The 140,548-nt window shown below is 42.7% G+C and overlaps 5 protein-coding genes across 15 annotated transcripts in view; 2 read left to right on the top strand and 3 right to left on the bottom strand.

Annotated features, from left to right (window-relative positions):
• Window positions 1–33,246: 33,246 nt before the first annotated feature.
• Window positions 33,247–82,870, bottom strand: slc25a42 (solute carrier family 25 member 42). Of its 3 annotated transcripts, none has more exons than XM_048559617.1 (8): window positions 82,771–82,870; window positions 54,266–54,352; window positions 52,056–52,167; window positions 51,809–51,834; window positions 44,740–44,906; window positions 42,031–42,147; window positions 36,308–36,459; window positions 33,247–33,800 (listed from the first exon to the last, which is right to left on the bottom strand). In XM_048559617.1, the coding sequence occupies exons 2-8, from the start codon at window positions 54,308–54,310 to the stop codon at window positions 33,478–33,480; spliced, it is 942 nt and encodes a 313-aa protein (XP_048415574.1). In that variant the 5' UTR covers window positions 54,311–54,352; window positions 82,771–82,870; the 3' UTR covers window positions 33,247–33,477. The 3 variants fall into 3 exon arrangements, with proteins under 3 accessions (XP_048415574.1, XP_048415573.1, XP_048415572.1); XM_048559616.2 differs by lacking the exon at window positions 82,771–82,870 and adding an exon at window positions 72,674–73,561; XM_048559615.1 differs by lacking the exon at window positions 82,771–82,870 and adding an exon at window positions 58,064–58,152.
• armc6 (armadillo repeat containing 6) lies at window positions 81,653–97,568 on the bottom strand. Its single transcript, XM_048559614.2, has 8 exons — window positions 97,533–97,568; window positions 96,555–96,698; window positions 95,893–95,972; window positions 93,928–94,498; window positions 90,098–90,243; window positions 88,257–88,388; window positions 85,573–85,710; window positions 81,653–83,306 (listed from the first exon to the last, which is right to left on the bottom strand). Exons 2-8 carry the CDS (start codon window positions 96,673–96,675, stop codon window positions 83,094–83,096), a joined length of 1,401 nt encoding a protein of 466 aa, XP_048415571.2. The 5' UTR covers window positions 96,676–96,698; window positions 97,533–97,568; the 3' UTR covers window positions 81,653–83,093.
• Window positions 97,569–101,834: 4,266 nt separating this feature from the next.
• Window positions 101,835–102,736, top strand: LOC125465775 (testis-specific serine/threonine-protein kinase 6-like). Its single transcript, XM_048559618.2, has one exon. It carries the CDS (start codon window positions 101,835–101,837, stop codon window positions 102,645–102,647), a length of 813 nt encoding a protein of 270 aa, XP_048415575.1. The 3' UTR covers window positions 102,648–102,736.
• A 13,067-nt stretch (window positions 102,737–115,803) lies between these two features.
• On the top strand, window positions 115,804–116,616 carry LOC125465632 (testis-specific serine/threonine-protein kinase 6-like). Its single transcript, XM_048559360.1, has one exon. It carries the CDS (start codon window positions 115,804–115,806, stop codon window positions 116,614–116,616), a length of 813 nt encoding a protein of 270 aa, XP_048415317.1.
• Window positions 116,617–132,391: 15,775 nt separating this feature from the next.
• Window positions 132,392–140,548, bottom strand: part of gatad2ab (GATA zinc finger domain containing 2Ab) — a 137,306-nt gene continuing 129,149 nt past the window's right edge. For all 9 annotated transcript variants that reach the window (XM_048559794.2, XM_048559796.2, XM_048559798.2 and 6 more), the window contains 4 exons: window positions 139,849–140,051; window positions 139,145–139,231; window positions 134,165–134,348; window positions 132,392–132,525 (listed from right to left, as the gene is read on the bottom strand). In XM_048559794.2, coding sequence (XP_048415751.1) covers window positions 132,392–132,525; window positions 134,165–134,348; window positions 139,145–139,231; window positions 139,849–140,051 — 608 coding nt within the window. The remainder of the gene's footprint in view (window positions 132,526–134,164; window positions 134,349–139,144; window positions 139,232–139,848; window positions 140,052–140,548) is intronic.

Genomic DNA, 140,548 nt, shown 5'->3' with positions numbered 1-140,548 from the left:
TATGAGTTGCAGTTTCTGCAACCTTCGGGTGGCATCATTGTGGCACTGCAGGAGGCCCATGATGGACATGTCATCTAAAGAATAGGAGGTGGAGTGGAAATGGTTTGCGACTGGGAGGTGCGGTTGTTTATCGCGAACCGAGCGGAGGTGTTCTGTAAAGCGGTCCCCAAGCCTCCACTTGGTTTCCCCAATGTAGAGGAAGCCATGCACATCTGCCAATGTGGTATACTGCATCCATTGTACCCGGTGTGGCTACCTCTACATTGGAGAAACCAAGCAGAGGCTTGGGGACCGCTTTGCAGAACATCTCCGCTCGGTTCGCGATAAACAACTGCACCTCCCAGTCGCAAACCATTTCCACTCCCCCTCCCATTCTTCAGATGACATGTCCATCATGGGCCTCCTGCAGTGCAACAATGATGCCACCCGAAGGTTGCAGGAACAGCAACTCATATTCGGCTTGGGAACCCTGCAGCCCAAAGGTATCAATGTGGACTTCACCAGCTTCAAAATCTCCCCTTCCCCACCGCATCCCAAAACCAGCCCAGTTCGTCCCCTCCCCCCACTGCACCACACAACCAGCCCCAGCCCAGCTCTTCCCCTCCACCCACTGCATCCCAAAACCAGTCCAACTCTGCTTCCATAACCTGTTTTTCCTCTCACCCATCCCTTCCTCCCACCCCAAGCCACTCCTCCATCTCCTACCTACTAACCTCATCCCACCTCCTTGACCTGTCCGTCTTCCCTGGACTGACCTATCCCCTCCCTACCTCCCCACCTATACTCTCCTCTCCACCTATCCTCTTTCTCCATCTTCGGTCTGCCTCCCCCTCTCTCCCTATTTATTCCAGAACCCTCTCCCCATCCCCCTCTCTGATGAAGGGTCTAGGCCCGAAACGTCAGCTTTTGTGCTCCTGAGATGCTGCTGGGCCTGCTGTGTTCATCCAGCCTCACATTTTATTACCTTGCCTTTAAGTGATCTGGGTGATCCTGGAAAGACATAATTATTCAAAAACTTATGTAGATCAGAGTTGCTATTTTTGTCTGTGTTGAAGTGAAATTGTGTGGCTTGTGTGACTTTACTGAGACAAATTTTTAAAAAATTGTGAAGTTAATCATGGGTTTGTATTTTTGTGTGAAAAAATGTAACGGGTAACAAAAGACCTTGAAATTTTATAGCGCCTTCACAGCATCAGAACAGCCGAATGTGTACTAACTGTTGTAAGAAAGTGTGGCAGCCAGTTGCGCACAGCAACTTCCCAAGCTGCAAGGTAATACGACCAGGCATTGTGAATTTAGTGATCTAAGTTGAGGGGAGAAGGACACTAGGAATAAACTTGCCTTTATTCTTCGAGCAGTAACTGTGGAATCTCTTACATTTACCCTAAAGATACTTCCTTTAAGGTCTGGATGACATCTTTAACAGTGCAGCAGTCCTTCAGCACTGGCTTTGTGGTTGTCTCTAACATTTGTCCAAGGGGGATTGAGACAACTCCATACAGAATGAGTACATGTCCTAGCAACAGTGGTGTTGTGATCTCACACCTAAAGAATGAAAGTATGTGGGAGAACAGACGGGGAACATTATTCGTCTCCTAATTTTTAATCTAACAACTTTTCTTCTATTTATTTTCGGCATTAGTATAAATATTTCATCAACTAAGTTGTGCTGACTCTTAACCTTGGAATACTTCCATTATTACTTGTGTGTGATCATGTTACTAACTTACAACCTTGGCCACTTGCTATCTCCCAATCCTCTCAGGTCTCTGTGCTCCTTCAGTTCTGATCTCTTGTGCATTTCGGAATTTAATCAACCCCTGTACTTTCATCTGTCTGGGCACTGAAACCCTGGGGTACCTACCAAATTTTCCCTCGGGCCCTCTCACTCATTTCTTCTTCAGGATCCTCCTACTTTGACCAAGCGTTTGTTCACATGATTCAGTGCTACTTTGTGTGGTTTGGTTTCCAATTCAATTTGGTAACACTCCAAAGGTTTTACAGTGTTAAAGATGCTCCATGCTTTGTAGCAGTGTGGTAGACCACTGAGCTACAATAAAATCAAGGCCAGTTACACAACTAAGTACCTAAGACAGCTAAACCCCTCAATATGCTGCCTGACCATTGCTGAACCATAATAGTACCTGCTCGGGGGCAGGAATACAAATGCATTTTTGAAACGCTGTTTCTACATCTAAATAAGACATATACCCTACCAAATAGGAACAGATGTAGGCCATTCAGCCCCACAAGCATGTTGCACCATTCAATGAGATTATGGCTGATCTGTGGCCCAACCCTGTACACCCGACTTTGGCCCATCTCCCTTGATACCTTTGCTAAACAATTCATTTCAGATTTAAAATTAACAACTGATCCAGCATCAACTGCCATTTGTGGAAAAGAGTTCTAAACATCTACCACCTTTCATGTATAGAAGCACTTCCTAACCTCTGCTGAACGGTCTGGTCCTAGTTGTCAGACTATGCCCCCATCATGGTATCTAATGATCTCTTCCAATTTTTTGGTTTGAAAGAACAAAGCATTCTGTGGGACTGAATGAAAATAGGCAAAGGGATCCGGGTTTGGGATCTTTATCTTGCTTCATTTTTGATAAACTGAACATGTGCAAAGAAACAGTCAAAGGGGTACAATATGAAATCTGTCTCTTTAACTCCAGTTCCCCCACCCTCAGACGGCAGTGTAATACTGTGGTGGCATAGATCCCAAATTCATATCCAGTCACAGCTAGCTTCTGAACTGACCACAAGAATTATTCTCGAAATCCCAGCAGTGTGCTCTAGAGGAGGAAATCTGCCTCCTTTCGTTTGTCTGTATCTGACTCTAGTCCCAACACTTGCCCTTAGACAAGCAAGGGATGGTCAACAAATACAACTATACCACTACTCAAACAAAACAAAGAAAACTGAATCTGTATCAATGGGCTCATGATAAAATTTGTTACAAGTTTTTATAAATTGTCTTCAACTGAGCTCCCTGAATGAAGGTGTAAACTGTTAGTGGGGGTTCCTTGTGGTCCAGTGCTAGTGTCCCTACCTGTCAGCCAGAAGGCCTGAGGTTAAGCCTCACCTGCTCCAGAGGTGTGTCATGACACGCCTGAACAAGTTGATTAAATATTAAGCAGGTACCTATGCCTGATCACTGCATAGTGACCCCGCACTCCACCCCATCCCCATACAACTGCATAAAGCTTGGTTTGAGGTTTAGAGCGTAATGAACTGACTATGGTGCCAACTGAAGTCGAGGAAGATCTGCCTACCGAGTCAGTGTGGGTGGAAATTAGGAACAGCAAGGGAGTAGTCACCTTTTTAGGGGTTTACTACAGGCCCCCCAACAGCAGTAGGGAGATTGAAGAAAGCATAGGTCGGCAGATTTTGGAAAAGTGCGGACATAGTAGGGTTGTTGTAATGGGTGACTTTAACTTTCCCAATATTGATTGGAACCTCCTTTGAGCAGAAGATTTGAATGGAGCTGTATTTGTAAGGTGTGTTCAGGAGGGTTTCCTAACGCAGTACGTTGACAGGCCGATGAAGGGAGAGGCCATTCTAGACTTGGTGCTCGGAAATGAGCCGGGACAGGTATCAGATCTTGTGGTGGGAGAGCATTTTGGTGATAGTGACCATAACTGCCTCACATTCTACATAGCTATGGAGAAGGAGAGGATTAGGCAAAATGGGAGGATATTTAATTGGGGAAGAGGAAACTATGATGCGATTAGACATGAGTTAGGAAGCATGGACTAGGAGCAATTGTTCCATGGTAAAGGCACTATAGACATGTGGAGACTGTTTAAGGAACAGTTGTTGCGAGTGATGAATAAATATGTCCCTCTGAGACAGGCAAGAAGGGGTAAGATAAAGGAACCTTGGATGACGAGAGTGTTGGAGCTTCTCGTCAAAAGGAAGAAGGTAGCCTACATAAGGTGGAGGAAGCTAGGGTCAAGCTCAGCTCTAGGGGATTACAGGCAGGCGAGGAAAGAGCTCAAAAATGGTCGGAGGAGAGCCAGGAAGGGGCACGAGAAAGGCTTGGCAGAAGGAATCCGGGAGAACACAAAGGCATTTTACACTTATATGAGAAATAAGAGAATGGTCAAAGAAAGAGTAGGGCCGATCAGGGATAGCATAGGGAACTTGTGTGTGGAGTCTGAGGAGGTAGGGGAAGCTCTAAATGAGTTTTTTTGCTTCTGTCTTTACGAAAGAAACGAACTTTGTAGTGAATGAAACCTTTGAAGAGCAGGTGTGCATGCTGGAATGGATAGAGATGGAGGAAGCTGATGTGCTGAAAATCTTGTCAAACATTAAGATTGACAAGTCGCCAGGCCCAGACCAGATTTGTCCTCGGCTGCTTTGGGAAACAAGAAATGCAATTGCTTTGCCACTTGCGAAGATCTTTGCATCCTTGCTCTCCACTGGAGTCGTACCTGAGGACTGGAGAGAGGCAAATGTAATTCCTCTCTTCAAGAAAGGAAATAGGGAAATCCCCGGCAATTACAACCAGTAAATCTCACGTCTGTCATCTGCAAGGTGTTAGAAAGGATTCTGAGGGATAGGATTTATGACCATCTGGAGGAGCATGGCTTGATTAAATGCAGTCAACATGGCTTTGTGAGGGGCAGGTCATGCCTCACAAACCTTATCGAGTTCTTTGAGGATGTGACTAGAAAGGTTGATGAGGGTCGAGCTGTGGATGTGGTGTATATGGACTTCAACAAGGCATTTGATAAGGTTCCCCATGGTAGGCTCATTCAGAAGGTCAGGAGAAATGGGATACAGGGGAACTTAGCTGTCTGGATACAGAATTTGCTGGCTGACAGAAGACAGTGAGTGGTAGTAGAAGGAAAATATTCTGCCTGGAAGTCAGTGGTGAGTGGGGTTCCACAGGGCTCTGTCCTTGGGCCTCTACTGTTTGTAATTTTTATTAATGACTTGGATGAGGGGATTGAAGGATGGGTCAGCAAGTTTGCAGATGACACGAATGTTGGAGGTGTCGTTGACAGTATAGAGGGCTGTTGTAGGCTGCAGTGGGACATTGACAGGATGCAGAGATGGGCTGAGAGGTGGCAGATGGAGTTCGACCTGGGTAAATGCGAGGTGATGCATTTTGGAAGGTCGAATTTGAAAGCTGAGTACAGGATTAAGGATAGGATTCTTGGCAGTGTGGAGGAACAGAGGGATCTTGGTGTGCAGATACATAGATCCCTTAAAATGGCCACCCAAGTGGACAGGGTTGTTAAGAAAGCATATGGTGTTTTGGCTTTCATTAACAGGGGGATTGAGTTTAAGAGTCGTGAGATCTTGTTGCAGCTCTATAAAACTTTGGTTAGACCGCACTTGGAATACTGCATCCAGTTCTGGTCGCCCTATTATAGGAAAGATGTGGATGCTTTGGAGAGGGTTCAGAGGAGGTTTACCAGGATGCTGCCTGGACTGGAGGGCTTGTCTTATGAAGAGAGGTTGACTGAGCTCGGACTCTTTTCATTGGAGAAAAGAAGGAGGAGAGGGGACCTAATTGAGGTATACAAGATAATGAGAGAGAGGCATAGATAGAGTTGATAGCCAGACACTATTTCCCAGGGCAGAAAAGGCTAACACGAGGGGTCATAGTTTTAAGCTGGTTGGAGGAAAGTATAGAGGGGATGTCAGAGGCAGGTTCTTTACACAGAGTTGTGAGAGCATGGAATGCGTTGCCAGCAGCAGTTGTGGAAGCAAGGTCATTGGGGACATTTAAGAGACTGCTGGACATGCATACGGTCACAGCAACGTGAGGATCAATGGTCGGCACAACATCGTGGGCTGAAGGGCCTGTTCTGTGCTGTACTGTTCTATGTTCTATGTTCTATGAAGTGAAATAGAACATGTTTCAGAGATAGTAGGAACTGCAAGTGCTGGGGAATCTGAGATAACAAGGTGTAGAGCTGGATGAACACAGCAGGCCAAGCAGCATCAGACAAGCAGGAAAGCTGACTTTTTGGGCCAAGACCCTTGCTGTTTGACCTGCTGTGTTCATCCAGCTCTACACCTTGTTATCTGAAATAGAACACGCTTGAGTTACATGAGAAAAATGGCCAATTGGTTAAAGGACAGGATTCTCAGTGCCCCTTTTGCTCCTGGTCCTTCAGGGGATAAAGCTAGAAGATCAGTGAGGTGGTGGGTCAGTGGTAACACTGAAGAAGTGTTTACTGACATTATTTACAGCAGTAAAGTAATTTTTGGGTGAGTTGGCAGCGTGGGGGGAGTAGGGGAGGGAATCGCAGCCATGAGGTGATTAAGTTCTTGCACACTGGATAATAAAAAGCAACAAGTGAAAAATCTCCCTCATTATAATTTGATCCTTTTGTGAGCATCTGGGTGCTGTACTGACAGGATGATGAACAGGTTATGACGTAAGGAAGTTGTGTAGAATATTGAGCAGTGATGGGCAGTCTAGAGACTCTAAGACCGTGAGAGTGTCTGGGGTGTTCTGATGATTTATAAAGGGGTGTTGTTCAACACAAGATGTTGATTTAGAGCAACACAATAGTCTAGCCGCGTGCACGCACACACACTCACGGAAGGACGACTGTTCTTGCAAATTAATTAGATTACTGGCACCATTTTCAGGCACTTTTAACTCTTTCACTAAAGAGCAAACTCGCCTGAGGCACAAATTAATGGTTATCAACATGGTTTTAATATCTTTTTCTTATTTTTGAACTAAAACATTGAGAAACTAAAAATTTTCAGGCAGTAGGAAGGGTGAAAATGAGAGGAGGATAGTAAGGTAAATCCAATGATGGGTCCATGAGAACAGGCATTCCTTTAACAATGCCACATTTTCAGGTTGTGGGAAAAGATCTTGTTTCCCCTAACTCCCACATTTTACATCTTCATTGATTCATAGAGCACAGAAAAGGCCCTTTGGCCCATCCAGTCTGCACCAACAATAACTACCACTAAAAGTGCGCTAATCCCAATTTCCTGCACTTGTTCCATATCCCTGAATGTAAATGTTTTTTGAAGGTTGTAAGGTTTCCACCTTCACTACCTTCCCAGGCAGAACATTCCAGATTCCCACTACCCACTTAGCTGAAAAAGTTTTTTTTCCCTAAATCCCCTCTCAATCTCCTGCCCTTACCCAAAAACTATGCCCCCTCACGACTGACCCCTCAGCCAAAGGGAAGAACTGCTCTTTATTCACTCTGTCCATACCCCTCATAATCCTATACACTTCAGTCATGTTCCCCCTCAGTTTTCTCTGCTCTAAAGAAGACAACCTAAGCCTATCTAGTCTCTCCTTACAGCTCAATTTCTCCAATGCGGGCATCATCTTGGTGAATCTCCTCTGTAGCCCCTTCAGTGCTATCACATCCTTCTTGTAGTGAGGTGACCAGAACTGCACACAGTACTCCAGCTGTGGACTGACCAACACTGTACACAACTCCATCATTACCTCCTTGCTCTTTTACTCTATGCCAACGCTGATGAAAGCAAGTGTCCCATGTTTCTTCTTAACTATCCCAAACATAGGCTCTGCTGACTTCAGGGATCTGTGAGTAGTTACCCCAAGATTTCTCTGTTCCTCTAAGCTACCCAGTGTCCTGCCATTCATTAAATACGCCATCATCTTGTTTCTTCTTCCAAAGTGCATCATCTTGTACTTATCAAAGTTAAATGCCATCTGCTACTGGTCTGCCCAACCCATCTGTATCTCCCTGTAACCTACAATCATCTTCTTAAAACTATTAACCACTCTACCAATCGTGGTGTTATCTGCAAATCTAACATTCCTCCCACCACCCCCGATTTTCCTCTATATGATTTATGTGTATAACAAATAATAAGAGTCCCTGTACTGATCTTTGTGGTACACCATCAGACACCGGCCTCCAGTCACACAAACAGCCTTCTACCACTACCCTGTATGTCCTATCACTAAGATAATAAAATGTGAGGCTGGATGAACACAGCAGGCCAAGCAGCATCTCAGGAGCACAAAAGCTGACGTTTCGGGCCTAGACCCTTCATCTCTGATGAAGGGTCTAGGCCCGAAACGTCAGCTTTTGTGCTCCTGAGATGCTGCTTGGCCTGCTGTGTTCATCCAGCCTCACATTTTATTATCTTGGAATCTCCAGCATCTGCAGTTCCCATTATCTCTGTCCTATCACTAAGCCAGTTTCTGATCTATCTCATCAATTTTCCCTGAATTCCATGTACTTTAACCTTCTCAATCAGTCTCCCATGTGGGACCTTGTCAAAATCATATCATAGAATTCCTACAGTATGGAAACAGGCCATTTGGCCTTAAAAGTCCACACTGCCCCTTTGAAGAGCATCCCACCCAAACCCATCCCCCTCTCCTTTCCCTGTAACTCTGCATTTCCCATGTCTAATCCACCTAACTTGCACAACCCTGGGCACTATGAACAATTTAGCACGGCCAATCCACCTAACCTGCACATCTTTGGACTGTAGGAGGAAACCGGAGCACCTGGAGGAAACCCACGCAGACACAGGGATAATGTGCAAACTCCCCACAGACAGTTGCCCGAGCATTGCTAAAATCCATAGAAATGACATCACCTGAACTTCCTTCATCCACACACTTGATCACATTTTCAAAAATTCTAACAAATTTGTTAAACCTGACCTCCCTCTGACAAAGCCACGCTGACTTTCCCTAATGAACAATGCCGTTTCACTAAGTATTAATTAGATCCTTTAGAAGCTTCTCCAGCAGGCTCCTTACCATTGATGGGAGACTCATGGGTCTATAATTTCATAAGTTCATCTCTACCATCTTCTTAACAAGTGGAACCACATTAGCCATCCTCCAGTCCTTTGGCACTTACCTTGTGGCCAGAGAGAGAATTTGTGTCAGAGCCCCTACAATTTCCTGCCTAGCCTCCCTCAGCAGCCTGGGATGCAGTTGATCCAGGCCAGGGGCTTTGTTTTTAAGCCTGACAGACCCTCCAAAACTGTGCCATTTCCTTTGTCAAACTGCAAGTTCCTCAAAGGCTCTTTTCCTGAATTCCATACCTAAGTTTTCCTTTTCCAGAGTGAAGACCAAAGAGATGTATTCATTCAACACTTTTCCAGTATCCTGCAGCTTCACACACAGGTTGCCCCCTTGATCCCAAGAGGGTCCTACTGTTTCCTTTGTATATGTAAAATACCTTAGGATTTTCCCTAATCCTGTTCGCAAGACCTTTCTCATACCTCCACTTTTGCCACTTCTAATTGCTTTAAGTTCTCTCCTGCACTTCCAGCATTCCTCTAGGGCCACAGCTGAATTGCTCCCTTTGAACTTGTTAAAAGCCCTACTCCTCTTCTGTATCCAGTCCTGAATCCAGCCCTGGACATGCAGGGTTCTCTGAACTTACTGCTGTTACATTCCCCCCTAAAGGGTACATGTTGAACCTGTATTCTCCCCAGCTCCTTTTTGAATGCCCCTATTGCCCTGCTGTAGACTTACATGCAAAGATCTGATCCCAGTGTACTGTGGCCAGATCCATCTTTATAATGCAATACAACACAGGAACAGGCCCCTCAGCCCACCAAGACTAGTCCTTATTTAGACCCGCTACTTATTGTCCACATGTGGTTCTTATCCCTCTGTTTTCCTCCCATTCATGTGTCTTTCTAGATATGCGTTAAATGTTGGTAACATGCTTGCTTCCACCACCTCCTCTTGCAGTGCAATGCAGGCACCCACTCCCTCTGGGTGAAAAACTTTCCCTGCACTTTTCCACTAAACCTTCTTCCTCTCACTTGAGCCTGTGCCCACCTGTAGTTGACAATTCCACTCTGGGAAGAAACCTCTGACCATCCACCCTAACTATGCCCTTCATAATTTTGTAAACCTCTATCAGGTCATCCCTCAGCCTTCACCTTTCCAGTGAAAACAATTTAACAGTGTCTCCTCATCACCTCGGCCTATAACTTTCAAAAACTGTCAGTGTAGTGTTGCTTGGCCTGTCCCTTTACTCTTTTGAAATGTTTTCCTACTTTAAGTTTTTCAGCTTTTTCCAACTTTCACACATTTCATTTAAATTCCTGACTGCTACCACCCAGATTATTGCTGAAGTAAGTTCACCGATTTTTGCTTCAGTCCACGTTTCTTCCCTTATCCAACCCTGAAAAAAAAATCTTACCCCCTTCCCAAATCATAGACTTGTACAATATACTCTCAAAATTCAAACTGTCAGATCTTTAGTTTACTATGAACCATGACATGTTACCCTGTTGTGGCTAAAATATTCCCCAAATGCTACAGCGAACACAGCTTCTTTCCCAAGAATCGGTTCCAGCTCTTCACCATCCCTTAATAAAACTCATCACCTTGAATGAGATGCCACCACCAAAAACATATTCCCCTCCCCTCCCTTGTCCGCCTTCCACAGGGACCATTCCCTCCGGGACATACTGGTCCTCCTTCCCTTCACTCCCAACCCCGCCCCCAAACCCCCAACAGCCCCACGGCACCTTCCCCTGCAACCTGCAAAGATGCAACACCTGCCACTCCCCACTATCTAAGAGCCCAAACATACCTTCCAGGTGAAGCAACACTTCGACTGCACTTCCCAGAATCTAGTCTACTGCATTCGCTGCTCACAACGTGGTCAAAATATTTAACAAAATAAGACATATTACCTACTATTCAAATATAGTAACATCCCATAAACACAGGCAAATTCAGTAAAATAGATTGTCTCACATACAATCCTAGCAGCAGGAAAAACCCCCCCAGCTTTTAGCCATAACAGAGGGGAGGGAATAGGAGCTTCCACATTTAGCTTCAAGACTCCAGCAGCTGCAGAAAGCCAAACCCAAAAATCCTGATCTTGACCCCACTCATTCAGACTGTTTCTATTGTTCCAACTCTTAAAAAAAAAAGAAGACCTCACAAAAAACAGTGTGGAGCTGGAGGAACACAGAAGGCCAGGCAGCATCAGAGGAACTGGAATGTTGATGTTTTGGGTCGGGATGCTGCCTGGCCTGCTGTGTTTCTCCAGCTCCACACTTTGTTATCCCCGACTCCAGCATCTGCAGTTCTCGCTACCTTGAAGACCTCAAAAGTTGTTTAATTTATTGGCTTTGAGCAGACCTATCCGCACCTTTCTCGACCTTTCTTCATCAGAAAATAAGGACAAAATAGACCTTTTAAAGCCATAGTATTGTCACACCTCCCTCCTTACAAAAATAACCATCAACATACAAAGAAAGCTTCATTTTTAAAATCTTTTAGCTGTCCACTATTAGTACACCACAATAAATATACATTATGTTGACTCTAAGCATGCAAACATTCACTACCCCAGTCCATTTTGATCCGTTTTCTTCCACCATTGAAAGCCTCCGTCTTCCTCCACCAAAGTCATGACTTGGTGTCAACAATTATGTTTTCTCATCCTGCCTTGTCATGACTTTCAAATTGGAGGCTGCAATACCAAATTCCATCTAAACAGTCTGGTATTTTTATCCTTAAATTTTCCCAAAGACTTTGAGGGGTTATGATCAGTATATACAATTGTCTCAGACATGTTACTGACAATATAAATGTTGCAATGTCAACACCAAATTTAAGATCTCCTTTCAGTTGTGGAATATTTCTATTGATGATTAATCAGTTGTCTGGAGAAGCACCCAATAGGTCTTTCTATCTTCTCATTGTCCTCTTGCAAGAGTACAGCACCAATACCGACATTACTCACATCGAAACCTACTTTGAGTGGCTTTGTGTAATTAGGTGTGGCTAAATCTGAGGCAGTGGTTAACACAGCTTTCAGGCTGTCAAGTGCCTTCTGACATTCCTCTGCCCACCGAAATTTTCTGCACTTGTTCAACAAGTCAGTCAATGGAGCAAACACATTGCTGAAATTTGGTACGAACTTCCAATAAAGCTACTCAGTCCCAGGAATCGTAGGGGTATTTCCCTCTTCGTCAACGGTATGGGAAATTCCCCAATAACCTTTGTTTTCACATCCCGTGGGGACATTTGTCCATGTCAACTGATAAATGCCCAGCAACGTTACTTAAGCTTTTTGGAACTGACTCATCAAGCCTGCTTCCTGAACTTTTTCTAACAATTCCGATAGATGCCCCAAACATTCCTTCCATGTGTGACTAAAAATCACAAGATCATCGATGTACACTACACAATTGGGTAATTCTGAAATTACTTTATTGGCTAGTCTTTGAAATGTGATTGGCATATTTTTCATATCAAATGGCATGATTTTAAACTGGTACAGTCCAATCAGCATCCCAAAAGCCAAAACTTCCTTCACTCTTTCAGATAAAGGTACCTGCCAGTATCCACTGAATAAGTCAAACTTTGAATATGAGTTGCTTGTCACACATTTTCAATACAGCCTTCCAAATGTGGAACAGGATATGGATCATGTTTTGTAACTGCATTGACTTTGCGATAGTCCACATATAATCATTGGGTGCCATCTGATTTGGGTACAATTACTATGAGTGAGCTCCATTTGCTGCAACTCTCTTTGATGATATCGTCTTTGAGCATGCATTCAATTTCTTTTTGAATCTGTGCCAACTTTCGAAGGCTAGGTCTATAAGGCTGTTGTTTAATTGGAACAGCATTTCAAATATCTACCTTTATTTTTCTTTCATTCATTCACGGGATGACGTTGTCACTGGCAAGGCAGAATTTGTTGCCCATCCCTAATTGCCCAGAGGGCAGTTAAGAGTCAACCATATTGCTGTGGGTCTAAAGTCACATGTAGGCCAGAACAGGTAAGGATGGCAGATTTCCTTCCCTAAAGGAAATTAGTGAACTAGATGGGTTTTTCCTGACAATTGGCAATGGTTTCATGGTCATCATTAGACTCTTCATTCCAAATTATTATTGAATTCATATTCTACCATCTGCCATGGTGGGATTCAATCCTGTGTCACTAGAACATCTGTGGTCTGGGTCTCTGGGTTAACAGCCCAGTGATAATACCACTAGGCCATTGCCTTCTCTAACATCATGCATAATCAGATTAGTGACCTGAGCTTATTCCCACATATTTCACCATATGATTGTAATACTCTTTCAGGTCATTTTGGAAAGTAACTTGATAATTTATCTCAATTTTCAGAACTTCCTCATTGTCCAATTTAGTTTGAGTCATGCCCAATTCAGAATTTCCTTTTGTTTTCCTTCCCAGTAAAATTACCTTTAGAGCATATTCACATGACGCACTCTGTGAGATTTCTTTCTAGCTGACATTTTTGTCAAATAATTCACCTCACTCAATTTCCTTTTGATTTGACGAGGCCCACTGAACCTTACTTTTAAAGGTTGATCTTACACTGGGAGTAACACTAACCTTTCATCTCCACTAACAAAATTGCAAATTTTTGATTTTTTTTGTCCGCTTCCTGTTTATCAGATGCTGTGCTATTTTCAAATGCTATCCAGCCAACCCACTCACTCTATTTAATCTTTCCCTAAAATTTGACACAAAGTCCTAATACGTGGTCTCTGAACTCTGACTCACCAATTTGTCCTTAATTAATTTCAGTGGTCCTCTGACCTCATGCCCAAAAACTAATTCAAAAAGCCCGAATTTAGTTGATTCATTAGGTGCATCCCTAATTGCAAGAAGTGCGGATGGAATTCCTTTATCCCAATCCTCTGAATATTCTTGACTATAAGCCCTCTAGTTAGTTTTTAACGTTTATTCCCACCATTCTAATGCTACCGGAGATTATGGATGGTATGCAGTGGATTTGAATTGTTTTATTCCTAAGATATCCATAAATTCCTTGAATAATTTTGATGTAAAATTTGACCCTTGATCTAATTGTATTTTTGAGAGTGGTACATATCTAGTAAAAAATTGAGTAACTCTTCTACAATCATCTTAGCCATGATACTGTGTAAAGCAATGGCCTCTGGAAATCCATTATGGTCAAAAAATACTGATTCACTCTTTTTGTTTTAGGTAGGGGTCCTATGTAAACAATTAAGACTCTTGTAAAAGTTTCCTCAAAAGCAGGAATAGGTATGAAAGGCTGGTTTTACCACTGTCAGAGGTTTTCCAATTACCCAACATGTACGACATGTCTGGCAAAATTCAGCCATATCCCTGTGCAGTCTAGGCCAATAAAAACATTATTTTTATTTTGGCTTTCATTTCCACAAATGACCTCCTACTGGTAGCTCATGTGCTACCTTCTTTCTATAACCCACTAGTAATACAACTTGATGAACTTCTGCCCATTTTCCATCTGACTGAATATGTGATGGTCTCTATTTTCTCACTGAGATGTCATTATTAAGGTATTAACATTCTGAGATACACTCAGATTCTTCTTCTGTGTATGCTTTTTGATTTAGTTGCTTTAGTTTTTCTTCTTTCAGTTATAATTCAGCTAATTTATCAACTAAAATTATCCACATTGCCGTCCATCTATATTTATTTTTTTCTCAACTATTTGATCAAACGTAGTTTCTGATAATTAAACTTCAACATCCTTATTTTTTGATTTCTCCACCTGTGGCTATGCAACTGAATTTCAGTCACTTCCAATGATTCTGTGTCCCACATAGTCAGGAAATGTCCCAGGATACACTTCCTATAACACTTCCGTTGCCTAATTTTCCACTGTTTTTTCAACCACAGTCGGCATCACTCCCATCTGTGATCCAGCCACATCATTACCAAGGAGAAACTGTATTTCTGGAACAGAGAATTTCTCTCTTACTCCTACCACAATCTCATCACTTTTCACTGGACTCTCCAACCTTACTTTGTATAATTAACACTGCACTTTTCACCGTTAATTCTGCATATTACCACTTTGTCTGGCAATACTTCTAAATTACATATCTCCCTATCTCTCACCAACAAAGATTCATTTGCTCCTGTATCTCTTAAAATCTTAATTTCTTTATCTATTCCACCTCATACACATGATTAAACCTTACCCATGCAAGTGAACTCTTTGAAGAGATCTGGTACTTCCTTCTCAAGCAACCCCTGATTAGTTTGTACACCCTTTGCAGATTTTTAAACTTCCACTGTGTTTTCCTTCACTACTTCAACAAAACTCACTGGCTTATCCTGAGAAAGCAAGAACTGCAGATGCTGGAGTTAGAGACAACACAGTATATGTTGTGAACTTCACAAGTTTCAAAATCTCCCTAACCTGTCTGTCCATTCTCCCACCTATCCACTCCTCCCACTTCAACCCCCACCCCCACCTCCTACCTACCAGCCTCATCCCCGCCTCCTTGGCCTGTCCACCTTCCCTTGACTGACCAATCCCCACCCTGACTCCCTACCTACACTCACCTTTACTGGCTCCATCCCTGCCTCCTTGACCTGTCCGCATTTTCTCTCACCTATCTGCTCTTTTATCCATCTTCCATCCGCCTCCCCTTCTCGATTTATTTCAGAATCCCCTTTCCCTCCCCCGTTTTTGAAGAAGGGTCCAGACCCGAAATGTCAGCTTTCCTGCTCCATTGATGCTGCTTGTCCTGCTGTATTCATCCAGCTCCACACCTTATTATCACAGTATGTGTTGTCATTGGCTTACCCTGTATTCCCACATCCACTTTCCCAGTGCTTTTTCTAATCCACCAACACTGACTTCATGTGGCCTACTTTATTACAGTGAAAGCTCCAGAGCTATTTTACTTCCCTTTCCCCCTTAGGGGTTTCCTTTTTGTGGTAAACTATCTTTACTATCTTCAATGAGATCTCCTTTTCCCTTACTACCTGAGGATTTCACTTTTCCCCAATTTCTATCCCTCACAGATTGAAATTGATGTCAGAAGCCAAAACTTTGATTTATGAACCAACTCACAATCATCTGCCATATCTGCTGCTAATCTTGCAGTCTTAAATGCTCTGCTCTTCCACATGAGCTCTCACTCCTTCAGAAAGTGACTTTTTCCCCTTTCAGAGCATCGTATGTTTGATCTATTCTCAATGCCCTTGTCCACCTATCAAAATTACCTTGCTTGATCCTTTCAAACTCTATGTACGTTTGATCAGGTTTCCCTCTTAGATTCCTAAAATGTTGTCTGGAGTCTTCTGGCACCAGCTCATATGCACTTAAGATGGCATTTTTCACCTCAACATACTCCCCAGATACCTCCTCTGAGAGTGACACAAATACCTCACTAGCTCTACCTACCAACTTTCTTTGGATCAACAATACCCACAATGTCACTGGACACTTCATTTATTTAGCCACCTCCTCAAATGAAATGAAAAAGGCTTCTACATCCTTCTCGTTGAACATTGGCAATGCCTGGGCATATTTAAACTGGTTTTTGACTCACTGTTCTCCAGCACTGTCCTCATCACTACTCCTACCTTCCACCTCTACCTCTGCCATTTTAAGTCAACTTTGAGTTTTCAAATCCAACCTGCAAAGTTTAAAAATGCTCTCTTTCTCCCCTTCTTCTGTTAAGACCTTCCTTTCCTTTTCTTTTTGTTCTGCCAGGGCTGTTCTTTCCTTTTCTTATTCCGCTGCTAGAGCTATTCTCTCTTTCTGCTTCCATTCTGCTTTCAACTGAAATTCAAACTGTCTAATTTCCTTTTCATGTTCAAGCTGCTTCATTTGCAATTGAATTTTAGCCATTTCCAATTATTCTCAGGGTATTTCTGACAAAAATTAATGTCAAGCTACTGCTGTAGCTACCTCCCCTTTTCACATGGACAAAGGCAACCCCAACTCCAGCTTGCCTGCCAATTCCAAAAGCTTTGCCTTGCTCACTTTCTATAAAACTCCTGGTGACTTCTTCCATCCCCTGAAAAAGTGACTGAACAAGCTATTATTACACAAGTTACATCCTATTTAACCAACTGAATACAACACCCAAAAACAGAACATCAACACTCACCACTAACTGCCTTTGAGTTCAATAATCCTAAACCTAACCTGGAATTAGAGAATTTGATTCTGACAAGAGCCCCCAGTTTGTTATGGACCAGACCAAACTCACTCAAAATATATTCAGAAGATAGTTTAATTACTGAAGTTTTATTATTTTAAAGGTAAGTGTAAAACAATGCATTCCGGATGCAATTCACTTGGTCAAACCACTCAACTTTAAGCAAAACAAAGCTTGTTTTTAACTACAGTTAAAATACAGACATAATAAAAAGAAAAGAATCAGCTTAATATCAAAAATAGAATCCCTACAGTGTGGAAGCAGGCCATTCGGCCTATTGAATCCAAATGAAGCCTTCAAAGAGCATCCCAACCAGACCCAACCCCCCCCATCCCGTATCCTGTAACCCCACATCTAACATGGGTATCCTACCTAGCCCACACATCCCTGGACATCATGGGCAATTTAGCACGGCCAATCCACCTACTCTGCACATGTATGAACTCTGGGAGGAAACTGGAGGAAAGCCATGTAGACACAGCGAGAATGTGAAAACTCTACACATACAGTCGTTCAAAGCTGGAATTGAACCTGGATTCCTGGCTCTGTGAGGCAACATTGCTAAGCACTGAGCCACCGTGCTGCCATGCTGAAATACTTAATAAAACAGTAATATGTACTACTACTAATTAACTGTTCCAACATAGTAACATCCCATAAACACACCCGTGGCAAAGGCAAATTCAGTAAAATAAATTGTCTCAATTGAGCCCATGGTTAAAGGAGGACTATAATTTGGAACTTCTAACTTTATTTCTTATTCACCATTTTATACTGTGAAGAACAGTAATGTTGAACTTTTAACTTATTGATTTTTCTACTTTTGACTTAAGACTTCATAACTAGATACGCTGTACCTAAGACGGTGCCATGAATGGTGACATTATACACTTTTCACTGTACTCTTCTATTCCTGTACTTGAATACATGTGACAATAAGAACTAATTCAAATTTGAATTTATATGCAATTCTAGCAGCAGGAAGAAAACCCCAGCTTTTAGCTGTAACAGAGACAGGAAAAAATACTTCCACACCCAGCTTCACGATCCCAGCAACTGCTGAAAGTTAAAACTAAAAACCCTGGCTCTGTGGGAGCTTGACTCCACCCATTCAGGCTGCTTCTATTGTTTCAACTTTTAAAAAAAACAAGGCATCACAAGCTGTTTACTCTAATGGTTTTGAGCTGACCACTCAGTGGCTCTAGCTCAACTTTCCTTCATTAAAAAAACCTGGACAAAATAGACCTCTTAACGTCATTGTATTATCACATCTACCCCCTTAAAGAAAAACCATCAATATACAAAGATGGCTTCATTTTAAAAAATCTTTAGTCTTCCACTATTAGGACACTACAATACACATTCCTGGATCTTATCGGTCTGATGATCATGGGTGAGCTAGCACAGCACTATACCCATATGCCCTAGTTCTGGGTCCCCACACATAAATAAAAATTCTCACCATCCTATCAAACATCTTGCTCTATCTGGCAACTTCTCAGCATTCCCTTGTTTAGAGAAAAGTCACCCAGCTAGTTCAGTCTGTCCTTATAGTTTGACATCTCGGATATGGTGTGATCTGAGTACCTCTGTGTCAAATGATATTGATGATGCTAGAGAGAAGAGCCTTGAGACATTTTACTACTTTAAAGATGTTGTTTAAATACAAGCTGATGGCAGTGTTATTAAAATTTGGGTTTATAAATGATTTACATGGCCAGATTTAAGCAGATAAACAGTTTTGGGTATTTGCAACATCTTTTTGGTTTAGCCAGATTATGCACTCACTTCTTCATTTGGTGAATAGTGACAGTCAACTTGGTTAGAGTTGAAAATGTTTTCCTGGAATTTCAGTGTCTGCCTTGCTGTCAAGTGACAATTTTTTAAGCTCCAAAATTGTATGACTAGTCACCTGAATACTCAAAGAATATTTTTAAAACTTTTTTTGGTGTCTCTGTGATATTTTTATCTCTTGACTTTGTCCATAGTTGTATCCAAAGATTATTTTTTAACTGCGGCTGACTACAGGACAGTCCCAGACAGTAAGTGACCTTAGTGCTCCTCTGTCCAGCACTCCAAGAGTTAAAAAGAATATACTTCCTCTGGCTCCCCACATAAAAAAAATCAGTGTTTAAGTTAATGAAATGCTAGGATACCAGGTCTGCTACTACACCAAGGTTAAATGGTGCATCTGTTTTTGGGCCTAGTTAGGCCTTCATCATAGCAACGGTTGCTAGGGTGTAGGCCGAGGGTAGTGACAGCAGACATGTTTAACAGACATCCCAGACAGTATCCCTTGGGGTATAACACAATGAATTATACACTGTCTGGAAAAACCAAAAGAAGGGTTACATTACAATTCCAGATATTCTCATCGAAGCGTAATTACAACTCAATGCATGAACTCAAAATGTTTCATCTCCATTGTAGAAAAATTCTTGATCAGAGAGTGCCATTTTCCACGGCAAATCGTGCTTCTCACAACTAGCAAATGGGACCTCATCACTGATATCTTATCGCACCAGAGACTGTCATAACCCAGTAAATCTGATTATATGCGACAATATTTAAATATCAATTGTAAAGAAGGACAGCCCCAGTTGTTAGATCCCCACTAACTAATTAAATTACATAAAGTCACTGGCTAGACTGTATTGGTAAAGCAGAAACACGAAAATCCACATATGGCATACTTCTGGACATATTTAATCGCTGCGCCTCATTCTTGCAGCTCCCCCTCATTTGCTGACTGTGGTACAGGTAGTTCTATAACATGATAGTTGCATTCTTGTGCAACCTCGTGCTATAGAAAATTGTCATACAAAATCGGGTTATAGGGAATTTGCTATAGAAAATCGCTACACTGTACGGTAGAAAGTTCACGTTATCCAAACAGCATCCACTATTCATCAATTATATTACATCCAATTCGCGTTAACGACACACATGTTACAGGAGAACTACCTGTACTGAATATATTGCATTCAATTCCAACTCAAAACATTAAATCTGTTTTTCTCTCCACAGATACTGCCAGACCGCTGAGTTTTTCCAGTATTTGGTGGGTTTTAGATTTCCTGCATCCACAGTATTTTCCCTCTTTCCAAGTGTTGCACATATATTGATTAACTGATTGATTTATTGTTGTCATAACAGATCATACAGTGTACCAGGGTATCAGAATAGAATGCAGAATACAGTGTTACAGCCACAGAGAAGGTGCTGGGAAAGAAGTCAGAATTAATATCTGAGACGTCTGTTCAAAGTCTGATAACAGTAGGGAAGGAGCTGATCTTGAATCTGTTCGTACTTGTACTCAAACTTTTAAATCTTCTGCCCAACAGATGAGGTTGGAGGAGAGTATTGCTGGGATTGTATGTCGGCATGAATAAAGAACAGCACAGCACAGGAACAGGCCCTTTGGCCCACCACGGCATATCCCTTCTCAACAGTTAGCGCTCTGAGACAGACAAAGATGATACCATATCCAAGGTGTCAGAACTATCAGAACTGACAACTTACTCGGTCTCTTTACTCCAAACCAGAGGTCGCTACATACTGGTCTATACAATTGTGAAATATGCTTGAAATGATGGTGAGATTTAAAAAAAGCTTGAGTGGAGACCAGAACGAGGGACTATGAATAAATAGTTTCTATTAAGATCAGTCTTGGATCACCATAATTCCATCAGAACACAGCTGCTATGCTGGGTTAACCATGTTCATCAAATCCCACAGCTAGGGATGCTGTCACTACACCACAATGGGTCCTCTCCCCATGTCTCCAAAACAAGGATAATTCTAAGGGAGAGCTGAAGATGGCAACCATCAACATCGACAACCAGGAAACAGCTATGACTTCCGGAGGATGACTGCCCACAAGGATATCAAGCAGAGACGAAAACCTCAGCTCACTGAGAGGAGGACTCAGAGAAAACAGAGACTATTGAGTTGCGTAGTTTCTGTCAGCTCAGGGTGGGACACTTTCATCACTTCAGGTCATACTTAGCACAGAGCTGACCACACACCGCGTGCCCCCGCAACCCACAGAACAAACCATCACCGCCAGAAGTCTGTCACACCCTAGCAATAGGGAATCCAACAGGATCTTCATTATACTGATAGTCGTAACACTGCACACTACCACAAAGTGAACAGCATAAAAGCATTTAAGGGCAGGTGGATACATACCAGGGAGAAAAAAAATGTGCTGATAGGGTGAAACAAAGTGGTTTTTAAAGAAGCTGGCATGGATCAAATACTTAAAGGTCAACTGGGCTCAACAATCTATTTCCGAACCATATGTTCTATTTGAATGAGAATGATGCCACTCAGTGGCTCTTCTAAGAACTGACAAAAAGTCTTTACAACAAGGACAGCAAGAACTGCAGATGCCTGAGTCAGACGAGAATGTGGAGCGAGAGAAACACAGCAGGCCAGGCAACATCAGAGGAGCAGGAAAATTGACGTTTCAGGTCAGGATCCTTCTTCAGAAATCTGAAGAAGTTTCTGAAGAGTCCAAACCCGAAATGGCAACTTCCCTGCTCCTCTGATGTTGTTTACAAGAACAACGATATACAGATCATTGGGACTTATTTTCAAATTCTTAATCACTTGCAGCATGAAGCCAAGACAATATTTTCCACCAAAGTACGTTTCCTATGTAACTTGTCGAGCTTTCAACATGTTGCAAGACCCACAAGTGAAGATCAGTGAATTGTGGGCAGGCGGTAACTGAGTCAATGCATATAGATACAATTCAGCACGCAGTTTTTAATTATAGAAATACTTTGATTGTGTTGTGGGCTGTATGTCCTGACACACATTTCCATTGCAGAAAGTTCTGCATTTGTGAAACGCTCTGCTAGTAGAAGCATGCAGTCCCCACAGAAGCACAATAAATATGTGAACAGGATGAAATCACATCACATTAGGACGTGGAAGCTTTGGAAAGGGTGGAGATAGGATGTGGAAGCTTTGGAAAGGGTGCAGAGGAGATTTACTAGGATGTTGCCTGTTCTGGAGGGAAGGTCTTACGAGGAAAGGCTGAGGGACTTGAGGCTGTTTTCATCAGAGAGAAGAAGGTTGAGAGGTGACTTAATTGAAACATATAAAATAATCAGAGGGTTAGATAGGGTGGAGAGGGAGAGCCTTTTTCCTAGGATGGTAACGGCGAGCACGAGGAGGCATAGCTTCAAATGGAGGGGTGAAAGATATAGGACAGATGTCAGAGGTGGTTTCTTTACTCAGAGAGTAGTAAGGGAATGGAACGCTTTGCCTGCAACGGTAGTAGATTCGCCAACTTTAGGTACATTTAAGTTGCCATTGGATAAGCATATGGACGTACATGGAATGGTGTAGGTTAGATGGGCTTCAGATCGGTATGACAGGTCGGCACAACATCGAGGGCCGAAGGGCTTGTACTGTGCTGTAATGTTCTATGTTCTACTGGCAGTACCAGCAGAGGGGTATTGGAACAGGGTAAATTATTCCCATTGCTTAGGGATTCTAGAACTAGGGGCATACTCTGAGAATTAGTGCCAAACTGTTCAGAAGAGATAATGGGAACTGCAGATGCTGGAGAATTCCAAGATAATAAAATGTGAGGCTGGATGAACACAGCAGGCCAAACAGCATCTCAGGAGCACAAAAGCTGTCGTTTCGGGCCTAGACCCTTCATCAGAGAGGGGGATGGGGGGAGGGAACTGGAATAAATAGGGAGAGAGGGGGAGGCAGACCGAAGATGGAGAGTAAAGAAGATAGGTGGAGACAGTGTAGGTGGGGAGGTAGGGAGGGGATAGGTCAGTCCAGGGAAGACGGACAGGTCAAGGAGGTGGGATGAGGTTAGTAGGTAGCTGGGGGTGCGGCTTGGGGTGGGAGGAAGGGATGGGTGAGAGGAAGAACCGGTTAGGGAGGCAGAGACAGGTTGGACTGGTTTTGGGATGCAGTGGGTGAGGGGGAAGAGCTGGGCTGGTTGTGTGGTGCAGTGGGGGGAGGGGATGAACTGGGCTGGTTTAGGGATGCAGTAGGAGAAGGGGAGATTTTGAAACTGGTGAAGTCCACATTGATACCATATGGCTGCAGGGTTCCCAGGTGGAATATGAGTTGCTGTTCCTGCAACCTTCGGGTGGCATCATTGTGGCACTGCAGGAGGCCCATGATGGACATGTCATCTAGAGAATGGGAGGGGGAGTGGAAATGGTTTGCGACTGGGAGGTGCAGGTGTTTGTTGCGGACTGAGCGGAGGTGTTCTGGTGGTGGGTGTTTGGCAATTTCGTCCACAAACAGCAGTTGATACACAGTCAGTCATTAGTTTTAAATCCGAAATATATTTTTGTGTTAATGTTTTAAGGGATATGAGACAAAGGCACGTATATGGAGTTAGGCTACAAATCAACTATGACCTTATTTGAACGAGAGAAAGGTTCAATGGGCTGAATGGCCTACTCCTGTTCCGCTCTGTGTGCATTTTGCACATCTCAGCAGGCATTCTCTTTGTAGTATTGTATACATCAAATCAATAAAACAGGAGAAGTCCCTTACGCAACGCAGGAGGGAGAAGCAACACTGAAGTGATGTAGAACCACCACTGGTGGGAAGGAGTAATGACAGCCTGACCTGTTTAAGTGGAAGTTGCCCATTGTAATGTAGATAATGTAAAATCTTAAAATGGAAATGAAAGCCAATATAAAAAAAATTGAGAGCAGCAAGTGCAGAGATGTAAAATGTTTAATATATTAGAGATATTCAATATTTTACTACTGATAATTCATCACTCGTGTCTCTTCTGTATATCTCTATCAACTTGCAACTAATTCAAGAGAATAGATATTCCACAGTTTAGAACCATGGAAACAGTTTATTTATTTTTTTTAAAAAGGTTTATTAGTACATAGACAATGTCAATTCTCATGTCTTACTGCACACATGCATTTCCCAGGAATCATTGATTCTGCAGCAGAATAGGCCACTGGTGAGTGGGATTTATTCTCTCAAATCACTCAGAGAACCACAGCATTTGAAAATCAGTGAGCAACAGTTTGCCACCTGGTTAGCAACAATGCACTGAGATCATGACTCAACGACAACTTACATTCATATAGCACCTTTAAGTTTTAGAGTTTCTTCAAGGCTGAAAGATAGGGAGATTCAGGGTGGGAATTCCAGTGCTAGGAACCTCAGAAGGTGAATGCAAGGGCACCAGTGGTGCAGTACTCAAAATCAGGTTTGCTCAAAAGACCAGGTTTATACAGCAAGCCAGGGACAAGGCTATGAAGGCATTAAAATTCTTAACCTTGTCTTAAAAAGCCAAGTTGGATCATCTTTCAGTAAACACAAGGCTGATTGATAAGTGAGTGGTACTTGTTGAGAGTTAAATACTGGAGCAAAGTTTTAGATGGCCCTACATTTACAGAACGGAGAATGAGGAAGACCAGCTAGCGAGTGCACTGTAGTACAGAAGTAGTAATAAAGCCAAGAATGAAGTAGATGAGCTGAGAGAAGGGTGAAGATGAGCAATGTTACATAACTGGAAACAGGCAGCCTTCACAATGCCATGAATGCTGGTCAGAATCTTCATTCACCAAGATTGCAAGCAGAGTGGTTTACTCTGAGCCTGGTAGCAGGGACAGGGATCAGCGTTGGTGATTAGGAAACATTCCTGATTGTTCCCAATGACCCAGGAGTCCAGAACCAGATGTCACAGTCTAAGGTTATAGGATAGGCTATTTAGGGCTGAGAGAAGTAACTTCACCCAGAGAATGTACGGTCTGTGGAATTCTCTGCCACAGAAGGCAGTTAAGGCCAAAACATTCAATGTTTTCAAAGAGTTGGATAAAGTTCTTAGGTCTAAAAAGATCAAAGGGTATGGGAAGTAATCAGATTAAGGCTACTGAGCTGGATGATCATATTGAAGGGTGGAACAGACTTGAAGGGCCTACTCCTACTCCCGTTTTCCGTGTAACAGGAAACCAGCTTTAATCTTCCCAAGATTTATTAGAAAGAAATTTCTGCACATCCAAGACTGGATGTTGGGTAAGAAATCTTACAATTTAACAACAGGTTTTGAGAGATGTAATGGTGATGTAGAACCAAGATCGGTATACACATGAACACTGTGCTTTCAGATAACATCGCTGAAGGGAGCTTGGGCAGATGAGAAATTAGAAGGGGGCATCATTAACTCCTCAGGGGAATATCACAATAACGGAGAATCCAAAATAAGTTTTAAACATTGTTACAATTAGGTGGGAGAGCATGGAACCAGATGATAGTCCAATACACAAAAACAGGAATGCCCAAGCTAGAGCTCTCATGGCAGTGTTCCTCATTCTGAGCCAGGAGGCCCCGGCTTAAGCCCCACCTGCCCCAGATGTGTGTAATGACAATTCTGAACAGGTTGATTAGAAAATATCCAGGTTTGCCCAAGCTACAGCTGCAGTCACATACAGCCCGATACCAATTTCACTGGTAAATGAGCTTACTGCTCATCCCTCAGACTCCCGAAACCTGGGGCCATGGCATGAATCAGCGAGCAGGCTCCGAGAATCAGACTTTCAGAGAGGTTTGGGCTTAATGTGGGAGGGTGGAAAGAGGTGGTGGAGGAACAGGTAGGAAATGAGTTGCATCACAGGGAGATGGCAATGAGGGTCAGATGGTGGATGGAAACAGGCAGGCCACGATGGTGATTTTGGGGGAAGGGGGTTGTAAAAATAGTCAGGGCATCAGCAAATTCCTGCTAATCTCTCTTTCCCAACTACTTCTGGCATTGATTACCCTTTCACCACCCTGATTGATCAACCTTAGTGTTCCTTTTTTGGTTATTCGGTCGGGAAACTGATTGGTTAATTGGTGATTCCATGGCAATGTTCTGTTTGAACTCTCCTCCCATGCTCATGGCAGACTGGGAATTCCAGCTCAGAAGACAGACAGAGGGGGAAAGGAGGTAACAGTTGAGAAAAGTGGAGGTAGAAAGGAGGGAGGGGAGAGAAAATGATAGAAGTAAAGAGAGACTAAGTGGGAGAGGATAGTGAGGTGCAGTGAACCAAAAGAGGAATTAACCTCAGGCTGAAAGTCAACTCATTTTCTGACACATTTTCATGTGAATATCACTGAGGTTAGCTCTCAGATGCTTTACTAGGATCAGTGCCAGCTAAAGCTAACTCCCCACCTCAGCACTTCACCAATCTCTTCCCAAGTGATCATGAATTGGGGATGTTCCTCTCACTAGTTCTGCTTCTTAACCAAAAAGATGATTGGCTTTATTAAGCTGTGTCATTTGGCATTTAGAGCATAGAGCATAGAGCATAGAACAGTACAGCACAGAACAGGCCCTTCAGCCCACAATGTTGTGCCGACCATTGATCCTCATGGATGCACCCTCAAATTTCTGTGACCATATGCATGTCCAGCAGTCTCTTAAATGACCCCAATGACCTTGCTTCCACAACTGCTGCTGGCAACGCATTCCATGCTCTCACAACTCTCTGCGTAAAGAACCTGCCTCTGACATCCCCTCTATACTTTCCACCAACCAGCTTAAAACTATGACCCCTCGTGCTAGCCATTTCTGCCCTGGGAAATAGTCTCTGGCTATCAACTCTATCTATGCCTCTCATTATCTTGTATACCTCAATTAGGTCCCCTCTCCTCCTCCTTTTCTCCAATGAAAAGAGACCGAGCTCAGTCAACCTCTCTTCATAAGATAAGCCCTCCAGTCCAGGCAGCATCCTGGTAAACCTCCTCTGAACCCTCTCCAAAGCATCCACATCTTTCCTATAATAGGGCGCCCAGAACTGGACGCAGTATTCCAAGTGCGGTCTAACCAAAGTTTTATAGAGCTGCAACAAGATCTCACGACTCTTAAACTCAATCCCCCTGTTAATGAAAGCCAAAACACCATATGCTTTCTTAACAACCCTGTCCACTTGGGTGGCCATTTTAAGGGATCTATGTATCTGCACACCAAGATCCCTCTGTTCCTCCACGCTGCCAAGAATCCTATCCTTAATCCTGTACTCAGCTTTCAAATTCGACCTTCCAAAATGCATCACCTCGCATTTATCCAGGTTGAACTCCATCTGCCACCTCTCAGCCCATCTCTGCATCCTGTCAATGTCCCGCTGCAGCCTACAACAGCCCTCTACACTGTCAACGACACCTCCGACCTTTGTGTCGTCTGCAAACTTGCTGACCCATCCTTCAATTCCCTCGTCCAAGTCATTAATAAAAATTACAAACAGTAGAGGCCCAAGGACAGAGCCCTGTGGAACCCCACTCACCACTGACTTCCAGGCAGAATATTTTCCTTCTACTACCACTCGCTGTCTTCTGTTGGCCAGCCAATTCTGTATCCAAGCAGCTAAGTTCCCCTGTATCCCATTCCTCCTGACCTTCTGAATGAGCCTTCCATGGGGAACCTTATCAAATGCCTTACTGAAGTCCATATACACCACATCCACAGCTTGACCCTCATCAACCTTACTAGTCACATCCTCAAAAAACTCGATAAGGTTTGTAAGGCATGACCTACCCCTCACAAAGCCGTGTTGACTGTATTTGATCAAGCCATGCTCTTCCAGATGGTCATAAATCTTATCCCTCAGAATCCTTTCTAACACCTTGCAGACGACAGACGTGAGACTTACCGGTCTATAATTGCCGGGGATTTCCCTATTTCTTTTCTTGAAGAGAGGAATTACATTTGCCTCTCTCCAGTCCTCAGGTACGACTCCAGTGGAGAGCGAGGATGCAAAGATCTTCGCAAGTGGCGAAGCAATTGCATTTCTCGCTTCCCAAAGCAGCCGAGGACAAATCTGATCCGGGCCTGGCGACTTGTCAATCTTAATGTTTGACAAAATTTTCAGTACATCAGCTTCCTCTATCTCTATCCATTCCAGCATGCACACCTGCTCTTCAAAGGTTTCATTCACTACAAAGGTCGTTTCTTTCGTAAAGACAGAAGCAAAAAACTCATTTAGGGCTTCCCCTACCTCCTCAGGCTCCACACACAAGTTCCCTATGCTATCCCTGATCGGCCCTACTCTTTCTTTGACCATTCTCTTATTCCTCACGTAAGTGTAAAATGCCTTTGTGTTTTCCCGGATTCCTTCTGCCAAGCCTTTCTCGTGCCCCCTCCTGGCTCTCCTCAGACCATTTTTGAGCTCCTTCCTTGCCTGCATGTAATCCTCTCTAGCTGAACTTGACCCTAGCTTCCTCCACCTTATGTAAGCTACCTTCTTCCTTTTCACTAGAAGCTCCACCGCTCTCGTCATCCAAGGTTCCTTTATCTTACCCCGTCTTGCCTGTCTCAGAGGGACATATTTACTCATCACTCCCAACAACTGTTCCTTAAACCATCTCCACATGTCGATAGTTCCCTTACCATGGAACAACTGCTCCCAGTCCATGCTTCCTAACTCGTGTCTAATCGCATCATAGTTTCCTCTTCCCCAATTAAATATCCTCCCATTCTGCCTAATCCTCTCCTTCTCCATAGCTATGTAGAATGAGAGAGTGTTATGGTCACTATCACCAAAATGCTCTCCCACCACAAGATCTGATACCTGCCCCGGCTCGTTTCCGAGCACCAAGTCTAGAATGGCCTCTCCCCTCGTCGGCCTGTCAACGTACTGCGTTAGGAAACCCTCCTGAACACACCTTACAAAAACAGCTCCATTCAAATCTTCTGCTCGAAGGAGGTTCCAATCAATATTAGGAAAGTTAAAGTCACCCATTACAACAACCCTACTGCGTCCACACTTTTCCAAAATCTGTCGACCTATGCTTTCTACAATCTCCCTGCTGCTATTGGGGGGCCTGTAGTAAACCCCTAACGAGGTGACTACTCCCTTGCTGTTCCTAATTTCCACCCATACTGACTCAGTAGGCAGATCTTCCTCGACAATGGAAGCTTCTGTAGCTGTGATACCCTCTCTGATTAGTAGTGCTACACCCCCTCCTCTTTTTGCCCCCTCCCTATTCTTTTTAAATGTTCTAAACCCTGGAATATCCAGCAACCATTCCAGCCCATGAGAAACCCATGTCTCTGTTATGGCCACAACATCATAGCACCAGGTACTGATCCATGCTCTAAGTTCATCACTTTTATTCCTGATACTCCTTGCATTAAAGCAAACACACTTTAACCGATCCCTTGGTTCCTTCCCAGGAAAATCCTTCCCACTAGCTGGTCTACCTCTTGCTACTGCCTCACCTGCATCAACGCTCACCTCTGGTATACAGCTCAGGTTCCCACCCCCCTGCCATACTAGTTTAAACCCTCTCGAACTACTCGAGCAAACCTTCCACCCAGGACATTGGTCCCCTTCCAGTTCAGATGCAACCCGTCCTTCTTGTACAGGTCCCACCTTCCCCAGAAGGCATCCCAATTATCAACATATCTGAAACCCTCCCTCCTACACCAGCTGCGTAGCCACGTGTTCAGCTGCGCCCGCTCCCTGTTCCTCACCTCGCTATCTCGTGGCACCGGTAGTAAACCAGAGAACACTACTCTGTTCGTCCTGCTCTGCAGCTTCCATCCTAACTCCCTGAAATCACTTTTTATATCCTCAAACCTATTTCTGGCTGTATCATTTGTGCCAATATGTAACACGATTTCTGGCTGTTCACCCTCCCCTTTCAGAACTTTATACACCCGATCGGAGACGTCCCGGACCCTGGCACCAGGGAGGCAACATACCTTCCGGGAATCCCGATCTTGCCCACAAAATCTCCTGTCGATTCCCCTAACTATCGAGTCCCCTACCACGAGTACTTTTCTATTCTGCCCCCTTCCCTTCTTTGCCACAGTGTCAGGCTCAGTGCCAGAGAACTGACTACTATGGCTTTCCTCTGGTAGGTCAACCCCCCCAGCCTTTTGGTAAGGCAAACTAGGACAGGCTTACGCAGTTAATGACAAGTCGCTGGAAGAAATATTTTAAATGCACTGTCTGAAAACAGACAAAACTCAGGTGCAAGTGCATAGTGGCATCACAGGTAGACAGGGAGGTGAAGGCGTTTCGCACACTTGCCTTCATCATCAAAGCAGTGAGCACAGGAGTTCGAACATCATGTTACAGTTGAACTAGACATTGGTGAGGCCACATTTGGAGAACGGCATACAATTCTGGTTGCCCTGCCACAGGAAGGATGTTATTAAACTGGAAAAGGTACCATGGATAGAAAAGGTTTAGATGGATGTGGGCCAAGCACAGGCAAATGGGACTAGTTCAGTTCAGGACTGTGTTGTATGACTCTATGACTCTACATTGAAGCTCCGGGGATAGGCTGGTAACCTGAAACATTTATTGTTCAAAGAAATTAATTCATAGGATGTGGGCATTGCTGGCTGGGCCAGCATTTATTGTCCATCCCTAGTCGCCCTTGAGAAGGTGGTGGTGAGCTGTCTTCTTAAAGGTCTTAAGGGTTATTTCAATTCATTACTCATTCAAAACGCCAATTTATTGGTTTGCCAGTTTTTTGAAGTTGTTTACATCTGCGGCAACTGCTTTCTTGCCGAAACTTGCAGGGCTGCGGACTATGGAGATGGGAAACCATGGAGGATAGATCTCCGGAGCAGATAAGGTTTGTGACAGTCCTGGAAATTACAACTTCATGTTCAATAACAATCCATAATCGAAGAGGAGATAGGGCTAAGTGCCTGAGTGTTAGCACTGATCCTCCGCCAGGTAGATGTCGGCAACCATCCCTACTGGCAACTTTGATAACAAGATCGGAGTAACAAGGAGCTGAGGGAATAGAGTGCGGCAAGTTCAGAGGGAAACAGGTTACTGTGAGAAGCACAAGTCTACACTGGAGCAGAGATCAGTGCCATCATTCCACACTGAAATTTGCAACTAAAGCAGCTCACACATAAAAAGAAAGTTGCAACAGTAAAGAAATACTGGGCTGTCTCCTGCGCATCTATTTCACACTCTCCCCTCACAAACGATAGCAGTACTATCTTCACAAAAACTACTGCAATCAACTCTTCAAACTCTCCTGTGAAGCAGCACCATCTGCTGTCAAACATATTTACTGCAGAAATATTTAGAAAACAGACTTCAAGGTCAGTTTACAATAACATGTCCTACCTCCGGAAGGTTAATGAGCAGACAGTGAGAGAAGATGGGGTCTAGCTTGTCACATCATGGTCAAGCGTAGGTGCTCCCTATGTAGGATGGCACTCCTCAGAGGACAGCTGATTGACATTGGTAGAATGGCTCCTGATCCAGGGTCACACTCACAGGAAGTGAGGTGGAATCAGATGGGGAACATAAAGGTCTCAACTTGCTCCACAATTCTTGGGACTCCCAAACAAAGGACAGCCTTTCTTCATTCAAGCTTAAATAATTTTATTTTTCATTAACAGATTTACTCAAACAACAACTACAGTTCAACATCTCTGAATGAAAGTCACTTGCAAGTAAAGGCAATTCTGAGGGCTATATCAGGTCGCAAAGCAGATTGGAATCTGGCCTGTGAGGGATGTTAAACATGACTGAATTGACCCTCTATCCCATCCTCCTTTCCGTTCCCTCATACACTGTGCTCAGCCATACCAGGTCTCCAGGGAGCTACTGCCGCTGGATACTGTGACTGCTACTTGTATGTTTGGCTAAACTGGACAAAACCTTCTGGAATCCTCAATGAATAGAGGCCCCTGTGACTGAGGTCCACTCCCTAGTGTGCGTGATGACCCAGAATAGCAGGGTAATGCTACGTGAAATAAATTACAAATATGACAAGGTTTTAACAAGATAGAATTATTACAAGATTGGATGAGCTGGACTAGAGAGAGTTATTTTGAGTAGGCTGAGGCATGGCAGACAACAGTCTTTTTGGATCGGCTGTGGTAGAGACACAATGAGAGGCTTGGGAAAATGGGCAGAGGACAAGGTCAATTTGCTCCAAAGTTCCTCATCTCTCATGGGACCTTCAGGACATATTCCTTTCGCCATGGATGTTTTTGCTAGACCTCACCTTTAATTATGGAATCAAAGTGGAAATATCTTACAGGAAAAAGGAACAATAATTTTCTTTGGTTTTGGAATAAACACCCCTCCTTGATTTCTAACCTTTCCTGGTGTGCGGACATAGCTCAGTGTATGCCAGTTCCCAATTTGCATCTCATCTGTTCTCACAAACTACTAACTCAATTTGTGTGTCTATCATCAAGGCAAGGGAACCAATCCCGGTAAGGCATCTATAATTTATCATCAGCTAAACAGTTCCAGACAATGTGTATCAGAGTGTAAAGCTCTCCACTGTCCTCAAACATTCTCAGGACAGGTAAAACATAGGGCTAAATGAGCTCCCTCTACACCTGTTCCCATCAAGCACTCCCAGGACAGGGACAGCACAAGGTTTGGTAAGAAAGATGCATATTCCTTAAAAGGACATCACTGCCTCAGAGATACTGGACAGCTAAAAAGGGAAGCAGGTGGGGATGAGATTGTATTTTGCAAAATCTAAATCAGCTGTCAATAACTCTCATTTATAAAGATGTTAATAAATTAGTGTAATATTTCAAATCTTTCAAGCAAGGCAACTGAAGGCTTGGCAACAATACTGTAACATACAGTATCCATTAGCTTGTTTGTCACTAAAAGGGAGCCATTTGCAAAAGGGAGAAAAAATGGAACCGCTGCTTGTTAGCACATGACCACTCCAAACAGTAATGGGTTAAAACCTCTAATGCAAAGTCACAGCTTGGGAGCATAGGGGGAATCTGAATATTTTTACAAACTAAAAGATTATTTTAAAATCTGAATATATGCAGTTAGGGACGTCCAACTAGTGATTTTCATCCCGATAAGTCACAGAATGCGAACATAGCTCAAGCTTTGTTTTTCTAACCTCCTTCTATAGGAATCAGTTCCAGCTCAATACAGCCTGATCTGTGGCTCTGCTCAAGCAACTAATCTTCCAGTGTGAACTAGCATAGCTTCAGGCCATTTTTAACCAAGGCATGGGGTAGTTGGAACGAGTTAGGTGGGGGTGGGGCTATGTTGTGTGTGTGCAGAGGGGAAAGAGATCCCAGACCACTTCAGCCTGCCCCTGCTCTCTCTTGCTTTGTCATGTTAGTGGCCCTACTGGGCAGCAATCAGGAAGCCTGTGTGCTTCCCCCACCACGTGCTGTCACATTCCTCAATGTAGAGGCTGATTGTGGGAACAAAACTGGGACATTCCAACATGCATGTCTCAGTTACATTCTTTTACTGAATGGCAACTTTATTCTTGTACACTGACACAAGAAGCCATGCAGAATATGGACAGCACTCTAAAGCAGCGCAGACCCATTTCAACTTTGACAAATCAAAAAGGTCAACAAAAACCAATATTTAATTAAATTATTGAAACAGCTTCAGAGAGGGTGTGAGGCACCAGAGTTTCAACTGCTAACATAGCACGATTAACCTTGAGTCACACTGTTATTCCAGCTTGTAAATACTTGTCCAGCAGCTGTCAATTCCCATCCTGGACACTTATTAATGAGATGCTATTTTTTCCATTTGTCTAAGTCCTCAGGTTCCAGATCACCCGTCCTTGTAGTTACTACCTTTGTAAGGTAGTGTCCTGAATTTTCCGGAGCAGAATCTGCATGAGGTCGAAGGTGGTGAAGCTGGTCCCCACAGCAATAGGGCCTTTGATCCAGTTCATGCTCAGGCCTTTGTACAGGCCACCAATTCCACCCTCTTCCACAATGATCTGACGCATTGTCTCCAAAATGCTAGTGTACTTGCGGCATTGCACTCCTGCTGTCTGCATCCGTCGCCGTACCACGTCGAGAGGGTAGGAGGCCGACTGGCCTATTAAGCCAGCACATGCCCCAAAAAGTAGCCGCTCGTGAGGGTACGGATTGGCTCTCTCAGTTAATTCTGAAATCAAGTCACAAGCATAAGAGATACAGACGGTGCAAAATGCATTCTTTCCAAATGATAATCCCCACAAGACACTTATGAATGAGGAACACCATTCAGCCCTTTTTAATTAACTCATGCAGTGAGAGAGACTGGACAACCTGAAATTGCTCTCCTTTGACCAGAGAGGGGCAAAAGATGTTTAACACATCTTCAAAATTATGAAGGATTCTGTGGGAGACAGAATGTTTTCACCAGTAGGAAGACTAATAACCAGAAAACACAGGTTTAAGGGACATTAGAGAAAAAAAAAACAAAAGGAGGAGGACTCGGAACCAAAGGGCAAAGATTTAATATAATTAGCAAATGAATGAGAACTGAGATGGCAAAATTTGTTTTAAAAACAGTGGTCACGAGCTGATAAGTGCTGTTTGAAAGACAGTGGAAGCAGATTCAATATGATCTCTGAAAAGGAACTGGAGATTAATTTATGGGGAAAGACTTGCAGGGATGAGTCTATCAAAGAGCTGGCACAGGAAGAAGGCTGGTTGTATGGCTTCTATTTTAATTTTAATTGCAGGACTCAAATTAATGCTTCCTTTTGAGGACTTTGATTTGATTTTTGTATTGACTTTTTCATTCTTGCTCCCTCCTGTTTTAGACGATGCTCAAGTAGTAATTACCTTATGTATGTGTATCTTTGTTAGGGTTTTTTTCTTTAGATACAAAATACCATGAATACTTAAGTATACATTATTAAACATATTAACCTGGATATTTTTGAAAATAAATTTGTAATAGATAAATCTCCCACATAGCACAGTGGACAGTGCGGAAGGTTAACTAAGAGGACAGTAGGATTTTGATCAACTGGGCCATTGGGCCAAGGAATGGCAAGTGGGAATTTAATTCAGATAAATGCAAGGTGTTGCATTTTGGTAAGGCAAACTAGGACAGGCTTACGCAGTTAATGACAAGTCGCTGGAAGAAATATTTTAAATGCACTGTCTGAAAACAGACAAAACTCAGGTGCAAGTGCATAGTGGCATCACAGGTAGACAGGGAGGTGAAGGCGTTTCGCACACTTGCCTTCATCATCAAAGCAGTGAGCACAGGAGTTCGAACATCATGTTACAGTTGAACTAGACATTGGTGAGGCCACATTTGGAGAACGGCATACAATTCTGGTTGCCCTGCCACAGGAAGGATGTTATTAAACTGGAAAAGGTACCATGGATAGAAAAGGTTTAGATGGATGTGGGCCAAGCACAGGCAAATGGGACTAGTTCAGTTCAGGACTGTGTTGTATGACTCTATGACTCTACATTGAAGCTCCGGGGATAGGCTGGTAACCTGAAACATTTATTGTTCAAAGAAATTAATTCATAGGATGTGGGCATTGCTGGCTGGGCCAGCATTTATTGTCCATCCCTAGTCGCCCTTGAGAAGGTGGTGGTGAGCTGTCTTCTTAAACAGCTGCAGTCTATGTGTGTAAATAGACACACCTACTTGGAGAGAGAATTCCAGGTAGACCCACCTACTTGGAGAGAGAATTCTAGGATTTTGACTGGCACTGTAAAAATAGCAATATATTTCCAAGTTACATTGGGGAGGGGCTTCCTATGCATCGACTGTCCTTGTCTTTCTAGATGGTAGTAGCCCTGGGTTTGGAACAAGATGTCTAAAGGGCCTTCGAAAATTTCTGCACGGCATCTTGTAGATGGTATACACTGCTGCTACTGAGCTTCCATGGTGGAGGAAATGAAAATTTCTGGAGATGTTACAGCATAGTGGTACTGTTGCCAGACTAGTACAGGTAATCTTTCCCAGGATCCAGGTTTGAATCTAGATGGTGGAAAGTGAGTTTTAATAAAGTTGTAACAAAAAGTCTAATGATATCTCTGAAGTCATTGTCAATTGTCATAAAAATTATTTGTTTCACTAATAGCAGCCCTATAGAGAAAGGCTGATGTCCTTAGTTGTCTGGTCCAGATCCACAGCAACGTGGATTGGCTCATAACTACCCAAGCAAGCCACTCAGTTACAGCAAAATGCTCATTAGTCTCAATTTTGTTTTTCTCACTCTACTAACTTGCCCTATTGTGCCAAAAGTTTTCACCATCTTCTACTGTCATCAGAGTTGTAGAGTCAATGTCATACAGCAGGGAAACAGATCCTTCAGTCCAACCATCATAATGAAAGGTCAGATAACAAAATAAAAATTGTCACAAGTGAAAAATGGATAGAATTAATTTTCACATGAAGTAATGAGAAACAAAGTCAAAATTATATCTCTCATGAAGGATAAGAGGGTATTGTGACCTTTTTGGAACATGAACTTGGCCCACATCCGTCAAGTAGCCTCCTTCAGCTGCAATGATATTGTAAATTGTGTAAAATCCCATTTGCTGATTGGGAATAGGGTTTGGGACGAACACAAACCTGGCTCCTCAGCCTGCTCAATTAACATGGCATGATCTGGACACTCCCTCCCAGGATCACCACAATAATAGCTACTGACGTACCTGCATGGAATTTCTTCAATGTTTCGTAAGTGAAGAAGCTGAGCCCGGCATATGGAATTACCCCAAGGATTGTGGGCGAGAACCCACTGTACAAGGTCTTGACTCCTTCATCTCGAGTTATCCGGATGAAGACATGCAAAATATTGCCATACCTAATGGCACAAAAAATATATAATATACCATCAAGGCAAGAAGTGCACTGCATACAATGTCTCCATTGAGTAAATAAGCAATCACTTCCAGGAGCAAAAGGGTGGGTAACAAGAGGAGACAGATTTAAAGAAATCTGAACTAGAGTGACATGAAGAAATACTTTAAATGCACTATCTGAAGACATAAAAGTGGCAGGTTTAATAACAATTGGTGACATTTTCCAAACTCGTAACCACCTGGAAGGACATGGGCAGTACATGCATGGCAATATCTGGAGAAAAACAGAGTGGTGGGAAAAGAGCAATGGATTCTGATTAATCTGACTCCTCTATCCCAGAATCAAAGCAAGAATAATGGCAAGATGCTCTCCTTATGTGCAGTGCAATTCTACAATTGTCTGACACACAGAAGTGATGAAAGAAATAATATTTACATAAATATAACACTGGAAAGTGCATCTAGCAGAAAATTAATTGCCTTTGATTAATTTCAAACTCAGTTCTTGGAATAAAAACAACACAGACTGGAGCCTCCAGCATTCAAGAAGCTGAACACCATCTAAGATAAAGACAGACCACCATCTTATCAATTATAAGAGAAGATGGGAGCAGTATTGAGCCATTTGGTCCATTGCCCACTTCTGCCTTTACCTCATAATTCTTGCTTCCCTTTTAATTGAAAATATGCTTCAGCAAGGCATTTGATAAAGTTCCCCATGGTAGGCTCATTCAAAAGGTCAGGAGGAATGGGATACAGGGGAACTTTGCTGTCTGGATACAGAGCTGGCTGGCCAACAGAAGACAGCGAGTGGTAGCAGAAGGAAAATATTCTGCCTGGAAGTCAGTGGTGAGTGGGGTTCCACAGGGCTCTGTCCTTGGGCCTCTACTGTTTGTAATTTTTATTAATGACTTGGATGAGGGGATTGAAGGATGGGTCAGCAAGTTTGCAGACGACACAAAGGTTGGAGGTGTCGTTGACAGTATAGAGGGCTGTTGTAGGCTGCAGCGGGACATTGACAGGATGCAGAGATGGGCTGAGAGGTGGCAGATGGAGTTCAACCTGGATAAATGCGAGGTGATGCATTTTGGAAGGTCGAATTTGAAAGCTGAGTACAGGATTAAGGATAGGATTCTTGGCAGTGTGGAGGAACAGAAGGATCTTGGTGTGCAGATACATAGATCCCTTAAAATGGCCACCCAAGTGGACAGGGTTGTTAAGAAAGCATATGGTGTTTTGGCTTTCATTAACAGGGGGATTGAGTTTAAGAGTCATGAGATCTTGTTGCAGCTCTATAAAACTTTGGTTAGACCGCACTTGGAATACTGCATCCAGTTCTGGTTGCCCTATTATAGGAAAGATGTGGATGCTTTGGAGAGGGTTCAGAGGAGGTTTACCAGGATGCTGCCTGGACTGGAGGGCTTGTCTTATGAGGAGGGGTTGACTGAGCTTGGACTCTTTCAAAGGAGAAAAGGAGGAGGAGAGGGGACCTAATTGAAGTATACAAGATAATGAGAGGCATAGATAGAGTTGGTAGCCAGACACTATTTCCCAGGGCAGAAAAGGCTAACATGAGGGGTCATAGTTTTAAGCTGGTTGGAGGAAAGTATAGAGGGGATGTCAGAGGCGGGTTCTTTACACAAAGAGTTGCGAGAGCATGGAATGCGTTGCCAGCAGCAGTTGTGGAAGCAAGGTCATTGGGGACATTTAAGAGACTGCTGGACATGCATACGGTCACAGAAATTTGAGGGTGCATACATGAGGATCAATGGTCGGCACAACATCGTGGGCTGAAGGGCCTGTTCTGTGCTGTACTGTTCTATGTTCTATGCTCATCTAAGCTTTGAATATCCTTAATGAACCAGGCTTGAATTCCACAGAATCATTACTCGCTAAAGAAATTCCTCCACTGCACAATCTGAGTAAGCGGTTTCCCATTTAAGATAATGCCCTCTGGTCCCAGAATCTGCCACAAGGGGAACTATCTACATCTGCCTTGTTAAGTGTCCGATCCAAGTTTCTCACTCTGAAACTGAATGCTCAATTCTACCATGTGATGTTACTGTTCCCTTGGGGATCATTTATCAAATCTGCCTTACTACACATCACCAGGTCAGAAACTGGCTGGATCCTTGGTTGTATTATAATATATTGTTTTCGGAAATGGTCCCAAATATTCTATGAATTCTTCCTCTGTGAATCTGATGTTCCCAGTCTACAAGATTAAGGTACCCATTATTAATGTACTGCTATAATAGTGTGGAGCTGGAGGAACACAGCAGGGTCAGACAGCAGAGGAGTAGGAAAGTTGACGTTTTGGGTCAGGACCCATATTTAGAAATCTGAAGTCCCAACCCGAAATGTCAACATTCCTGCTCCTCTGATGCTGCCTGACCCTGCTGTGTTCGTCCAGCTCCACACTATTATCTCTGACTCCAGCATTGGCAGTTCTTGCTATCCTATTAGTGCACTGATGTTTTTTTTCAATCATACCCTCACCACCTCCTGATTATTCTTTGTCCTACAGTACAGATGCTGTTACAGACTACTTCCATCAGTGTCTTTTTCTCTTCTTTCTCGTACCTCGACATAATGGATTTTATATCATCCAGTCCAAGACTATTCCTTGCTACTGTTCTTACCCCATCTCATAATAACAAAGTTATCCTATCACCTTGCCCTTACTGCCTGACCTTTCAAAAGGGTCACATACAACTGAATATCTATTTCCCAACCTTGATCGCCTTGCAACCTTTTATCCAAAGCGGCTGGAAAATCATGGCTGATGTGGTTGGTTCACTCGCCGAGCTGGTTCATTGTTCCACAGACATTTTATTACCCTGTTGGATAACGTTATCAGTGCAGCCTCCGATGAAGCACCATTGTGTTTTCCCGCCTGGTTTTCAAACTCTGAAGTCCATTGAGCTGGATTGCCTCACTTCCAGTTTTCCTTCGTAGTGGAGTATATATGGGGTCAAAGTTCTATGTGTTTGTTGATGGCTTTCTTCGTGGAGTACCAGGCTTCTAGGAATTCCCATGCCTGTCTCTGCTTTGCTTGTCCCAGGATCTTGGTGTTGTCCCAGTCGGTTCTCCTTATCCATGCGGATTGAGATGAGTGAGTATTGGTCATGTCTTTTTGTGGCCAATTGGTGCTCGTGTAGTCTTGTTGTTAATTTCCTTCCTGATTGTCCGATGTAGCGTTTGTCACAGTCACTGCAAGGAATCTAATAGATGACATTGGTCCTGTCCATAGTGGGAAGTGGGTCTTTAGTTCAGGTGAGCAGTTGTCGTAGGGTTGATGTGGATTTGTGTGCCATTCTGATGCCCAACGGTCACAGAAGTCTTGTGGTTAGTTCCGATGTGTTCCTGATGTAAGGTAGCATGATGAGTGTTTCAGGATATGTGGTATCTTCCTGGTGTTGTTCGTGCCGGCATCTTCTGACCCAGTTTTTTGGATAGCCATTATCTTTGAAAGCCCAGAAGAGATATTCTTCTTCTTTTTGCATAGTTCTGTGCTGCGGCAGTGTATTGTTGCCCATTTAAATAATGTTTGTACGTAGCTTTGTTTGTGTGTGTTAGGATGGTTACTGTTGAAGTTTAGTACCTGGTCCGTGTGCGCATCTCTTCTGTGTACTTTCATTTGGAGTTTCCCATTTGTCTTGCACTCTACCATGACGTCCAGGAACGGGAGCTGTTTGCTCTTCTCTTCCTCTCTGGTGAATTTGATTCTGGTGAAGGTATTGTTTATTAGTTTGTGTGCCTCCTTTAATGGGTCCATTTAATGATGACAAAGGTGCCGTCCATGTGGCGTATCCATAGTTTAGGTTGGATTAATGGAAGGGCAGTCCTTTCCAGTCTTTGCATCACTGCCTCGGCTAGAGGTCCGGAGATAGGTGATCCCATGGGTGTCCTATTGATCTGTTCGTATGTTTGGCTGTTGAAAGTGAAGTGGGTGGTGAGGCGTAGGTCAAGTAGCTTCAGCATATTGTCTGTGGAGATGGTTTCACTGGGGTCTTGTTCTTGTTCTATTAGTGCTGTCATTATTTTCCTTGCTAATGGTATGTCTATTAATGTAAATAGGGCAGTGGCATCAAATGACATCATGATCTCCTCGTCATCTATCCTTATGTCTTTGATGGAGTTAAGGAACTCTTGGACTGAGTGGGGTGCCTTTTTGACCAGGTACCTTAGTCTCCTTTGTAGTTCCTTGGCTAATCGGTGAAATGGCGAGCCTGGTAGGGAGACTATGGGTCTAAGGGGTACTTCCGATTTGTGTACTTTTGGGAGGGTGTAGAATCAGGGTGTGTTGGTTCCTTCAGGTTTCATTCTTAAGAAGTTTGTTTTGTCGATCTGTCTGGTCTGTTTGAGTCTTTTTAGCGTGTAGACGATTTTGTTGCCTCGTTGTGATGCCGGGTCAGTATGTACCAGCTGGTAGGGGTTCTCGTCAGCTAGCAGTGCCTATCTCTTGGAGATGTAATCCCTTTTATTTAGTACTACAGTCATGAGCCCTTTGTTTGTGGGTAGTATTGCAATGTTCTTAACTTTCCTCAGTCCTTCTAGGGCTTGCCTTTTCAATGTGTTGAGGGCATTGAGTTCACTCCTTCTGGTCAGTGTCGGGATTACTGTCTGTCTTATGGTTTGAAGTGTTTCTTCACTGATGTTGTTGGTCCTCAGTATGGCCAGGAATTCCATTTTGTTGACATCTCTGTAGTTACAGTTAAGTCCTGGGTTAGAATGGCTTTTTCTGTATCTGTCAGTTACCTGTCAAAGAGGTTTCTTATCCAGATGTCTGCTCAGGTGCTGTTGTCTTGGTGGGTAAGTGTGGTAGCTTGTCTTGAAGGGTCTGTCTTTTCTTGGCCCTTGTGGTCTGTTGGCTGATGTTGATGGCTTGTTCCAGGTCCGTTGTCCAGTCTTGATTGGTAGCTTCCAGGAATAAAGTTTTTTGGCGCGTAATTTCTCTTTCGTATTTGTGGAGCCGGTTGTGTGCGTCGTTTATCATTACATTTACCACCTTGCAGCCGTTTTCTTCTGCTGTTTTGCGGGCTTGCGGGTTGTTGATGGGTGGTTTGTATCTCACACTGTGGGGTAATACCTAGTTCCTGAGGCATCGCCGTAGGAAGTAGAGTTGCTTGCGGGTTGTGCTGATGATGTTACTCAGCAGGGTATTGAAACATCTGCGGAACAATAAACCAGCTCGGTGAGCCAACCAACCACAACAACCTTAGAATCATGGCTGATCTTGAGTTTCAACTTCGCTTTCCTGGCCAGTCCTCAAATCCTTCCATGTTAAAAAATCCATTTATCCCAGCCTTAAATGTATTCAACAAAGGAGACCTTATTTCAAATTGCTGCATGGCTTCTTATGTACACATCTTTGAGGGAACAATCTTGGTCAGCGAGCACAGACAATATGCAGGAGTATGGCCCGGTGTGGATGAGGTGACAGGCCAAGGTTTAGATGAGCTCAGTTTCACGAAAGACAAAAGTGGACTAAGCGGGGAGCAGTTTCTGTACAGTTTATGGAGGGTCGCTTTATTTAAATCATTATTGATGATGCTACTTTCAATACGTACATTTCCTTTGGAGTTACAGCCATTCGTGCTCGCACCAAGTCTAGTGGATATGTCAACGTAGTGGCTGTAATACCAGCCATTGATCCAGCCAGGAGCCGTGGGAGGGGAGGCAAAGGTCTGGCAAAGAGAGAGAGAGAGACACGATCATAAAGTGGAAGATCTGCAGAGAAAGACAGAAAAAAAAAATCAGTCATAACTATGGATGGGTGGTCAACACAAAGCTGGACACGAAAGATGAATGTGCTGCCCAACAGCACAGGGGGTTTGCCATTTGTCCCATCTTGTCTGTACCATCTCAAAGAAGCATTGTGACTTAGTCTTAATCTTATATTTTCCTCATACCCTATTAAATTGTTTCTATTTAAGTAACCATCTAATGCTCTCTTGAATGCTTCAATCAACTGTCTCCACTACACTTTCAGACAGTGCATTCCACATCCAAACCAAACATTGTATAGAAAAGGCTTTTGTCATTTTACCCTTGCAACATTTGTAAGTCACTTTAAATATATGTTTTCTCAATCTTGATCCTGTTACAAGAACAGTTTCTCCCCATTTTCTCTATCCAGTGCTTCACCATTTTGAAAACTTCCACCAAATTTCCTCTTAGCCTTCTTCTCTTGGAGGTGTCCCAACTTCTCCAACCTATCCTCAACAGAAGCTTCCCATCTCTGGAACCATTTTGTAAATCTCTTCTACGCTGTCCGATGTATGCACATCCTTCCATAGTGTAGCACCCACAACTGCATATAATATTCCAACCGAGGCCGAACAAGTGGGTGTTCTGCAATCAAGATTTTGCTTTTTGAAATATGATTTTTTTTAAGCAAGTGGGAAATGGTGTTCTTTGCTTTAAAACATTCTTGTATTGAAACATTGGAAGAAACTGGCTGTAAAGTGAGCGTAAATGCGATGACACGAGGACACCCAGGAGCACTCATTACTTGAAAGAAATTGGTTAGCATAATTACAATTCAGAAACCAGAACCTATAAGCCAAGATAGCTACCTCTTGCATCCTACTTAGCTAGAGCACACACATTCAAACCCCAAACTTGTGCTTGAATGAGTTATTCAAGGCTGACATTCCAATGCACCACTGAAGGGTGTGATATCACTGATGCTCTTTATGTAACATGGTAACCTGAGCTGTGGTCTGCATGTTCGACAATAAAAACTGTGCTGTGATAATGGTAGAGATGGCAAGAGCAAAGTGGGAAATATCGCCATCACATGACTATAATCCCATCCGCTTTGCTGATTCCCCACTTGATGTTGAAGGCCAATGGATTTCAGGCAATTTCTTGATCTCACGTCCATGAAGACAACAGCAGAAGGTAGGACCCATCGGAGAATCGAACGCACGATGTAAAGGTGCGGAGGTCACTGCGCGTCTCATTATATCTGACCTCAGATACGAGAGGCATAGACAGAGTTGATAGTCAGAGACTATTTCCCAGGGCAGAAATGGCTAACACGAGGGGTCATAGTTTTAAGCTGGTTGGTGGAAAGTATAGAGGGGATGTCAGAGGCGGGTTCTTTACACAGAGTTGTGAGAGCATGGAATGCGTTGCTACCAGCAGTTGCGGAAGCAAGGTCATTGGGGTCATTTAAGAGACTGCTGGACATGCATATGGTCACAGAAATTTGAGGGTGCATACATGAGGATCAATGGTCGGCACAACATCGTGGGCTGAAGGGCCTGTTCTGTGCTGTGCTGTACTGTTCTATGTTCTATACTATCACAAGTGGTTTGCGAAATTGAAAATGTTTACATGGCAATTTATGATGGTCAAGAGAGGTACAAAAACAGAAATACTGGGGAGTCAGATTTGTTGACAGTTTTAGGAGCCAATAAAAGGCTATTAAATATACGGATACTGATTAGTATTCAAGAAATCTCCATTCAGAAGCAGGAGCAAAACAAAATAATGGCCAATAAAGTGCTGCAGAAACCCAGTAGGACCAGCATCAACTGTGGGCAGAGAAAGAGTTAATTCTTTCAGCCCAATAGCTCTTCTTCAGAACTCCTGTTTCTTTCCCCACAGATGCTGTCAGATCCAATGAGTTCCTCCAGTATTTTGTTAAGAAGAAAACAGGTCAAATCTCATTCTACATATTACACTTTAGTTCTGATTATCTAGCAAAACCTTTTCTCGCTGATGTCTCACAATTCAACAAGCCTTCTCCCATCCAAAATGCTCTTCTCTTCCAGTATTGTATCTTTTAGGTAACGATTCTCCTCCCAAGATTCCAAGTCACTGCAGCTACCAAATCTATTCTCTCTACCGTATCTACCTTGCTAGGGTACAATCATAAAAATTAGCAGTGGGATCCTAAACTGAAGTCAGAAGGATAAGTTACCATTCAAATATAACTTAATTAATCCAGGCATTTGGCAGCACAAGCGATTCATTAGGAAACCAGACAAGGGGAGTTTCTAAGCAAAGATTATGACATTTGCAGGAAACAATTTCTATCTTCCAACACTAACGCCAGACAAGGCCATAAATCTACTGCCATTTGTTCCATGCAGAAACAGTTTCTACATTCTGTAGTTGTTAAATTCATTGAATTTAGAGAAAGGGGAAGGAGATGGGGCTAAGAGAATGGCCCAATTTGTGAGCTGGGATGGTCCAAATGCTGCAAGCTTGCACAACACTCCCTAAAAAAGTACTCCTCAACAATAGTCCTGCTCCTGTGTACTGACCTTCCGTGGGTCCCATAGTAGGATCCCAGAATCTGTTTGTACTGTTCATGAGAGCAGAACTGAAGTGCAGCATAAGGAACAACTCGGACCATGGTGGCAGAGTTACCCCGCCAAAGGCTGAAGAGACCATCCATCCGGTAGGTTTGGTAAATCAGCTTCACAACTTCCTATGGCAAATGTCAAGACAAAACAATTATTCGTTGGTATGAAACAAAGATAGAAAAACTTGTATCTACATCAAACCATTCGCACCCTCAGAACATTTCAACCTACTTTAGAAGACACGAAGTGTATCGGGGAGAAAAGGCACGCCTGATGAAAGGGAGAGGGGTAGGGAATATGGGTACTCCAAAAAAAACATACAGGGCATTAGGGTCAGACAGCACAGAAACAGACCCTGTGGTCCAACCAGTTCATGCCAAATATAATCCCAAACTAAACTAGTCCAATCTGCCTGCTCCTGGCCCATTTACCTCTAAACCTTTCCTATTCAAGTACTTATCCAAATATCTTTTAAACATTAAGTGAACCCACGTCCAACACTTCCTCAGGAAGTTCATTCCATACATGAACCACCCTCTGTGTAAAAGATTTGGCCCTCATGTCTTTTTTTAAAAAAATCTCTCTCCTCTCACATTAAAAGTGTGCCCTCTAGTCTTGAAATCCTCCACCCTAGGGAAAAGACAACTACCATTAACCCTATCTATACCCCTCATTAATTTTATAAACCTCTATAAAGGTTGTCTCTCAGAACAAGGCAAGGGAGAGGCATGAGACAATTTGTTCCTGCAGAGGGTTGGCACACATATGGTGGGATGAACAATCTAATTTAGTGACATAATTTCTCTTTGAGAAGGTGCATCCATGGGTAAGCTAGAGTAGACAGAGTGTGCAAGTGTACAATGGAGAGAGAAATCAACGAGATATAGAAAAGATGGTCAAGGTGTGGAAAGAGTGCAAAAGTCACATTTCAAATACTCCTTTCACAACTAATTCTTGCAACCAATTAAAATGTTTGTTGAACTGCACAGTACTTGCTGTACACAAATAGAGAAAACAATTTATACACAGCAATTCCCACAAGAAACAATGGAGGTCACTATACGATTATTTTAGGTGACATCAGGTTGGTCAGGACACCTGCAAGAACTACACGGTTTTCCAAAGAGTGTCTTGGGATCTTTTTAATCTCAACAGGCAGTTGGTCTTAGTTTAAATGTCTCATCTGAAAAATGAAGCCCCAGGACAGTGCAACATTCCTTCAGCACTGAAACTAACCCGAGTCTGTTTGGATGACATTCACAAAGCTGGCACTTGACCTATCAGCCGCTGATGCAGGTGTGTGTGGAAGTTTCCTCCCCAGTCAACTGCATGCATGAATTTTGCTCCTTCTCACCATGTTGGCACAACCATAGCAACTTCAATTATGGCCAACAAAAAGCTTTTCAACATAACCTGGAAAATTCCCAAAAATGTTCCAACATGCACAAATATTTGGAGAGGAGAGGAATTTTCCAGCATCAGCCTCCAAAGTACTTCCTATTTTTGCCTCTGAATAGTCTAGCCCTAATTTTATGATGGTGTCCCATTTGTTTTTAGTTACTCACAAGAAATAGATTCTCTTTTCCCACCACGTCAAATCCTTCCATCATCTTAAACACACTAATTAGATCACTCAAACTTGAGCATGTAATCCAGGTTTACACTTATGGGACTGTATTGTACTGTAGGAGGTGCATCTTTCCAATAAAATATTAACCAAGGCCCTACCTATCCACTAAGCTGGATATAAAGGAATTCATAGCCACTATTTCAAAAAAAAACAGAGCGAGTTCTTCCTGAAGTCCTGGTCAAAATTTATTGCTCAACCAAAGTATCATCTACTTGTTGCAACATTGCTGTGCACAGGATCATGGTCCATGTAGATCAGCCTGTGTTTTCTTAATTACACCAGTGACTACACTTAACTTTCACTGGATGTTCTAAAGCCATGTATGTCTTTTATATAAGTCAGCTTATTCAAGGGAAGTCAAACCAATTTTTTGTCATCACAATTGGACCTTCTAACTCCTAGTACCAGAGCTCAATGTAGTTAACACTGACATTGCCTAGTGCTGCAGAAAGCAATGGCTTCTGATAACAGCTATGCAACTGGATCGAATAGAATTTTTAAAAATCTCAAAGCATGTCAATCCACTCCACAACCACGAGGGAAAGACAGACTTCCTCCTCTGATCACAGACAAATCTCCTGCCTCTCATTTCACCCATGGCACAGCTTTCAAAGTGCCACAGTTCAATTCTCTGCAAACCTGTCTCAAAATCAATCCACTCCGAACAAATTTCTTGGATCAAGCTCTTAGACACTTTCCTCTGTCACGATTCAGCAACTGCATTTTCTTTGCGAAGCCTCTTGGGGCATGCAAAGTAACGGTGCTGTATGAAGAATGAACTGATGAGCATTGATAAAGCTCTTTTGTATCTCCTCAGGGCATGCCAAAGTGCTGTACAGACAACAAATTACTTCTGAATTGCAGACAGTGCTCTGCAGAAAAACAAAACCATTTGCACACAACAAACTCCCAAAGGCAGCAAAGTGATAAACGAAGAGTTATTCTTTTCTGGCGTTTTAGTGAAGGTGAACTGTTGGCCAATATGCTGGCAGACCTCTTTAGTTGTGGCTTTTGCTTGTTACAATCCAAACCACCTCAAAATGTTAAAAGTTAGCTCAAGAACTTGCGTCCTACATATCCTCACTGCTTTCTCGTTTATGATACTTCTCAAAAAAATGTCCCTGAGTAAGCTTTTGATCATCTGCCTAAACATCTGCGTGGCTAAGTGTCAAATTCTGTTTGACAGTGATCTGGTGAGGTATCTTTAAATGCAAGGCACAAGTGCTATTTTAACATAGTCTATTAGTGCATGGCATCATGCTTTTGGGTAGGAGCAGAGTTTCTAGTCAAAGACAAGATGGTACAAACTTGTAAACAAACATGCCAACAGAAGCTGCTTGGCCTGCTGTGTTCATCCAGCTCCACACTTTGTTATCTCGGATTCTCCAGCATCTGCAGTTCCCATTATCTCTGTTGAGTGGAGAATACTGTTAACAGTACAGCTCATGCTATAGACGCTGGGTGCCAGCAACCTTTGAGAGTTTTCACCCCTGCCACAGCAGTGGTGCACATGGCTCCCATACTCCCAGAGTGAGATCCATGAAAGTGCAAAGCCACTTCTCCTGATAACAGCTGAAGTCATATGAACACATGGGCCAGATGGCCTCCTTCTGTGCTCTAAATAACTATGAGTCGTATCAATATATTTGCTTATAGGAGCTTTCTCAGCACAAATTGGCAGGTTTTCTGTGTTACAACAATGAATTCAATTCAAAAAGTAGTTTTTGACTGGAAAGTGTTTTAAGACATCCTGAAGTCAAAGGTGTTACTCAAATGAAAGCTTGTCTTTCTTTATATCATCTGGCACACAAGCACACCTCAAACTAGCCATCTGAAATGTGAACCAGAAATACGTAAAAACTAATTTTTCCCTACATACCGCTACAAAGCCAATTTCCCAACTGTAACTTATTTGCAACTTTTATAGCCCAACTAACTTTCAGAGCAACCGATAGCAGAGTACATAATGTTTTGTCAGGTGATGCAAGCATCTAAAGCTGCGGATGCTCAAAGATTTATATCTCACGTTACTTCCCTTGGGTAATTTACAGACGGATGCAATGGAAGAGAGCAGGACAATATTCCTCTTAAAACTATGAATGATTTTTCATTCTTGAAGATCCACCAACCAAAACATTTTACAGTACATAAGGCAGCAATTTAGTCCTTCACACCTAAGCTAATTCTTTGGAAGGGCTGTTAATTTTAATCCCAAATCCCAATGCACTTCAGATTAGTGCTCTTCAAAACACATTTGGTGAAAATGCCTTCCAGGAAATTACTCATTTTCAAACGTAATAGAAACAAATGGATATTCAGTCTACAAACACAGAAACAGGAAATTCCCACTTCGTTAAAGTTGATAGTTCTGCTCAAATGATATAAACCAACTTTAAGATTAACTTCACACTAACTGAACTAAGAAATTCCCTCCAAGTGCAAGTGGAAAGACGCAGTACACAGGTACGCAATGAAAATAACTTGCATTTATACACAGTGCTTTACACAGGCTCAGGAAATCCTAGAATAATTTACAGAAGTATTCTAAAATTTGCATATAATGTAGCCACTGTAATGATAAAACCTAGCTAAATTAGAAATGTTTAATTTACAATTTTCAATACCTAGCTGCAAGTCCTGATATTTGCTTTACAAATAATATCAATTTTTACATGTGTTTTACAAAAATACTATCAAGGAAGTGCCATCAATATGCAAGAATCTTTGATTATGGGACTGAATATTTAAAATCAGGAACTTTTTGGTCTTTGGGGAAAAAAAATCAGAGCAGTTCCATTCCCCAGTTAGTTTCTTGCTTATTGTTAATTCCCTTTTCTCAAAAAAAGGCAAGTTATTATCAAAAACGTACCCACCAGGCTTTGAGGTTATCCTTAACTCACTTAAAAAATTCTCACTACTTCTAGATATTTTGGTAAGAGTTTAACATTTATGCAAGTGGAAATAGAAAGCTACTTCCCATCTCTTCTCTCCACCTTCTCATCAAAACCCTTCATAATTCTGAACATTTCTACTGGATCTCTTCTTAACTTTCTCTGCTCTGAGAACAATCCCAGGTTCTTCAGTCCCTGAACACAAGATTGACCAAGTCATCCCTTGCAATCATTAAGCCAACACTCCTCTGTCACCTGAGCAAGGCTTTGACATCTTTACTGAAGTAATGGAATGGACAGAATGTTCCATCTGAGGCCTAACCAGAGAGATTTACAAAAATTTATAGCTCTATTTGTTTTTAAAAAACTATCAACTTCATGCATATTCCTGTGAAACTGTCTAATGATGTGTTATTTTGTACAACATATTACACATTATTCTGCTGAAAGCACTGGGTGTATTCTTTAAGGCCACAGCCTAAAGCCTACCCTGTTCCCAATTGACTGGAAACGGATTGGTTTGAGTCACATTTCAGGTCATTCAGGTTTTTAAAAGGGGTCAGAAGAAGCCAACTAATGATTGGCTTAGATAATAAAATGTGAGGCTGGATGAACACAGCAGGCCCAGCAGCATCTCAGGAGCACAAAAACTGACGTTTCGGGCCTAGACCCTTCATCAGACAGGGGGATGGGGTGAGGGTTCTGGAATAAATAGGGAGAGAGGGGGAGGCAGACCGAAGATGGAGAGAAAAGAAGATAGGTGGAGAGGAGAGTATAGGTGGGGAGGTAGGGAGGGGATAGGTCAGTCCAGGGAAGACGGACAGGTCAAGGAGGTGGGATGAGGTTAGTAGGTGGGAGATGGAGATGCGGCTTGGGGTGGGAGGAAGGGATGGGTGAGAGGAAGAACAGGTTAGGGAGGCAGAGACAGGTTGGACTGGTTTTGGGATGCAGTGGGTGGAGGGCAAGAGCTGGGCTGGTTGTGTGGTGCAGTGTGGGGAGGGGACGAACTGGGCTGGTTTTGGGATGCGGTGGGGGAAGGGGAGATTTTGAAGCTGGTGAAGTCCACATTGATACCATTGGGCTGCAGGGTTCCCAAGTCGAATATGAGTTGCTGTTCCTGCAACCTTCGGGTGGCATCATTGTGGCACTGCAGGAGGCCCATGATGGACATGTCATCTAAAGAATGGGAGGGGGTGTGGAAATGGTTTGCGACTGGGAGGTGCAGTTGTTTATTGCGAACTGAGCGCAGGTGTTCTGCAAAGCGGTCCCCAAGCCTCCGCTTGGTTTCACCATTGTAGAGGAAGCCACACCGGGTACAGTGGATGCAGTACACCACATTGGCAGATGTGCAGGTGAACCTCAGCTTAATGTGGAAAGTCATCTTGGGGTCTGGGATAGGGGTGAGGGAGGAGGTGTGGGGGCAAGTGTAGCATTTCCTGCGGTTGCAGCGGAAGGTGCCAGGTGTGGTGGGGTTGGAGGGCAGTGTGGAGCAGACAAGGGAGTCACGGAGAGAGTGGTCTCTCCAGAAAGCAGACAAGGGTGGGGATGGAAAAATGTCTTGGGTGGTGGGGTCAGATTGTAGATGGCTGAAGTGTCGGAGGATGATGCGTCATCTGCCAATGTGGTATACTGCATCCACTGTACCCGGTGTGGCTTCCTCTACTTTGGGGAAACCAAGCGGAGGCTTGGGGACTGCTTTGCAGAACACCTCCGCCCGGTTCGCAATAAACAACTGCACCTCCCAGTCGCAAACCATTTCCACTCCCCCACTCATTCTTTAGATGACATGTCCATCATGGGCCTCCTGCAGTGCCACAATGATGCCACCCGAAGGTTGCAGGAACAGCAACTCATATTCCACCTGGGAACCCTGCAGCCCAATGGTATCAATGTGGACTTCACCAGCTTCAAAATCTCCCCTTCCCCCGCCGCATCCCAAAACCAGCCCAGTTCGTCCCCTCCCCCACTGCACCACACAACCAGCCCAGCTCTTGCCCTCCACCCACTGCATCCCAAAACCAGTCCAACCTGTCTCTGCCTCCCTAACCTGTTCTTCCTCTCACCCATCCCTTCCTCCCACCCCAAGCCGCACCTCCATCTCCTAACTACTAATCTCATCCCACCTCCTTGACCTGTCCGTCTTCCCTGGACTGACCTATCCCCTCCCCACCTATCTTCTTTTCTCTCCGTCTTCGGTCCGCCTCCCCCCTCTCCCTATTTATTCCAGAACCCTCACCCCATCCCCCTGTCTGATGAAGGGTCTAGGCCAGAAATGTCAGCTTTTGTGCTCCTGTGATGCTGCTGGGCCTGCTGTGTTCATCCAGCCTCACATTTTATTATCTTGGACTCGCCAGCATCTGCAGTTCCCATTATTATTAATGATTGGCTTACTTTATATCCTCTTCTAAGCACCAAGGCACAAATAATGTGTAATATACAGACAGATGGTCGAGTGGGGGAGGCACAGAGAGTGTACACAGTGAAATAAGAAAAGAAATAACCTCACCTTGGCTGAGAATCCTCTTGTAGATACTGTGGATGCAGGGGAAAAAATAATCATCAGTTAGACTTGACAAAGTTGGAGCAGCAATTCCACCAACATAAACGCAGAGCCGTGCATCAGGTTCAATGCAGGTATCAAGTATTCTTAGGTTAGGAATTGAGCTTGCACTGTTATATTCTCTTTATTTTATTGGAAATGTAGAGCACAGCCTCAATAAACAACAAATTCCACTCTGGCCATCTCTTCCTACCTTGAAATATTATTTTGGTTCTATCCAGCGGTGCTACCACTGTCTTTGCAACAGCTCCAGCGATTGCTCCCGAGATGAGGGAATTAAGGATATGTCGCTTCCCTCTCACATCCTGGGAAAGTCAAACAAAAATACCTCAATCAGGACAATAACCCCTTAATTTCTTTCAATAAATTTGTGAATTTTTGCATTCCACACAGTCAGGAGTGTTTAACCTTGGGAAGAAAAATTTCCAAATCAGGCACCATACACAGCATGGGTTAATTGCAAAATAAAACTCCTTCCGTTCCACCAAACTAATCACATGGGACATAAAACATAGGCTAGAAACACAGTATGGATCCCTGCCCTCTCGCCTCTTCAACCACTCCCAAGATATGTACACTACTGATTAGGTCACAGAAAGTTCCCTCAGCATTGCCAAACATTGTCAAAGCTGTTCTTCTTTCATTCATGGGATGAACATTATCTCAACCAGGAATTACAGTCCATCACTCATCATCTTTGTGGATACCATAGTGAGCTAACTTTTTGAATCATTGAAATCTACATGATGAAGGTATTCCTATTAGGGAAAGAGCTCCAAGAATTTCACACAATAATGATGAAAGAACGGCAATATCAGAATGGTGTGTGACTTAAGACACGAATCCAGAGGTGATTATACCCCCATACATCTGCTGCCATTGTCTTTCTAGGTGGTGCAGAGGTACATTTGCAAGATGTTGTCTAACAAGATTTATGAAAGTTGCTGCAGTGCATCTTTTAGATAACAAACACTGCAGCCAAAGTGACAGAGGAGAGCCAATTGTCAAGACTGATAATCCCGACTAAGGCAGAACCTGTACTTAATCAAGAAGCAAAATAAAGTGGGACGCAACACAAGTAACAAAGCACATGGCTGCAGTTAAATAGTATGTTGGTATGAGTGAAAGCAGAAAAGCCATCAAAAGATTTGCTTTTAAATTGTACTTTTGAAATGTAGCCACCAGTGCAATGAAGGAAATACAGCATCTGGCAACACCCTGCAAAGAGCAAAGTGACAATAGCCAGTTTATCTGGGTTTTTGAGAGGCAAACATTAAGGGGAGTCATTACGCATCTTAGCTACTATACAACAAGGTAGGTTCAGAGTGTATACTGGTAAAAAAAATTGTCCGCAAAGAACTTCTCCAAATACATGGCCAATTACTTTTGTGCTAGGGTTAAATCCATGAGGAGTTTCAGATTTTGTGACATGATGACGCAAATATATTTACTACTTAAGGTGCTCACTGCTTTGAAAGAAAAATGTTACTTGATTTTCAAAACATAAGTAAGCAAGTTGAAAATGTTCCGACAACGATACAAAATAGCCTCAAGTGGCTAGAATCAGACGAAACACTGATAGAATGAACTGTAATACATATGGGGCATTCTTATATGCAGTGTTATAACTCGGCTTATTTAGCATAGACAGACTAATATGCCACAGAAAAAGGCATGTCCTTCTCTATCCCAATTTACTAAACGCTTTTTCTCGTTTAAAAAAAGGATAATGATGTCATTCAAAGCTCTTTTTATTTCTCTTCTTGTTCTTGGAATCGCTCATTCTTAACTTGAGAGGATTCATGGTGGGTGTCAAAAACTTTTTCACCAAAGTAAAAAATTGCAGCAAATGCAGTTCTATTCTCACTTAAGGCTCATACAAGCTGATGTCCCTCTCCTTTGCCCACTGAACCCAACTGTAACATCTGAATTAACACCAGCTGTCACTGCACAGGTCAGAAAATCAGACAGTACAATAGGATGTTAGTTGCACAATTTCCTCCCCAGTAACTATCAAATCTATATCCACCATTGATAGAGTGTTACACAGCAACAGATCTATGTCTATCAGTAATACTCCCACCACTCACTGCAGCATACCCATTTCACGTTTGGTTGAGATTAATGTGCACAACACTAACTGGGAATCATAAACATCATTAAGTTTAAAGGGCTAGCAATATGCCAGGAGCTGCCTTTCCCCATGAGCTCATTAAGAGGATCCTTTGGTTTGTAAATAACTGGGAACACACAAGTTTCTAATCTATGCACGATCATCATTTTCCCTTATATCCCATGTTTTCATTCTGAGTAAAGTACTAAGTGTAGACTTGCCAGTTTATTCATTAGGATCTCTCTGTTCAGCTTCAAATCATCAACTACAATCTCCACTTTTACTTTTACCTGAGTTGGAGCAGTTTCAAGGGAGTTTTTCGCAACATTCTCCATACCAATCCCCCTCACAGGAATGGTTGAAAGATCACAGGACTTCTGCAAAAGAAGAATTGATCAATACTGATTTATCTCTCCCAATAAACCAATGGAACTCATACAAACTTCATTTTCACAATGAAGAGCTTAATGATAGACACTTGTTCCTGCACTTTCAGTTACAGGTTAAAGTCAAACTGGACTTCTCCATACACTGGAAAACATGACTGAAAGAAACACACATCATTTTAAAAAAAACGTTCTGAAGATGGAGCTTTTTCTTCTGGCAAAAGAAAAATCAAAATCTTGGAAGCATTTTAAATTTTATTCAGAGTACTCCTAATTTTTTTGCCCTCAGCTGGGCCATCTACATCTCACATTCTCTTCCCAGCATCCTTGAAATATCTTAGAGAACAAAGCTCCAATGACACAGTCTTTCTGTGAACTCTACGCAAATATCAAGATTATTTTTAAATGTAAAGTGCTCAGAGCCTGCAACTGATATTTTGCTTCCAGCTTTACCAATAAAACGATTCATGAGCAGAGTAACATTCTGACTTTTAATCAAATCCCCTTGAGATGTGCAAGATCAGTCTCTCTCATAATAGCTTTACTTTCAGCAAATTCTCTACAATCATAATCATTCACTTTCTGACTTTGCTAATGGATCATCCTTTTACCGACTACTTATTTTAAATTTCCCATTGAAACATGCACAGCCTTATATTTGATGCACACACCATCAGTGGGAGATTTTATTCATTCTACCCTCTCTACTTATAAAGGTAGCAGGGTGAATGAGTTGAAGGTGCAGTTAATAGTGACAGCCTACATCACAGCAACTCACATTACTGTCATCACCAGTCTCCCTTTTGTCTTGGTAAGCTACAGCGTAAGTGATGCAAAAAAAATCCAAGAAAGGCAGGCAGCAAACGCAAGGCTCTAATTTTGTCACCAGCACTTGTCAAAACATGCTGGCCCCACTCTTGCACATTGACAAATTTCTTCTCTTTCCAGAACAGACTTCCAGGACTTTTGCACAAGATTCAATTTTTATTCTGACAAAGGGTCACCGGACTCTAATATATTAACTCTTTTTCTCTCACATACATGCCGCCACACCTGCTGAATTTCTCCAGCAATTTCTGCATTTGTTTCAGTTTCTGGTGCTGAGTTTAGCTTCAGCCTGAAACAGCTCTTTGAGATTTACAGGGATAATCATATCATTGCCCATTACTTTTAAACACACGCTCGGGGAACTCAAAACAGATTCCTGGTACCTACCTCCAGCATTTCAGATTTGGCAGGGACTAGTCCACTACAAAGGCAAAGGAAGGGTAATCAGAAACAGTTGATCAAAAACTTTTCCAAATACAGGTTTTAAAAAGGAAGTTCTGATGAGTTTTAGAAAAGAATTCCACAAAATAGACCTTTAACTGCTCAAGTGAATGAGCAGTGGCGTAAAAGCAGGGAATGTATAAACAGCCTCTTGCCAGTGCAACAGATTGTTTGCAGGGTGAAGTCATGAAGGATTTTACAATGTTGGAAGGATTCATAAAGGTGGGGTGGGGGATGAACTTTCTCTTGTCTGCAACCTCTCCAAAGCATTGGATTAATGTAGGTCAGAGAGCAGCAGAGGTAGCTGAAATGAGTATGGGCTTCTGCTCATTCACTCCTACGTAGTCATAAATGTGACAAAACAGATTACTTTAACGAGGGGGGCGGCCAATTCTTTTGGAAATACAATGCAGCAATGGTCAACAGCATCAGCTGAAGAGGGGGAAAAATTAGCTGAGGTAACAAAACAGGAAAGAAAGGAAGCATCGAAGACAAAAAAAAATGAAATAGTAATTTAAAATAGAACAGAGTGATAACCTAGTGGCATTACCAATGGACTCATTTCAGAGACTTGGTAACGATCCAGGGACCTGGAATCCCACCAGGGTGTACGGTGGAATTTGAATTTAATAAAAATCTGGAATTAGAATCTAAAGGTGACCATGAATCCATTGTTGATTGTTCAAAAAACCCATCTAGTTCACTAATGTCCCAAAGAGAAGGAAACTCTCATTTTTACATCGTCTGGCCTGCATGTGCCTCCAGACCCACAATGTGGTTGACCCTCAACTGCCCTCCGTGTAATTAGGGATAGGCAATAAATGCGGACCTAGCCCTCATCCAATGAATAAAAAAAATTAGAAATAAAGTGCACAAAATGTCTGCAACATCAATCTTAGTGCTGATCATAGAAATTAAATTTCTGCTTTTTATTTAAAATTTTAAGCATTCATTTTCCTTTTCACCTTTGCTACACTAATACTTGATAATTTGACCTCTTTCAAAGCAAACATATTCTTGTAAGCAATCCAACTTGTATCAAGGGTCAGTGCTGTCAATGTTTTTCAGCAGCTGGTCAATGCTGCAAGTCCAATGCGTTCAGTTATTGAGTATTTTGAAATAATGTTGAAACACTCTCTCTGCGCAGCCTGGCCTGTGCGCAGTCACACAACATATCAGAAACAAAATAAAACACTGCTCCAGAAAAATCCAACCTTGCCGCTAATGACTAAAACATAACACCATGAGAGAATGCAGTGTTAGAGATAGAGTGCCAGATGGAAGAAAGGGGGCCAGAGAAAAGTAGGTGGAAACAGGCCAGTAAGGTAAGGATAGGTGGAGGCAAGAAGACTTGTCAAAATGCAGGATAAATGTCTCCACTTCACTGGCTATAAGAATACAAAATCAGTTCAAGCACTTTGAACCCAACCACTAGTGATACTTGGCTTTGAATATGAAACATTAACTAATGACACTACACTGGGCACATATTTCACTATCTCTGGCTTAAGCATCCCCAATTTTAATCACTCACAATGGGGGCTGTGCCATCAGATTTCTAGGCTCCAAGGTCTGGAACTCATTGCATTTATGTCACTTTCTTCTTTTGAGGCACTCCTCCAAACTTACAGTCTTTGACCAAGCTTTTGGTCACTTGACCCAATATTCCTTTTCTGGCTTAGCAGCATACTTTGTTTTACAATGCACTATGAAGCACATTGAGCTCTACGTTAAAGGAGCATGTAAAATGCAACAGCCAATTGATGGCAATCACAAGCAGAGGTCCAAACAACAGCTGATACAGGAAACGAAACTAGTTAATTTGGCACATTCTTGTAAAGCTAATGAGGTGCAATGCAAAATGCACATGGGGCTGTCCATTAGGAATACAATGTCAGTCTACCCACAGCAAGCTTCCACAAATTGCAATTTAACATACAAATATACAAAATCAGTAGCCCATTCAGCCTCTTGGTTCTGCTCCACAATAAGATCATGGCTGATCTTACTGTAATCTTACTGTAACTGAACTTGTAATCCTTCTTTGAACTGCCTCCACTGCATTTACATCCTTCCTTAAATACAATAACCAACACTGTACACTGTACTCTAGACGCAGTTCACCAGTACCCTGGTGAATTGAATCATAATTTCTCTACTTTTGTATCCAATTTCTGTCAAAATAAGTCAGAGATCTATTAGCTTTCCTAATTACTTCCTTCTGTACCTGCACACTAACATTCCCTAAGTCTTGGAAAAAAGACACCAAGTTCCCTCAGTATCTTAGAACTCCGCAATCTCTCATCACGGAGAAACATGCTTTTCTATTCTCCCAACAATTGGGAGACAATTTCACACTTTCCTGTTTTCCCCACGTTATACTCCATTTGCCACATCTTTATTTACTTAATCTATTTTTTTAAAGCCTCTCACCTGGTCACCCTTCAGCCTCCAACGCTCCAGTCTTTTCATCCAAGTCATTTATATAAATTGTAGACTTTGAAGCCCCAGCATGATCTCTGAGGCACAGCATTCATTATATTTTGCCAGATTGAAAAGACCCACTTACACTTACCCTCGGCTTCCTGTTAGTCAGCCAATCTGCTAATCATACCAGTGTGTTGCCCATCGCATCCCGGGCTTTCATTTTTCACAATAACCTTTGATGTGCCTCTTATCATTCGTCGATTGTACTATAAATAGATTTCCATTGACAATTTACTCTGATCCACATCATGTATCACCACCTCATATCTCAAATAGATTGATTAAACAGGATTTCCCAGTCTCTCCTCTCATTTAGACACCTGTTGTTTGAGATACAGTCAGGACCGTAAGTTCACATGGCCTTCAAAATACTTCAACAAGAAAATTTAAGATTGCGGAAGAAAAATGTTACAAGCTTGGCAGTGAGCAAGTCTAGTAACATATCAAGTTTGTGATCCTCAAATCAGCAGCTAGGAGGTGTAATGGGCTAGGAGATTGCAAATCAATTGTTGGGGACAATGTATCATATTTGAATCCTTTTTCATTGGAGGAGGGAAAAAGAGAGAAAAAGCTGAAAATAGTCAGCAGGTCAAGCTGTATGTGTGGAAAGAGAAACACAGTGAACATTTCAGGTCAGTTATTGATGTGTAACCCTAGGTGACTTTTAAACTCTCATTACCTCAGGCCACAGCAGCATTTCTCAAAGAACAACTTATTCAGAACAAATAAGAGATTGACTTTAGGAGTTATTGTTATGTGTAGCTGTGCATTTTCATGGGCAACTTACTTACAAATTAATATATTTTAGCATTAGCAAAGATTTACCAAAGATTTCAGTTCCTAAACTACTAATCTAGTTTGATTAACTGCAAATCGACCATCTTCATTTTACACCAGACTAAATTAAAACCAAATGCCTTGAAATGCTACTATTACAAAGACAACTTCCTCAGTGAACTGATGAAGGGTCTAGGCCCGAAACGTCAGCTTTTGTGCTCCTGAGATGCTGCTTGGCCTGCTGTGTTCATCCAGCCTCACATTTTATTATCTTTCCTCAGTGAACTACCTCATGGGATAAACTCTCACTGCAAGTTAAGGAGCAACATGAATCAGTTTCAGTTTTCTAACAATGATATACCAGTGCAGCTTAAAACAGATGTCTACGCTCAAGAATCTTCCATTGCTTTGCTATAGCAGCGGGTTGGACCTAGTCTCTGGGTTCAGGTATGTTTAAACAGCAGAGAAGCTACATTATGTTTGTGTGCATTTTCACTGCATATCACCCTTAAAGAACGCGAGGCAAGATCACAACCAGCTTTTCTAGCACCTCAAACATGGTAATGATATCCTAGGGCTAGTCTGCAGGAGCATTATCAAACAATATATAGCACTGAGCTGCTTGAGGAGACAGGATGACATTAAAGGCTTGGACTAAGAGGGAGCACGAGAGTTGAGGAGGTTTAAGGGAGGTGCTCCAATGCGTAGGCAACTGAAATCATGGCTGTCAACGTTGGAGAAATGTACAAAAGGCCAGAACTGGAGGACCAGAGATCTCAAGAGGCATTGAGTGGTAATACTCGCCCTGATAGGCTATAGCCTATCAGTGAGTGTAGAGTAGGGGAGGTTGGGAGTCATTGAAAGAAGGGGAAAGGAAGAAGAGGGAAATTAATAGAAAAGAAAATGTTAAACAAAATATATTGCATGTGTAAAATGGAGTATGTGAAAGAAGGAATCAACCTGCAAAGAAAATTTAAAAGAATATACATCCCATGAATTGAAATTAGCTTTGAAATATTATGTGGGGAAAAAAATCATTAAGATAATGATTTTGCATCTTTTAGGTCACAAATGCAATGGAGAATGTGGATTATAATCCCATCCAGAAGCCTGGATACGGAAACACAGATGTCCATTGCCTAAGCTTCCACCTGCATATCTGGTTCTGTTAAACACTTGAAATCTACAAATTATACTGTCTTTTGACCAGGTGAATGCAACAGCCCTTTGAGCACTAAGATTCCATGAGATACAATTACAATGGCATCAGTGGTTGCCACAGATCTGTAGCTTCCAGACGAACCTCTGAACACTCAGATTTTATTTCTCTTTCAAAGAATCATACCCATGAGAAAGATGCAATACCCTCTTAATATTGCAAATGCGTCATTAGTCCAAACCATTAACACCCCAGTGCAGACATAATGGGAACTGCAGATGCTGGAGAATCCGAGATAACAAAGTGTGGAGCTGGATGAACACAGCAGGCCAAGCAGCATCTCAGGAGCACAAAAGTTGACGTTTCATCAAGCTTTTGTGCTCCTAAGATGCTGCTTGGCCTGCTGTGTTCACCCAGCTCCACACTTTGTTAACACAGTTACAGTTATGAAGGAGCATTGCACAGTTAGAGAATGAGTGACAAAACATTCATCACACCTTTCACAACCTGGAACACTTCACAGCCAATTATACACTTACTGCAACCTAAAATACACCGCAATCTATTTATGCAAACCTAAGATCCCCAATTGGCAATATTGGCCAGATAAAGTATTTTATTCGGACTGTTTAAGGGATAACTATAAGCATGAACATCAGAAGGAATTTCCCTTTTATTCCCGCTTGAAATAGTGCTGAGAGTCAAATAAGTCGCCGATTTAAATAAAAATCAAAAGAACTACAGATAATATAAATCAGGAACAAAAACAGAAGTTGCTGGAAAAGCTCAGCAGATCTGGCAGCATCTGTGAAGAAAAGAAATCAGTTAATGTTAACAGTTCAGTGATCCGAGTTCTGAGGAAGGGTCACCGGACCTGAAATATTAACTCTGATTTTTTTTCTTCACAGTCTTGGTTTGACATCACCGCAAAAGCTTTGGAGAGGAGGTTGTAAACTAGCGGGAGGTGAGGGGTAGCAGTGTCAGGAAGGAAATACATGGGGAATACAAAGTAAAATGATATGGTGCCTTTACAGGGCAACTATTTAAATAACGACAGAATGAGGCAGGAAGATCAAAATGTACAAACATTAAAAAAAAGCAAAAAATGGTCAAGGGGGGAGAAATGGTAAAAGGCAATATTAGTGGCTCCTTATTTAAATGGATATAATACTCAAAACTTAAAAAAAAGGTGGTGGGTTGGGGGAGATTAACATGGCAAATGCAGACAGGTTGTTTTCACTTATGGGAAAATCGAAGACCAGAGGTAAGGGGATCAAGAGTTGCAGAAGAAGGCAGGATAATGGGGTTGATAAACATATCAGCCATGATCAAATGGCAGAGCAGACTCTATGAGCTGAATGGCCTCATTTTGCTCCCATATCCTATGGGTAGAGGGCAGAATCTCAGAGTAAGTGGTTGTCCCTTCAAGGCAGAATTAATGACCAATTTCTTGTCACAGAGAAACCTGTGGAATTCTTTACCATAGAGGACTGTAAAAGCTGAGTTTCGCTTGTATTCAAGGCTGAAATAAACAGGCGTTTTATTAAAGATAATAAAATGTGAGGCTGGATGAACACAGCAGGCCAAGCAGCATCTCAGGAGCTCAAAAGCTGATGTTTCGGGCCTAGACCCTTCATCAGAGAGGGGGATGGGTGAGGGTTCTGGAATAAATAGGGAGAGGGGGGGAGGCGGACCGAAGATGGAGAGAAAAGAAGATAGGTGGAGAGAGTATAGGTGGGGAGGTAGGGAGGGGATAGGTCAGTCCAGGGAAGACGGACAGGTCAAGGAGGTGGGATGAGGTTAGTAGGTAGATGGGGGTGCGGCTTGGGGTGGGAGGAAGGGATGGGTGAGAGGAAGAACAGGTTGGGGAGGCAGAGACAGGTTGGACTGGTTTTGGGATGCAGTGGGTGGAGGGGAGGAGCTGGGCTGGTTGTGTGGTGCAGTGGGGGGAGGGGACGAACTGGGCTGGTTTAGGGATGCGGTGGGGGAAGGGGAGATTTTGAAACTGGTGAAGTCCACATTGATACCATTAGGCTGCAGGGTTCCCAGGTGGAATATGAGTTGCTGTTCCTGCAACCTTCGGGTGGCATCATTGTGGCACTGCAGGAGGCCCATGATGGACATGTCATCTAAAGAATGGGAGGGGGAATGGAAATGGTTTGCGACTGGGAGGTGCAGTTGTTTGTTGCGAACTGAGCGGAGGTGTTCTGCAAAGCGGTCCCCAAGCCTCCGCTTCATCCAGCCTCACAATTTATTATCTTGGATTCTCCAGCATCTGCAGTTCCCACTATCTCAGACGTTTTATGAAAATCATTAAGTGAATCAAGGATTGTAGGAGAAGGCAGGAAAATAGAGTTGAGCGTCAGATTAGCCAGGATCTCACTGAATGGTGAAACGGACCTGATGGGGCAAGCAGTCTAACTTCTGCTATGCCATTTAATAATTTTATGTAATGCAGTAGTCACAGCCAAAAACTGAACAAACTGTTGCTCCAGATTTGTCTTATCTCAGGCCAGATCAACTAATGGGATATATACTTGAATCCTCGTACTACCACTAGCTGAGAACTACACAGTCCAAAGTTTCATACTGTTCTGATAAAACAGTCAGTGTGACACACATTGCATTCTGGACTCTGAACAGAATCTGGATAACTCAACAAAAACAAGCATGACTGGTTGGGCTGTTAAATATTAGAGGATGACTACTGGGATGGGATATGCTTGTAGTGCAAATAGCAAATTTGAACAAACAAACCTCACTGAACTTTGTGTCACTAATCTCACTTCTGGAAACTCAGATCAAAACCAGAAATTAGTACATAAAGTATATAAAGCAATGTCATACTTGTATTACAGCAAAGTTTCCAAGCATTTCATAACCAAGAGATATTATCAAATTGCATTCACACAGTGAAACTTCATAACCAAACAGGTGAAGTAAAAAGTTCTTAAAATGTTGTTTAAGTTGTTGATTAGCAGACATCAGAACCTCCTGCTCTCCTGTGCACAGGGTCACATGAACCAAAAAATACAATATTGGTTTAGCAGCTTAATGTAAAGGAGGGTGGCTCAACAACAACTTGCATTTATGTAGCTGCTTTAATAAAGTGAAACATCTCTTGGTCACAATGGCTTAAGTAAGGCAAGATTAGTAAACTTGGAGATGAATTTGGACAGTTTCAGACCTAGTCATTTAAAGTCAAAAGCCACTAACGGTATAGCATTGAAAAACAGGGAAAGACAAGGGGTCAGATTTAATGGAGCGCAGAAAACGTAGCACCTCTTCAACATTGCTCTGGAGCATTCAAGTGCACTCAGACTGAACCATTGCTCTAGTCTAATTTTTATCCACTGCTGCTTCTTATTCACTCTTCCAAACTGGTTTACATATTTCAGCTCTGCCTGAGGCAGAGTTCAAACTCTGTGTGCCAACACTATGTTTTACTCCAGTCATATGGAGAATGGGGTAGAGAATTAACAGTATCATTCTGGATTCAAGGTATCCAGATTGAAATATGAAATAGGACTTAGGGACCTGTGCAGAGTACAAACTTGCACTCACTTACTGGCCTCCCCACTGAAGTTTAAACACAGAGCAAATATTTAAAAGACTGGATTTTGAATCCATCAAGATTCACTAATACATATAATACACTATCATAAAGCCGAGAAAGTTATTTTGAAATATAATAAATAAGTAATAGAATTTCAGAAAACTGGGACGAGCCGTTTTAACAGATTTAAGTTTAGACAATAGTGGCCACAAATAAATTGAAGAAAAACACCTCCTTATAACAGGCACAGACCAGTAATTCTGACATCTGCCTCCTACCTAACCTGAAGACAAAACGTAGGAGTGACTCTGTTCATGTCAATGAAATTCATAATAATTTGATGTGATCGATTAAAATACACTTAATGTCCAACCTCAACTAGATCAATTAGATCCAGTCTAATGGCTTCAACTGGATCAAGTGTTCTGTTACTTTGCTATGTTGACCTGCTTCCATCTCAGATGCCAAACAGTCACCGACATTTTCACACCCTCAGACTTTCTTAAAATCAACCTACTCGGCTGCACTATGACACATCTCCATGTCCACCACATCCCGAAATAGGACTTCAAGTTGCATCTTCGAGGTAAGGACACCATCACTACAACTCAAGGCCTATTTAAAAATGTAAGTTATTGTTGGATTAATATCTTGAAATTCCCTATACTCCTATTCAAGAAAAAGACCTTCATTTCTGTAGCAACTTTTACAATGTCAGTCAGTCCAAATAAATTTTTCAGCCTATTAAGTTCTTGTGAAATATGGGAAATTTTGCAAGAAATCCGACAGCAACATTCATAGAACAGTACAGCCATTAATCAGCATGAAATAAAAAGACCAGGTAAATGGCCTTCGTTGAAATATAAATATTGCTGGAACAGTGGGGAGGACTCAACAACTCTTCTTCAAATAATGTTATGGGATATTTTACAAGGACTTAACAGGAACAAACAGAACTGCAGCTTGATATTGCATCCAGAAAATGACACCAACTGCAAAATGGAACACATTGGTGCAGCGAAAGCATCAACCTAAATGTTTGTGCTCGTGTCTCAAGTCAGAATGTTTATGATTCTCACTACAGCTTGGATGACACTGGGCAAGCATCACAAAGGCTGCAATGATTCAAGGGATGATCCCGCTATAAGCAAATCAAGAGTGCGCAACTGGAACTAACCCAACATTTTGTCTCTGTATTACTTACACTGCAAGTAGAAATAACAAGGCTTGGACTGCAGCTGTCACTGTATTTGCTAAAGCAAGTTACAGCATTTCATACCATGCCAAAACAAATCACCTTGCTGATAAAGAAATATTCCATTCCTCGAATGAAAATGTTACATCTCAAATCTCAGCAAGGAATCCTGCTGCAATCAAACACCCTCAAACTATCTAATTTACTAACGTTTTTGAGTCAGCAAGAAAATAAAAACGTACGAATTATCCTACAACAAAATCCAAATGTGTCATGGCACGATGACTCAGTGGTTAGTCCTGCTGCCTCTTAGCACCAGGGACCCAGGTTCAATTCCACCCTCAGCTTACTGTTTGTGTGGAGTTTGCTAATTCTCCCTATGCCTGCAAGGGTTTCCTCTGGGCGCTCGGGTTTCCTCCCACATCCAAAGGCAGGTTAGGTGGATTAACCACACTAAATTGCCCTATAGTGTACAGGATGTGCAGTTTAGGGGAGTTACCCATGGGAAAGGCAGCACTGCAGAGATAGAGTTGGTCAGGGCGGGGATGGGGAGAGATTCGGATGGGATGCTCTTTCGACGGTCAGAGTGACTCAATGGGCTGAATGGCCTGCTTCCATATTGTAGGGATTCTATGTTCTATCTTATGATCCCAATTGGAATCAGCAGCATGTCCATATTCCCTACAATTGGAGGCAGCAGTGACAACAAAACTCCCAGCAAAGGGCTGAAGGCCATGGCTAGGCCAGGTGACTGCACTGGATGTTGAGCATTCCATACAAGTTTATTGAGATGGGACTAAGATCTGGACATTTTTCTTTCCTTTTGGCTGCATTTGCTTTACTCCCGTTATTGTTTTTCAGTTCTGGTGTTTGTAACTAAGCTGATGCTGTAGAATGGCAACTCTGTACACTTTTCACTGTACTCCTTTATTCTAATACTTGAATACATGTGACAATAAAATCTAATCCTCATTGTAATTAATATCACTAGTAGTCATCGAAGTCTTAGAGGACCGATAGGACTTCTCTCTTATTACAGAGAGGGAGGGAGGGAGGGGGAGAGAGCGAGAGCGAGCGAGAGAGACAGAGACAGTGAGGTATAGACTGACAGACACAGAAAGGGAGACAGAGACATGGCTGGTGCTGAGTTTAACCTGAGGGCCACCACATATCAGATGACCAGCAAGGTCGAGATGGCAAGACTTTCATGGTGTGGGAATTGAACCCATGTTGTTGATGCTACTCAACATTGCTAACCAGTTGTACATCCAACTCCCCTTATTATTATACTCCCAATAAAACACTTAAGTAAGATATTGGGTGCTTGCTCCAGAAATAGACCCGTATTCTGGCACACAGCAAAATACAGCAATACCCCATTGCTATACAGCTATGTACCCATTCCTCATGATCTGTGTAGAACTATTCCTGTGCAACATGGCTGCCTTTACAAAACATAGGATTGCTAAGCAGACATTAAATTTACCTTATACATTAGGGACAGCAAGTTCTCCTCTCTGAACAGTGAATTATCTCCCCAGTGCCAGCCTTTTAATCTCCAGATTTATTGACTTTACTTTTACAATTGTGTAATGAAGACATGGATTCACAACTTTGATATTATATTTATGTTAAACCAACTACCAAAACTCAAAACAAGCTTTGAATCAACCAACCCATGTAAGAAATCAAGTATAGTAGATTTACAATACAATTAATTTTTCTGCAAGTTATGTGTCTCACTCTTTATTATGACAACATACTTTCTGGGTATAAATTGTCTACTGTCTACATTGCAACAATGGTCACATTTCAAAAATATTTTCATTGGCTGTAAAACACTAAGATATCTTGTGATTATGACCGGCTTTGTAAAGATGCAAGCTCTTTATCTCCATTCATAATAAGTATCATTACATCCTAAGACGTGATACAACGGATTTCTGGACGTACAAACAGCAGCAGCTGCTTTCTCTGCCTCCTTGCAGCATGTATGTTCCGATAAGTGTACTTCATTCTTCGACTGGTCGGCCAGACAATCCTCCTGCTGAGGTCGTTCACTAGACCTATCCCTAGCATTGAACAGCTGCCAAAAATTACCAGTCAATGCCAAGACAAAACTTCCATCAATTATCCCTCACATGGAATAACTGGGTAAAAGGTCAATCTGTTACTAAATTATTACCCATTTTCATTTTGGACTCACCACTTCAAAATGATTCTACACCAATCTTAATTAAACTATTAACTTGCAAACATAGAAAATAGGAGGAATAGACCTTGAGCCCTGTTCTGCCATTGCATATGATACTGTAATTCTGCCTTCTCCTAATATCATTTGAGCTATATCTATCTCCTTCTTGAAAATACAATATGTTTTGACCTCAGCTACTTGATGTGATGGTAAATTACAAGAATTTGCCACTCTGAGTAAAGAAATTTCTTCTCATCTCAGTCCCAAATGGTTGACCCCATCTCTTTAAACTGTGACCCCTGATCCTGGACTCATTAACCAGTAAGGACATCCCTCCTGCATCTAATATGTCTCATTCTGTTAGAATTTTAAATGTTTCTACGAGATTCCCTTCTCATTCTTCGAAACTCCAGTGAATACAATCCTAACTGACTCAACCTTTGCTCATGTCGATCTTAAACAAGTGTAAGAATTAGACTCCATTCAAAGCATGGCAGAATTAAAAGGCAACAGAGCCAGTAACAGAAACACTAGATTTCAAATTACATACAGATTAAACAATGCACACTTACAATTAGCAGGCACACAAGTACAGGTTGCAGGCAGGATATCAAAAATTGACTGATTTGCCTTATGTAGAAACTCAGCAAACTTCACGTTTGACATTCCAGTCACAGTTGTTGATTTTCTTTCAACTTAGACTTTTGCAGCCTAAGCATTTTTAAATTATCATATTCTGTCACAAGCCAAACTTTACCCCACCCCTCCCATACAAACAAATTAGAAGCAGTGGTAGGTCAATCAGCCCTTAGAAATTGACTCCTCCATTCAATAAGATCAGGCTGGTCTGATTTCTCTACATTCACATCTACTCATGAAACCTTTCACCTCCTTGCCTCTCAAGAATCTACTACTGTCTTAAAAACATTCAAACTTTGATGCCACCCGCTTTGTAAGAGTACCAGAAAAAAAAAATTGTCTCATCCGTTTCAAATTGGTGACCCGTTATTTTTAAACCTGTGACCTCTGGATCCAGTTTCTCCCACAAGTGAAAGCATTCTTTCCACATATCCTGACAAGATCCCTCAGGGTCTGGTATGTTTCAATCAAGTCACATCTTTCTCTTCTGAACTCCAGTGGCCGAGCCTTTCGAACATTTGCTTACACGAGAACGTGTTCATTCCAAATAATGGAATACTAAATCTTTGCTGAACTGCTTCTCTCCTGTTACATCTTTTTCTTAAAAATAAGGAGGCCAATACGTACACAGTTTTAAAGATGTGGTCTCTTCAATGCCCTGTAAAACTGAAGCATAATATCCTGACTTATGGTCCAGTGCCTTTGCAGTAAATAATATTCCATTAGTTTTCCTAATTACCTACTGCACCTGCACACCAATCATTTGCGATTCATGCCCTTGAAAACCCAGATCCCTCTGCATCTCAGAGCTCTACAATCTCATTTAAATTATACTTTCTATTCTACTCCTCTCCAAAATGCACAATTTCACATTTTCCAATACGTGCCACTCAACAGTTCTTTACTCACTTACTTGACCTATTCTTTTGTAGCATCCCTATGCCCTCTTCACAATGTGCCTTTCTACCCATCATTGCATCGTAAGAAAATTTAGCAAGTCTATCTCATTCTCTTCAACTTATATAAATTGTAAAAGATTGAGGCCTTAGCTTTGATTCCTGTAGCACACATTCCATTCACATAAAATTGGAAAATTATCCATTTACACCTCAAATCTATGCCAATATTTTAACCCAATATGGTGAGTTTTTATTTTACACAAGCTTTTGTTTGCCATCTTATTAAATTCCTTCTGGAAATCCATGAACAGCACATCCATTGGTTCTTCCCTTTTGACAATATGTTACTTCCTCAAAGAACTCCAATAAATTGGTTAAACAGGACTTTTCTTTGACAAGTGATAATGGGAACTGCAGATGCTGGAGAATCCAAGATAATAAAATGTGAGGCTGGATGAACACAGCAGGCCCAGCAGCAAGTCAGGAGCACAAAAGCTGACGTTTTGGGCCGAGACCCTTCATCAGAGAGGGGGATGGGGTGAGGGTACTGGAATAAATAGGGAGAGAGGGGGAGGCGGACCGAAGATGGAGAGAAAAGAAGATAGGTGGAGAGGAGAGTATAGGTGGAGAGGTAGGGAGGGGATAGGTCAGTCCAGGGAAGATGGACAGGTCAAGGAGGTGGGATGAAGTTAGTAGGTAGGAGATGGAGGTGCGGCTTGGGGTGGGAGGAAGGGATGGGTGAGAGGAAGAATAGGTTAGGGAGGCAGAGACTGGCTGTGATAATGGGAACTGCAGATGCTGGAGAATCCGAGATAATAAAATGTGAGGCTGGATGAACACAGCAGGCCCAGCAGCATCTCAGGAGCACAAAAGCTGTCGTTTCAAACCTAGACCCTTCATCAGAGAGGGGGATGGGGTGAGGGTTCTGGAATAAATAGGGAGAGAGGGGGTAAACTGCATCCATTGTACCTGGTGTGGCTTCCTCTACATTGGGGAAACCAAGCGGAGGCTTGGGGACCGCTTTGCAGAACACCTCCGCTTGGTTCGCAATAAACAACTGCACCTCCCAGTCGCAAACCATTTCCACACCCTTTCCCATTCTTTAGATGACATGTCCATCTTGGGCCTCCTGCAGTGCCACAATGATGCCACCCGAAGGTTGCAGGAACAGCAACTCATATTCCGCTTGGGAACCCTGCAGCCCAATGGTATCAATGTGGACTTCACCAGCTTCAAAATCTCCCCTTCCCCCACCGCATCCCAAAACCAGCCCAGTTTGTCCTCTCCCCCCACTGCACCACACAACCAGCCCACCTCTTCCCATCCACCCACTGCATCCCAACCTGTTCTTCCTCTCACCCATCCCTTCATCCCACCCCAAGCTGCACCTCCATCTCCTACCTACTAACATCATCCCACCTCCCTGTCCCATCCATCTTCCCTGGACTGACCTATCCCCTCCCTACCTCCCCACCTATACTCTCCTCTCCACCTATCTTCTTTTCTCTCCATCTTTGGTCCGCCTCCCCCCTCTCTCTATTTATTCCAGAACCCTCACCCCATCCCCCTGTCTGAAGGGTCTAAGCCCGAAATGTCAGCTTTTGTGCTCCTGAGACGCTGCTGGGCCTGCTGTGTTCATCCAGCCTCTCATTTTATTATCTCAGAGATTGGCTGGACTGGTTTTGGGATGCAGTGGGTGGAGGGGACAAACTGGGTTGGTTTTGGGATGCGGTAGAGGAAGGGGAGATTTTGAAGCTGGTGAAGTCCACATTGATACCATTGGACTGCAGGGTTCCCAAGAGGAATATGAGTTGCTGTTCCTGGAACTTTCGGTTGGCATCATTGTGGCACTTTGACAATATATTTTTGACTAAACTTCAAATTTTTCCAAGCGCTCTGCAACATGTTTAACAATAGCTGATATTTTGCCTAAAACAGATGCTGGCGAATTGGCTGGTAGTTTCCTGAAATCTGTCTTCCTCCTTTTTGAAGGAAGACGTTACTTTTGCCTTACATTTCAATTTGAAGGAAAACTTTTTTATACCTAGGGAATTTTGCAATTTAAAACTAATGCAGCAACTATCTCAAAATACACAAAACTGCCTATAAATCTGCTTTCAGTAACTCAAAGGATGGCCCGATACTTAATCTAAGCAAAATTAAAACTCTCTGCTGTGCAGAGTGAACGACACATTTGCATTTTATCTAAATGATCTATGATCAGGTGTATCCCAGAGCTTTGAAAGAACCTAGGGAAGTGATTACTGGGCTCCTCTGATGCTGCTTGGCTTGCTGTGTTCATCCAGCTGTACACCTTGTTATCTCTCTAATTTGATTGAGTACTTTGAAGTAGTGCCAAAGAAGATTGATATAGGCAGAGTGGTGGATATTGATTATACTGACTTCAGCATGGCATTCAATGCTCTGCATGGTGTACTAGTTAGCAAGGTTAGACCACATGGAATACAGGAAGAGCTAGTCATTTGGATACAAAATTTGCTTGAAGATAGGAAACTGCAGTGGGGAGCAGTGGCAGAGTACTGCCTTTCGGATTGGAGGCCCATGACCAGTGGTGGGCTGCTAGGATCAGTGCTTGGTCCACTGCTTTTTGTCATAGAAATGCTTTAGACATGAAAAAAATAGGAGGAATGGTTAGTAAGTTTGCAGATGACACCAAAATTGGTGGTGTGACGGATAGTGAAGAAGGTTACCTCAGTACAACAGGGCCTTGATCAGATGGGCCAGTGGGCCAAGGAATGGCAGATGAAGTTTAATTTAGATAAATGTGAGGTGTTGCATTTTGGTAAGGAAAACCAAAAAGGACTTATACACTGAATGGTTGGATCCTGGAAATGTTGCTGAACAGTGACCTTGGAGTGCAGGTTCATAGCTGTTTGAAACTGGAGTCACAGGTAGCTAGGGCAGTGTAAAAGGTGTTTGGTATGGTTGCCTTTATTGGTCAGTGAATTGAGTATAGTAGTTTGGAATGTTATGTTACAGCTGTATAGGACATTGGTTAGGCTACTTTTGGAATACTGCATTCAGTTCTTGTCTTCCTGCTTTGGAAGGATGTTACGAAACTTGAAACGGTTCAGTAAAGACTTACAGGGATGTTGCTGGAATTGGAGGGTTTGAGCTATAGGGAGACGGCGAATAGGTTGAGGCTATTTTCCCTGGAGTGTTTGAGGCTGAGGGGTGACCTTATAGAGGTTTCTAAAATTGAGTGGTTATAGGTATGGTGAATAGCTGCAGTCTTTTTCCTAGGGTGTGGGAGTTCAAGACAAAAAAGACACAGGTTTAAGGGGAGTAGGGAAAGATTAAATAGGACCCAAGGGGTAACTCTTTGGCACAGATGTTGGTGCATATGTGGAACAACCTAACAGAGGAAGTGGTGGAGGCTGGTATAATTACAACATTTAAAAGGCATCAGGATGGGTACATGAATAGGAAGGGTTGAGGGGGAATTAGGGCCAAATACTGGCAAAGGTCAGATAACATACAAGTCAGATTGTGATGTCTGGTCGGCAGAGACCAGTTGGACCAAAGGGTCTGTTTCCATGCTGTACAACTCAACTCTAATCAAAAACCATCTTTTTACGCCCCACCACACCACCCCCCCCACCCCCGAAAAGGAGCAGTTCATGAGTGCTACTTTAAAAGGAAAGAAAATCCCCACAGTTATGAAAACAACTACTACTGAAATCTGAAAAAGGATGACTAATGGGCCTAAAAAATTTCAGGAAATCACACCATCTTTTAAAACATATGATTGCATATGTTCATTATATACAGCTTTTTCCAACTTCGTTGCCTAACCTTTGAAACCACCTGAAATTGTTAAAAGGCCAGTTGTTTACTTCCAATTGTAAAATGTTCTCAAAAAAATGTGAACAACTACAAGTTAGGTGTTGCCTGTAAAAGGGCAATATTTTGCAATAGATCCTAACCAGATGCCAAAACTGGAAAAAAAATCAAAGACTATTCAGCAGTCTTGCACAGCAACCTGTCTAAGAGAAGATCTTCTACTCATTGATTATATTTATTCAAACCATTAAAGATCAAGCTGAATACAGATAATACAGTATGACATTTTAAACAGACTGCAGATTGTTGTGGACAGACTTTTGCTGTATTTACCTTGGTCTGTGCGATCTCTGGATGTGTTTTTTGGTAAACCAGGCTCTCTGCTGTCCTCGTTCAGCCCTGCCTGTTCCAGTATATATCTCAGCTTTACTAGCTCAGTCTACCATTCTGATCCTCAACACCCAGGTGCCCAACGTTCTGTTCTACCAACCCCCTTAACTAACTCCAGCCTGCTACTAATCCCTCAAAACCCTTGCCTCTTACTCTATATTATCTACTCTTGCCTGTCACTTTGCCTCCTTTGTGGTTCTCACTGCACTTACCCTCCCTCACTTCTTAATCTATATTTTCCTTAGAAACCTTTAGCCTGGCTATTCCTTCCCTCAGTCTGCACTGACCAAGGCTCCCTCCATTTTACCCTGGCACTCCCTCAATTACTATGACCATCAGCTGCCTGGCTCGCCCTCATTCCCTCTGACTCACTATGGGTCTTGCCTAACCCAGTCCCCTAACGCTGAAATACCCTCATCTTCTCTACCTTGGTCTAACCTCAAGTCTCCCCGCTTACTCCTGCTCTGTCTCCACTCCCTCAGCTCTCGTCTTCTGTGAGCCCTTTCTCGTGTCCCTCTGCCCTCCCTTAGCTCCCAACTCCTTTCAGCCCTGTCTGCCCTCCCTTAGCTCCTATCTCCCCTCCTTCAGGCGTTGTCTCGCCTTCCTCAGTGTTAGCCCCCGTCCCTCAGCCTCAGTTCCAGTCCCAGTCTCACCCTTCCCTGAGCCCTGTTTCCCCGTTCTCTCCGTCAGTCCCTGACACTGACCCTCTCCTCAGCTGTCCTCTCCAGTGACTGTAAACTTTGAGCCAGGAGATGGTGGTTGGTGGTGATATTGTTGGGACCGGGGAGGAGGGGCGGGGGTGTGGTGGTATTGGGGAGGGGATGCTGGGATGCTGGAGGACCTGCCGCCACCGGATTCACTCGCTCCCCGCAGGCGGGCAACAGACTGCGCGAGCTCGGGACCGCCCATTGAGCCCGGCCCAGGATCCGATTGGCTAACCGCGTAGGGAGGACTTGCCGATGCATTTGTCAATTTATCCAATTATAAGTGGCGTCAGAGTGATTGGCACAGCCATTCATCAATAGGGCGTCGCCAGGATGGACTAATGCCGATTGGGTGAGAATGAGTGTGATGGACGTTCCCCAAACCAATCATCGCTCGGTATGCTTGAACCGTAGTAAGCACTAGACCAATCAGAGAAGGGCTAGGGTGGAACCATCGGTTAGTCTGCGGGAGACCTTTTAACATCTGTGAGTAATTTTATTTGCGACACGAGATGACAGAAAACGTTTTTAATGTTTTGACTTTGGCTCCAATGCAGAATATATTTCACTCACTTTTACTTCACTCTCAATCCTACCGTTAGGGGCGGGTCAATGTGCCGGGCTGATTGACAGTGGGAGCTACCAATGGAAGATTGATTATGGAGGTACATGACAGGGGATAGGATGGCTTCAGAAAGGTCACAAAACTTTGATAAACTGAGTGGACGCTGATGCTATCGTTCTCCTTTTGTTAGCTGAAGGCGGTGTGCCAACCCTGCTACTCGACTACAGTGGCTTCACAACAAAGTTCAAATCCGATCCCATGCTCCGTGAACTCTTGTGGCGCAGTGGTAGTGTCCTTACCTCTGAGTCAGAAGATCCGGCTTCAAGTCCCACCTGCTCCAGAGGTAAGTCACAGCATCCCCGAACGGGCCGATTAGAAAATACCTACACTTAAGGCTTAATCACCGAGCAAGGAGAACCTTAATTACATGCCCCTCGCGCCCCCAGCCTCAATACCAATAACAAACTATACTGCCGCACCTGTACAGGCACCTGGTTCATAAAATGTACAGGGGTAGGCGTTGGCGTAGTGGTTTTATTCCAGAGACACAGGTAGTGTTCTGGCGAAATCGAAAAAACTGCGGATGCCGTAAATCAGAAACTGTGGACAAGCTCAGCAGGTCTGGCAGCATCTGTAGAGAAATGCATCTTCATGCATTCTTTCTTGCACAAACGCCGCCAGACCTGCTGAGTTCTTCTCGCAATTTCTGTTTTTGTTTATTCGAACCAGCATCCTCTGGTCCTTTTCAACTTTCCTGTTACTTCATTAAAAGCCTCAATACAAGTTATTGTTAACAATGTGAGGTAGCTTTCTTTCTTTCAGTAACTACTAACTTTTGTGATTTTTAAAAGCATTCTTTCCACTGAGTTTAAAATGACCAGTCTATACAGTAGCTGCTATGCTTATTCTTAGAAGATGGGTGTGACAAATAGAATCCTCCAGTTCCCTAGCACTACCCCTCCATAGAAACTGAACAGAATTGAGCCATTCAGTGCTTCAATACGATCTTGACTGATCTTTTATCGCAATGCCACATTCCTGCTTTCTTCTCCTACCCTTTTATGCCTTTAAAATCTACAAAATGTATATATCTTTTTCTTGAATATATTTAGTGACTTGGCTTCCACAGCCTTCTGTGGCAGAGAATTCCCTAGGTCCACTACCCACTGAGTGATGATGTTTCCTCATCTCAGTATTAAATCATCCACTCAGCATCCCAAGGCTTTTATCCCTGGTTCTACACTCTCAATTAGGAAAAATATCTTCCCTGCATCTAGTCTGTCCAGACTTGTTAGAATTATATACATTTCAATCAGACCTCCACTCCTCCTTCTAAGCCGTAGTGAATACAGACCCAGTTGACCCAATCTAAGGTTCGAGTAGATTTGTAACTTGGGTTACAACGGAAAACCCAGATTACAGAGCTGATCCTCTGGAATGAGATTTGAAGGTACTAATATAGAGTCATAGTTGACAATCAGACCATTTGTAATAACCCTGTATTGGCTCAGTTACATACCACATATTTCATCTACTTTTTCTGTTAATCCTTTGTAAATAATCAACATTTTTTAAATTGGGAAACCCACAGGACATGTACAACAGGACATGGCCATATAATCTCATATTATGAGAATGTTCACTCAACTACATCTGGGTTTGGGGCGAAGGCTGGTATATTATGTGGAAACATTGGCCAGTAGCAGCTTGTGCCCACTGGAATTAAGAATGACATAAGATAAATAACAATAACGTATTTGAAACAAAGGCTGAGGGACCCTGATAAAGTAGATTCTGAAAGCATGTTTCTCATTTGTTGTGAAGATTAGAACTGGGGGACGCAGTTATGATTGAGATAAGAACTTTTTTTCCTCCAAAATTTGAGAATCTGGAACTTCTTTTTTCCTTATTCAGTAGTGGAGATCTGGTCATCAATTACTTTTAAAGTAGAGGCAGATAAGTTCTTAACAAGCCAGTCAACAGTTGTCAGGATAGGCACAAATGTGCAGTTGAAGCCACAATCAGATTAGCCATTATCTTACTGAATAGTGGAACAGGCTGTACTCCTCCTAATTTGTATGCTAAGGCAAAAAGTGGCAATATTGGTTGATCAGTGCAGTTGTTAGGAATTCCTGTCTCGTTGGACATTTTACTGTTCAGCAGAGATAGTAAATCAAGGGTATATAAGGATGTCCTGCTGATGTAGGTGATTGCAAAGATTTTCTAGCATGATGTGAAGAGGAGAAAAATCTGCTGTTTTGATTGAATTACCATTTCAAGTATTCACCATAAATAGGTAAGCTAGTTATTAATACAACTGCAGTACGGTGGACTTTGATGTGGGTAAAATGGTTACTCTATTTGCCAATTTTACAGTAATTCAATTTAAAAATATATTCTTTAGGCTAAGGGATACAATGCATAATAGGTGCAAGTATTGTTAGATCACGCAGTCACAACTAATTTTTTTTTAAAAACTTGTATTGCACATTTTTCAACACAGTTGCATCCGACCTACTTTAAATTTTTTGCTTAGGAAAATTCTGTCAAAGCTGTACAGTTCAACATTTATGCTGATTAACAGGAACTTGCCAAGGAGGATCCTTGAAAGTTGCCACCCCGGTTGACGGGGCTGTTAAGAAGGCATAGTGTTTTAGCTTTTATTAATAGAGGGATCGAGTTCCGGAACCAAGAGGTTATGGTGAAGCTGTACAAAACTCTGGTGCGGCTGCACTTGGAGTATTGTGTACAGTTCTGGTCACCGCATTATAAGAAGGATTTGCAAGCTTTAGAAAGGGTGCAGAGGAGATTTATTGGGATGTTGCCAGGTATGGAGGGAAGGTCTTACGAGGAAAGGCTGAGGGACTTGAGGCTGTTTTCATTAGAGAGAAGGTTTAGAGATGACTTAATTGAAACATATAAAATAATCAGCGGGTTCGATAGGGTGGATAGGGAGAGCCTTTTTCCTAGGATGGTGACGGCAAGCACGAGGGGGCATAGCTTTAAATTGAGGGGTGAAAGATATAGGACAGATGTCAGAGGTAGTTTCTTTACTCAGTAGTAAGGGAATGGAACGCTTTGCCTGCGACGGTAGTAGATTCACCAGCTTTGGGTACATTTAAGTCGTCATTGGATAAGCATCTGGACGTACATGGAATGGTGTAGGTTAGATGGGCTCGAGTTCGGTGTGACAGGTTGGCACATCGAGGGCCGAAGGGCCTGTACTGTGCTGTAATGTTCTATGAGGTCTGAAGCTCATGCAGACATGGAGACAAAAAAAACTTGAACAAGTCTGCAAGCAGTCAACTCCATGACTAATAGAACTAACAGCATAAATAGGTTATGTAAAGGATTATCAGGATGACCCCTTGAACTTGCTCCCCAGATCACAACTGATCTGTGACTCAATTCCATTTATTACCTCTGCTGCAAATCTGTACATACTTTTGCTTACAAAAATCTATTCATTTTAAAACTGGCCGTCAATGTTCCCAACTTTGGGGAGAGAAGACTTATTTCTCCTACCAGGGGTGTATCACTAAACAAAGAGACCTTGGGGTGCAGGTTCATTGTTCCTTGAAGGTCGAGTCACAGGTAGATAGGATTGTGCAGAAGGCATATGCTGCGCTTGCTTTTATTGGTCAGTGCATGAAGTATAGCAGTTAGGTCATATTTCCAGCTGTACAGAACATTGGTGAGGCCCCTTCTGGAATACTGTGTTCAATTCTGGTCTCCCTGCTATAGGAAAGTTGTTGTGAAACTTGAAAGGGTGCAGCAAAGCATGTTGCCAGGGTTGGAACATTTAAGCTATAGGGAGAGATTAAATAAGATGGGGCTATTTTCCCTGGAACATCAAAAGCTGAGGGGTGACCTTTTACAGGTTTATAAAATAACGAAGGGCATGAAAACGGTGAACAGACAAGGTCTTTTCTCCCCCCAGAGTAGGGGAGTCCAAAACTAGACAGCATAAGTTTAAAGTAAAAGGGGAACACATTTAAAAGGTGCCTAAAGGCAACCTTTTCAAACAGAGGGTGGTGCATTTATGGAATGGGCTGCTAGACGAAGTGGTGGAGGCTGGTACAAGATGACGAAGGGTTTAGAGGGATACAGGCCAAATGCTGGCAAACAGGAGTGGATTAATTTAGGATATCTTGGTTGGCATGGACACGTTGGAGCAAAGAATCTGTTTTCATGCTATGCAACTCTATGACTATGTGAACAGATGCCTCCTAATTGTATTCCTGAATGGCATGGCTTAAGATGATGTCTCTCAATGTAATTCCCATCAAAGAAAATTGTTTTTCTGTTTAGAGAGGCGGTGTCATAGTGGCAATATCACTAGACTAGTAATCCAGAAATGCAGGCTCATATCCTGGAGACATGGGTTGAATATCACCATGGTAGATGGTGAAGTTTGAATTCATCTTTTAAAAATCCATAACATTCACATAACCACAGATAAATTGTGTAAAGCTGATTCACTAATGCCCTTTAGGAAAGGACAGCTGTCATCCTGAGCTGGTATGGCTTACACATAACTCGAGACCCAAAGCAATGTGGTTGACTCTTAACTGCCTTCTGGGTAATTAGGTCATCATTTCTTGCTCACCCCAACCACATCTAAGAACAAATAAAAAATAAATTACCCTAGAAAATTATTATTTCAATCACCTCAATCAGATCATCCCTTTATCTTGTACTCAGTGAACACAGCCAACTTGTCACTGGACTGGCAGAAAGGGGGAAAAAGGATGTTATATTTTCAACCTCTACATGTACTTTTATTTGTCTGCACACTTCATTCTTTAATGAAAATGGGCAAATGGCCTAAATCTAGTTAGTCTGGTTTAAAAATTCTCTCTAGTCACTGGCTGCCCTTTTCGTGTGTTTTATATGTATTAAACAAGGCAGCAAACTAGCAGTAACGTTACCAAGAGGTCTTGTTCTTCAAATGAAGATTATTTGCTCCATGGAATAATTGCAGTAGAAAATGGGCCAAATCCTCCAGTCTCCACATCATCAGACACAGGACATACAACCAAAAATGTACATCAGGACCTTATGGATGTCCTAATGCAAAAAGTTATATGAGAGTGCTTGGCAAATTTCAGTTTCCGATGGGCGATTGTGCTGTTTCTTTGCACCTTGTCTAAATGTCTCTGACAGTAAACTATTGGAGATTTCAAATAGTTTCACAGTGCTTACTTAGGTAAAACATAGAAACACATAAAATAGGAGCAGCAGTAGGCCATACATTTTGGCCATGGCTCATCATTCAATTCACTAGCCTGTTCCCACATTTCCCCCAGATCCTTTGATCACTTTAGCCCCAATTGCTGTATCCAACTCCTTCTTGAAATCATATTTTGCCTGGACTGTTTTCTACGAGGGCCAATTCTACATGTTCACCACTCACTGGGTGGGGAAAAAAAACTCATCTCAATCCGAAGTAGTCCGCCCTTTATCCTCAGACTATAACCCCGATCCCAAAGTGGAAAACCTTATATTTACTCATATTGCATTGTATCTGCCATGCATTTGCCCACTCACTCAGCTTGTCCAAATCACACTGAAGAATCCCTGCAGCCTCCTCACAGCTCACTGTTCTACCCAGCTTTGTCTCATCTGCAAATTTGGAAATATTACATTTTGTACCCTCAGCGTAATCATTAATATATATAGTGAATAGCTAGGTAGTCATCCATGAAATATTAATCAGAGGGAAAACTAGTTCAACCTCTAGGTAACTACACAACTGACCCCCAATTCAAAACTCTCCTGACCCAGACTACTTCCGCCAGCTAACCCAAGCTGACTATAACCCCCTGATAAGATCAAACCATCCTCTTGACATGTATCCCCACACAACCTGAAAATCCAACTACCCACCCTATAGGTGACTATCCCTCCAACCCTATTACTTTCCTGACCAACCAGCTGACTACGTGGCCTGACTACCTCCCCCACTTTACCCATTCACGAACATTCAAACTGGACCATTCAACTTACCAGACATCAGCTAGTGCTGTAAAAATGGGGCATATGTTCTGTCATACCCTGACTCTGGTCCTGCTGTTTGGAGTTCCTTGATGGCTGCTGATGCATGTTTTTCTGTGAAAGCCAGATAAATGCGTAGCAGCGTAGGGTCAGAGACATTTACAAGTACAATGACAATCTGTCAAACAGTGCTGCTGACTGGAAAATTATTTTTTGGAAAAACTGGAGTACTGAAATTGTTCAAAGAACAGCATAAATTGCACTTCTACTCATTGCCTTTAATATCCTGTCTTTGTGTTCTGTATACAACAGAAGGCGACATTGAGGCCTGAACTCCATTTACCTGCCTTGGTCATGCAAACCTGACTGGCCATACATCTACCAAATTCAGTTATGAAATCTTGCAATTTATTTCCAGCCTCAACAGTTTTTTTTTGAGTGAGAGATCTCCAGATTTTCATTCCCCTTTGCGTGAAGAACAACTCCTTGCTGACACCACTCCTAAACAGCCTCTCTCTAATTTTAGTTGTTCCAGTCTCGCTGTAGCTCATGGATCAGAATGACAATGCTACTGTAAAAGAAAATAATATTTACAAGCCATTACATTATCTGCAAGTCTAACACACACCCACCTCAGTTAACAGAGATAGATAAGACTGCTCCTTAGTTATTTTTGCAGGTCATGCTGACTGCACCAATATTTGGGCCAGAGTTAATGCTTCTAGTTCTTCCCAGCGTTGCACTGCAGTGAAACACCTTCTCTTTCTATTTTTAGTCATATCAAGTCTCCTGTCACAACACTTCATCCATCAGTAATGACCCAGAGAGGCAGGTACAGTGCAGAAATTTTTAAAGGAGGAACAGGAGGTCTTTCAGCCCCACTGTCCTCTTCTGTCCTTCAATTAGATTATGGAACATTCTGGACCAAGAGACAATTCAGCCTATCTTGTCTGCACCAGCTCTTTGAATGAGTGTCTCATTTAGTGCAAATCATAGTCTTCCCATATAACCTTACACATTTTTCCTTTACAAGTATTAATCTAATTCCCTTTCAAAAATCTCCATTGAACCTGCTTCCATCTCACTTGGCAGTGCATTCAGACCTCAGCCACTTGCTGTGTTAAAGTTTTTTGTTGTGTAACATTTGCCCTTAATTTCACAATTTAGTGGAGAATTATCTATTGATGCCTGGCCTAAACCTCCTTTTTGGAGAGTCACAGATTTACGTATCCCTTTGAATGGGAAGTGCTTCTTGACATTACTCCCCTGAATGTTAACCAACTTAAACACATGAATTAGAACCCTCCATTAATTTTCCATTGTTGGGATAATGCAACCTGGCCTATAATAATGTCTTCATAATTTAACCTTTTAGCTCCTATATCATTCTGGTCAATCTGTTCTGGATCTCTGCAAGACTAAGTAATCCTTGCTGAGATGTGGCCTCAAAAAACAGTCCTCCCTCTATCTTATAATGGGAGGTGCCTTCAGGAAAATAATTCCACCAGTAGGGTGAAAATGGGACACCTCTGCCCCAATTTACAGGTGGCACTATAGCAGCCCCATTGCTAGAAGGCTTATTACCATGTGGCATGTTTACATAGACATTTCCATTTTAAACGTGGATATAGGGATTTATAAAAGAAAAAGAACTGCATGCACACAAACACTTTTTAATACATTAAAACAGCCGGGTATGACTGTCAAGATAAAACAATAAATTTGTGGAAATACATAGTAGGTTTATGACCTCAAACAGTAATGTCCATGTCAGTGCTTTCAAAGAGATGCATTTAAGGGTTAAATAACATTGCTGATGTGCACAGAGTTAACCTCTGACTCACTGCAGCAGAACAGAAGGGACAACCTCACATAAGGCAGACATTGCTTCCAACTGCAAGACAATAATATTGACTGGATTTCAAATCCAGGGCCCAAAATGTCATCACAGAATCGCAGGGGATTTGCCAGATCTGCTGACATGCTTTCACAATTTGCACAGGACATGACTAATGCAGTCACAACCAAATCTCAATTAACAATCTGTGATCTCTATTACACACAAGGAATCAATGGTGTCAAAACCTTAGGTATGTAGGGGAGGTGTGTATTTGTGCGTGTGCACTGAATAAAATGTGTAAAATACTGTTTTAGGAGGTGATGACAGGAGACTGTCTAGTTGTCGGGTTGTAAACTGTTGTTTAGGCTCTTGTACAGAATCAATTCTCTCATCAAGCAAGGATGGAGAGAATCTCCTCTTCATTGCTAATAAAGATCCCATGTTGTGGGAATATTGAAACACTGGTGTCAATCCTACTGATCAGATGTAAAAGTTCCTTTTGGATGTTTTTTAATATTCTGTATATCATCAACTAATGGAAGAAATCACTATCTAAAATTAATTGCTTGGTAATGTATGGGTCATTTCATTTACAGACCCACTGAGCACTATGGCACTGTTAAACAAAGGAAGAAACAGACAAAAACGCAAAATAAAAGCAGCCTACACTGTGTAATGAGGTGGTGATTGAACTATTAACTGATGGGATGGAGTGGGGCATTTTTAATACCAGATTCACAACCTGCTTCAAGATACAAAATCTATCAAGTTTGGTGTTAAACACTTGAATATCCTCTGGCAGCAAGTGATGAGTACTATGACAGAACAATATTTAAACCACTTGTCTGGAAACACTTTGCATTCTGCTGCTGACGTTTTGGTGAGAAAAACAGCACTGGGTAACATAACAATGGAATTTCCAGAAGCCTATTACCTGTCAAAGCGCAAGAAAGTTCAGACGTGGTCATTCATGGTGGAAGGATCCTCCGAGTTTGGTAGTGATCATCAATCAGTAGCCTGCTCCAAGTACCAATCTGCATTGTGGAAAGTCCCATTCACTGAAGTGGAGGTGAGGGTCGTGGCACCTGGTAGATCCTCAACTCACCACAGCTGAAACAGACACCTCACAAGTTCTCTGGTCGCTTGTACAATGTCTCAGACAACCAGAGGTTAAACGTTAGAAAAATCCAGAAATGTGCAACGAAACATGACGTGTGCTTTCCAGGTCCATCTCCTAGTCTTGTCCCAAAGTGGCAGTTAACGGGAAATCCCAGCTTTCTGCCCTGTCCAGAACTCTTGAAGCTCCACTTTGCAGCCAAGATCCCGCAGGGCAGCTTTTGCCAAGTCTTCACAGTCTTGGTGTTTGGTCTTTGCCTGCAGGATGAGCATCTCAGCTCCCATTTCCAGGATCAGCTGGGAGAAGTCAGGATTGCGGGCCACCAGGTTACGGAGCAACATGCAGGCCTGTTTCTGTAGAGAGAACGGTTGATAATGCTAAAACAGAGGTTCAACAGTGTTAGATGTGTATATGTTTTTTAAAATCAACCTGTTCAGAGGTCATAATATCTTTAGGACAGGTGGGACTTGAACCTGGACTTGCTGACTCAGGAGCAGGATCATTACCACTGCATCACAAAACTCTCAGAGTCTTAACTGTACCTTTAATCAAGCCATTCAGAGACATTAGGACACACCTCTGAGCAGATGGGCCTTGAACCTATGCCTCCTATGCCTAATACCACCATAAGTGCCCAAGAGGTAGCTGTGTATTTTAATTGCAGTGCATGACTTGAGATATTTTCTAATCAAACTGTTCAAAGATATTATGACACCCATCTGGTCCAGGTTGGACCTAACTTCTGGCTCAGAGGTGGGGTCACTACCACTGCACCAAAACAGCCAAAGTGTTAGCTGTATTTTTTTTTTAATTTTTGTCTATTTTTCTAATCAGCCTATTCAGAGATGTTATTACACACTTCTGGAGCAGGTAGGACTTGAACCTTGGCCTCCTGGTCCACTACCACTGCACAAGAGCCCAAGTGGTGACTGTATGTTAGTAGAGTATATTCAGGTAGTGGGCATTAACTGAGAATTCACTCATTCTTCCACATACAGGAGCAGAATCTCAGGAATTACACTTTTAATTTTCAGTTGTTTCCTTTAAAGTTTTGGTTTGTTTCTGGATTAGTGCTGCCTTTCAGAACAACACATGAAACAGAAGGAGGAGACCAAGCTTGTTCCACCATTCAGTACAACCAAGGCTGAGTGAGAGCTTCACATCATTCCCCATATCCTTCAATTCCCTGAAAGACCAAAAGTCTGTGCAACTCCGCCTTAATATGTAAGGCTTAACCCTCTCAGCCTTAAAGTAAACATAGGAAGGATGGTCTCCATAACTGGGAGGCCAGAAACAGGGGTCACAGTCTAAGGATACATAGTAGGCCATTTAGAACAGAGATGAGAAGAAATTTCTTCATCCAAAAAGTGATAAGCCTGTGGAATTCTATCACAGAAAGTGGTCAAGACCAAAACATTTCGTGTTTTCAAGAGTTAGTTAAACTTCTTAGGACTAGAAGATCAAAGGGTAAGGAGTGAAAGTATGAACAGGGTAATGACCATCACAGATCAGACTCAAAGGGCTGAATGGCTTACTGCTGCTTCTATTTTCAATGACTGTCCTAAATGTATTCAGCAATTAAGCATCTGCAACTCTCTGGGCACAGAATTCCATAGACGCACAACCCTTTGAGTAAGGTCATTTCTCCTCATATTCCTGTGTGATCAGCCCCTTACCGAAGGCTGTATCCCCACATTTTAGACCCCCCCAAAACAGTATAAAGAGTCTCTCAGCATCTGCTCTATCAAGTCCCTTCAGAACCTTGTATGTCTCAATGAGATTGCCTCTCATTCCTCTAATATAAGTCCAATTTCTTAATGTCTGGTTAATCACATTTAGATTTGTTAGCGTCTTTATTCAAGATTAAGAGAAACAGGTGGAAGCTATTAATTGTCTAAGCACATATAAATAGGGAGCAGCTGTTGCACGGTTCAGAACAAGACTGAGGAAGTCAACAAACTCACTCCACAAAAGAAAAGATGCACGTGTTTTGTTTCAATCTCACCACTCCACCTGAAATCTGCGAACACAATTTACTCAGTTTTATTTTCAAATGGATTGGATTCATAAAAGAGACATAAATAGGAACAAACTGAAGCTATATTTGTTGGGCTTTAGAGTTTCATACCTGTGAGTTAACTCAGCCACATTAGGGGCATTTAAACAGTCCTTGGATAAGCATAGGGATGATGATGAGATAGTATAGGGGGCTGGGCTTAGATCAGTTCACAGGTCGGCGCAACATCAAAGGCCGAAGGGCCTGTTCTGCACTATATGTTCTATGTTTCAAATATATCACACTGTAAATAAAAGCTCCCACTTGTGGAAATAGTAGGCTGCAGTCTGATCCCACACAACTAAACTCCCTGACACTGAACTAGCATTATGCTCTATAACGCATGCCCCTACACACCCAACCTCTACTCTACACTCTTTTCCTGTCCCATACATTTTCCTCATTGCCCCTTCAGTTCCACAAATCCCCATCACCTTAAAGCATCCCATATGCTTCCAAACCACCAACCTCCTTACAAATTCCTTCATCCTTTTTCTCAAATCCCATCCCATCTTCAGTTCTTCCCCCAAACCACCAACTTACTTTTAATCCACCCATCTCACCTGGACGTTCGCCTCAGCTGGATGTGCCTTCATTGCCTGCAACGCAATCAGTGCTCCACCACCCTCCATGATCACACGACAATTTTCTGGTTTCCGTAAGGCAAACATGCCCAAAGCAGCACATCCCTGTTCACAGATCTAAACCAATAGAAAACAGAGTCAGTGGCAAAATCCCAGACTCACCCCATCAACCCTATGGCGCAATTACAAAATGCTGCATGAGCAAGGGAAAAATGGTCTTAATATGATTTTGATAAAAATACTCACTATTCATTTTGAAGGATTTTGGACAAATAAAACTGTAAAAAAAGGCTGGAAATCATTGGATTAATTACGGGGTTAAGAGGCCGAGTTTAATTGAAAGACTTGATTTACCAAAGGAAGGCTGATCACAACCAAAAGAGTACTATGTATGCTATATGGAAGGCAATGAAGGAAGAGAATCTGTAGAAAACAAGTGTGTTATTTCTTCAATCTGTGCAATCCTGGAAAAAATCTGATCCAGTAAATTGCTTTGTACCCTGTTATCTTGAAGAATTGCAAGAAAGAACACTCATTCCCTAATAGCTGAGATATATGTTAGGTGGATGTGAGTTTGCTCGCTGAGCATATGGCATTCCAACCAGAACTCCATCAACAAACACATTGGCTCCAAATCAATCTACCATCCTATGAGAAAAAGAACAGGAAATGACATCACTAACCCAAGGAAACCGAAACGGATAAACAGAAAGCAGGACATAACACCAGCGCTTCATCGGAGGCTCACTGATGATGTTGCCTAGAATGGTGACAAAACGTGTGAAAACTAACCTTCCAGCTCAGCGAGCAAACTCACATCCAGCAACTCAACCTGAGCTACAAATCTTCTCAAAACTTGCTATATATGTTAGGTATCATTACTACACAAACTTGGAAAAGAGAAGAAAAGTCTCTACGTCACCAAAACTAAATAAAAAATGGGAAAATATGTAGAATTCAAATACACATATGACCGAGTGCCTTTGCTCCAGAGTTAGTCGACACTTTCTCCAAATAGATTTCACATCAGCACCTGCAGTGTCTAGGAACGGGAGCAGAGCTGGAACGGAGCAGAGATCAAGGCTAACTCAAATTCAGGTAAAAATGGAAAGTGACATCAGAATCAATGCAGACAAGAACAAGCAGCAGAATCTTGGGTGAATGAGAAAGGAAAGTCACTGAAAAACTGGTTTTGTTGGTAAGAATGGTATAGAAGCTGCTCTTCTGAAGCCTCTTTCTTCCCATAGTGCAATATTCTATTCTATGATTCCCTTTCAGCAGATTGACCTGCAACATTAACTTTGTTTCTCTGCTACCTGACCAGCTGAGTATTTTCCGTTTTTAATGTTTTTAATTCCGTAAAGATAGACAAGAAGAATGTCACACAGATTTTTAGATGAAGAATCAACCTATGTCTCTCAAAGCAGTAGAATTGGGTCATTCAGACTCTCAAGCTGTACTATTTATTAGTTTATTTAATGTTAATAAAAATTTAAAATGTTTAAACCCTTGTTTACCTTACTTCTGATTATCGTAAAGAGGAAACAAAGTTAAAAGAAAAAACACATACGACTTCACAGAAGTACTGAAACTGCAGCGGAACTTGGTCCAGCTTCCCAATCTTCAGAGGGGGAAAATTGGTGTTGATGTGGGAAACAGTGGCAAAGTCATGAGAGAACGTGCAGTGGAGTTTGTCTCTTTGCCTGGCTGCCTTGAACCAAACAATTCAAAAGAATTTGAAAGAACAAATTAAATAATACATATAAAACTGACTGAGTTAATAATGAAGTTTATTGAAGAAGAGGTTTGATGTTGGCTCAGAAAAGTGCAGAGGCATTACAAAATGAGTGGTGGCAGTTTGTGTATATTAACATGATAAAAGTCACACCTCCCATACCATGCTCTGGACCTCATAATCCCAGTATTACACACTATCTTTTGAGTGTGGTCAGTAGTACATTATCAATGAGAGAACTAAATTATTGTACACGTGTATAAGGATAATTGACAGAATTTTACCTCCTCCTGTTACTCCACATCACCCCCACCCCTCCATCCAACTCCTAACACACGTTAAAGCAGAATTTGATTCCCATCATCCACACTTTCACTTCCATTGATACAACTGCAGATGCTGGAAAACGGAATTAAAAACATTATAAACGGAAAATACTCAGCTGGTCAGGTAGCAGAGAAACAAAGTTAATGTTGCAGGTCAATCTGCTGAAAGGGAATCATAGAATAGAATATTGCACTATGGGAAGAAAGAGGCCATTCAGCCCATCAATTCCGCACTGACCATCCAAAGAGCATCCCAAGACCCAGCCCTATCCCCGTGATCCCATACTTACCACAGCTAATCCACCTAACCTGTACATCTTTGGACTGCAGGAGGAAACAGAAGCACCCGGAGGAAATTCATGCAGACATGGGAAGAACGTGCAAACTTCACACAGGCAATCACGCAAGGATGGAATTCGAACCTAGATCCCTCATGCTGTAAAGCATCAGTTCTAATCACTAAATCACCTTGCTGCCCACAGCGTTAACATGAAACACTAACTGTTTTCATTCTTCAGATCTACTTGGCTAGATTAATACTTCTGGCACTTTCTGTTTTTATTCCACTTCCACTGACTCTTGCAGGTTTCAAAGCTGCATACCTGTGGGGTTCCCAAGTGTCGGTTCATGGCTAGCACAATCAGGTCTGTTCCACCAGCATTTATGATTGCATCCTTTACCTCATCATTACCTGCGATCGCTCGCAATGCGCACAGAACCTGCTTTACTACTTCCTGCAATTTAAGAGAACAAGAAAAAAGTGCAGTCGTCAGTACTTTCTCAACAGTGATATACTGACAGATTTTTGTTTAAAAGCTTCTTTCATGGGTTTGGAATTCATTGGCTGGACCAGCGCTTACAGCCAATCCTTAAGTACCCTTGAAATGAATGGCTTGCTTGGCCATTTTCAAAGGCAGTCAACTATGTTGCTGTGGGTCTGGAGCGACACGTACGTCTGATCAGATAAGGATGGCAAATTTCCTTCCCTACATTTCTAATCAACCTGTTAAGTTATTACACACCGCTGGAGCAGACGGGACTTGAACCTGGATCTCTCAGTCAAAGGGTAGGTACAGTACCGATGCACCATAAGGCTACTAAAGAACAGATGGGTTCTTACGACAAACAACAATGGTTACATAGTCACCATAATACCAACTTCTTTTTACATGACAAGATTTTGTAATATTGAATTCAATTTCAGTATCTGAGATTCAAATCCATGAGCCCTGAACATTTGTCTAGGATTCTGGATTACTGATCCAGTGATATTAACACTGCAGCACTGCATCCTGTGCGCAGAAGTGCAAGTGAAGTTAAGGGGTTAATTCTGGTCAGCAGTGATCACAATGTACCTTGCCAGAAGTGAATGTACATTTCCACTTGCAGTGAGAGACCATGTGCGTTGATCATGTGAGCAAACTCACACATACTAATATGAGCAACAAATGGTATGCATCAATTTAGTTCATTAGCTATGGTGTCACTGATTCCTATCCTGGAACTCGGTCATCTTCTTGACTGAGTATGGAGCTAAATCTTGCCCCACAAAGAGACTATCATGTCAACTGCATTCAGCTAGCCCACTGCTAAGAGCTCATCCAATACATGTTCTTGAAAGTATCTCACTACAAAATCCTTTATAATCTTCTTCAGCCTAACCCATTCTTCTACACCAACATCAACAGCAATGCCCCCTGCACGAGACTCACCAGTCTAGCTACAGCTCTGCTCTATTCTTAAAATCCTCTTACGAATCCACCTTTCAGCACCTCTCAAAGACCTCTGTCTTACTGCGCCTGCAATATATTCAAAGTACACACTGGCTGAAGCGAAAAAGTTAGCTCTTTGAGTAAACTAACATAATTGTATAGCTACATGTTCACCTGGTTAAATGCTTCCTACTCCTCCATGAGCTGTCACGATACATATTTTAACACAAAAGCGTGTAATGCAGATTGAAGTTATAAGTAGCAGATCTAAAAAAAACTTTTAAAAGAAGTATTTTAGAATTTACATGATAGAAACTGCTAATGCTCGACACAAACCTCTTTGTGCCTTACTTGATATCCAACGAAGTATCCTTCTATTCCGTTCACTTAAGTATAACCACAGTCATCACCTCAACCACTCCTTGTGGTAGTGAGTTTCACATTCTCACCACTTTCTAGGGAAAGATGTTTCTCCCGAATTCTCTGATAAAACAGTGTAGAGCTGGAAGAACACAGCAGGCCAAGCAGCAGAGGAGCAGGAAAGCTGAAGTTTCAGGCCTTGAATTTATTAGTAACTATTTTACATTTATGGCCCTTGGTTTTGGTCCCTCCCACAACTAAAGACATCTTCAACACACTTAGCATAGTGAATGTCTTTATAACTGTAATGATGTGCATCAGATCACCACTCGATCTTTTTTCTAAAGAAAATGAAAGGACCTGTTCTGTACCCGATGCTCAATGCAGTCCGCCAAGAGGGCTACCATGAAGTTGAGACCTCCTAGATCCACGATGTCCTGGCAGAATTCATTCCTGACAGCTAGGCGAGACAACGTAGAGCACAGTTCACTGAGTACTGATGGGTTGTCTGTGAAAACTGAATGAGAAAGAAAAGAGTTTGCATTTATATAGAGCTTTTCAAGATGATGACGATTATACTGGATGTTGGTGAGACCTCTACCATAGTACTGCATGCAGTTCTGGTTGCCCTGCTGTAGGAAGGAGATTAAACTGGAGAGGATTCAGAAAAGATTCACCAGATTGGTTTCAGGAATGGAGGGTTTGTGTTATAAAAATAGACTGGGACTTTTTCCACTGGAACGCAGGAGGTTGAGGGGTGACCTTATTAGAGATTTATAAACTCATGAGGGGCATAGATAAGGTGAATAGCAAGGGTCTTGCCTCTAGGATGGGGGGGGGGTTCAAAACTAGGGGGCTTACTTTTAAGGTGAGAAGAGAAAGTTTTAAAAAGGACGAGGGGCAATTTTTTCTTTTTTCCACAAAGAATGGCTCACGTGTGGAATGACCTGCCAGATGAAGTAGTGGATGCAGGTACAGTTACAATATTTGAAAACATTTGGATAAGTACATGAACAGGAAAGGTTTAGAGAGCTATGGGCTAAGCGCAGGCAGGTGGGACGAGTTTACTTTGGGAACATGGTCGGCATGGACTAGTTAGATCGAAGGGTCTGTTTACAGTCAAATGAAGTTGTAGTCACTGTTGCAATGTGGCAACTAAATTGTACACAGCAATTAGATAAATTACTCGTGAATGTGTTTTAATATGTTAGTGAGGAATAAATATTAAGCAGGTCACCTGTAAAAACTCATGTCCTCTTCTCCAAAACGGTGATTGTGAGATGTTTTATGGTCACTTAAGAAGGTACACAGGACTTTTTTTAAAATTCATTCATGAGGATATCACTGGCTAGATCAGTATTTATTGCCAATCCCTAATTCGTCAGAGGGCAGTTAAGATTCAACCACATTGCTAAGGGTCTGAACTCACAATGTAGACCTGACCAGAGAAGGATGGCAGTTTCCTTCCCTAAAGGACATTAGTGAGCCTAATGAGCTTTTCCAACAAGTATCAATAGATCGATGGTCTTAATTTGACTCTTAATTCCAGATTATTATTGAATTCAATTTTCACCATCTGCCATGGCGGGCTTTGAACCTGGGTAGCAAGAACATTATCTGGGTCTCTTGTGACAACACTATGGCTTTAAGAGGTGTATTTTGTCCTTTTGTTGAAAAGAAGAAAGATTGAGACACAGGTGACGGGCAGTCTTCCCAAAGTCAATAAAGTAAGCAACTTGCGAGGCTTTTTTTTTAAATGTTCGGAATGGAAGCATTTTCAATGGGTGGGGTCAAGCTCCCATACAACCAGTTTCATTTCAGTTTTAGCCTTCAGTAGCAGTTGCTGTGATCTTGAAACTGAAGGTGGACGCTCTTATTCCTCTCTCTGTTACAGCTAAACACTAGGATTCTCCTTCTGCTACTGGAATTGCATATGAGAAAATCCACTTTACTGAATTTGCCTTTGCCAAGGGTGTTTATGGGATGTTACTATAGTGGAACAGTTAATTAGTAGTAGCTAATATATGTCATATTTTGTTAAGCATTTTGATAGTTATAGTTAAATAAATTATTTTATTTTGTTTATATTCGAATTATAATATATGAATAAAGTGTGTTCTGTTTCAAGCCTGGTAGTTTGACCAATCAAATTGCATATGGAACACAACACCTTACATTTACCTTTAAAATAAGGTAATGTTAGAGTCTACACTATCTTCTTAATATGTTTTGAGGGGGTTTGATCTGGTCTATAACACTCTGTATTAACAGTCTTATGATAAAACCACTAGGCTATCGTCTCCCTTGACACCTCATATGAGAAAAGGAACCTGTGATGTACAACACTGGGAGTATGAACCTAGATTTTGAACTCAAGTCTTTAAGTATGCAATCTTCTGATAGAGAGAGAGAGAGAGTGCTACCTAGTCAGCTGAAGCTAACAGGGCTATATCAATAAATACAAATTTTATGGCATACACAGGGCTAGATTATTCAACTGATTGGATATATATTACTTTATTATGAGAATTGAAAAATAATTTTGTTCACTCAACTCCTGTCCCTGCAGGCTGTTATAAAAGCTCAGTCAGCGATTCCATTGTCAAATGAGACTGAGCCATATGAAAGGACCAAGTCTTGGGTGATGCTGATCGTGGGAGGAGAATGATGGTAGGGCTGCCTTAGACAAGGTGGTCAGGATTGAAATAGCAACTATTTCTCAATGCAGAAGATTCTGCTAGATCTCACTACTTATCCTGATACTTGAATAGCCATTTTGTCTAAAAGACAGCAGGAAGTGTCAAAAAGTGACAAATCTGAAGACAGACACAGATATATGAGCAAAGAGAGACAAACCTTAAACAAGATATATATCAAAACATAGATGACAGTCTAGTATATGCACATATTCAAGCAATGACACTCACAGATTACATCAAAGGTTCCCAGGGCATGATTTGCACATAAAATCATACAGCACCTAAACAGACCCTTCAGTCCAACCAGCTCCTGCCAAACATAATCCCAAACTAACCGAGTTGCATCTGCCTGCTCCTGGCCCATATTCCTTCTGACCTTTCCTATTCAGATACATATCCAAGTGTCTTTTAAATATTGTTACTGTACCCACATCAAGCACTTCCTTGGGAAGTGATTCCACATGGAAACCACCTGCAATGTAAAAAATTTGCCCCTCGCGTCTTTTTAAAATCTCTCTCCTCTCACCTTAAAAATGTGCCCCCTAGTCTTGAAATCCCCCACCCTACAGAAAAGACAACTACCATTAACCCTATCTAACCCCTCATGATTTTATAAACTTCTACGAGGTCACCTCTGAACTGCCTACGCTCCAGTGAATAAAGTCCCGGCCTATCCATGAAAAATTCCCAAGGTATCTTTGGAATGTCCTAAAGTACTGAAGGAGGGTAATACCTGAAACACTGACTGCTCCTTTCCTCCAGATGCCGGCTGGCTTGCTGTGTTCTTCCAGCCTTCTGATTGTCTACCCAAGGTATCTAATCCGTACAATAACTAATCTGAGGACTACTCCTAACAAAACACTACTGGAGCTCTATTCAGTATTTTTATTTCACAAACAAACATTAAGAACAAAAAACTGGATTGAGGTTTAATTCGACAACGTATCAGATTCCGTACATAAATAATGCCAATCCAGTAAAATGACAATATTCTTGCTGTCACTGTCATTGCAATGTTAGAATCGTATAAAAATTACAGGTGTGAATCAAGCTTTTTGGTCCAGCTCGTCCATTTATGTTCCATAGAAGTCTGTCTTCATGCTACTTCATGTAACCTTACCAGCAAACTCCTGCATTCCTTTCTTCCTCATGTGGTTATCAAGCTTTACCTGAAATTTAAGCAATTCCCTGCCATACTCTATTCAATAGCAAGCTCCTCATCCTTACCACTCCCTAGATAAAGACTTTCCTCCCAAATTCCTGACTGGATTTATTTATAGTCCCCAGTTCCCCAACAACTGGAAATAACTTATCATAATCTCATCCAACAATCTCCTTGCATCATTTTAAAGACTTCTTTCAGACCACCACTCAACCTTAGCTTTGTTTGGAAAAAGTGCCTCAGTCTGTTAAACCTGGCTGTAACCTTTCAGCTTTTGCATGTGTCAACGTCAACATTAGCCATTAGGATAGGATTCCCCAGCACAGTTTCTGTGCCCTACCTTTTGCAGCTTCAATGATTATCCGAAGTCCATCATTCTCCATCACTATCAGTTTGGCATGATCGTGAGCACGGCCAAAGGGCACCCGGATATCGTCGTCATAGGTCATGACCCGCAGGGCTCTCCCTGCCTCTCTGACCACATCCGCCTGATTGCCATGGTTCACAATAGCGCCAGTCAGAAATGCCAAAACACCTAGCTGCACGAAGTCTTGGCGATTCTGCTCGTGTTTCAGACAACTGTGACGGATGGCGCGGATTGTCACTGCGTTCAGAGCTGCATGGTCCCGGTGCTGCTTCAAGATCTCCAGGAGGAGCTGCTGGCCCTCTGGGTCGAGGAGGTCTGGCTGACCATCCAGCAGATTGGCCAAGGCCTGGATTCCCTTCAGCAGATAGGGCGCATTGGACATCAGTTGTTGACAGGAAGAAAGAACCGTGGGATATGCTGACTTTTCGGCTGCCAGATGACGGTGAGCAAAGTCAAGGCTACATTGCTCACTGAAGTTAGTTAGGTGATCCCCCATTTCATCCAGAGCCATGAGATCCAAAGCTCTCCGAAGCTCTTCAAGGGCCTAAAAAGACAAGTAATCATTTGCTATGCCAATAACTTGTATTTACATAGTGGATGGTAAACCATCCAAAGGGGCTAAGATCTCAAATAGTTGTGAGTTGCAGGGGATTACTGCAATAGGAAGAGCCAAGGGTAGTGAACAATTTTAAAACCAGGATGAAAGTTTTGAAAGTTGAGGCATTGTTCAACTGTGAGCCAAAGTTAGTCAGCACACAGTAAGCACAGGGGAGACACATGAATGGGGCTAAATGACAGCTATGACTTGTCCACTCTGTCATTTCAAACTACATTTCAAAAATAATTATTTAATTTGTCAGCCTCTTTAGATGGCTGTTTCCGAAAAGCCATGTCAAAAGGACAGGAAACTGAGTGACCCTGTGGACTGATGGATTCAAGACATGAATACTTTTGCTACTCCCATCTGATATCTCCCTCCTCCTGGGGTACATGTATCAAAATATCACCAGGCCACATTGACTGCTTGAGCCAAACTTTGCACCACTGTATAACCAGGCATGGGACAGTATTAGGGCAACGGAGCAGGTAGGCTGCGCAGAGTTTCCTATTGTCTGCTTTCAGCAGGGCAGGGCTACAAATTCACTACAAGCGCAGAATGCAATTGATGCTGGACATGCAATTGACTTGCAAAACCGGTTTGTTCATGTGTATTTCGAGAGCAGGCTGAGAAAAAGGTTTTCAAGGCTGCAATATATGGATGAGAAATAGGAGAGGGAACCTTTGCGCATGCACAAGGAATTATTGCAGGAAGGAAGATAGAAAATACAGCAGGTCACTGGTTACAATGTGCCATCGTGTAAGCAGAATTAAGCAAGGTCAGTGTCACAGATAAGAAACAGTGAAGGAAAATGAAATGTGCTAAAGAGTAATTGACACATTACGGAGAAATTATTTACCTATTCACCATCATAAGAATGGCACTGGTGACTTGGACTACAACAGTCTTAGAGCAATGACCAGAGCAGAAGTAGACCTAAAAAGACTTGTACAGAAATTTGAGGAAGAGTGGTCACCAAGATCTCAATGAGCAAAAATTAGAGATAAAGCAGTAATTAGGAAGTATTAAAGCTAGAGTTCTTAGGTGGTTGAAAATATCATTTTTGAAGAGTGGATAAATCGTGGCTGTGGAAAGGAGGTTATTGATGTTTTCAGCAAAAATAATGGCTGGTGATCAGATGTTTTGTTTAGAGGGGGCTAAGAACATAGGAGATGCATCATCTGATGAACAGTTTCAAAACAAATGGAATTTAGTCTTAAAAGATATGCATCACAGAAACACGTTTACTAACTGAGAACTTCATTTTAAGAAAATGTACAAATAAAGAGATTTTGAAAAATTACATCACAAACATACAGCCTCTCATACATTGCTATCACCTGCAGAACAATGTGCTTCTGATCACTGGCTTCTGTAGTTGTATTCTGGACAGCCTTCACTATGTTAATAAGGTCAACACCTGCAGAGAAAGTGAAGCAGATCCAAAAGAAAATTAAACATTTCTAGTTCTGTCAATTGCTTAAGTCAATGGCCTTAGCGCAACAGCGGCCAATGCTTCTTTCTAGTCATTCATTCTAGCATTTCAGGAAAGAACATTTGCTGCTCATCCCTAATTGCCCCTGGCAGGATGATAGCAAACCACTTTCAGCTATCCACATGGTGCAAGTGCACCAACAACACTTTCTGTAGTAGTATGATACAATTAAGTGTCTTGCTAAGTTGTCTCCAAGGAAAGTTAAGAATCAACCACAATGCTGTCCATCTCCAGTCATGTGCAGGTCAGACTGAGATTTCCTCCCTTAAGGACATTGGTGGGTTTTTACAAGACTGTAGCAGATTCATCTTCATGAAACGAGAAGCATTTTTGTTCAGATTTATTGACTGGATTTAAATTCTGTCAGATGCAATAGTAGTGTTTGAGCTTATGCCCCTGGATCAAATCTGTGATTTTCTATTCCAGTAACAGTACCATCATGCTAATCTCAGAATGCATTATGCCTTGTGTGAACTTTTTCCTGTGATTATTCAAAACTTTACTCACCTTGTGACTCAAATTGTTGTATTGCTTCACTCAGAGCCTCTTCTGGCTCCATTTGAAACTCAGTTATGTTTTCTTGCACCACAGAATCAAATGTCTCCTGAGTAATCCGTCTGCTTGCCATTCTTCTGTAAACAACTTTTCTTTCTAAGAAATAAGTTGCAGGTTAACTTCAATTACATGGACTTGGAGTTATTATTATCTTTCAGAGAGTGCAGAAAAATTAGGTTCTTGCACAGTCTTCTCTAGAAAAGAGAAGCTGATGTGATGTGATAGATATCTAAAATTACACTACGGTTAACATACAGATGCTCCCTCTTGTAGTTGAAACTAAACTCATGATAGACACTAGTAAATCAAACAGAATTCAGGTAGAATATTCTGCCCTTTTGACAGAATAATTTGGAGTTGGCTGTCAAATGGTATAGCTGAAACAAATAACATAGTATTATAGAGAGAACCAGATAAAGAAAGGACGGAATAAATTATGCTGATGGAATCAGATGAAGCAAGGAATGCTGTGTACAGCATGGTCACCCTGTGGGACCTACTGGTTTTAAATTATTCTCACAATTGCTAAATACATCTTAGATTTTACTTTCTTGCCTCTCCCAGGAGTACAATTGATTCACGAGGGTTAGCCAATGGCAGGATAGTCCCAATTTGATAATGGCTGCTCTTGCATTCCAATGTTTGAAGTTAGACAGATCCCTAACAAAAATAAGTGAACAGAATATCACATCAGTATACTAAAGTTCAGCAGAGAATGCCCTATTTGGTATTAGGGTACAACAGCAGGAACATCCTTGGACATTCACCTTCTGAACCAAACAAAAAATGGATTTTATTCTCTATAGTAAATATTATTTAATAGATTGCTCGTGTAGTTAACAATAAAACAAATCGTATTGCTGTACTAACAGCCACTAAACTTAAGTGTAATTATAATCCTGAATATCAACCACGCTCTCTTCTACCTACCTCAAAGCTGCAGTTCCTCCGTGTGTCACACCCTTGTTAATCCCCACCCCCACCCGTTACTATGGCAGCGGCGAGGATTCGTTCCTAGCCATTTAGTGACAGAGACGGAACAATTTTACCCGCGCACATAAAGTTAATCTTATGTTTTACGGATTTCCGTACTTTTAAAACGTGAAGGAGGGAGTTTTTTTAATCCTTTGGTTTTTTTTATTCCTTTTGTTTGGTTCAAACTCTTGTCAATTGTAATTGTTGGCCACACATTGAATGGACAATCAGTTATGATCCTATTGAATGAAAGAGCAGGCTCGAGAAGCCAAATTGCCTATTCCTGGTACAATTTCTTATAGTTTCAGTGTTAAGGGTGAAACATTTCCATCTTATCAGAAGTCTGGCATCATGGAGTGTTGTTAAACGCTTATAGTTTTAGGGGTGAAGTCTGACCATGGGCCTAGAAGTGCCCCCCTCCATTCCCAAGTAATGTAGCCACACTAAGTGATGCCATCAGACTAGACAAGGGCAAGCAAGCCCTCAGGACCCAACTAAAAAGGACCTTTGTGGTTGAGTTCTTGTAAGATGCAAGCTTTTGGTGAAAAGCTATCATTCTCTGGTAGTTGCAATGAAAGATCAGGCAGCTGACAGCAGCTCTTGCACATTGTGTTGTAGCTCCATTTATGTTTGAAGTGTGAAGCCTAGCAGGTGCGTGAGTGGCAATACCAATGCAGTTGCTGCAATGAATTAACAGGCACTGATCGCACATGAGACATGTGATTGAGATGCCAGGTACCCATCCCCCTGTATGGCAGTCATATGCAATGGCAAATGTACAACAACAACTCTCATTCACCGAACTGGACACATTGAGTAGGCAGAGATATGTAGCCAGGCAGTGTACAGCAAACCATTCATGGCACTGGAACAAAGTCCTCGCAAGCTGCCCACAGGCGCAGGCCTCCACAACCCCCTTGGTCCACGAAGCTTTCATCTGCCAGGATGGCCTCCTGTTGCCATATCCAGGGGAAAGAACTTCTCTTCTCTCCTGTACAGACTTCAGGGGAAGCTCTAGTGAAGCATCATTGGAAAGTCTATGATCAGAGGGCTCAGCCTCAGAATTGAGAGAGTGCTAATTTAAGACTGAGCTGAGGAAGAATTTCTTCTCTCAGAGGGTTAGGAGTCTTTGGAACTCCTTATCACAGATAGCTGTGGGGAGAGAGTCCTTGTGTATATCTGAGGACAAGTTACATTCTTGGTCCCATTTTACAGCATTTGGCCCATATGCCTCTAAACTTTCTTGTTCATATACCTTTCCAAGTGCCTTTAAAATGTTGTAATTGTACCCGCCTCCACCACTTCCTCTGGCAGCTCGTTCCACAAACGCACCACCCTCTGTGTGAAAAAGTTACTCCCCAGGACCTTTTTAAATTTCACCTTTCTCACCTTAAATCTACACCCTCAAGTTTCGTACTCCCCCACCATAGGAAAAAAACTTTGTCTATTCACCTATCCATGCCCCTCATGATTTCATAAACCTCCATAAGATCACCACTCAGCCTCCAAAGCTCAAGGAAAAATAGCCCCAGCCTATTCAGTCTCTCCCTATAGCTCAAACCCTCCAGGTCTGGCAACATCCTTGTAAACCTTTTCTGCATCCTCTCAAGTTTAACACGATCCTTCCTCTAGCAGGCCACCAGAATTGAACACAGTTTTCTAAAATTGGTCTCACTCATTAATAAATTGAAGGGGATTTGAAGCAGAACTGGACCTGCTTTCAGCATCAATGGGAAAATTATGAGACAGCTGCAGAAAATCTCAACAACTGTATTTCCAAATCTGGATAGTGAGTGGCTTGGAGGGGAGTCTGCATGTGGTGGTGTTCTGATGTATCTGCTGCCCTTGTCCTTCTAGATGTAAGTGGGCGTGGATTTGGAAAGTGCTGTCTGAGGATCTTTGGTGAATTTCTGCAATGCATCTTGTTGATAGTACACACTGCAGGTGCTTAGTATCAGTGGTAGAGGGACTGGATGTGATGCCAATCAAATAGGCTGCTTGTCCTACATGGTGTCAAGACCCTTGGATATTGTTACAGCTGCACCCATCCAGGCAAGCGGGGACATATACATATACAGGTTATAAAGATTCACAAAAACTAAATTTAATCTGACACGTCAGTGCAGTACTGACGGTGTGCTGCACTGTCAGCTGCATGCCCTCTGGAAGAGATCACTGAGAGTCTACAGGGAAAGGGCAGGAACGTGGATGTGAGGAGTATCAGGTCAGTCTAGAACCGACTGAATGGCTGTTTCTCAAGGGTCTGTTTCTACTTCTTATGATCTTATGGACCTGTCTGATTAACGACCTGGATGAATAGAAATTTCCACCAGTTGGGAAGATTGCGAAGACTGAGGATGTTGTCCTTCATCCCTGCCAAACTTCTTACTTTCCCCATAAGTTCCATTCCCCTTCTTTGGCTACTTCCTCAGGCCATACCTGTTTGTTCATGCTTATCCTGGACTGAACCTTCAACCTCATATTCTCATATAAAGACCACCCAGATCTACCTCTGTTATATTTCCTTTTTCCATTTCCTGCTTCAGGTCATCGACTGAATCTCCAGTAGATGACTTTGTACCTCTTGGCTTGTGTATTTCAAAGGTCTACAGTGAAACTTATTTTGTAGAACCTAGGGGTTCAGGTACATAATTCTTTGAAATTTGCGTCACAGATAGACAGGTTTCAAAATGTTTGCAAAAGTCTTGCCTTTTTGATTTTGTAGATTTCAAATTGCCAATGATTCTGCTGTCTCAATCTATTCCACTCAGTTATCACTGCTGAATGGAATGTGTGCACAACTCCTGGGAAAATAGCTTGAATCCACTACCTTAGAGGCAAGAGTCTCCCAAAGGACATTGGAAAGTGAGAAAGAGTAACAAAAAATCTGTTCACTCAATCAAGTCCCAGTCTTTCAAAATCAATGATCAATATTCTGAATCCTAACTTATCCAGAGAGTTCCCTCAGGCAGAGTTTTGAAAGGTTTCTATTTACACCTCCAGATGACTTCAAACAAAACATTCAAATCATTGGCCTAACATTATATCCTCTATTATAATTCCTTGACTAATTACCTTTCTTGCTAAACATTTCTGTAGTTCCATGCATTATATTCCTCATTCTGTCTTTCTAACCATTATGATTCTACAATTCATTTTACCTTGTGTTAATTTTCATTACAAACATTTCTCCAGCTCATTTTATAATTATTAAATTATACAATTTAATTTGTACAATTCATACAACCATGAAATAATATAGCCCAGGAAGTGACTATTTGTCCCAACAGTCTAATGCTGATTCATTGTCAACGTATCAAACTGATCTGATTCCCTGCCTCTTTCCCCAGAATCTTCTAAATATGAATGATTATTCCACAAAATAATGGGTGCACCTGAGGAGCCCTCTGTGCAGTTCATGTCAGAGATAGCAGAGAGGTATCTTTTCATTTATTGAATATGCCAGAGTTACCTGTGCTACAAGGTAAGCAATCAGGAGAGTGGCTTCCTCATGAGTCACGCCTACATCTTCCCACCTCATGCTTCGTCATCAAATCAGCATTCACGTCTCAGTGAGTGAAGTTGCCTATAGCCCAACAGCTGATCCCACATTAGCCTGCTATACTGGTGAGGTCAAGCAATCCTCTTTGCCTATCAAACCTGTGATGTCATAGAGGTCAGAGTGTATGTTTGACCTCTCCCCTCGACAAGCAAGTTCAAAGCTAACCTGCTGTCATCCATGGCGCGATCACTATAATGTTATCAGACCTCGCTACAGTGCATCATCACTCTGTCCAAAAGCAAACAGACTACAATCAAGTACAATTGTAAAGATTGGAAAACACAAACCGTGTAGGATTTACAGCACTAATTTGTACATGGAGCGATCTCCAAGATTGAGATATATCTCTGAGCTGCAATGGAAAAGTTACTGAACCTGGGGTGTACGAGGACTCTCAAGATGGTGTAGCCAATGACATAAACTTTGCACTATCACTCAACTCTTTACTATATAATTCCCCGTCAAACGTCCCTGCACTATAATCTTGTTGGGAGCATTCACAGAATCAAAAATGCAGGATTTTTGCCAACATTTTGAAACATTTCTTCCAAGGCTATGTCTATAAATGGCTACCAGGTACATGATGCCTACAGAAACTTCATAATTGCAAATTATTACAGCACATGTGTGAACTGGTTTACTCATAAGGCTAATACCTCAAAAAAATTGGTTAAAAAAAAACATGGCCATGCACCATGTCCGGAGACACATTTCTTACAGAGTTAGGTTATAAACTAGGGAAAACAATCGGCGAAGGCAGTTATTCTAAAGTGAAAGTAGGGAGTTCCAAGAAATACAGGGAGAATGTTGCCATAAAGGTAGTAGACAGGAAGAAGGCTCCACCAGACTTTGTCAATAAGTTTCTGCCAAGGGAGTTGGCCATCTTGAGAGGAATCAAACACCCTCACATAGTTCAGGTCTATGAATTCATTGAAGTTTGCAATGGGAAGCTTTACATTGTTATGGAGCAGGCAGCAACAGATCTTCTCCAGTTGATCCAACACAGGGGCCACATCCCATGCAATGAAGCCCGTCATTTCTTTACGCAGATTGCTTGCGCTGTCAAATACCTTCACGAGCACGACATTGTCCACCGAGACCTCAAGTGTGAAAACATCCTGTTGACTGAAGAAATGCAGGTAAAGATCACCGACTTTGGATTTGGCAAGAAGATTCACGGCTATCCTGACCTCAGCAGCACTTATTGTGGTTCTGCTGCCTATGCCCCACCTGAAGTCCTCATGGGGGTCCCCTACGACCCCAAAAAGTATGACATTTGGAGCCTGGGCATCATTCTTTATGTGATAGTGACCGGGTGCATGCCCTTTGATGATTCAAACATCAGCAAGTTACCCAAGAGCCAGCAGAAAGGAGTGGTCTACCCAGATAGCATCCAACTGGAGGAGAAATGCCAATCTTTGATAAGGGAGCTGTTACAGTTTTGCCCTTCAGGACGACCAGCTGCCAACCAGATTGTCAAGCACGTATGGCTTAGAGACATCAAGTAGAATGACCCGAAAACCCTATGGGCCTGAACATTAGTTTCTTCATAGTGTTACCATAATGAGTGTAACAACGTTTCTAAAACCACTTGCAATTAAAGCTTTGAAAATGCACAAGCTTTCTTTTTCAGTCACTATCGGAGGTGTTGATTCGAAGGAGGTTCTACCTGGTGAACCATATCTGAAGGGAAACCAGTTTGGCTGTTGTCACATACACACTACTGCCATCATCGCTGAGGTATATCGCAGCTTTGAAACATCAAACTTATTAGAGATTAGAAAAGTGCACCAGAAGGTTATGAAGGAATTTGACAGTGTCAATGATGTTTCCATTTTTGAGTAAGTCCAGAATTAGGGGTCATAAATATAAGATAATAACAAATCTAACCTGGAATTCAGGAGAGACCTCTTTACTCAGTCAGTAGTGAGAGAGGAACTCACGACTGCAGGGAGTGTTTGAAGTGAGTAGTTTAGATATATTCCAAGGGAAGCGTGAGGGAGAAGGGGATAAAAGGATCTTTAAAAACAAATCAAACTTGAAGTGTATAACTGGCTAATATTTATTGGCCTCCCCTTGTGGTCCTGGAGAAGGTGGTGAAGAGCTGCTTTCTTAAGCACTGCAATGTAGAGATACCCACAGTGCTGTTAGGAAGGGAGTTGCAGCACTTCATTGACAATGATAAAATGGTGATATGGCTCAAAATCAAAATGGTGCATATCTCAAACTTTGCATGTGCAAACCTTGTCCTTTGAGGTAGTACAGCTGTGGGTTTGGAAGGTACTGTTGAAAGAGTCATAATAAGTTGCCCTATGCATCTTGTAGAAGGCACATGTTGCTGCTAAGATAACAAAGTGTGAAGCTGGATGAGCACAGCAGGCCAAGCAGCATCTCAGGAGCACGAAAGTTGACGTTTCGGGCCTAGACCCTTCATCAGAGAGGGGGATGGGGAGAGGGTTCTGGAATAAATAAGGAGAGAGGGGGAGGCGGACCGAAGATGGAGAGAAAAGAAGGTAAGTGGAGAGGAGAGTATAGGTGGGGAGGTAGGGAAGGGAGAGGTCAGTCCAGGGAGGGCGGACAGGTCAAGGGGGCGGGATGAGGTAGTAGGTAGGAAATGGAGGTGCGGCTTGAGGTGGGAGGTAGGGATGGGTGAGAGGAAGAACAGGTTAGGAAAGCAGAGACAGGCTGGGCTGGTTTTGGGATGCAGTGGGGGAAGGGGAGGAGCTGGGCTGGTTTTGTGATGCAGTGGGGGGAGGGGGGATTTTGAAGCTGGTGAAGTCCACATTGATACCATTGGGCTCTAGGGTTCCCAAGCGGAATATGAGTTGCTGCTCCTGCAACCTTCGGGTGGCATCATTTTGGCACTGCAGGAGGCCCATGATGGACATGTCGTCTGAGGAATGGGAGGGGTAGTTAAAATGGTTCGCGACTGGGAAGTGCAGTTGTTTATTGCAGAGGTTTTCTGCAAAGCGGTCCCCAAGCGTCCGCTTGGTTTCCCCAATGTAGAGGAAGCCACACCAGGTACAGTGGATACAGTATACCACTTTGGCAGATGTGCAGGTGAACATCCACTTAATATGGAACGTCATCTTGGGGCCTGGGATAGGGGTGAGGGAGGAGGTGCAGGGGCAAGTGTAGCATTTCCTGCAGTTGCATGGGAAGGTGCCGGGTGTGATGGGGTTGGAGGGGAGTGTGGAGTGGACAAGGAAGTCACGGAGAGAGTGGTCTCTCCGGAAGGCAGACAAGGGTGGGGATGAAAAAATGGCTTGGGTGGTGGGGTCGGATTGTAGATGGCGGAAGTGTCGGAGGATGATGCTAATGTGTGGCAGAAGAAGTGAAGATTGAAGGTGATGGATAGACAGTCAACTCTATCTTTAATTGCATATAAGAAGGAAAGAATTGAAAATTAAAACTTGCTCTGAATTAAACAGCCATAGCATTGGTTGATCAAGATGTATCAAATGAAATGATCTTGACAATCTCTCACCTCTATTAGAAACTGGGCAATGTTCTACAATTGAGAAATCCATATATACAAAAACCTAAAGCCAACATCCAAGATTTTTTGGTGTCCATATGCATAGATCCCTGAAATCTGCCACCCAACTTGATAGGGTTGTTAAGAAGGTGTACGGTGTGTTAGGTTTTATTGGTAGAGGGATTAAGTTTTGGAGCCATGAGGTCATGTTGAAGCTGTACAAAACTCTGGAGCGGCTGCACTTGGAGTATTGCGTACAGTTCTGGTCGCAGCATTATAGGATGTGGAAGCTTTGGAAAGGTGCAGAGGTGATTTACCAGGATGTTACCTTGTATGGAGGGAAGGTCTTATGAGGAAAGGCTGAGGGAGTTGAGGCTGTTTTCATTAGAATGAAGAAGGTTAAGAGACAACTTAATGGAGACATACAAGATGATCAGAGGATTAGAGAGGATGGACAGTGAGAGCCTTTTTCCTTGGATGGTGATGGTTAGCATGAGGGGTCATAGCTTTAAATTGAGGGGTGATACAGGACAGATATCAGAGGTAGGTTCTTTACTCAGAGAGTAGTAAGGGTGTGAAATGCCCTGCCTGCAACAGTAGTAGACTCGCCAACTTTAAGGGCATTTAAATGGTCATTGGATAAACATATGGATGATAATGGAATAGTGTAGGTTAGATGAGTTTCAGATTGGTTTTACAGGTCGGCACAACATTGAGGCCAAAGGACCTGTACTCCACTGTGAAGTTCTATGTTCTATCTTTCTTCTGAAAAGGTTTAGGATACATTTTTAGTTGGTGTTTATATAATCGAAACTTTCATTTAAAAAAACAAGTGGAGCACAAGAGATATACCAAATAGAAACTGATATTGCCAACAACTAATTAATAGACAATTTAACTAACTTAAGAAAGAACATAGTAACAGATATTGGCCATTCAACTCCTGAAGCCTCCCACTGTCATCTATTAAATCAGACAATCTGACTCGAGTAGTCTAGATCACCAGAAAGTCATCTTTTATCAATTGGGTTTGAAAATCCTTTCCCTGCAAAGCTTGTGATAATTCTAAGAGATACAGATTCCAAAAAGGCAAACTGGAATTTGCAAGCAGTACTCTGCTGAGGCAAAGAAGTGTTTTGAAAAGAAGGAACCTGTAGAGAGAAGGGCCCCGATCTTGATGGTATGTCAGAATGTAGTGAAGATTAAATTTTTTTCATGTGAAATGCCAATGTGCAGTAGCATGATGTCATTGTTATTTTACTGTTGTTACACTGGAACTAAGTTTAAAAAGTAAAACCAGGTTCCTGTCTTCATTACATATTAACTCAGTCTGTATGTGGACAAATACATTAATTTTCATGACACATATGTGAATGGTTTAACTCACATTGAGTGGGGAGTGTGGCAGATTAAAATGAACCCAAGAATATAGACAAGTTGGTAAATGCAATACATAGCACTGAAATACCCACGACCATAGGAAGATTAGGAGTGGGTCATTTTTCAATTCAAACCTTTTCTACTATTCAGTACAATGATGACTAACATTCTATAACAATGCTTGATTTCCACCTGATCCCTAAATCCCTTTTCTTCCTTTATGCTCAAAAATCTATCAATCAATGATTGCAGCTCCAATGATGCTGAAGAAACTTGATGCCAACCGGTGGTTTTGTTCTTGGAACCTTCACCACCACAGCGTTATGGGGGTCCCTACAGCACATGGACGGCAGTGGTTCAACCAGGCAATTCCCCATCACATTCTCAAAAGCCACCAGGGATGGGAAATAAATTGGGCAGCATGTTGGCTCATGGGCTAGCATTGCTGCCTCACAGCGCCAGGAAAGCCAGGTTCAAATCTAGCCTCAGGAGACTGTGTGTCTGAAGTTTGCATATTCTCCCTGTGTCTATGTGTGAGTTTCCTCCTGGTGTGCCAGTTTCATCTGACAGTACAGGTTAGGTGGATTGGCCATGCTAAATTGCTGCAAACTGCCAAGGGACATGTAGGCTAGGTGGGTTAGCCATGGGAATTGTGGGGTTACATGGCTAGGATTGGAGGTGGGGGTGGGTCTGAGTGAGATGCTTTACAGAGATTCAGTGTGTGTAATGGCTCAAATGGCCTGCTCACACACTGTCCTGGCACTGTAGGCATTCTATGATTTCATAAGTGCTGGCCCAGTCAGCGATACCTACATCCCAAGCATGAATTGAAATATCACTTGGAAAACACTCCATAATTAAGCATAGTTCCTCGGTGTCAACAATTCCAAGGATTCACAAAACCTCTGAGAGAAGGGATTTATTTCTGTATCTAGTTTCTCCAGCCCCAGGGGAAACAATCTCCCAGTGATGATCATATCAAGTACTCTGCTCATTTTGTATGTTTCAATGAGGAAACCGCTCATTCTTCAAAATTCAAATAAATATAAATTCTACTTAATCCCTCTTTGTAGGGCAATCCTTTTGTCCCCGAATCAGTTTTCGTGAACCTCCACTGGACCCTCCATAAGGCAAATAAATTCTTCCTGATGTAGAAAGACTAAAACCACATACATTATTCCAGGGATATATAATATTCTTGTGATTATGGCAATTTGAAGATCTTATAACAATAAATGGAAATGAAACAACTGTGATGAACATTGCTGAAATTCGAGGTTATTATGCTTTAATTTGGCAGCCAATGGTAAAGCAGACGGGTTTGAGGGGAAAAGAATGAATTGAAAACTGAGGATACAGGAACAGGAGATGGCCTTTCAGCCCTTTAAGCCTGTTCCAAAACTCAGTTAACTTGTAATCAGAGATAATGGGAACTGCAGATGCTGGAGAATCCAAGATAACAAAGGGCGGAGCTGGATGAACACAGCAGGCCAAGCAACATCTTAGGAGCACAAAAGCTGACGTTTCGGGCCTAGACTCTTCATCAGAAAAGGGCAATGGGGAGAGGACTCTGAAATAAATAGGGAGAGAGGGGGAGGCGGACTGAAGATGGATAGAGGAGAAGATAGGTGGAGAGGAGAGTATGGGTGGGAAGGTGGGGAGGGGATAGGTCAGTCCAGGGAGAACGGACAGGTCAAGGAGGCGGGATGAGGTTAGTAGGTGGGAAATGGAGGTGTGGCTTGATGTGGGAGGAGGGGATAGGTGAGAGGAAGGACAGGTTAGGCACGCTGGGATGAACTGGGCTGGTTTTGGGATGCAGCGGGGGAGGGGAGATTTTGAAGCTGGTGAAATCCACATTGATATCATTGGGCTGCAGGGTTCCCAAGCGGAATATGAGTTGCTGTTCCTGCAACCTTCAGGTGGCATCATTATGGCACTGCAGGAGGCACAGGATGGACATGTCATCTAAGGAATGGGAGGGGGAGTTGAAATGGTTCGCGACTGGGAGGGGCAGTTGTTTATTGCAAACCAGGCAGAGGTGTTCTGCAAAGCGGTCCCCAAGCCTCCGCTTGGTTTCCCCAATGTAGAGGAAGCCACACCGTGTACACCGGATGCGGTATACCACATTGGCGGATGTACAGGTGAACATCTGCTTGATGTGGAAAGTCATCTTGGGGCCTGGGATGGGGGTGAGGGAGGAGGTGTGGGGGCAAGTGTAGCATTTCCTGTGCTTGCAGGGGAAATTGCCGGGTGTGGTGGAGTTGGAGGGGAGTGTGGAGCGGACAAGGGAGTCACGGAGTGGGTGGTCTCTCCGGAAGGTGGACAAGGGTGGGGATGAAAAAATGTCTTGGGTGGTGGAGTTGGATTGTAGATGGCGGAAGTGTCGGAGGATAATGCGTTTTATCCGGAGGTTGGTGGGGTGGTATGTGAGGACTGGGGGAATTCTCTTGGGGTGGTTATTGTGAGGCTGGGGTGTGAGGGATGAGGTGCGGGAAATGTGGGAGACACGGTCGAGGGCGGGGATGTTGCGGCCCTTGAAGAACGAGGACATCTGGAATGTGCAGGAGTGGAATGCCTCATCCTGGGAGCAGATGCAGCGGCGGTGAAGGAATTGGGAATAGGGGATGGAATTTTTGCAGGAAAGGCTACAATTCATCCAGCTCCACACTTTGTTATCTCAGTTAAGTTGTGCCTGTTTTCCGACCTAATTGTATCTGCTCACTTTGGCTCTGAAACCTTTACTGGAGGAAAATCTACCATCCCTTTCAAGTTTTCAATTGATTTCCACTCAGCAGGTATTTTGTGGTCCAGAGTTTCCAGGAGTCCTTTCTGTGCAGAGATGCACCCAGAGATCCTGAAGACCTAAGTGGCTTGATTGTAATTTTGAGGTTACATTCCCTCATTCTGGACTTTCCCCACCAGAACCTGAATGAAGACAACATTAGAAAATTGAGAAAAGGAGCCACTGAGATTACAGGAGGGTGAATTGGGCGGCACGGTGGCTCAGTGGTTAACACTGCAGCCTCACAGTGCCAGGGACCCAGGTCCGTTTCCAGCCTCGGGTGACTGTGCAAACTCCGCACAGACATTCTCCCCGTGTCTGCGTGGGTTTCCTCCGGGTGCTCCAATTTCCTCCCACAGTCCAAAGATGTGCAGGCTAGGTGGATTGGTCATGCTAAATTGCCCATAGTGTTCAGGGGTGTGTGGGTAATAGGGGGATGGGTCTGGGTGGGATGCTCCAAGGGGCGGTGTGGACTTGTTGGGCCGAAGGGCCTGTTTCCATACTGTAGGGGATCTCATCCAATCTAATTATATGCTGGAAATGTGAGCTTGTAAGTTATGTCAATGTTAGTAAATTGACTGTGAAACCGAATGCCTAAGCTTTGCTAGCAAGGTATCTCCACAAGAAATCCCTTCTCGCAGAATTGAAGAAGGGTTGCTGGACCTGAAAAGTTAACTCTGACTTCTTTCCACAGATGCTGCCAGTCCTGCTGAGCTTTTCCAGCAATTTCTGTTTTTTTGTTCTAATTTCCAGCACCTGCAGCTCTTTCTGTTCCTGTTGGGCTAGTTTGCCATGCAGAATGACACCGATAGCATGGGTTCAAATCCCACAGCAGCTGAGGTTACCATGAGGGACTGTCCTTCTCAGCCTCTCTCCTTGCTTGAAGTGTGGGGACCCTCATGTTAAACCACCACCAGCTTTTCTCTAATGAGAGAGCTGCCCTGTGGTGATGTTTTCTAAAGGCAGGAGAGTTAGTTAGAAGTTAGAGTTAGTTAGAATCCCTACAGTGTGGAAGCAAGCCCTTCAGCCCAACAAGTCCACACCAACCCTCAGACCATCCCACCAAGACCCGTCCCCCTATAACCCACCTAATCTACACATCCCTAAACTCTATGGGCAATTCAGCATGACCAATCCACCTAACCTACACATCTTTGGACAGTGGGAGAAAACCTGAGCACCTGGAGGAAACCTGTACAGATACAGGGAGAACGTGCAAACTCACTTGCCCGAGGGTAGAATTGAACCTGGGTCCCTGGCGCTGTGAGGCAGCAGTGCTAACCATTGAGCCACCATGCTGCCCCAAAATGATGCCTGTCAATCAAAGAATCCCTCCAGTGTGGAAACAGGCCTACAAGTCCACACCATCCCTCCGAAGAACATCCCACCCAGACCCATTCCCCTAATTTCATCATGTCTAACCCACCTAACCTAAACACGGGCACTACGGGCAATTTTAACAGGCACAGGGAGGATGTGCAAACTCCACATAGACAGCCGCTCGAGGGTGGAATCAAACCCAGGTCCCCTGACGCAGGTGAAGCAACAGTGCTAACCACTGAGCCACCATGCCTTCACAGTGAAATATGCCATAATTTGGGGATTTTCTTTTGAATCAGTTTCCAAAGTGAACAATTGAAACGGTTTCTTAAAAAAGCGCCTGGGGTTTTAAGTGCAATGTGTATTTCATTCTGAGTTTATCACAGAACATGTGAACGCAGACAGATACATCGATGTTGTTCCTCCCAGAGTCTGTTAGTTTAGGTAATCAGAAATATACCTGTCATTGATAACATTGGAAACCCTTTGATCTCAATCCCTCTGTGAGAAAAACTGGCAAGTCCGGCTTTTGCAAACAGCTATTGAATCAGGAAAAGACTCAGAACAGATAGGGATCTCAAACAAGAAGAGCTTTTGCCCTGAGCCAGATGCAGATGAGTCCATTGTTTAACAAGTCAAAGCGGCCACTTGGGGCAGCATTTCGGTCCCATTATTTTTCTGTTGAATGGTAAGAAAGAACGTGCATTTGTGTAGTGCCTTTCATGATCTAGAGGTGTCTCAATTTAGAGCCAATAAGATTCCTCTTTGCCATCCAGCCACTGTGTATTTGCAAGTGATAAATTATATTGTTTGGAGCAAATGAACCAGACTGTGACTATTACCTTGCATGTTATTATTAATAAAACAAGTGTCCATTTCTAAACAAGTCTCCTGGAATGTTAGTTCAATCTGTCTGTGTAGATTGAAGAACTGCACGTGGTAAAGACACAGTAAAATGATTCAGGTCATACACATTGCTAAACTGATACCAATGATTTAATATTTGCACCACTACACATTGTAAATTGTCAACTTACAGACCAATGTTCACTTCCAAGGATTCAAACTCAAAAAGCGTGTTAGCTGACAACATTGTGGCACAGAGCTAGTGTCCTTGTTTCTAGATGGGAAGTCCTGGCTCAACTCCACCAACACCCCATGAACACACACACACACACACGCATGTCTTCACATGTTTGAAGAGGCTAATTAAAAATAATTAATATCACACTGGCCTTTCAGAGAAAACTAATGTAGGAGCCAAATAAAGTTTTACAACAACAAATGGAGTTGTTAACCAACCAACTGTAGCAATCATCCTCTTATCAATGACACAACAATAGATCCAGACAGGAATAGTTTTGGGACGCATTCAGGAACTCCAGAATAAAATCTATATGGTGTCAACACACCTACAGCAGTGATGTCTCGGTGATGACAGGATTATCAGATGAATAATTTCTGTAATGTTTGATAGTCCACTGATATGGTGAAACAGGATCACATTTTTTTTGGTCAGACCCATTCCCCGCCCTTTCTCTCTGGCCGTGAGAGTTTTCTCTTGTTAAAGCATTTATCCCATTCCCTTTTGAAACTTAGTATTAATTCTGCTTCTATCAGACTTTCATGCATCATGCTCCTGATCAATCACTGTGCCAAATGACCTTACAGAAGTTTATAAAATCATGAGGGGCATGGAAAGGGTGAACAGACAAGGTCTTTTCTCCAGGGTGAGGGAGTCCAAAACTAGGGGGCATAGTTTTAAGATGAGTGGGGAGAGATTTAAAAGGGACCTAAGGGGCAGCTTTTTTGTGCAGAGGGTGTCATGTATGTGCTGCTAGAGGAAGTGGTGGAGGCTGGTATAATTACAACATCTAGAAGGCATCTGGATGAGTACATGAGTAGGAAGAGTTTAAAGAGGTGTGGGCCAAATGCTGGCAAATGGTAGGTTTATTTAGGATATCTGGTCGGTGTGGACAAGTTAGACCGCAGGGTCTGTTACTGTGCTCTACAACTCTAGAATTCATACCGCCTCAGTTCTGGTTTATTTGCCAATTATTTTAAATCTGTGTTCTTTAGTTACTGTCCTGTTACCTTCATGGTTTTTAAAAGCCTAGATTAAATCTCACTTTCTCTTTTCTGAGGAGATCATTCCCAGTTTCTCCAATTCCTCCTCATTAACAGGAGTCCCAATCTCTGGTATGATATAGATGAGAAAACTCTTCAGGAGACCAAAGGAGACTGTGTGAGGACACTGATAGGAAAGTGATGGAGGTATTTGAGAGACAACTAGGGGATGGCATTGTACCAGCTTTGGGACTAACCTGGCAGAAATGGTCTTTTCCCTATCATCTCTGCTTGCTCCAGAAGTTAATCAATTTCCTTCCATGACCACAACTAGAATTTATATAGCACTTCTAATGTGATTGTCAGGAGAAAAAAAAGGGCCAAGGAAGGAGACATTAAAACACTTCATCAAAGAAGTTTTAAGAAGGAAGGGTAGTTAGAGATGTTTGTGTCAACTATTCCAGAGCCTACAGTCCTCAGCACAGAGCGATCACCCTGACATCAAACGCAACTCAAACTCATCGAAGTAACAACAGCAAATTACTCTGGCTGTTGCCATTAAAACTTCAGGACTGTTGGAGAAACTCAGTAGCATCTGTGGAGAGATACAGGACTCTTTTGGTCAGGGTCAGTGATACAAATGTTTCCCTTGTACAGCCCTCAACATCCCAATCATGTCGCACAAAGACTGCTTACAGAAATGAGGCAGTGGGAGAGACACAGTGTTAGATTAACACCATCAGCTGAGGAAGAGGGGCCAGAGGGAAGTTGCTGTTTTTATTTGTTGGGTGTATATGGAGGCAAAGGCAAGCATTGAGCACCTCCAGCTTGGGTCCCCTCTTCATGTACTGGCATTGTCATTAGAGCCTCTGATCTCACGCGCAACATCCAACTGTCTTTGTCACAACTGTAAACAACACGCCAGTTTTTCTTTCACCACAATCAACTGATTATTTCATAGAGCCAACAATGTGCAAAACTTAAAATCTTCCTTGGACATTTTGTGAAGGATGAGGTCCATCTCCTTGCTAGTCTCCAGTCAAACTCCCTTTGAGCCAACCTAAGTTGATCAATAATATTGTGGCGATTGTTCCTCTCTGATTTCCAATCACCGTCTTATTTTGGCGTCCTCAACGTTGAAACCAGTGTTCATTGATCTACTTCCTACTCAGGATTTTAAATCTGCGTGTCTTCACCCCCCTCACAGATTTCCCTCTGTTTATGAGGCATAGGCTTTTAAAACTCAAACTTTGTGTCAACTAATTCATTAGTTCCTCATAAACCCCTCAGCTCTATTGTGCTGTCTGTCTAATGCTGATAATGTAAAACAGGTAATTTAGGGCTTCTCAGTAAACAGAACATAGAGTAAACAAGTTCACAATATTCTTACTTCAAAAGTACATTGAACCCAAGAACATGGGGGCTGTTAATAATAAGTTAGTGGTTAAAACTGTCAAGGCCTAACCTGGGATAAAAAGAAGAGGATATTCCCAATGAGGCTAAACCTTAAGGTTCCTTCAAAGTACCTCAGAAAACATTAGCAGTGTCTCCCTGTCTGAGCTCCCTGATCAAAAGGCACTTCAAGGAAGTCATTCCTTTTTTTTAAAAAGAGCACCTTTTATGGGTGAGACACCCCTGATTTGGAAGGTGAGCGACACTACGTGGGAGCCCGAGCAATGAAAAATAAGTCTAGGCCCAAAATGTCAGCTTCTGTGCTCCTGAGATGCTGCTGGGCCTGCTGTGTTCATCCAGCTCCACACTTTGTTATCTTGGATTCTCCAGCATCTGCAGTTCCCATTATCACAAATCATATCGACTCCCTGCTTACAAAGGGAAACCTTTAAATAGGAAATGTAGAATAGGAAAATAGAGTACACACACAGGGAGGCCATTCAGTTCAGTAAGTCTGTGCCAGCTGTTTTGAAGAACAGCTCAGGAAGTCCCATTCCTTGTATCCCTGTGACTTTTTCTTTAAGTTTTTATCCGACTCCGTTTTGAAAGTTGCTGAAAATACCCATCCCATCAGGCACGGCAGCATTCCCAATGGTTAACTACCAGGCGCATAAAAACTTTTCCTTGTGATGTCTTGGCCTCTTTTACCACTTGCCTCCCAATCACCTCCTCATTTTACAAGCATCATAAATCCTCCTTTACACAATGGAGAAAACCATAGCTTCTCCCACGTAATTTCTTGCCTCACGTCTCCAGAGCCATTCTAGTAAATCTCTTCTTAGCCCGTCCAAACCACCGCATATTTTCTGAACTGGGATACTCAGAACTGGGCACCAGAACCCAGTGGGGTCTGAACCAGCATTTCTTTAGTGCATTGTGCCACTTCTGTGGATGACATGCCTGTCTGTTCTCTGAATAATACTTAATTTTGAGATTCTCAGGGCCTTTTCTTTGGAATATTTCCTTTACTACTGTTTGAGGCCACACCCGGGCTCTTGCATAATTTGATTTCCTCTCAGAAAGAGAGACAATAGGGTAAGACTTCCTCCGGCTCTCAACAAGAATGACGGAGAGACTCCTGTTTATTATTTTTCCCTTGAAGAGCCCTTTTTTATCATGGGGCCGAAGGACATTTTTACTGGGATTGTGCTTCCAGCTGACCCTGACAGATCAGTTTGGAGGAGTCATGGAATCATACAACACAGAAACCAGGCCCTTCAGTTCAACCCGTCTATGCCAACCAGATTTCCCCAAACTGTACTAGTCCCATTTACCTACATTTCGCCCATATCCCTCTAAACCTTTCCTATTCATGTACCAGTCCAAATGTCTTTTAAATGTATCTGTACTCACCTGTACCATTTCCTTTGGCAGTTCATTCCATATACATGCCACCCTCTGTGAAAAAATTGCCCCACGCTCCCCTTTTAAATCTTTCCCCCTCGTACTTTAAACCTGTGCCCTATAGTTTTGGACTCCCCTACCCTGGGAAAAAGACCTTATCTATGCTCTTCGTGATTTTATAAAACTCTATATAATCACCTCTCAGCCTCTGATGCTCCATGTAATAGAGTCCCAGCCTATCCAACAGGGTAGCAGAGAGAGAACCAACACTCCTTGGGATTCTCCAAATAGAAACCCCAAGGAAGGGAAATAAGCCAAGCAAAGAAAAAACTGCTGGGAAGCCTTGCCCATTGGCTACCGGCTTGTTGAGAATAATGCAACCCAGCCTATCCTTGATCAGGGTGATTTCATAACACTCAAAATGTCAAGGTCAGAGGTCACCCCCCTCCTGTCAATGCAGAAACAAGCGTTATTATATAAGCTACGTTTAGTGTAAGCAATGCAAATAGATCCCTTACTTCACATCCTCTAAAAGCCAACACAAACTTGTTTGCACCTCAGAATGAATGGAGCTGCATTATTTTATGAGGTCACAAAAAGCTAGCCAATTTGGAAAGCTCAGGTGAAGATCACCAACTGGAAGTGGACAAGCAATATACACTTCACTGCAAAGTTGGTGCAATCACTGTTATTTTAAAGCATTTGGGCACATGTCTATAAAAGGTGATGGGGTGGGGGCGTGACACAAAGGAAACTTCACAACTGCAAATTATTACAGCAGGTGCATTGATAGGACAAGTTCGCTCATCAGGGTATTGCCTTAACAAGATGGCCGTGTAACATGTCGGGGAGCAAACTACTAGCACAGTTAGGTTATAAACTGGGAAAAACTATAGGAGAAGGCAGCTACTCCAAGGTTAAAGAGGCCATTTCAAAAAAGTACAACAAAAATGTAGCAATCAAAGTGGTCGATAGGAAAAAAGTTCCAAAGGATTTTGCCAGTAAGTTCTTGCCAAGGGAGTTGGCCATTTTGAGAGGGATCAAGCATCCTCATATTGTCCATGTCTATGAGTTTATTGAAGTTCGTAATGGGAAAGTCTACATTGTCATGGAGCTGGTCTCTACAAATCTTCTACAGTTGATCCAACAAAGAACCTGTGTCTCATGCCAAGAAGCCAAGTGCTTGTTTTCTCAAATCACCAAAGCCATCAAATATCTTCATGAGCGTGACATTGTCCATCGGGATCTCAAGTGTGAGAACATCCTACTGACAGAGCAGATGCAGGTGAAGCTGGCAGATTTCGGGTTTGGGAGGAAGAGCCGGGGCTATCCGGAGCTCAGTACTACCTACTGTGGCTCTGCAGCCTACTCTCCTCCAGAAGTCCTCCTGGGGGTCCCTTACGACCCGAAAAAGTATGATATCTGGAGCATGGGAGTCATCCTGTACGTGATAGTTACTGGGTATATGCCATTCAATGACTCCAGCATCAGCAAGTTACCAGAGAAACAACTTATGGGTGTGATTTATCCAGATGAGATTACAATAGAGGAGAAGTGCCAGTCTTTGATAGAGAAATTGTTAACTTTCAGTCCACCGATGCGTCCAACGGCTAACCAAGTTACAAGACATGCATGGTTTAGAGAACGCAAATAAAGGAATATGCTCTAAAGAGGGTCAATACAAGAGCCTTGTTGAATTATTCCTGCAGATTCTGTTCTAAGTTTTCCAAGATGGTAAGTCGGTTTCAGTCAAAGAAAAGTTTCTGTGGACCAGACTTTCATTGTCAACAACATTAAAATTTGGTACATATACCGACTGTCATAAGACATTAAGAAATAGGGGCTGATTAACAAAACCATGACCAATCTTTGACATTCTTGTAGTATTCCAATACTTCTTAATTCACTGAGCATCCAAATATCTAGTGACCTCTGACTCGAACGTAATGCCCGAGTGACTACAGCTTTCTGGGATTGAGAATTCCCAACAGTCACCAATTGCCTGATTTCCTGTTCATGGGCCATGGGCATCACCATCAATGACAGCATTTGTTGCCCATCTCCAACTGCCCTCAAGAAAGGAGAGCTGGGCTGCTTTCTTGAAGCATTGCAGTCCATCAGGTGTATGTCCACCCACAGTGATAGTACAGAGTTCACAGATCCTTACCCAGAGATGGATCGGGAATAACAATATGGTTTTGAACATGCCCATGTGGCCTTGGTTCTTTCAAACTTATAGAATTAGCAATTTATAAGGTACCATCACAGGTACCATCAGGGGAGACAGTATCAGGAAATTGAGTGAGGATGAAGGAGAAAGCGAAGAAAAAAGAAAATGGAAAAGGAACAATCAATTTGCACAAACTCCCTTACACTCCCAGTGACAGGATAATGACCAGATAAATTTTTAATCTGTGCTGTTTGGGGAATAGTTTTTAGCCCCAGACTGCAAAGAACTAGTCTACTTTTCAAAATAATGCTCATGGGATTTCTTACAGTAGCCTGAGAGGGGGAGATATAGGGCCTGGGGTTTAGCATCTCATCCACAACATGGCAGATCTACAGTGCAGCACTCCCCCAAAACTGGCACGGATTATGTTCTCTGGCCTTTGAAGTGGGTTCGAGAACGCAAACTTCTAACTTGGGGTGAGAGTGTGCCACAGCTAAAACCTAAGCCTTTTAATAATTTCTTTCTCATCTCTTGCAACTTGTTCAGGGGCCCAGAGAGAGGCAGCAGCAGAAAGTGCTGTGGAAACTCAGCAGGTATGCAATGGAGAGAAAGCAGATGGGGTCTGAAGGGTCACTGGACTTAAAATGTTGGGCTCTTTCCACAGATGCAGCCACAACTGTTGAATTTCTCCAGAGATTTCTGTTTTTGTCTCCGATTCCCAGGATCTACAGCTTTTTTTTAAAAGATGGGGAGAGAGCTGGGTATTGACATTAATTTAATACTACTAGCGTTTGCCTTGCTCACTAATTTAAGAAGCCCTTATGAATTAATGAACTTCAACAACCATGAGGTTTTGATGCAGTGGAAGAGGATCAATCATGTTCTATTTGATCTTGTAACTAAAGGCTTGGCAATTGCTAGTTTCTTGCCCAAAAAACAAGAGATTCGTTGATGTCGGGTACTCCTCATCCTGAATAGAACTTTCAGCTAGAAGATGCAGGCCACTTGTGCAATAGTAGAACTGTCCCTGCCTCTGGGCCGGAAGACACAGGTTCAAATCCCACCTGTGATGGAAATATCTCACAATATATTTGAACAGGCTGATTCAAAACACTCAAAAGATCTGGGCTCTTTTAGCACAGTAGTAACATTGCTACCTCTGAGCCAGAGGGCCCCACTTCAAGCCCAGAAGTGTGTAATAACATCTCTGAGCAGATTGATGCAAAAACATGACAGGGCTCAGATGGAAGATCTGGACGCCTTATCACACATGCTCACTTTGGGCAGGCTATGGAATCCGTAGGAGCTTCATTACAAAATAAAACTAATTGCCTTTCTATACTGTGGTTTGAATACAATGGAGTCAAGGTCTTTGGTTGGCTGCAGACAAGATGGAGGAGTTGAGATGATAACCAGATCAGTTATGATATTATTGAATGTCAGAACAGTCTTGGCTACTCCTGGTCTCTTCATGCTCCTAAGCCTGATCGCCCTGTGTTGGAAGAAAGTTGAAGCCAATTAAATCTAGAGCCAGACCACAAAATAAAATTCACACTCTTCTCAACCAATTCTTAAATTGAGCCAATAGTTCACTGCTGTTCAATTGGATGGCTCATTAAACAAGTACAAAAGGCAATACTGCAATTTCCAGAACATTCCACCAGCAGAGAATTGAACAAAATGTGCAGCTGTGTCCCAATGCTCAAGGTGATAAATCTGGCTCCAGAGTGGACCTGGAGAAATGAGTGGGGAGGAGAGGTCTTTAATTTCTGATTCCTTCTATCCTCTGGAGACACAAGAGAAAACACAATGTTGATGTCACAGAGACCTTCAGGGAACTTCATGACCAGGGGATATTAAGCTGAACAATGTCATTGACTGGGTTACCAAATCATTGCCAACATTCCCCCTTTGGAACAGGGACAAATCAATTCTAACGTGTTTGCTCTCAATTGCTGTCGAACCATGTTTTCTGGACCATTCACAGAGCTGGAATTAAAGAATTTTACAGCACAGGGACAGTTCATTCATTCTGCTGGGGTCTAAGCCAGTGATTATACTGTAAGGGAATACATTCTGTTCCTTTCCCCTGCTCCATCATCAATTCCTGATGTAATGAAAGTGTCCCCACTAAACTGCCACGATGCAAGTTCCAGGATTGGGGCTTTTGTACCACATTTGTATTGCCCCTACCTGGTGAGTTGGGGGCCCAGGTTGATTAGAAAATACCTAAGTTCCAGGATTTTAACCATGAGCACAAAGGAGTGGTGATCTTCCTACCTTGAAGCAATAAACCAGCAGGATACCTGCAATCGTTCTAACTGTCCTGTCCTTTCTTTAAATTATCAAACCATTCTGCTGCTTTCAGTAAGAAATCTTCGAAGAAAATACCACCCGGGAGCTGGGAGACAACTCTACAGATGATCCAGTTTAATTCTAACAGATTACAACACCCTCATGTGATCTGCCTGAATCTGTTACATTCAATCTTTCTTTCTTTATCATTTATGCTGGTGATGTGGACAGCCTTACTAACGCTGAGCACTTTAGAACTCAACCACACAGCACACAACTAGAATCAAACGTAAGCCAAACAAGACAGAGCTGGCAAATTCTCCTCTCTCAACTATGTTAGTCAACCAGCTACAAAAACAAATTGCTGGAAAAGCTCAGCAGGTTTGGCAGCATCTGTGGAGAGAAATCAGAGCTAACATTTTGGATGCAGTGACCCTTCCTCAGAACTAGGGATTTGAGCCAACTACAGGTGAGTGGGACTAGTTTAGCTCGGGAAACCTGGTTCAGCATGGAGGAGTCAGACCAAACAGTCTGTTTAGCTCCTGTATGACTATGATCCCTGCTAGTTCCAGGTAATATTTTTTAAAAAGATCTTGCATTTATGTGGAGCCTTTCCTGACCCTGGATGTATTTGACTGCAGAAGTCATCACAGCTGCTCTTCAACTTTAACCCTTCACTGCATATCTCCAGTCCTTCAAATACAGGACACAGACTCAATGGTATTCTAAAGGACTGAACTGAATTCCAGGTATCTCATGTCCTTATCTGCATTTATTCCTTTGTGCATAACTTAATTACTTTTACTGTTTCTGTTTTCTTCCCCATGCCCTGTGATCCCTTCAGCCCTAAGAACTGTAACAAACTCCCTCTTGAAAACATTCAATATTTTATCCTCAACTGTTTTCTGTGGTAGAGAATTCCATAGGCTCACCACATACTGGGTGAAGAAATTTCTTGTCTCAGTCCTAAATAATCTACACGGCCATTGTATATTCAAGTCACATGGTCAGAACATCACTATATCAAACCTGGTGATCATATTGTGGAAAGACGCTCCGAGCACTTAAATCGAAGGATTAATAGGGGAGCTTTAATAATTAACTGAATCTATTATGGATGCAAGTACCAAAACTAATAGGTAAGTACGCCTAATTAACTTATGAAAATCCTAACAAAAACTTAAAAGATTTAAAGTTTCTCTGGACAAAAACAAAGGGCACAATTCTAAAAAGATTCAGGAACAGGGTGAGCTGGGTGTATATATTCACGTCATTGAACAGGACAGGATGAAAAACCATTTAATGTAAAAGATGGAATCCTGGACATGATTAATAGGGGCATAAAGAACAAGAACAAGGAGGTGTGAGACGCTATTCCTGCTGCTCTCTCTAGTATGGGCACTGCACTTTTGGAAGGATGTGAAGTCATTGGAGAGGGTGCAGATGAGATTTTTTTAAAAAATGATTCCAAAGACAGATTGAAAAAAAAGTTAGGACTGTTTATTTTGGGAGAAGAGAAAGCAGAAAGGAGATTTTTGATCGAAGTGCTCAAAATCATGAGGGGTCAGGACATGTAGATAGGGTGAAACTGCTTTTGCTCATGAAAGGCTAAAAAACAAGGGCGCAGATTGAAAATAATTGGCAAAAGCAGCAAAAAGAAACGAGAATTTGTCTTCCACACATAGCTTACATGATGGGATGGACTGCCTGAGTCTACAGAGAAGGCAGGTTCATTTGAAGCATTCAAAAATAATTAGACTACTATTTGAAAAGGCAGAATGTGCGGGGTTATGTGGAGAAGATGGGAGAATGGCAGATTGAGTTGCTCATTCTGAGAGCTAGTGCAACTACAAAAGGTTAAATGGTCTCCTTCGGAGCTGTATTGATTTGGTAAGAAAGGATTTATGTTGGTGAATCAGAGGGGGCCCATTCAGCAAAAGCACAAGACACACAGAACACACGAACCTCTGTCTGGGTACCAGAGTATTTACAAACATGAACCACAAAAATGTTCTCACAGGGCACAAGTTAAAGAAACAACTTCCACCTTTAGGAAGGGATGGTAACTAGCAGATTTAAGAGCCAAGCATCACTTGTAGTCGGGCATTTGTTAAAATAAGGGATAAAATTAAAAACTCACCCCTCTGTCTATGCAAATTGTTACGTACATTGTTAATAAAACCTGTAACTGGAAATGTCAAGAGACCACTTTTTCTGTATTTTATCTCTATCACACTGTATACAGCAGTTCCAATTTGACATTACATAATGAACTTCTCATTTATGCATATCTCTCATTACATTTGTAAAGGCAATAATCTTCCCACTTTCAGTCAGAGGTTAAGTGAGGAGGCTTTTAACTCAAGGGTGCAAACTCTAACTGGCCTGACTTTTAGGTTAGCATGACCCCAAAGACCAGTCAATCAAACTGGGTTGATCACATGTCTATCATTAGTCAGACAATTCGAAAATGGCACACAATGGTCACCTGATCACAACTGACTAATAAACTGAAAAGTAACAAATCTGTCACCTCTGGCACCAAAGAGAAAAGCCACCCCGGAGAGGGGGCACAAAAAGTAACAGATCCCTTAGATTCAGGACAGGGAATGCTGGAGTGTCAGACTGAGGTGTTCACTTTTAGAATAAGCCATCATCCACCTTCTCAGGTGGGTGTTAACCCATCATACATTCCCGTGCTCATCGATCTGAAAGCATAGACCAGAAACATGGCAAATGGAGAGGATACACAAGGCACGCACAAACTAGCAAAGGGAAAATTTAGAACAGATACTGCAATGATTGGAACATCATCAGCCAGGTGGATCTGATAGAATGAGTTTCCTGATTGGACTAAGTTAACAGCCCCAATCAGGCAGCCCTGGTTGACAGACATAAACAGGAGTGTCAGGGTTCTGTTCACTCTGGGTGTTGGCTCTGAGGGAGCTGAGTCAGCGTTGTGTATTAGCATTAGCATATGCATATGCATATGCAGGGTGACTTGGTGGCAGGATGCCAGCCTTCATGGAGTTATATCAGATACCAAATATTTTTCTTCATGCACATAATTGGTAGTGTAGGAAATGGGAACAAGCTGAGGCAATTAGTCTAAAGCTTACTGTTTAATTTGATCATGCATAATCTGTATTTTACCTTCAACTGTACTTTTTGATACTCAATTCCCGAATATTGTCATCTAACAAAAATCTTGTGACATTTTCCTTCCTGACATCACTCTTGAAATACCTACCTTTAATTTTAAGGTCATGACCATTGCATTTAAGTTTATTTCCATCAAATCGACCAACTCTAACTGACAGTGATCCGTAGCTGATCCTCCACTACAGACAGCAGTTCAAGAAGATAGCTCACCACCAGGTTTTCAACAGAAAATTAGGATAAGGAGCAAATGCTGGTCCTGCCATCAATGCCCTCATTCCAGGTACACAGTTTTAAAACATTGTCTTAAACATCATTATTACCCCTCACTCTTCTACTCAAGTTCTAGCCTACACAACTTGTCTCATAATTTCATTTTTTAGTCCTGGCTCTTGTCTGATGAGCAAAGGGGCAAATTAATTTGCATATTCATGTACATGAAAAGATGCAGTGGTGTGGCTGTGTCAAGGACTTTTGGATCCAGCCTGAACTGGTGGGATGCACATAGCCCTGTGTTTGACGGGAACAGTGTAGAGTGACCTTTACTCTGGACCTAACCCTGAGCTGTACCTATCCTGGGAGTGTTTGATGGAGAGTGTCATGGGAACGTTACCTTCAGTTTAAAAAAGTAGAAGGAGCTTTACTCTGGATTTAAGCCCATGCTGTCCCTATTACAGGAGAGTTTATGGTGGTCAGTTTAGTGGAAGATTTCTTTCTGTTTCTTTTGGTATTTAAATGCTGTTGACATTGGGTGTGCAAAATTAAAATGCCCCATCCTTACCTTATTAAGGTCAAAAACAAAATGGCACAATGACAATATATTTGCTACTAGACGTACTTTAAAAACAGTCAGCCTTTCAGTCCGCAACTGCTGCTCCCAACAGTTGCCTGTCATTCAGACTCAACCCACGATTGCATCTTCAGTGTTGTTGGCATACCTTTCAAGATCCCATTTGCTGAGTGCTCAACCGACTTCCAGCTGTGACCAGTGCAAAGTCTTACTTATTCTGCCTGTTTCTCAAAGGCTCAAGGTTGCACACAGCTAGTGTACAGCTTCTAGCTAAACTGGAAGCTCAGCCATTGACAGCAGGACATTCAGGAGGTGGGAAAACATCTTAGGCTTGGTGAGAAAAAAATAAATTCAGCATAATTGTAAGTGGAAAAGGCAGACGCACACACAAAGGGGCTGGACCCCAGGGCGAGACATAAATGAACTTGTTGCCATGTGGGTGAGGTCAGAATGGGATTTTCAGTGTTGGTAAGCTGGTGATGTCACACAGAGTGCCTTTTTTTGGGCCTCTCTTTTGTGTGGCACTACCTCTCAAAAATTAAAGTGTGATGACAAATTCTCATCTTCCAACTGGTGATCTCGCCAACGGTGAAGGATGCGGTTCATCTTTTCGGGGAAGTGAGATTGGTGTTGGTTAACCTGGGCTAAAGGAGATTAACCCATTTTTTTGCCCAGAAGTGTTCTGATGTGTTGTAGATGAAGCTGGATCAGTTTAGTACCCATGAATCTGAGCCAAGGTAACAGTCTTGCTGCCTTCAAGACTAAAAACATGTTTTGTCCCGAAGGGGTCTTTTTTTTTCACCCTAATCAGTCTCTGCCAACCCATGTTTGTCATTACCATCATTAATCCTACCAACTCACCACATCCCTCAAAATCAAATTCTCACCCCATCCTTGGATTCTAGCCATGTACTACATATCTCAATCTTATCTCTTCAAAAAACAAGAACTAGGAGGTCATTCAGCCCCAGACTACTGCAGGCATTAACTCCCCCGTTCCAACTCATTCAACATAGTCCTCAACCTCCGGGTATTTCAAAACTGTATCTACCTCTAAGAACTTCAAATGATTAAGCATCCATAACACCCTAGAGTTGAGAATTTCAAATTTTCACTACTGTTTTACAGAAGGAATTCCTTCACTGGTATTTTAAATGAGTATCTCCTTGTTAGATCTTCATTCACTAGAATCTGGAAGAATGAAGGGTGGTTTTATTGAAACAAAAATAATCTGAGGGGGTTCATAGGGGGATCTCAAATACGGGATATAATTGCAGATTAGGGAGATTTTGAAGCTTGTGAAATCCACATTGATACCTTTGGGCTGCAGGGTTCCCAAGCGGAATATGAGTTGCTGTTCCTGCAACCTTCAGGTGGCATCATTGTGGCACCACAGGAGGCCCATGATGGACATGTCGTCTGAAGAATGCGAGGGGGGGGGTGGGGGAAAGAGTTAAAATGGTTCACGACTGGGAAGTGCAGTTGTTTATTGCAAACCGAGCATAGGTGTGTCGAAGGAATGGGAGTGTGGATTTCACAAACTTCAAAATCTCCCCTCCCCACACTGCATCCCAAAACCAGCCCAGCTCGTCCCAACCTATTCTTCCTCTCACCTATCCTCTCCTCCCACCTCAAGCCGCACCTCTGTTTCCTACCTACTAACCTCACACTGTCCCCATGACCTGTCTGTCCTCCCCGGACTGACCTATTGCCTCCCTACTTCCCCACCCATACTCTCCTATTGCCTCCCTACTTCCCCACCCATACTCTCCTCTCCGCCTATCTTCTCCTCTATCTATCTTTGGTCTGTCTCCCTCTCTCTCCCTATTTATTTCAGTACCCTCTCCCATCCCCCCTTTTCTCTTGAAGGGTCTAGGCTCGAAACGTCAGCTTTTGTGCTCCTAAGATGCTGCTTGGCCTGCTGTGTTCATCTAGCCCCACACTTTGTTATAAATGACCGGTTAGCAAGGTTAGATCACATGGAATAGAGAACTGGCTCAAAGGCACAAGTCACAGGGTGGTGGTGGTGGAGAGTTGCTTTTCAGACTGGAGGCTTCTGACCACATAAATTGGTGTTGGGTCCACAGCTTTTCGTCAATTATACAAGTGATTTGGATGTGAACATAGGACATATAGTTAGTAAGTTTGCAGATGACACCAAATTTAAAGGTGTAAGGGACAGTGAAAAAGGCTACTTCAAAGTACAATGGAACCTCACATGGGCCAATGAAAAGCAGATGGAGTTTAATTTAGATAAATGAGAAGTGCTGCAGTTTGGGAAGGCAAATCAGGCAGGACTGGTAAGGATTTGGAGAGTGTGGCTGAACAAAGAGAGACTGGGGTGCAGGTTCATAGTTCCTTGAAAGTAGGTTGGATCTCAAAGGTAGCATTTGGCATCCTTGCCTTTGTTGGGCAGTGCATTGAGTTGGGAGGTTATGTTATGGCTATACAGGACATTGGTTAGACCACTGTTGGAATACTGCATGCAATTCTGATCTCCCTGGCTCTAGGAAGGATGTTGTGAATCTTGAAAGAATTCAGAGAAGATTTACAAAGTTGTAACCGGGATTAGAGGGTTTGAGCTATCGGGAGAGAGTGAATAGACTAGGGTATTTTTCCTGAAGTGTTTGAGGCTGAGGAGTGACCTAATAGGGGTTTATAAAATCACGAGGGGCATGGATAGGGTAAGTTACTGAAATCTTTTCCCCAGGTTGGGGGAGTCTAAAACTAGAGGGCATAGGTTTAAGGTGATGGGGAAGATTTAAAAGGATCAAAGGGGCATCCTTTTCATGCAGAGGGTGCTGAGTGTATGGAATGAGCTGCCAGAGGTGGTGGTGGAGGCTGGTATAATTACATTTAAAAGGCATCTGGATGGGTAAATGAAAGGAAGGGTTTAAGAGGGACATGGGCCAAATGCAAGCAAATGGGACTAGATTTATTTAGGATATCTGGTCAGCATGGATGAGAAGGGCCACAGAGTCTGTTTCCATGCCGTCTATCTCTATGACAAACCTCTAAATCGCCCTGCACTGAACTTTTCTGGAGTCTCTCTATTTAAGTAAAAGTCTTGACTTTTGATTCTATTGAAGTCATGACCTAACACTCCACTCTATTAAACTACATCTATCAAGTTTTTGCCCACTCAACCTGTCAATAACCCTTTGCAGAGTCTTTAATATTATAACGATGCGCCCTTCCACTGTCCGGGTTTCCTCCCAAAGTCCAAAGATGTACAGGCCAGGTGGATTAGCCGTGTTAAATTGCTTGTGACGCACAGGGAGGTTTAGTTTAGGTGGGTCAGATATGGAAACTGTGGGGTTAGGGGAATGGGTCAGATGGGATGGTCTTCAGAGGGGTGGTGTGGACCTGTTGGGCCAAATGGCCTATTTCCACACTGTAGGGATTCTATGGTTCTATACTGTAGATATACCTGCGTCAGGTGGACTGCAAAGAGGTAAGCTAGAGCTCGCTGGTTCGAGATGAGCAGCTGCAGGTCTTGCCAGCAACACCTTAATTTCAGGAAAGAGGGGAAACAAAATCTGGCAATCAATTCGCAAACATTAAGTGGCAATAACCTGAAATTGTTCTTGCGACTATGGCTCTCAAACTGGAACAAAAATCACCTGCTAATTTCTGCTTAACTTGAGCCTTGCCCCACACTTGCTGGATAGGTGTCAATCTTGACAAGTTGAGTGTTGACAAAGACTGGGGTAGAGATTTTTAAAATCATGAGGGGTATAAATAAGGTGAATGGTAGCTGTCTTTTCCCTAGGGTGGGGGATTTCAAGCCTGGAGGCATATTTTTACAGTGAGGGGAGAAAGACTCAAAAACAGACATGAGGGGCAATTTTTATTTTTTACAGAGTGGTTCATGTGTGGAATGAACTTCCAGAGGAAGTGGTGGATGAGGGTAAAGTTACAATGTTTAAAAGACATTTGTATAAGTACATGAATAAGGAAGGTTTGGAGGGATATGGGCCAAGTGCAGGCAAGTGGGATTAATTTAGTTTGGGATTATGGTCAGCATGGACTGTTTGGATTGAAGTCTATTTCTGTGCTGTATGACTCCACGACTCGATTTAACGGCCTTCGTACAGACTGCACATCATCACAAGCAATTTTTCCAAATGTGCTTGCATGAGGCTGCAATGGCCTAACTGCTTAGCACCAAGATAAAATCTTGATAAATTTCAGAGTCAAACAGTTTGAATTAGCCTTCTGTCTTTGACTGCTGGCTGCTTGTCCCTCAAGACCTCACATTTTAACGTGCATCTTGTTTCTGGCCTCCTCTTTCATCAATCTCATCCCACACAATTCTCCACCCCACCAGTTAGCCAGCAGGGTCCAAAACTCAGGAATTTCCCTCCAAATCCCTGCACAGCCCTCTTCACCTTTTAATAACCTTCACAAAACCTGTTGGATATTGGAGCAATCCTTATTAAAGTAGAATGAGTTTCATTCCGCACCTAAACTGACATCATTTGATGGGACCAATGCAAAGGGAGTTTTATTCTGTACTTAGCTATACAAGGAGATTCTGATGGGACACTGGTGAGTGAATTTTACTTTCTCCACCCAAAGTAGAGCTTACCTGAGAGCGCTTGACACCAAGTGCTGAAAATGGCAGCGTCTTCATCACTGATATCCTCATATTGTAGAGTTGAGGTGCACAAAAAGAATAACACAAACACCATGATGGAACAGACAGTGGTGCCACAATGCTGTTTGTCCTGTTTATTTGTCATTCAAATGCTAAAAATCCCTCACAATACAATATACAATATCCATTTCAAGCATGGATTTAAATTTCCCAGCAGAGCTTCAGTGGGAATGGGCATCTCGAGCAATTTCTTTGAAACTTCTATTAAAGGCTATAGTCACAGTAAATGGAAGGTCCAGAAGATAACCAATATGTCTGCATTGATTCTTGTGACTTCAGTCAGCCGGAATATAATTTGCTGACAATGCAAAGTGGAGATAAAAGTTCTTTAGCACGGAGCAGGTTTTCTGTAAAATCTGCAGTAATTTCCACATATATAGTTGCTCCCACGTGAAAACAGTTTCTGCTTACAGACAATATGTGCTTGAGGTTTCTGGGACGTTTGCATTCATTCTAGAAACTTAACTGTCAGTTGCTCTTTTCCTGCTTCCCCCTGCTTTCCTCCAACTAGTTTTTGGGCAGGAAGGGATAAAGAGAATAGGAATGGGGCCTGAAGAGGAAGATGGTTGTTGTCGGTTTCCGATCATCTTGCAACCCAAACGCTTTTGCAGTGAAGCTGGGCACTTTATTTGGTATCAATTTGTTACTAATCATTTGAAAGAGGCTCAATGATCTACATTTCCTTCAGAATATAAAAGTATTGTCAAACATGGCTACTTGTCCTTCTCCCCACAAAAACAAAAACAAATACAATGACCCTACTGGAACCAAACACATTGTTTTGTGTGTGTGCGCGCGCGTGTGTGTGGGGGGCAGGCGGGGGTTGAAAGAGGAGGGGTGGGGGGGAGCTATTCCCACAGGGAACTACAATGATTGAGCATGCCCCCAAACTAACATAAGAGCCAGTGGACAAGAGACAACTTCCATCCCAAATTGGGCTCAGTTTGAGCCCAGGTTCCAGACATCACAGCCTTGCACCTGCATCTCCTTCCCTTTCCTTCCTAGAGAAGGGGGAAAGAGGAGCAGGAAGGGGGGGGGTCCCAATATGGGATGGTGGACAAGTTGAAGCTATCAACCCACTCCATCATGAAGCACATTTTTGCCTTCTATCCTCAATCCTAGATTTAAGGGTTTACTCATCAGAGATAGAGAGAGCGAGGAAACATGAGCAAGAGAGTGAGACAGCGAGAGAGCACAAAAGACATAGGGCACAGTTTGCCATTTGTAAAGCATTGTATAGACGTAATACATTGAAGTTGGCTCTCCAAAACAAGTAGGTTGCAACCAACTTCAATATGTAAACAGCTAGGGGAGGAAGTGGAGTGAGGACCGTGGAACCAACTCAAGGACAGAAGTGCCTCTTCTACTGGTTTAATGGGTTATTAGCAGAGTCAGCAAAGCTCAACTCTACCGAGAAAGCATTTTGGGCAGTGAGGACTGAAGAGGAAGAGTGTGTTGGGGACAATTAAAAAAAGCGCCATCACACGGTCTAACCGAATCTCCAGGTGGATTAGAGTTGGGGCCATTTTCTGCTCCGACTCTCTGTCTACAATCCAGCCTGAATGGTAAACGTCAAACTGCGCAAAGATCCAATAAAGATCGCAACAAATTCAAACTTCCGCAACAAAAAAAACTTCAGTTATGTACATTGCAACAGAGAACCTGAGTCTCCGAGAGAACTTTCAATTATTCAGCTCCACGCAATATATTACAAAATGGATTAACTTGCCAGTGACGCACCCGCCTTCCCAGCAGAACCCCGCCATTCCAAACTAAAGAAAAACATACTGAAAGACATTTGTACAAAATATCCAGGCAAGTGTTTTGTCTAAAACAAGAAGGGGGGGGCAAAAAACATTTTGATAGTAACACAGAACCAGAATACAGAAGACAATCTGGAGCAGCGACCAGTGTGTGAAAGCCTCCTCACTGCCCCTTTCACTATGACATAGACCCACAGAAACTCCACTATCCTTTTCCATACACGCAAATGGGTCTTCCCACTCTGAATCACAATGATCATCGGCAGCATAAACTTTGGTAAACTTTTTCCTAACAACGGATAAAAAGGCAGAGGGGAGCACTTCCACTTACTTCTTGGTGCCTCCATCTGCTGGGATCAAAAGAGGAATGAACCTGAAAATACTGTTGTGGGGCATAGTGGTGCATTCACTAGATCTCTGCTGTTCCTTATTTGACCCTGGGAGCACTTCATTAGGCTTAGAAGCTGAACAGTGCATAAACTCTTACCTTTATGCACATTATCAAATTGGAAGCATCCTCTTTTGACCCACTTCCATGATGAGGATCCGATTAGATTTCTGAAAATTACAACACCACACTTTGCAATGATGCAACTCCACTCAACAATAATAACCCTACTCTGGTATATTAAATTTCTTGTTCAAAAAAAGAGAGCCCGTAAGATTTATAGGAGAAAAATAGGGACAACCGGCAAAATCTTTATAATGGCTAATTGGACAACAAATAAAAAAATGAGGGAGAATAAAAATCTCCCTAAACATTAAAGGAAATTATTTGCACTGGAAGCAAAGCAAGTGTGTTAAAATAACATTTTGTCAATTCCAGTTTCTTGGAGCTCAAAACAGAGTGTGTAGATGCTTGGTCACAGTTTAACATTGTGGATGTCCATGTTTTTAAAATCACATCTATATCACACAGTCTCTTCCCAGCTCTGGCTTTAAGCAGCAAGTGCCCATGATCAAATAGCCTCGACCCACCTCTGAGTCCCTGCCACTGTCCAAATGTAAACGCATGGCTCATCTTCAACTAGAGCACTGCAGCATTCAGGCAAGGGCAGCTGTCTCAAATGGACTGGCAGAAACTGCAAGAGCTTCCTCCTCTAGTGAAGTTCAGTGTACGATCTACCCTGCCCCTCAAATGATTATGGAACAAAGATCCAGGCACATAATAAAATCCAGCATCGGGAGCATAGGAGCTAGACCTGCCACAAGGATGATACTAATTGGAGTAATTGAGTAATTACCCCATGCAAAGGTTTTCAAACAATAGCAGGGCCACAATGGAGGTGGTGGAGGAGCAAGAGGGCAGAAAAATTGACCTCCCCTCCTGAAGTCTCTGCAGCAAAGTGGAGGAATTTCAGTGCTCAGGTCATATCTTTGACTAGAATGGAAATGGCATTCAAGGGTAGCTTGCTCACCAGTGAGTAACTTCATATTGAGCTTCCAAAAAAAACACAAAACCCTTGTCAAAATAATTTCTCCACTCAAAGCAACAGAAAATGACCTGTGTTTTAGGTTACCCGTCTATTGCCAGTGTTAAGTATGCTGCTTACAAACTGAGTTATGTTCAATGTGCGTTTGTTGGGATTTGTGAAAGAGCAGGAGTTACTTGTTTACTCATACTATTGACGCAAAGCGAGTCGTAGGGCAGCTAGGAAACACACACTGGAAAGCACCAGCATCATTGCACATAATCACTTACTTCTCTCAGTCAAATTTGAATTTTTGCTGTAAAAGGTAACCCTTGTTTAAAGCTTGGCTTGCAAGTGGGCAAGGTGCAGAGGGTCATTGGAATCTGCAAAGATCCAGAGTTTGCTTAAAAGCAATTAAGCAAGACACTTCAGGAGTGGAAGAATGGGAGTTACAAATATATATGTATATTTATATATATCTATATCATCGGAGAGTCCTCATAATTTGGACAGCAAGAACTGGTGATCCTTCAACATTGCCCAGACTGCATTTCAAGTCTGTTCCTAAAAATGCAACGCTCCAAATTGTCACAACTGTAACTGACTCAAAAGCCGTCTTCTCAATTTCACCCTCACACTGATTGACAGGGTTAGTGTGTTTGTGGACATGATAGAGAATGAGAAAGCCCCTAAAAAAAACTATACTGCTATTGTAGAACTTGAGACCTATGGTGGTGTCCTTTATACTATGGAGGCGAGAAACAATGGCACACACTCAGTTACACATACAGGCACGCACTCCTATATGCGCTCACGCGCGCACACACACTCTCAAAAACACACACACACACACACACACACAAAGAGCATGTAAAAAATATTCTCATTTCCCCATACAATTTTCATTATAATCCAACAAAATGAATAATCATTCCTAACAGTCACATGTTGTAACTTTCCTTATACATTGTGTAAGAAGTGTCCAAAAGGTAAAGAAATCCAGATTCCATCTGAACAGAGCTATGGGAAAATGGCAGGGTTGCTAGGTTGACATTGGCCCCACACCTTTGACTGTTGGACTGTATGTTAAAGTAAAGAGGGGTGCAAGGTTTTGGTGGTTGTCTCTTGGAGCTTATTCCCTCCCTCCCTCCCTCTCCCTCCCCCCCCAACCCATCCCAATTTATTTCCATGTGGTGGCTGACTGGCTGATAGATCGTGAAGGGATCATGTCCAGCAGGTACTCGCGCTGACGTTCCACAGCTGAAGTTGTCTTGTGCATCGATAGATTCGGGCTAGCGTATGCCATTGTAACTCCTGAAATTGAAATTGGCAAGACTTATCCACTGCATCAAAAGAAACAGCATCCTCAGAATTATTAACAGAATCTGATGAGCCAATGCCAAATTATTTATATCTGACTGGAAGCTGGTACATTGGCTGGCGTTATCAATCCCCATTCCATCATCACCTTGTCTCCCTGTCAACTAACAGTCTTGACCACTACAAATTCTTTCGCCCTTTTAGGTGTCTTAAAGTTCAAACTCAACTCTATCCTGTACTCAAAGTACATTTTCTGAAGCATTCGAGATTAGAATATGAAGCAGCTGCCTGCACCAGATGGAGTAAATTAAAATGCGTGAAACAGCTACGAAGCAATGATACTTCCTGTATCACTTCTCAGATCTGGGTGAGGGGAAACTCAAAATTAATGTGGGAGTTGCAATGTTACAGATTAGAGGATCTGTAAAGCAACTTTCTGGGAATCTTGTTAAGTTTAATTTTAATTCAAATTGGGTAAAGCAGGATTGTTTTGAAAGAAAAGCATTCGGTTATGTTTGACGACCTGCCCACAGCAATGTTTCACTCAGATTTATACAGCATACCGGCCTTTTGAAGTACAGCACCACAGCAAGCTACTCTTCGCCACACCCATTCCCCTCATACAACTCACGCTACAAACCTGAGTAAACAGCACCCAGAAATACAAAGTTCATAGCTGCATTATGGTCAAGCTGGGGAAGTCTCACTTGTAGGGGAAGTGCAACAGAAAACTGTCCCCTTTGTAGAACCCACAGAACACAACACAGCTCGGACATACATCCCCGATACATTAAAAACAAATCATATCACTAAACTTGCCATTTAAAACATGCAAAACCACAAAAAAGAATAAATTAACCCAATGAAGGAACAATCTATATGGAGACTTCATAAGATACAAAGGTCAGAAAAGAGTAGCACCAGTCAGCAAAGGATACAAGGGAGACAGAAGCAAGAGACAACAAATTATAGGGACACACAAGCAAATGTGGCATGGAACTCAACTCTAGCAAGTCATCACAATCAGATTAAACAGAGCTGCTGATTCTGTCTAAGGTGTCAGAATGGATGTTAATTAATGTTTCATTGTGCATTACAAATCTATGACTTAGCTGATTTCCAGCATTCTCAACTTTTCCTTCCATGTCAACGTTAGTCTCATTTAATTTTGCATTCATAGCCCTTCCTACCCTCACCACCTGTAAGGTCCTTCACTTGAAGAGCTTTGGGCCTTCCTCCAATTTCTGGCCTTACCACCCCCCCACTTTCGTTGCTCTCACAAAGTGAAGACTGCACCTTCATTCCCCATATATCTGTTACGTTCTGCTCCCTGTAAGGTGTTTTTCTTTCCTTAAGCTGTTGGTAGCTCAGTTTCAAACACTGGTTAATAGTGCTCCTGTGAAGTCCCTTAGGATGTTTTACTATTTTGAAGATCCTCTGCAAATGCAAACAATTGTTGCATTCCACCTCATACAGGTTAGACCGAAAATCAGGACAGGTTCATGCAACCTGCTGTGCATCCAGCTTGAAGCAAAGTAGAAGCCTGTCAGATTGTTTCACATAGTAAATATGCAGACTGAGAACGCCTGGCAGCAAGAGACAGAGAAACAAATGGAATATCTTCTGGTTCTACCTGTGTTGCTGATCTGCTTCCTCCAGGTGGCGGTGTTACCCTTGCTCCCAGCTCGCTCGGTGTGCTTATTTTGCCTGCTGACAAGAGCAGCGTTCTGCAGTTGAGACGATTGGCTAAACGTGTGCAGCACTCCTCGGGGGTTGGTTGTAATTGACTGTGGCCCTCGAGACAGCTGGCCAGAGCTCTGGATAAATTAAATTCATCATAGTTTTTTTAAAATTTGTAATAAAGTAAGATTCAATTATTATCCACTTACTTGACACAGATTCTGTACTCAAGAGATAATGAAGTTTGGAACTAAAGACTCTCACGTTTGTGCAGTGGTTCAGCATTGAGAAAACCCCCTTAGGGCAAGTACAAGGAGGACTGGATGACAAGTTAAGTCCCCCTTGCTGTGCAAAGTCCTAACTTTCAAAGAGAATACTTTGTTCATTGCACAGAAATTGTAATTATTCACTTCAAGCTATAGCTTATCCCAGTGAATGACAACTCTTGTTAGTCTTTTAGAATATTCAGTTGGATTGCTTCTTTTGAGAAAAACAAGATCTAATTCCTCTAAATGAACCATGACCCTTGGATGGGAAGAAGTTTCTAATTTTTTTTAATTCATTAATGGGACGTGGACATAACTGGCTCGGCCATCATTTATTACCTATCCCTAACTGCCATTAACAGTCAACCACATTGCTGTGGGTCTGTAGTCACATGTAAGCCACACCAAGACAGCAGTTCCTCCCCTAAGGGATGTTAGTGGCCCAGGTGGGTTTATCTGACAATTGGCAATGGATTCATGGTCATCATTTCAGTCTTGATGAATCAGTTTTAAAGATTCAAAGCTTGCTTTCTTTAAGTTCAGTAATGATTGCCTAAACCTGTTCTGATGAAGTTTTCAATTTTATCAAAGGTAACTTCCTTCTCAAAGTTTTAATCTCTCCTGCTGTTGCTCATCATGCATGCAGCAGAGGTCATCTCAGGTCTGAGCACAAACAAGGCAAGACATCAAACACTGGAGACTTCAGTCAGCACTCAAACATAAAAAAAAAGACATTTATTTGGCCCATCTGTGCTTGTCAAATGAGTTATCCACCTAATTCTACTTTCCAGCTCTTGGTCCATAGCCTTGTACGATCCAGCACTTGCAGTGCATATGCAAATACTTTGCAAATGTAATGAGCATTTCTACCTGTGCCACGCTTTCAGTGACTGAGTTCCAAACTTCCACCATCCCACAATCTAGTCTTTCTGCCTGTTACTGAGTCAGTGAAGTTCAACTCTGGCCACAGGGTAAGTGCTAGAAGACTGGAGGACGGCTAATGTGCTTCCACTTTTTAAGAAAGGTGATAAAGATGAAACAGGAAATTACAGACCAGTTAGTCTCACTGGTAGGGAAACCATAGGAAAAAATTCTGAAGGGACAAAATTAATACTCACGTGAAAAGACACGGGTTAATTAGGGATAGTCAGCATGGTTTTGACAGAGGTAGGTCATGTCTAACAAATTTGATCATATTTTCAAAAAAATTCTAACAAATGTATCAATGAGGAAAGTTCAGCTGATGTAGTTTATAAAAATTTTAACAAAGCTTCTGACAAGCACCCACATGGCAGACTGATTGAGAAGGTTACAGCACACGAATTCAGGGAAACTTGGTGAGATAGATCAGAAATTGGCTTAGTGATAGGTGACACAGGGTAGTGGTAAAAGGCTGTTTGAGTGACTGGAAGCCCGTGTCCTGCAGTGTACCACAAGGATCAGCACTGTGACCCTTACTACTGTATTTTACATATATACATGAAAATGTGGGGTGAATATTAGAGGTGCCTCTAAAAGGCACATTAGCATAGCTTATTACAATATCTTCAGGGTATTTATTTCGACCACTTAGCTCTATATCAAAGCTGACAGCTGAAACAGTCCTGCTATCCAAATCACAATTCAGGAATTGAGTTGTTGATTGTATAAATTTGAATCAAATGTGTACTGAAGAAGGGCATCGGATGACCACTTTGAACACGTAAAAACATTTAAAAAAGGAGGCCATTTAGCTCCAGTCAGCTCTTGTACACCGTCATGGGTGATCTACCCTGGTCTTTAACTATTCTTTTGTGCCAGCTCCGCGACTGCCTCATATTTCAACCATCTAACAATCTCCTCTTTAAATAGCTTCAGTGTTCCAGCCTCTGCAAATCTCTGGGCTAGAGACTTCCAGAAATTTACTACCCTTCAGGAGGAGGAGTTCCTAAGAAAGGAAAAGAATGTCCTTTTCTTCTGTAACTATGCTCCCCAGTCAAGACTTCCCCAATAGTGGAACTATCTGCTCAACAACTATCCTATCAAGCCCCTTCAGAAGTTTGTATGCTCCAGCATGATTATTCATTAGCATTTAGAAGAATGTGGCATTAAGGTCTAACTTCTGTGTACAAAGAGACCTATTTAAGAACTGCTAACCAGTAATTAGTTAATTTAGTTGAGGTGATTCTTCAAGCACATAAAGAGACACTCTCAGAATCTGGGCTCTTTGACGAGGTATACAACTGTAATATTTCATTCTAAGTAAACTGATTCCAAGTAAAGGCCAGCTCTAATTTCTGCCTTCACCAACTGGCTATCAGAGTTACAGTTGAATGAACTTCACAAATATTAAAAACTTCAGTCACTTTGAGCTCAGAAATCTATGCAACAAATTGGTCAAAGTCAAGCAATACACCACTCATTGGATTTTACCTTTGCATAAATTATACCCTGCAAAACATTCATATTTCTGCTGCAGACCTTAATAGGAGGCCTCCCACTTCCTACAGACTAAGGGGGTGGCCATGGGCACCCGCATGGGCCCCAGCTATGCCTGCCTCTTTGTAGGTTACGTGGAACAGTCCCTCTTCCGCACCTACACAGGCCCCAAACCCACCTCTTCCTCCGGTACATTGATGACTGTATCGGCGCCGCCTCTTGCTCCCCAGAGGAGCTCGAACAGTTCATCCACTTCACCAACACCTTCCACCCCAACCTTCAGTTCACCTGGGCCATCTCCAGCACATCCCTCACCTTCCTGGACCTCTCAGTCTCCATCTCAGGCAACCAGCTTGTAACTGATGTCCATTTCAAGCCCACCGACTCCCACAGCTACCTAGAATACACCTCCTCCCACCCACCCTCCAGCAAAAATTCCATTCCCTATTCCCAATTCCTCCGCCTCCGCCGCATCTGCTCCCACGATAAGACATTCCACTCCCGCACATCCCAGATGTCCAAGTTCTTCAAGGACCGCAACTTTCCCCCCACAGTGATCGAGAACACCCTTGACTGCGTCTCCCGTATTTCCCGCAACACATCCCTCACACCCCACCCCCGCCACAACCGCCCTAAGAGGATCCCCCTCGTTCTCACACACCACCCTACCAACCTCCGGATACAACGCATCATCCTCCGACACTTCCGCCATTTACAATCCGACCCCACCACCCAAGACATTTTTCCATCCCCACCCCTGTCTGCTTTCCGGAGAGACCACTCTCTCCGTGACTCCCTTGTTCGCTCCACACTGCCCTCCAACCCCACCACACCCGGCACCTTCCCCTGCAACCGCAGGAAATGCTACACTTGCCCCCACACCTCCTCCCTCACCCCTATCCCAGGCCCCAAGATGACATTCCACATCAAGCAGAGGTTCACCTGCACATCTGCCAATGTGGTATACTGCATCCACTGTACCCGGTGTAGCTTCCTCTACATTGGGGAAACCAAGCGGAGGCTTGGGGACTGCTTTGCAGAACACCTCTGCTCAGTTCGCAACAAACAACTGCACCTCCCAGTCGCAAACCATTTCCACTCCCCCTCCCATTCTCTAGATGACATGTCCATCATGGGCCTCCTGCAGTGCCACAATGATGCCACCTGAAGGTTGCAGGAACAGCAACTCATATTCCGCCTGGGAACCCTGCAGCCTAATGGTATCAATGTGAACTTCACCAGTTTCAAAATCTCCCCTTCCCCCACCGCATCCCTAAACCGGCCCAGTTCGTCCCCTCCCCCCACTGCACCACACAACCAGCCCAGCTCTTCCCCCCCACCGACTGCATCCCAAAACCAGTCCAACCTGTCTCTGCCTCCCTAACCGGTTCTTCCTCTCACCCATCCCTTCCTCCCACCCCAAGCCGCACCCCCATCTACCTACTAACCTCATCCCACCTCCCTGACCTATCCCCTCCCTACCTCCCCACCTATACTCTCTCCACCTATCTTCTTCACTCTCCATCTTCGGTCCGCCTCCCCCTCTCTCCCTATTTATTCCAGTTCCCTCTCCCCATCCCCCTCTCTGCTGAAGGGTCCAGGCCCGAAACGTCAGCTTTTGTGCTCCCGAGATGCTGCTTGGCCTGCTGTGTTCATCCAGCCTCACATTTTATTAATAGGAGGCCTGTCTGGAAGGCATTTTTCCACCTTGTAGAGCATTCGAGACAGTTGTGTGGACATTTAGTACGCTGTTCTAATGTGGAATGCAGAAGAGAAAGTGACACTCGTTAATCCTGCAGCATGCTAACACATTCATTGCATCCATGATGTGCTCAGTTTCAGTCCACACAGTGGGTAGACATGTCCATGGAAAATGCCTCATTTGCTGTGAGCACAAGTAGATTGCTGCCAGAAGCCAGAATAGGAATAACTAATCCAGGAGTCAGTTTTGCAATTCAGTGCTTGTTAATTTTATATGTTAATTTTGTGACAGGCTTGTCTTCTATAATCAAAATAAAGTCAGGAAAAACTCAGGTCTTGCAGTACATGTGGTGAAAAAAGGTGAAATTTAAGTCCAATGTGTCCAGTTTAAGAATTTTACAGTTTTGAAGAAGTTGCATTAAACTGATAGTGTTAACTGTGTTTCTCTCTCCAAGGATACTGCCAGACTTGCCAAGTTTCTCCAGCAATTTGCATTTAGTTTAGATCTCCAACACCCACAACATTTTGCTTTTACTTGTCTTCCATACCTGTTTCAACGTATGGTGCTGTACTGCAGAGTCCTGCTTGCTCTGTACAGTCGATGATGTCTGTTGCAGTATCCGTTGTTCAATCTCCTGTAAAACAGAGGAGTGGTTTGTTTCTACGCCAGTCTCTCCCTCATAGCTATGCAGCATGGAGACAGCCATCTACATGTAGTGGGGGCTCTGGCCCCTCAATCGCTATCATCCTCCAAAGCCACTCAGACTGTTGTTGTTGAAGAATCTCATGTTCCAGCCTCAGAGAGATAACTGTCCTGGAAACCAAGCTATTTACTGGTAGGGTGAATTCTCTCCCCTCTCAAAGTTTAAAAAAACTCTTTATCCTCCAAGGCAGTGGCATGTCAATCACACAACAGAGGGTAAGTGACAACAGTTACACAGGAAAAAATTAAAAAGTAATACTTAAAATATAAAATGGTGCAGAACCACTGAGTGGCATAGATCTGTTCCTGTCTAACATGGGGGTGCGGTATAGGTCAATGGAGTACAGTACTGGTGGGGACCAGCTTGTCACTGTACAACAGTGGGATACAGTGGTATGGACAGGTCTGTCACTGTATGACACTGTGTTACAGAACTGGTGAGGACAGGTCTGTCTCTATGTAACACTGGAGTACAATACCAGGGGGAGAGGTCTGTCACTGTAAAACACTGGAGTTCAGTACAGGTGGATAGGTTTGCAAATTGCTCACCTGTTCTTGCTGAAGGGCCTTCACAAATGCTGCTTTCAGACGATTGGTATGCTCAGCTTTCAATGCCTTCTTTTGGTTCGACGTCACGCATTGCTCACACATGATAGTGCCAGATTTCCCTTGCCTCCAGCGACAGGTGAAATCAGTTTTACATTGAGAACAGGCGTATGGCTCTTGGGTCAATCCCGGTACTGAACTTTTACCTATGAATGTAAGGAAATACATCACAGCCTGTACACTAAATGAACACACCTTGCTCCCTTACATCCAGTCCATTGCTTTGAGACTGATTTCATCCATTTTATTGAATATCAGGAAAAGTCTATTCTGAACAGCTAAGAAACACTGTAGGAACGTGGTACATTCACAGCCGTTAAAGAGCTGGCAGCCTATTGATAAGGCATTGGGCCAGTAATCTAGAACCACTGGCCAGTGCTGTGGGGACATGAGTTTATATGAACAATCTGGATGGAATTTCGGAGGTATTGAGAGTAAGTTTGTGAATGACACCAAGATTGGTGGAACAGTTGACAGTGAAGGAGGTTATCCAAGATTACAAAGGGATCTTGATCATTTGGGCCAATGGGTTGAACAGTAGCAGATGGAGTTGAATTTGGACAAATGCAAGATATTGCATTTTGGTCAAACAAGGGTAGGACTTGCATAGTTAATGGTAGGGCCTAGGGTAGTGCAGTTGACC

Source organism: Stegostoma tigrinum, chromosome 30 (genome assembly GCF_030684315.1).
Source record: "Stegostoma tigrinum isolate sSteTig4 chromosome 30, sSteTig4.hap1, whole genome shotgun sequence".
NCBI lineage: Eukaryota > Metazoa > Chordata > Chondrichthyes > Orectolobiformes > Stegostomatidae > Stegostoma > Stegostoma tigrinum.
Note: the sequence above shows the minus strand (reverse complement) of the source record. Positions and strands in the feature narration are given on the sequence as shown.

What these genes read in the sequence shown, in the direction of transcription:
- armc6 (XM_048559614.2), bottom strand. Translation starts at nt 96,675, where the DNA reads ATGGCAAGCAGACGGATTACTCAGGAGACATTTGATTCTGTGGTGCAA. An exon ending in GACACTTGGGAACCCCACAG is followed by an intron (nt 85,711 to 88,256) that starts GTATGCAGCTTT and finishes CTATTGGTTTAG; the next exon opens with ATCTGTGAACAGGGATGTGC. An exon ending in CAGCTGAGGCGAACGTCCAG is followed by an intron (nt 83,307 to 85,572) that starts GTGAGATGGGTG and finishes TTCTCTCTACAG; the next exon opens with AAACAGGCCTGCATGTTGCT.
- LOC125465632 (XM_048559360.1), top strand. Translation starts at nt 115,804, where the DNA reads ATGTCGGGGAGCAAACTACTAGCACAGTTAGGTTATAAACTGGGAAAA.
- LOC125465775 (XM_048559618.2), top strand. Translation starts at nt 101,835, where the DNA reads ATGTCCGGAGACACATTTCTTACAGAGTTAGGTTATAAACTAGGGAAA.
- slc25a42 (XM_048559615.1), bottom strand. Translation starts at nt 58,111, where the DNA reads ATGACTTGGATGAAAAGACTGGAGCGTTGGAGGCTGAAGGGTGACCAG. An exon ending in AACCAAAATAATATTTCAAG is followed by an intron (nt 51,835 to 52,055) that starts GTAGGAAGAGAT and finishes CTGCATCCACAG; the next exon opens with TATCTACAAGAGGATTCTCA. An exon ending in CAAGAGGATTCTCAGCCAAG is followed by an intron (nt 44,907 to 51,808) that starts GTGAGGTTATTT and finishes CATTTGCCATAG; the next exon opens with GAAGTTGTGAAGCTGATTTA.